We start from the raw sequence: 144,179 nt of genomic DNA on the forward strand, positions 1-144,179 counted from the left end.
CATCTCTTCTGTGGGGGACTGCTGTAGGGAGAAATCCCTCTCCTCCTGACCCTCCGTCCTGCCATGAGAGCTGCTCCTGCCCCTTGCTGGTAAAATCTGACCAGTGCCAATGGTAGGTATAGATTTTCCAGCATTATGTTTTTACAAATGGAATTCACAACCCAGTTCACAGAAGAGGTGATTTTTGGCAGCCACCCCTGGGATATGCTCCAGCTCATGTAACCTCTCCTGGGAACAGAGCAGTAAGCATGACTGCATGAGAGCGGTAACAAAGCACTCTCATCATATGGGAAGGCCATTTCTGAGCTCCCGGTCAGGACTTGCTTCTGCCAAGAAAGTAGCTGACTAATAACAGCTCTGAAGTGGTGGTAAGTAAGTGCCAATCATCTGTGTTTCTTAGCAACACCACAGAAGAAAGTTCAAGTATCACATTGTTTAAAAAAAAAAAAAAATCACTGTTAGAAATTCAACCATTTTGCCCTTGATGGGGTCATCTTCTCCCCTCTCTGGTGCTCCTTAGGACAAAAGCAGTGACATTACTAGGCCCTGTCCAGCCACTACCACAACTGGGGAAATAAAAGATAACATCTACTGCCGCACTGCTTTTTGTTGCACCTTAGAAAAGGCGCTGCAGAGATGTTCCAGGCTGGCAGATGCAGTTTGAGCTGCTGTTGCTTAGGTTGCCTTTCAGAAATGCAGCTCCCAGGCCCAGAGAAGACTATCTCTCCTAGTACTTGCCATATACCAGGAGGATGGTTTTCTTCCTAAAGCCTGACATCCATCAGAGAGGCAGCAAAAAGCGAATGCAGCAGTGGAAGTAAGATTAGGAATTTCAAAAAACAGATACAGCTCGAGGGGTGGGGTGTAAGGGCAAGGCTCAGCGCTGGGTTTTGGTTCAGCCCATTAGGAATATGAGAACCACACTGAGGTTTGTGCTTCAAGCAGCCACAGCTGGTTTTGGGTCAGTTCATCTACACAGAAGTTGGTAGCAAGGCCAGGTGCTGGCTTCCACCGTCAGCCTAACTGGAAGGTCATTCTGCTCCCTACAGGGGGAATTTCTTATGGGAATTAGGTAAAGAAGCAAATCATAACATCTTCTAGCTGGATGATCAAAGGGGTCTCTTATTCAGTAACAATTTACAATATTAATATAATAAACAACCTGAAAAAACACACACAACTGAAAGAATCAGAGGTGGTATTGCTTAAAGAAAACAAAAGCCAGTTATAACCTGAAACTCTTTTTAGAAAGATTTTAAATATTATTCTCAGCCTCCTGCTAAGCCACTGCTCACCAGCTGGTTGTGTTGACGAGGAAAATGGTGCAGGACGCAGATCGTGTTGGATAGCAGCAGTGATAACCCAGCAGCGGTGGGATGATGATGAGAGCACTGGAGAAATCCTTTACTCGGCCACCAGCGAGTCTGAAGTCTGTGGTGTTTGAAGACTTAAGACCGCATCCGAAGGGATTCCTGTGGTTTATAGTGACCTTCTAAATGGTGAAACCTTTAGTTTAGTATTTGTGAGTGTAAAAAAAGTAAATTAAAAAAGGTGCAGATGGCTATAAAATAGGCTAACATAAGTAGTTATACACTTTTTTTCACCTGGGGACAGAAAGGAAATAGTAATGCTGAATCAGATGAGAGCAAACAATTACAAGTAATTGGCTGAGTTTTCCAGCGGGTGTTAAGATAGCTTTACTTATAGCCGAGTTGTAACGTGATCCTCCTGCCCGTCTTTCCACTGGTTTATAAACAAGTCACAAGCCTCTCCCCATGAATCAAACACATCCTCTGATGAGTCTATAAGTTTGGAATTAGAGGAACAAATACTGGAAGCACAGTGAAGGGAGCTGGTACAAACCACAGGGCACTCCTTGCGCTGTCCTGTAAGTCTTGTGTTCCCACTGTAGTCCACCTCATTGAGGTTAATTTCACTTTTGGAACAATTCTCTTCTCTCTCTTTATCAATCTGAGAATATTTAATGTCTTTCCACATGTAGTGTGGCTGAATAATTCCATCTGAAATAGTGTACATGGGTTCTGAATTTGGTTCAGGTACGTGTCCATTCATCTTGGAGAAAAGCAGGCCCAGTCTCTTAAAGGACTCCTTCTTGGAGCTGGAAAGTCTCTGAACTCTATTTCCATTTCGGACAAAGGAGCGCTTACTGATCCCATTGCTTTTTGGCTTCTCTTCCACCATATCGATCCCAGACATAGTTTTAATTAGAGCAGATACATTGAAGTCCTTTTTTTTGTTGGCTACATTGAAAGACACGCTCTTGGCTTTGGACTTTTCTCCAGCACCATCCTCATTTGTTTCATCCTTTTGGGACACCTCTGTGCTGCTCGTAGAATAACTTCTCCTCTGGGGCTTCCTATTTCCTAAGAGGTCAAGAACTTCATAGCGAAAACTTGAGATGTCCTGTTTTAATTCCTAGGGCAAGAGGAGAGATGAGTTACACTCAGCAGCTTTATCTGTGACATGAAAGAACAATCGTGTTCCCGTGGGAGAGCTGTTCAGAGTTATGCAAACGGCTGATACCAAATCACACTTACAAGAAAACCACATACATCTTCATTATTCAGTGACACACACAAAAAAAGAGTATTGGTAATCCCGAGAATTGGAGACCTCACAAGATCTTTGTCTCCAAAGGCTGTGGGACCAGCCCTCTTGACCAACCCCCTCTACGCACCTCCCCCTTCCCCCCCCCCCCAAAAAAAAGTCAAGACAGTTATAGAAGAGGGGAAACACTGCTGAAATGTAGAAATATGGCAGGAATCCTGTTTAGTTGATAGGCCCAACTTCAACTTTGTTGGTAAGTGTTCTTCGTATCCATTAACCCAAACTCATTCTTTGGCTCTGTCTGGGTTAGGATTAGGAATGTGATGTTGACTCAAATCAGATACTTCATTCCTACCGTTTTCCAATGCTTTTGTCTACGTAACGTATTTTATATTAAAATCTAGGTGATCATATGAGAAGACACTCAAATAATAATATTCTCTGCTCAAAAACCCCTGCGTGCACATCATATATATTCCCAGCTCCAGCAACAGTCCTATTTCCACAGAAGGTTACAAATCATCTTAACAAGTTAGTGCAAACTCTGCAAGTGGCTACTTGAGTTAATATCATGAATTATTATTAAGGAATAATAAATTACCTTGAAATTTTCCTCAGTTAAACCTTCGTTGGTTTTGGAAGTTCTTATCATTGCTGCGACGTATCTTTTCACAAGATTTCTTATCACCTCCTGGAATAGGAAACAATACAAGTGATTCAAGTGCTGGCTCAGACTAAACTCTGTTCTGTCTGTGTTTCACTGAGTTCTTACCAACAGAGGCTGTCCTGAGTCTGCTGTCTAAAAAGAAAATCACTTACCATTAGAAACAGAACACTTTCTTTTAAACAGAACAAACCTTTGGAAAGGGTTATATATGTTCCAGCTTGAATGCTCCGTTGTTAAGTACAGTGAGCAGGTATTTTGTACTTGTTTTGTATATGTAAAAGTCATTGAGAAAAAATTCTTAATGTTCTTAAATGTCCTCAAGCCATTTAATCTCAGCTGCTGAAAGTTTTTAAGATTACCAGTCTCATGTGTACATGCTGTGTATCCTGACAGGCCAAGCTTGCCCTGTGAAGATTGTTTATCAAGTATTTGAAAGCCAAGGAGGGTATCTTGACAAGAAATAACCTGAAGAACAGTCAGGACCCCATGGGGCAACACACATTCACCTTAAACCACATCTGCCAGCTGCCGGGGTGTTCCCTATGGGCAGGTTAGAAACTCCTTTCAAGGCTGCTGCAGTGTCTGTGGACAGCGCTGGAAGGACTGAATCACACCCTCAGTGACTTCTCTAAGGGTTCTCACTCTGTGTTACCTGGGCTGTTTGTTACAGTACAGGTTTTTGGTAGGACGAGATCCGTTTTGCTCTGTGTTCGTGTACCTCCTTGCTGGCTTTACATAAGCAAACTGGTGCTTCAAGCTTGTACATTTATCCGTGCCGGCCAACATACAGAGAGGTTGATCTCTATATACAGAAGAGACTACTCCAAACCTTCCCTTCAATCCTCCATTTCATAAATAGGGATAACAAGTCTGAGCACCACCAAGCATGAAGATGGTCTCCGCACCAAGGTTTTACTGGGAGATTTTTTTAAAGAGATCCCACTGTTGGTACCCGTAAGCTATGCTGTGAAGTTAGAAAGTACCAAATGTCTGTTGTCAGTGGTGACTAATTATGTTAAACATCAACTTCAGATAAAACTACTCTTCAAAAAGCAAGAGATGTCTTAAGAAAGACAAATTACTAATGGTTTTTGACAGTACAGCCTAACGTACCACCTAACAGTCTGGAGAATTTTTTTTTCTTCCAGCATGCTGGCATAATACATCACACTGAATTCAAGTACTGAAGCTGGTGTGTTTAATACAATTTCATCCTTTTGTAGGTTGACTTTAATGAGTACTTTATGACAGGCAGGCTGAGAATAAACAAACCCAGCAAAATTCAACAAAGGAACCATTCCTCCTTCCTGAGCTGTCCAAAACAAAAGAAAATCCCAACCACTGTTGGAGTTAGGGATGCTTTACAAAAAAGAGCAGGAGAGGAACAATTCAGAAGTGTGTAGAAATGCTGTAGAAACAGTTTTAATCAGGATGGCGTGACAGCCTGGTCCCTCTGATGCAATGGGGACGTCACCTTTGACTTCAGCAGCCAGACTGATACTTGGCAAGTTTTCCACTACTTCAGAGGAGGTGAAAGGCTAGGAGTGATTGACTGAACCATCCCACCTCTAATGAGGAAACGTTTTAATCCATGATAAGCAAAATCCTCTTAGGGGACCTACACTTATCAAAATATATTCTGGAAGCAAGCAAGAATCGAGGTATTAGAAAATGAGCAGGAAGAAGAAAGAGCAAGTAAAAACTTTATGTGCTCAAGAGTTTACCTGGTAATGTTGATTCTGAATCAGGTTGTCAGCGTGCCGTTCCTGGAAAGAGAAAGGCACAGATATGTTACCCGTTAGGTCCTGTCTCTAGAGCTCCTGATGGCTCTTAGCAAGTTATGATCCAGCAACCTTCTGCTGCACCAGCAGACCAGTGGCCCTCGTGATCCTGAACATGCATGAGCACCCTCAAAAAATGAAGTATAAAACTAAGCAGCTCCTTACAGTGAACGTTTTGAGGTTTTCATGCCTCTTCTGTTCATTGTCAGAGTCGTTGCCTGGGCACAGCTGATTGTGAATCCACTTGCAAAGGTACCAGACTGACTTGGGACTTGGGACGATGTTAAAAGGAGGGGGCAGAGTGGCACCTTCATCAAAGTAACTCATCCAGAGCTTCGTCCGTGCAAACTTCCACTCAATATCCGCATGGTCCTATGAGAGAAGGAAAGAGACTATCAACAGCTTCAGGCAGGCTTTCCTGGAGCAAATGCCGTGGCTGAGGAGGTGACGTGAGCAATAAAGGATTTCTCCAGCTGCAGGCAAAGCAGTATTGCTTCTTCCATCTCCCTTGCTGGGGGTGTACTTAAAAAAATCAGTGTGAAATGTAGCTCGAGTGTAAAAATACCAACCACTGAGAACTGAGATGATAGCAATATTCAGCAAAAAGAATTTCACATGCTAAAGCCCAGCTTCATCCTTTAGAGGCTGTGCTTATTAGTTTGCCAATACAAGAAGCAAGAAAACACATTTTTATTAACACAAACCATTGTTTCTCAAGTCCAAATCCAATGAATTCTCACATTCTTCCCTGGAAAAACATCTTTCATAGCATTTTTTTATTTGTTTGGTTTTTATAGCATCCATTTATTCAGCTCTTATAAGGAAGTGACACATTTTATGCATGCCATATTTTAAATCTTGTCTCTGCATTATCCTTACACAAAATGGGAGACATTTTAGTGTTTGGTTGTTTGGGTTTTTTTTTTTCATTTATATTATCACCATGCTAGCTTGCTGTGCTCTAGTGTTTTTCATCCCAACAAAGTAAAGATGGAAAGTTAATATAGTGATTTTACAGCTGCACAGATAGGCACGCAGTCCATACAGTCACCAGGAAAGGAATACCGAGTCTATGCAAGGCACTGACCTTACAGACTGCAAAATGGTGATCCCCGAATCAAGCTATTTGCCACCTAGTCTGTGGAGTCAACAGGCTGTTCTGCCCAGTAACAAATTGCATATTCCCTTCAACATCAGGGCAGACATCTACCTACAGCCTGGATTCAGAGATACTGCAGCTATTCAAAATGGATTTCATGCTGTTTCATGCTAGTTTTAAAGTTAAAAAATGCTGGTTTGTATGTTCTGCAGAAATTCTGATATTAGACAGAAAAGGAAGGAAATAGTTTGAAGCCTTCAAGCCAAGCAGTGCTGAACGCAGCTTACAATAGTACACTGAATTTAAATGGTAAATTTGTGTATTGTTATCATTGCAGAGTATAGTGCTAAGCTGATGGTTATGATATTTTAGCTGTTCAGCATTTATGTTAACAGTATCTGACATGAGATTAAACCAAAGCCATGATGATCTAGGCTAAGTAACAGCGCAAGGTAGGAGAAAAGGACAGTGCGGAATTTTAAGTTTCTGAGGAGGTTTCAACCAGGTTGGAACAAGCAGCCTTCTTGAGCGAGGGATACTGGGCTGCAGGGCAGCAGCTCTCAGAAACAAGCAGTGAAGTGTAGGACAGGGAGTTTAATAAAATATGGCTGAACATGCCCAAAAAATTACTACACTGGCTTTCTGGCTATGCTCCGGTGCTCTGACCTGGGTAAAATATGCTCACATTCTGACAGTGAGGTGCAGCTGAACTGCATTTTAGTTGTGTATTCAAATTATGTGCAGCTCTCAATTTAAAACGACTGCCTCAGTGGCCCAGGAGCACATTAGTCTCTGCAGATGGTCTGAATCAGCCCAGAACACTACTGTCCCCTGCCAACTTACTGAAAGGGCTGTTTTCAAGCTGTAGGTAGACTCAGAGAAGCAGCCTGCCATGCCCCTTTTTGCCTCATACATTATCAGACCCCATAAGCAGGGAAACTGCAGCATCACCATGAAGTACTAGAAGCTGATGCTGGTGGAAATGAAGTTCTGGGTAGTAAAAAAATGCAGTTTGCAGCAGCAGAAATAATTGCCACCAAAAAAATAAAAAGGTCCTGCTCATTTTTTCTCCATTTGTCTCTACCTGCAGGCTGCAGCAAGCTCAGCAGAGCTAGAGGAGAGCAGGACAAGCTGGTGCCACGCAGCTGCTGTTCCTCCTTCCCAGCCTCTGGGTTAGTGCTCTGAGCTCCCCAACCAGCCCGCAGGACGACTCCTGCCTAATAACTGCTCGCAGTTAAAGGCAGAGCTGTCCCAGCCTCTTCCAGAAGCAGGGCTGGCTGCTCCCTGCTCAATCCTAAAGGTGCACTCATGCCCATCTTTCTACCTGGTCTGGGCAACTTCAGTTGAAACAGCCTTCAGAAGAAGGACAATGAACGACTGGCATCGCACACCAGGTGAGCCAAGGGGCCGCTGGGGAGGGCGTGCTGCCCGCAGGGAAGGCAGGAGATCAAATCTCTCTTGGCAGAGAAGGGGCCTGAGCTGCAGCTCCCCATGCTCCACCTGGACATGGTCACTACCAGGGAAATCCCAATGGCAGCTGCATCTCAAGGGCTGCAAACAAGAGGTGCATTGCTGGTTCAAGCAGCTAAAGCATTTTGTAGGGGAATAGCTGCATGAGACCAGCATTGAGACCAGTTATTCAGCCCTGCTGTGAGTAAGCCTTTCTCAGGGTGTGCAGGAACTACGAACGCCTGGCAACACTGGTAGCACCGGGGCAGCTGGAGAGTTTAGGGTAGGGCAGTAGCTGAAGCAGAGTGCAAAGACTGTTATTTTGGATAGAGAGATGTATATTTTAAGTTCTTTGTCAATACAGAAGTAGGTGTAAATGTCCTATCTATCGAAGAGTCAGAAGGGAGAAGGTAGTTTGGAGAAGGTTATAAATCCACCCTTGCCTTCTACAAAGGTCCGTCAAAGGTCCAGTGTCGGTGGTGGTGTGGGATCAGGTGTGGTGACTTGGCAGCAATTTCCTTGAGCACATTATAAAAAGGGCATGTCCTGGGCAGAGGTGATTTAGCAGTGGATGTTGGATACTGTCTGTAGAGGAGGAGAAGGCAAATCTATAGCTTGGGGATTGCAAATTAGTTTCTGGGAAAGGAAGGAAGAAAAGGGCTAAAAAAGATTTTCTGCACAGAGTGCTTTTTCTTTTTGTTCTTTCATTTTAAAATAGCTTAATGGGACTACATGGGCTTGACTAGGGGCTGAATGCAGGTGCAGGGCAGCGCTGTGAAACTTAGAGGAAGTTTCTCATTGGGGAAGTTCTGTGGTTGGTCTGAACAAATCCCTGTTGATCTAAATGTGTCTGTGGGTGAGGCTGGTGGATGCGGGCTTCAGCCCCCTCTATATTTCCTCCTGTGCAGTCTTAGTCAACAAGTGCAATATAACCTCTCTTAAAAGACAGACCCTCTGTACAAAGCTCAAAGTATCTTTTCTTTCTCTCTCTTTGCTGCTGCTGTGAATTCCCCAGGGTTTACAAACTCAGCCTGTCTCAGTTATTCACCTTGATGTTTTCAGAACCTGAGCAAATCAGATGAGAGCTCCTGGCAGCAGTTTTGTGTTGGAAATATATAGCAAAGAGACATTTCAGTTTTACTGAGAATGTCTTTGTGTGCCAGGAAACCACCATTTTCTTGGTGAGAGCTCTCTTTAGTGCTGTAAGCACTGAAAGCTGCACACAAAACTACAGCTTTCCTAACTCTCTTCCCTGTGTTGATGCCGTGGTTTAACCCCAGCCAGCAACTAATCCCCACCCAGCCACTCGCTTACTCTCCCCTGGTGGGATGAGGGAGAGAATCAGAAGAGTAGAAGTGAGAAAACTCGTGGGTTGAGATAAAGACAGTTTAACAGGTAAAGTAAGAGCCGTGAACGCAAGCAAAGCAAAACAAGGAATCCATTCACTCGTTCCCATGGGCAGGCAGGTGGTCAGCCATCTCCAGGAAGGCAGGGCTCCATCACATGTAATGGTGACTTGGGAAGACAAATGCCATCATTGCGAACGTCCCCCCTTCCTTCTTCCCCCAGCTTTCTATGCTGAGCATGACGCCATATGGTGTGGAATGTCCCTTTGGTCAGTTGGGGTCAGCTCTCCCAGCCGTGTCCCCTCCCAACTCCTTGTGCCCCCCCAGCCTCCTCGCTGGTGGGTGGGGTGAGAGGCAGAAAAGGCCTTGACTCAGTGTAAGCACTGCTCAGCAGTAACGAAAACATCCCTATGTTATCAACACTGTTTCCAGCACAAATCCAAACCATGGCCCCATACCAGCTACTGTGAAGAAAATTAACTCTATCCAAGCCAAAACCAAATTGCTTCAGCAATCATTCGATACTCAGTTCAAACCTGAAGCACTCGTGAGTTACAGCCAGTACATCAATCATTGTGTTGGCTGTGAATGTGGCCCAGAGGACCACCAGATGTGCTTCAGGTTTTTGGTGCATCTCCGCAGTGACTGCAGGCCACTGGGCAAGGTTTACATTTTTGAGAGCTGCCTGAGTCTGAGCCTGCTTTGCATCAAAGCTGTTGCAAAGATTGCACGTAGGTGAACACTCAAAGCGAGCTCCTAAATACCAATACAGTGAGAGTCCAACCCGAGGGCCCTTCCCTTGCTCAGCCTGGGCCTGGCCACCACACACCCTGCAAAGCTATGCAGCGATGGACACGCCTGGACCTCCTGCTGGAAGGTTCAGTGCTACCTGCAGTGGTGCCGCACTAGCCGCTGATTTTCAGAGATGGGTCGCAGGAGATGGCGTGTTGGAGCCCGCTCCCAGGGACAGCCAGCACGGACGTAACCCTGGGAGGCTTCAGTAGAAGTGGGTTTCCTAAGAGAGAGGACAGGAGGAAGCGCAGGTGCTCTGCCCCTGCACAGGGAGCGCTGGCAGAGGCCACGTACCAAGGGGAGCTCAGCAGTGCAAGACGGGCCCTGCAGCGCTCAGCTGTGGCAAGGAGCTTCGAGCAGACCCACTGTGCAGCGAGGACAGACCTGTGCTGTGTCATACAATGTTCTTAGATGACAACCTTTTGGTAACATTTATAATGAGCTAAAGAAACATATCCACTAGCTTTGCAAGTGTGACCTTGTTGCTTTAGGAATTTAAATCCAAGTTTGGATTTCACTGTCCTCTGAGCTCCTGTTGCTTTTGCCCTTGTTCTGGTCACCGTTTTCTTTCAAGCACTGCTCATCATTTCAGCTATAAAACACTCTGCTTCTAAGAGGGCCGAGCTCTCAAGCTCAAAGAACACATGAACTCAAAGAAGCCAGCACTCGGCTTCTCTGTGAGAAAAAAAACTGTATCACTTACTATCACAATGCGAATGTGTCATACTGGCCACATAATCCTCTTGCAAATCTCTGCCATTTGAAGTGAGAATTAATCTCCCATAAAGATTTCCCCGTGGGATCGCTGCAGCCATCTCACTGTAGCAGTTGCGAGGATTTTCTAATTCAAAGCGATGTATTCACAGATGTGTCAGACCTTAAATAATTACCTGCTACACTAATTATCCAGGATAATTCAAGCATTAATCTCCATCTTTATCTCTGTGTAGAAAATATGTTGTTTACATTTTGTGAAATGTTTTTTATAAAGATTTCTATCACCATCTCCTTGCTGGGCCATATGGTTTAGATCATACTTTGCCAAATAACAGCCAGCTTCTCAGCTGGTAGTGACCCAGCCAGCAGAGCCCCAGCAATGGAAGACCGTTTAGGTCTCTGTATGAGACGGCTACCACTGCCGCAGCCTCTAGGTTCCTCAGCCTCTTCATGTGTTTAGTATTTCAGCTCCCTTGTGGCTGGAAACCTGATGGAGGAAAATGCTATTACTTTTAACTTTGCACATGGGAGCTGAGGTACAGGGCTGTCCCGTGGAAAGCCTGCGGCAAATCAGGGGCCTGATCTCGTGACTCTTGAATTAGCATCCCTGAAAGCACTGGGATAGTTCTGACTTTACATTAGCTCAGGGCTGATAGGCTGAAATGGATTATGGCAGCTCCCTGCACTCTGCTGTTGCTGTTGTAGGATGGTGTAGAGCCTGGCACAAACACTCAGTTAAAACATAATGCTGAGATGACGGTAACGCTCAGCAGCCAGGCACTCTGAGATCTTCAAACTTTTCCACTGTAAAACAATCACAAGACCATGAGTTACTTAAGCTCCTCCATGCTACACAGAGGTGCACAAGGGCTTCTGCCCCTTCCTCTAACGAGAGGGAAGAAGCATGGTCCTGGGATGCAAATCTTCCCCACACCCCTTTGGAAAGAATAATGTATAAAGATACCTAGCGTCTTTCTAGCTGGCCCAAAAAGGGCTGCGTGTGCCTTTTTTGTGTTTTGTTACACAACACTCCGTCGGCTAAGCTGGAAATCAGGCTGCTGCCTGTCAGATGCAGATACAGATGGCTGTGACAAGGCCCTCAGGACCAGGCTGCCTGGCCGTGGCCGAGCGCCTCGCAAGGAGGCAGGAGAAGCTTTCCCGTTGTGCTGGGGATGCTGGCAGAAGCCGGTGTGATTTCTGCATCAGGAGTAGCAGGACTGCTCTCTGCTGCTGTCCCAGGAGGTGCCAGCAGCAGCCCCACAAGATCAGGAAGTGCCCAAGCCATAGTACTTTCCCCTAGGAAGGAAGGAGGAGATGCAGCGTTTACCTTTAAAAGGTGCTCGCTGCTGACATCTCTTATTTGCAGCCCATTGAGTGAGGGAGGCTCGGTGCCCGAGAGGCGCAGGAACTTCAAAGGTGCTTTTTTGCTGTGCAATTAGCTGCGTTGCAAAGTGTAGGAGAAGTCATTAAACTCTATTTAGCGTATTTCTATCTCACGTGCCTCTTTATTGCTCTTTGCTAAACCCAGGGCAGGAAACAGCACAGAAAATATATCAGCAGTGGCTTTCAAGCAGGCTAGCACTAGAAATACACCCCTGTGTGTCCTGAACAGAAAGCATTGCAGAAAGAGGTTTCAGGAGAAAGTTAATCTTTACAGAACCCGACACAGACAACTCTTGCGCAGTTTCAAAGCAGTTAATTTTGTAATATGTGTTGGGCAAACTGGTAATAACATCAGCAGAGCTTGGGGGTTTAATGACAAGCTCAGAGAAGCTAGCAGCAAAAATCCAAGCAGGCTATTTGAGGTAAATGATGCTTAATATTTTTCAAAGAAAAATATGGCATAGAAAGAAAAAAAAAGGCTATGAGAAAAATCAGGGACCTGCAAAGGCAATTAATGCATAGGTAATTCAGCTGCAGCTGACAACAAATGACTTTGCTTTCAAAGCTGGGGATGACATACTGGAGGATAAGAACTTAATAGGATCGATCTCAAAAATAATACAAGAAAAATTAGTAAAGGAGGACAATCTAGCATTAGAAAGAGCAATTAGAACAGTCAGGGAATGAGACAGCCAGAGAAGAGATGAAAGTACTGTCTAGCACAAAATCACATGCTGCACTGGGTAAAGCAGACAGAGTCCTGACCAGCAACCAGATGCTCACACCAGGAGAGCTGCCGTGGCCCCACGCCAACCACACACGGCTTTGAAGAGGAACGTGTGGCAACGCCATGGGGAGAACAAGCCCACAGCAGATGCAAACCAGCACACACAAAGCGAAGGAGTGCCCAGATGTGAGGGAGAATATGCTGGGAGAGCTGCAAAGCGAACGCCATGCGGGAGCATGCAATGCAGGCAAATGGGCAAGGGCAGGGCCTGCAGCATGGGGAGGGAGAGCTGCTCCCTGGGGATGCAGGGCGTTTTCTGGCTGCAGCACAGAAAAGGAAAAGGACGTTCATGAAACATAGGCAGGTCCTGAAGAAATACTCATAAATAAATACCAGCACTGGGATACAAGAAAAGTGAATTCTTGGGCCAGGATACAGGTAAAGACTTGATTTCAGAAAAGAGCTATCCTTATCTGGTAAAAGGCAGAAGGCAGCAAGGCCCTTACGTGAGGAAATCAAACAGAGCACAAGGGAGAAAAAACACAAAATCTAAATTTTTACATAGCAGACATTTCAGATAAGCCATCAATGGGATTGCGAGCCTTAAAAACTGGAAAGCTGGATGAAGATCCCACTCATGGCAGAGCCCAAAGAAGAACAGACTGTAACAAAGGAAGTTAGGAATAGCTTCCTTAATTTACAGTGTCCGAGGTCCATCACTTCGAACAGAACACGGGAATGGCCAGTTCAGTGTCAACAAGACATACAGCACGGTGACTGTGTTTTATAATAAGATGGATAAAGGACTCCATGTTTGGAGCATAGCCAAAGAGGCTTAGAAATTATGGCAACAGGGTAGGTCACTGGTTGCGATGGAAAAGAAAATCACTAATGGTTTCTGAATACACAAAGTCAAGCGAAGAGCACAGGCATTCACTCCTGAGTGGCACCACAGCAGACCTATTAGATGAGCTGTTGCACTGGCCATCGCTTCCCCAGAGTGGACCTCCAGACTGCGAGTTGGCTGATTTTCCCAGCTCCGGGGAATCAGTTTGTTTGTACTTGGAAAATGCATGCTTTAGCATCTCTGCTATTTATATCTTCCATGTGCAGAATATATTAATAATTAAAATTTTTATTATAGCTTGCAATGCGCTACATTCCACGATGTATTTAGGTTATATATATCAATTACCTTTCATCTCCCACCAGCATATTGGATGGAAACAATGATAGCTAATGAGAAGGCCAGGGAATATATTTGAGAAAACACAGAGAACTATGGCTTGTGCTAGTTTTAGTGCAGTTCAATTATTTGAACTGGCACCTTTTTTTTTTCTTCAGTCATATTCCAACAAAGTTCAGTTTTTATTTTAATAGTCAAATAAATCAGAGCAGTAGGAAGGTCATGCAGACAAATAGTTCTCTAAAAAAGCCTCAGCAGGAAGAACAATGAGAAAGGTTTAGGCTAAGGCTTTGTTCTTCCTGCCATCCATTCTCTCTCCTTTATCACTGTCTGATAAGAGCCTCTTTTCATGCTGAAAGTCAGAGAGATAAGGTGCATCTGTGCTGATAATGTTAACTACCTCCAGCCAGGTCAGAATCAAGTAATTCACACATGCCTGTAGAGAAATGGTGGGCTGAGAAGGTATGTCTAACCCAAAGTGCCTGAGTGTTGATGAATCTGTTAGTACCATGGCAAAAAAACCCAAACCAACTTTGCCTCATTTCTACTTGCACTATTTCCAGAATATTATCTTTGATTTTTTTCTGCATAGCTGGTCAGCCTGGGATTTGAGTCTTCCAAGGAAGAAGAAATGTCTTGAAGTTTATTGCTAGACTGTTGGGAGTCAGGTACAAAGGAGAATCAAGTACTTCTCTGTACCCCTCTTTATTTATTTGTTTCTTTTTTTTCCAAGGGAAATTAGTCCCAAGAAGAAAAATCCCAGTTTGGATCCACGTGTGAATTTCAGGGATCCAGTCTGTGCCATTATAAGGATGTGATTTCAGCTGCAACAAAGGTATTCAAAGGTCTAACAGTTTATTTAATGTGTTATTTAGGGCCATTTGTAACTTTTAGATCTGAACTCTGATTATGAATAATCACAAAGCACATTTGATGTTCTTTGCCACTGACTCCTATGCTACAAAAATGTTTACTAGAATATCTGGTCACGTCGAGCTGACCAGAAGGGTAGTAACACAGTAAATTCATTACTGGTCTGACCCTGGGAGCTGTTTTCATGTGTTGCTGGAATTTCCCTGAATCAAAGCTCCAAGCCTCACTGTTTCTCCTTAAGCTTTACAACTTTTTCATGCATGTATATACACAGCCCTCATATCCCTTTCTCAAGTAACCAAAAGAATAAAATGACCATTCCCAAACTTCCATAGTTAAGCAACGAAACTATGTGCATGTATTCAGGTACCAAATGCTTTAGTATTTTGCTCTTTTATGACTGGTCATAAATTGCCTTTCCTCAGAGAAGGAGTGGAGCTGGACTATGTCTTTTACTGAGTCTGTAAAGCTCATAGCACCAGTGGGAGAAGCAGGTGCCCAACACCTCTGGAAGTCAGCCTGCTTGCATAGTCACTTCAATGCAGTGCATGGGCTTAGCTGCCAAAAACTGAAAAACTTCTCAAAAATGAAAAATCCAAGGAAGGGAACCATTATAAATGTACGAGATTGCTCAAGTCTCTAAGTGATTCTTGAGCCATGCTCAAGATTCAGGAGACAAAGCGCCTGTTTCTTCCCCAGATTCTGAGAGCAGAATGGACCAGACTGGAGAACAGAAATGCAGACAAGGAGCTGCAGCACAGCATCCAGGTTATTAGACATCTTTCCGTTTAATTGGATGGAGTTGTGTGTATCCTGTTTTACCTATATAATCAGCATCAACTTATTTGCTAGATTGCAGCGTGTTAAAAAGGAAATCTGCGAAGCACTGGCATCTAAAAAGTCATGTGTCAGAGGATTCTTAGTATAGCTGTTCCCATTGCTCAATATCAGGTGAAAGCTTTTCCCAGATTAAATCCCTTTTAGTTTTTCACTGCTTTTTCCTCAGTGATGTTTTTCCTTTATCTTTCAATTTTTGTCTTTTCTTCTGCCTTTTTAACAAAGAGCCGCTCGATGCAGAAGCACAAGATAATGCTAATTGAGCTTGTCAGGCCTAAATAAAAGATGGGATAATGCAGGGGGCTACAGCCTATGTGGTTCCATCTGGATACTTCAACTTCAATCATGTAGCAAGAGCAAACCTTGCTGCGCTGCTTCGCACGTAATGGGCAGAGAATTATTGACCTGTCATGCGGGGCACTGGTGTGTTAACTACACCAAAGAAAACAGAACCCACCCATATAAATGCCAGCAAATTCCCTGTAATATCTTAAATCAGCCAGGGGTCATCTACAGATTGCAAGCTCATCTTGGTTTTTACTTAAATGTAATATTTCTGCTTCTCTGAATAAGCCCTGGAGTGGTTTGGCCATGGTGGTATCATGGAATCATAGAAGGGTTTGGGTTGGAAGGGACTGTTAAAGGCCATCTAGTCCAACCCCTGCAATGAGCAGGGACATCTCCAACCAGATCAGGTTGCTCAGAGCCCCGTCCAACCTGACCCTGAGTGTTTCCAGGGATGGGGCGTCTACCACCTCTCTGGGAAACCTGTGCCAGTGCTTCACCACCCTCATCGTAAAAAAATTCTTCCTTAGATCTAGTCTAAATCTACCCTCTTTTAGTTTAAAACCTGTTGCAACAGGCCCTGATAAAACGTTTGTACCCGTCTTTCTTACAAGCCCCCTTCAAGTACTGGCAGGCTGCTATGAGGTCTCCCTGGAGCCGCCTTTTCTCCAGGCTGAACAACCCCAACTCTCTCAGCCTTTCTTCATGGGAGAGGTGTTCCGGCCCTCGGATCATTTCTGTGGCCTCCTCTGGACCCGCTCCAACAGGTCCATGTCTTTCCTGTGCTGGGGGCTCCAGAGCTGGACGCAGAACTGCAGGTGGGGTCTCACCAGAGCAGAGTAGAGGGGCAGAATCCCCTCCCTCGACCTGCTGGCCACGCTGCTTTTGATGCAGCCCAGGATACGGTTGGCCTTCTGGGCTGCGAGCGCACATTGTTGGCTCATGTCCAGCTTTTCATCCACCAGTACCCCAAGTCCTTCTCTGCAGGGCTGCTCTCGATCCCCTCATCCCCCAGCCTGTGTTGATACCAGGCGTTGCCCTGACTTAGGTGCAGGACCCTGCACGTGGCCTTGTTGAACCTCTTGCGGTTCACACAGGTCCACTCCTCCAGCTTGTCCAGGTCCCTCTGGATGACATCCCATCCCTCAGGCATGTCAACTGCACTACTCAGCTTGGTGTTATCTGCAAATCTGCTGAGGGTGCACTCGATCCCACTGTCTATGTCATTGATGAAGATATTAAACAGCACCAGTCCCAGTACAGACCCCTGAGGGACACCACTTGTCACCAATCTCCATCCAGACATTGAGCCGTTGATCACTACCCTCTGGATGCGACCATCCAACCAATTCCTCATCCACTGAACAGTCCACCCGTCAAATCCATATCTCTCCAATTTAGAGAGAAGGATGTTGTGGGGGACTGTGTCAAAGGCTTTACAGAAGTCCAGACAGATGACATCCATTGCTTTTCCCTTGTCCACTGATGTGGTAACTTCACCGTAGAAAGCCACTCGGTTGGTCAGGCAGGACTTGCCCTTGGTGAAGCCATGCTGGCTGTCTTGAATCCCCTCCCTGTCCTCCATGTGCCTTAGCATAGCTTCTAGGAGGATCTGTTCCATGATCTTCCCAGGCCCAGAGGTGAGGCTGACAGGTCGGTACTTCCCAGGGTCCTCCTTCTACCCTTTTTAAAAATGGGTGCAATGTTTCCCTTTTTCCAGTCACCAGGGACTTCACCTGACTGCCATGACTTTTCAAATATCATGGACAGTGGCTTGGCAGCTACATCAGCCAGTTCCCTCAGGACTCGGGGGTGCGTCTCGCCAGGTCCCATAGACTTATGTATGTTCAGGTTCCTCAGGTGGTCACGAACCCGACCTTCTCTTACAGTGGGAGGGACTTTGCTCCCCCAGTCCCCGTCTTGCGGTCCATCCCCTGGAGAGGTGTGGGAAGAGAGGTTGCCAGTGAAGACTGAGGCAAAGAAGTTGTTGAGTAGCTCAGCCTTCTCCTCGTCCGTTGTTGCCAGTTTGCCAGCCTTGCTCATCGTGGGGGTACGCTTTCTTTGACCTTCCTTTTCTGGCTGACGTACCTGGAGAAGCCGCCCTTATTATTCTTTGCATCCCTTGCCAAGTTCAGCTCCATCTGCGCCTTGGCCATCCTGACGCCATCCCTATGCAACCGGGCAGCATCCCTATACTCTTCCCAGGATCCCTGTCCCTGCTTCCACTGCCTGTGCATTTCCTTCTTGCCCCTTAGTTTGACCAGCAGGTCTCAACTCAGCCATGCCTGTCTCTTGCCTTCCTTGCCTGATTCCTTACACCTGGGGATCGAGAGCTCTTGTGCTCTAAGGGAAAGCGTCCTTAAAGATCTGCCAGCTCCATTCTGCTCCCTTGTCCCTGAGGGCAGTTTCCTGGTACACAGGGTCAGATAAATATCTGGGTTTTCATAGATTAAAACCAGAAAGGATTAACCCCCTGATCCTGCTGACCATACTCATATGAGCAGGAGTTTGCAGGATTGGGCCCTAGGATGGAGAACTAGCTTTGTCTAGTCTAACAACAGAAGAAGGATGCAGCATATGAAGTCAGAGCACATCAAGTGCTTCCATTTAGAGGCTCTGCAAACACCAGATGAATATTAACAACTTGATTCAAGTCCATGGGTTATATGTAATTAGGCCAAAGCCAGCAAAAAGACAAACAGTTCTACACCTTCAAATGAATACTTTAGCTTGCTAACAAAAAGCAATTAAGCTTCCTGCCAGTCTCGAGCGAGGCTCCAGGGCTAATTTCACACACAGGCCTCTCGGTGTATGGTAGCATCATGGCACACCACTGCTGCAATGTATTTCCCTTTGCTTTCAAAAAAAAATCTGCTGGGAGTCCCCCACACCCAGTCACAAGCTCCAGAGAGAGCACCCAGCCTTGGGAATCAATCCCGCTCCTCTAACGATGTGCTACAGCTAGCTACACAGGGGGGAACTAGAGAGCAGGGGTCCAGCGTTTCTTCACACATATCGCACTCCATGGGGAAATGTAACAGAAATCTGCCTGTCCAAATGTCACAAAAGGCACTGAGTAAGTTCAGGAGAATTTGCGATTTCAATTAATTATTACTGATGACAGGGATGAGTTTTGGGAGCGCAGTAGTTGAGATTTGGGTAATTACAGTTGCATTGTAGAATGAAGAAAAGACCTGAGCATATTGCCTGCACCCAGAACACGGGGTCTGCATGTGGGCAGTGACCAGCAGGATGTGTAGGTTGGTCAGCTGGAGCCCCTGAGGGCCATAAAACTGGGGGACAAACAGTGATACTTCATTCAGCTGGCAAACCAAAGAAGAGCCATTTAATCCTCTTTCTAGAGCCTAGTTGTTTTGCTACACCATAAAAAGCTTCAAGAGACATTAATTCCAGCTCATGTTGGCAACAAGAGTATAACGAGCATAATTCCATTTCCTGCTGTATGACAGAGTTAAAAAACAAACACATCGCAATTTCTCCTAAGAAATTCAAATTAATGGTTCTGAAATGGGGCTTGTGAGATGAACACTTCCTGATGCTTTACAATAGCTTAGATTTGAGTCCAGGCTTTGGAGTTGGCCTTACCTCTGTAGGGGGACAATCTACCACCCCAAAACCTGCCACATGCAGGGACTGTCCAGCTGTGTATCTTGAACTAAAGTTATTGATTTCTAAAATTCTTCCTTAGCAAAACCACCAAGTAATAACTGTGCAGGTCACATGAGCAGAGGAGGTGCAACATTTTTTTGACAGTCCTAAGGGTCACAGATAGCAGTGGGGAAGAGAATTTCTGCTGCTGTTGTGACTTAAACTGGGTAGCAATTACTGCCATGGTGCTGAGGGAGTTCAATTGGTGCAGAAAACTAGAGGAATTCTTGTTCTTTGTAGATCAAGAAAAGTTTGATACTACTTCCTGGGGGAAATCCAAAGTCATCTTGGAAACCATGTAATAGGGAGCTGAAAAATCTTTATATTCCTCTGTGCTTTAATTTTTAACCTCTCTACTCTGCAAAAATTGAGAAAATTCCATGCACAACATCCCTACACTTAAAGTTAAAATTTCCTGAAAGTGATCACTTATTTTTAGCTGCACATACCAACTGTTTCTGTTTACTATACAGCTTTTGTTTTGCTATGCAAAATATTTATCATTTTCATTCTTGTCCTCCACAATACGTGCTAATCCACTCTATTTCATTCCATCATTTAAAACTGCACTCCTAGTTTTGTGCCCAATGCCCTAATTTCTCCAGTCTGAACACTGGCAGCTATGTTTCAATTTGGTCATACACTCTACTCGCAGAGATACACTTAAAAAAATGAAACATGCAGCTGTCTTTTGCAGTAACAGCTGTCTGAGATGAACTAGCTTGAAATAATAGACATACAAACCAACAGGAGGATACAAAATACAATATGCAAAACAGTTTTGTAACTTAATACACACTGCTAGAGTGAAGTCATTGCTCCAACATCGCATGTACGCCATGTATTACACACTTGAAGCTGTAACACCTTCACTTTAATGCACAGTAGCTAGAGGTAATTTTTCTCAGACCTACCTTAATTCCCTGAGGTATTAAGCATCGTTGTACCTTCCTAAAACATCTGAAAGCTGCAAGTGCTTACATCTCTCCTTAATATGTCAGTGGGATGCCTAGTGCCGCAGTGCTGTTGTGTGCCACTTATGGCTCTAGCTCACCTGGAACTCGGGCCACGAGTTCACAGCCCTATGGTTTTCCTCCTGCAGATGGGTTTTAGTTGCCATTCTTCCATCGATCTTGCTTCCCATTGCTCCTGCAGCTGCAGAGTCAGAACTGCTGGTACAGTTCCAGTGACTAATTCCTGCATGACTTCCCACAGTATCACAGATGTGTCCACAAGGAACATGCTTTCAGAAAATATGTGTAGAGTGTTAATTCTCTGCAAAAAGTACCTGCACCCTAGAGCACCAGAAAGGCCAAAATGCACCTGCACCCTAGGACCCCCAGTAACACCCACTATCGCATTGTTTTGAAAAAATTACAAACTGGCAGAAGGATTGTGTAACTTCAGATGCAGCCAAGTGGCAATCCTATGAGAAATAGCCTATCACACAGTGTCCTCATTACCCGCTCTGTTAAATTCTGCCGCTTACGAATGATGGAGCCATGTGGCTACTCTCAGATAAGTTCCATTGTCCTTCATCTTGTCATCGTGACATATTCCTCTTGTATTCATCAGGTGATAGTATTTCTGTCACGTCTGGGAAGGTATTGAGATGAGAGACCTGGCAGTGCATAACATCTAGTTGCATTCTATGCTGCTTGTATAGAACATTTTGATCCTCACGTATTGAAACAGTGCAAAGCGTATGGAAATTTTGGTGTGCATTTGGATTTTGTTTGCTTTGTCGGTGAAGCATAGTGTCTCCCATAACCAGCTCTTGACAATGGTTTGGCAAAAGAGAAAAATGGGCTGTATGAAAAAAATCAATATTGAAACTGCTTCAGGGTACCCCTAGAAAAATGTATTTATTGAAGTCTGAAATAGCTTAGTAAAAAACCAACAAAATTATGGCAGAAAAATTCTTCCTTCTGTGAGTCAGGAATCACTCAAAGCTGTGTGGAGGTTTTACTCTCTGCTTGCCTTGCTCTGTTGTCCACGGATACCCTGTGGTTTCATGCTGTGTGCCTACAGTGTTTAATTAACTACCAAGCCCTAACCCCCATACTGGGGAGACACAACAAAGAGCGAAGAAAGAACAGCTTAGATTCTCCTTTCTCTAACCTCACAGGAGAAATTAATGTATGTATGAGACAACGGAGAAAAGCTAACCTGAAGAATAACTGCTACAAATGCATTAACATATTTGTCCCTGGAAGAAAGGAGGGGAGAAAGACTGTTTGCATTGCAGCAGTGCCACTGGCTCATTAACAAGTGGAATTAATTAAATGTCCTGACCACTCCACTGCAGTGAAATCAACAAGCAGAGATGCACTCTCATCCCTGATGTCTAGCTGACTTTATTTCTCTGCAGAGTTCTGAACATGGCACAAGATTTCCTACGGATGTATTTGAGAAGACCTCCACCCACTGCGAGGGCTGCTTGGTCCTCCCCCTCCTCCCTCCCTGGAATGCCGTCATTCCGTGTGTATTCAGTGTACTATAAATACCAGGAGGAAGAAATGCCCAGTCTAGCAACAAGTCTACTGTGATTCAGAAAGGGGTAGACCTGATTACAGGAGGTTAAAAAATGACCCACAGTTGTAAAGCTCAACATTTATCAATGAGTTGTTTTCTTCAGGGAAGAGATTAATTGATGTTTGCCCTTAGAAGACATATGAAGAAGACTTGGTCCTGAGAGAATGCTGTGAGCATGCAGAAATCTTAGCTTCAAAAAACAAGCTGCATGCACTACATGAGAAGAGGCTGGAAGTGACTGCCTCTTGCCTTCCCAAGAAAGGTCACTGCTCTCCGTTGCAATTGCAATATGACAACTTAAGTGACAAAGAAGTACCCTGTAGCATTTTCACTGTCATTCTTCTGAGTAGGGGGCTCATGCTGCACGCTGAATTGCGTGTTATGCCTAGGTTATGTGGTGAGTTCAGTCTTTTACCCTCAGGTCTCTCACAAGCATACTTTCTGATGGAGCAATTCACTGTTCCCAACTGCTCCATATACAGAAACATTAATACAACAGTCTGCTCTGGACCATTCACTTCAGTTAATTGTTATGATGGGTCTCTCTAAGTCATGTGGGATTGTTTGTAATGTGTCATTGCATCACTCAAATTATTCAGGGAAAAGAATGATGAGCGGTTTGTATCCCAGTGAATAGCCAATACTGCTATTCTTATGCCAATCTTAGGTTTGGGCTTTGTGTCAGTGACAAGCCTATTTGATGACAATAAAGGAAGGGAGAAAATGGCCAAGGAGAGTATCTTTGTTTTCTGCCCCTCATTCCAGTCTCCCTGGAATGTGAGGAATAGCACTGAACAAAAAGAAAGCACTTAAAGCATTGGAACAGACTGATAAAGCAGCGATGCCTTTGTGATAAGCTGCTTTTCTGCTCATTTGGATAGGTCAATGGTCCAGTTTTTCTCATACTTTTTAACGTGATAAAGATCAGATGTCCAAAAGTATCACCGATTTGACTAGGTCTGTGCTCAGTTTGACTAGATAACTAAATTTAGGAGCCACTTGAATCAGCAGATGACCAACAGCAGTTGTGGAACCTGTCCAAGCAGACAACTCAATACTCTCCTCTGTGTGCTTTAGCCAGGAAAGGAGCTCACCCATACATCTCCCCAGAGATTTGTCCAGGAAGTTGGGAATGGAAATAGTTGGAGAGCTGGTGCTGGTTCTTTTTTCCTCTGTTTTATCCTCTATCTTCTAGAGTAAATCCAAGAGTCATCCAAAGCAGAGAAGGAAGTCTCTACTCTGCCTGTACTTCTGAGTGACCAGCTGAGGACACAAATGACTTTCCTAACTCCTGTTCCTGTTCACAGATGGTGTAACACTTTGTCACGTCCCTATTTCTAAACCTATCATGTTAGGCATCAGAACTGGAAAGTGCGTGCCCACTGGTTTACCTGAAGTACTGTGCACACAAGATTTAGCTTCCTTCCGTACTGTTTCTTTGTCATTTACCTGAAGAGCCTTAAAATGCAGAGACATGCTGCTTGAGTTTTCAATCTGTTGAAAAATTTAATCACCAATGTACAGATTGGCTTTTAGGTACACAGAATGAGATTACAGTAGAGAGACCAGTTTTGAACATTCAGATGAAGATAAAGTTAAGTTTGAAACTGGCTCCACAGCCAACTGGCAGCCCTGAGCTGCCTCAGCTCAGATCCATCCTGCGTTGAGGTTACTCAGGAATCTGAGATTATGGGTCTAGAGAGTCAGCTGCCAGGAGACTGGCTGGTGTTACAGATGGAAATGATCTAATTTCAGTGGGAAGACTGTGGAATAAGAAATTACAGGACTGGGCTTCTGACACACATGGTTTCAAATGAGAAAGTAGTAATAGGAGAGAGGAAAAAAAAATATACAACACCCACCCCCCAAGTTAAAACCAAACATCAGGAAGCAGTGGGAAGGCTTCCCTTTATATACCCTTTCTGCTACAAAGTAAATCAGCTGCTAACACGAGGTGAGCAGTGAGGTTACTCTACAGGAGAAGACAAGGGCAGATCACAGCTGATAAGCCTTTTCCAGCTAAGCAGCATTACAAACATGGCAAAACCTCCTCCGCAAGCATGATTCAGGCTAGTGAGTAGAAATCCCAACTATCTGCTGTCAAAAACTGGGGGCAGCAGTCTCCAGCATCCCTGAAGATACACACTTGCTATAAACCAAACAGCTGAGGCACATAGAGAAAAATAAAGGCAAGAAGAGAGAGAATGAGATAACTTACAGCAATGAGCTGGTAGGAGTTGTTCATCATGGCTATGAGCATGTTCAGCAGCACAACAAGGGAGATGACGTTGTAGGTCCCAAACATAGTGGCCCCAACAAATTCTGTGAACTCATGTCTGGCTTTCACGTTGGTGACGTAGAGATTCAGCAGACCAAACACAGACCAGAAGAGTGACTGGAGGGTCTCAAAAAGTCTGCAAATAAAACCAGATTTTTACTTGGCTACCTGACTCTCGGGAATGGAAAACAATACCTGGTTTAGGCAGTGTTCAGGTGGGGAACGCGTAGACATCGGGAGCCTGGGACACCACAGAGCGGCTGCTCAGTACAGCCATTTATGCTCCCCAGGAGGCAGTCTGCACCAGCCACAATGACCCGCTGGCCAAAGCATGTGAGAGTTGTGTCACATCAACATGTTCTACCTGTCCAAGAGCCCCGTCCGCATCCTTGTGAGATGCAATGAGCCTAACTGCCCAAAGTTCCCTTTCCCGCTCTACGCACATGCAAACAACAGCCACAATATATTTCCTCTAATTAAAATTGCCATGCTGTGATACTGCTGTTATCTATAGATATAAACTCTCCTGTTTAATCAGTGCCTGCATCATTAACATGTCTGCAGACTAAATGTTCAGGGAACCCATCCCCACGTACAGCATGACCGTAGTAGTTAAATAGCACACAACAACGAGGCACCACGAGGTAGGAGATTCGAGAAATCACATCCAGTCGCACCTTTTGCTCTAATATAGGCTGAGAGCTTGCAAGTACTTCGGCTGCAAGTGAACCAGGCCAGTGTGCTAAGACCCCGTCTGTTAGCAATGCACGTGGCCAAAAACGCTGGTCGCTACGGCTTGTTTGTGCAGCAGCTCCCACCCACCACAGCGCAGTGCCCTCAACAGCGTGCTGCAACAATTGATCAGTAATGACTCAGATGAAAGAGAGTCATCACATTAATTCAGCTGGAGAGGTTTTCTTCTTTTGAAGTCTTCCTTCCATAGATGAACTAGACCTGACCTCACTGTGCTTTACAGCTGATGAGATCATCCCAGGTCTCTACTTGCTTCAGCCAGAGACAAGTGACCTTTCACAATCACGTCAAATACATAATCAGCAATCTAAATAATTGCTCTATTTGGGCATCTTTGTTTTGGCTTTCCAAAATATGGCATTTATATCATCAAAAAATGACATTTATATGCCTGTTTAAGAGGTTCCATTTTGGCCTGAGGTCAGTAGATATTTTCAAATGCTCCTACTAGAAAAATCAATACAAATAATTCAGATACTTTACTTGACATACCAGGAATGTGTTCTCCTGGCTTCTGCAGGCATCTGTTCCACATGTACCCCCGTGCTTTATATGGGGATTTAGTTTCTTTAGATTTTGTTGACATATCTTGGGTTTTTCACTGGCCAAAATTATAAAGACTCTTTAAAGCAAAAATCCTTTCTCCCAGAAGTCAGGCTGTTTGTTAGATTTATTAAATAAGTGAGGTGGTAAAAGAAGGATTAACCAAAGAATGATAAGCATTTCTCTACTAAAAATGGTGGAGTGCTAGCTATCTTTTAACATATTTTAACTATTAGCAGTGAAAGTACTGATTAGGCTGTAGGCTCAGGGGAGACAGGTTCCTGTCATGAAACTGAAATCAGTCTTCGAAGTGATCAGTGCATTGCTCTGAATTCACAGTATTAACCAGGAGTATAATTTGGGCCCAGACTAAGGCCAATATATTTACATGTGGACATGTAGTCCCCCTTGAAAAACAGACAGCAACTGGTTTCTGCAACTTTGCGTAGAAGTAAGGCTTAGTTACTCTTTCCTCAGTGTTGAACAACAGGCCAGAACCACAATCTCTTTTCACAGTGAGTGTTTCAGGTGGGGTCACACTACTGCAGAGAAGCAGCTTTAAAAAAAGAATTTTGGAAATTGTGATTGAGAGACTATCCCCTCCTGCAGAGTATATTTTGGATCTTAAGCAAACAGGAGAAATCTCAAAGCTCCACCACTCTCCACGGCAGCCACCCTCTGCCACAGGAACCCTCCTGACCTCCTGCAGGCCCTGGAGAAATGGCCCCAGCGATCAGCGTGACCCTCCCGTGAGAATGACGCAGCAGGCAGTAAGGTGTGACTTCTTCCACCCCTGCCTCCTCTTCCTCTCTCTCTTCTCTCTCCTTCAGTTGCCAGAATCACAGTGATAAACATATTTTCAAATTGTCTGCCTAAGCAGTAGACATTCTGCTTTCTAAGGGATGGTGAGGCCAAAGCATATAACCTTAAATTATTCATGACTTCACCTCATTGCTGTCACAAAGGAATATTACTTTTCCATGATCTGTGTTTGCGATGCAGAAAATTTCCTCACCAAGAAAATATTAAACCCATCCTTTGGGAGTAATAGGAAATAATGCACCAGTAAATAGGTGTCACATTGTAAACAAGCTGTACAAACACGAGTGGCGTCCTGCTTTTCCTTCCCTTACAAAATTAGATCTTATTGTGTGACTGCCTAGAAATGCTGGTCGGAATCAAAGGGTACTGATTGAAAGCTTTTTACATTTATTCCTTCATTAGGGATGAACTATGAGCAAACTTGAGGTAACACCAGCTCTGACTTGAATTCACTCCAGCCATGCTTGCTCTCCCCAGCCCAACAATATAATTTTCCGTTTTGCAGGTTGCTCGTTCTTAGCCAGTCACCCATGCTGTGCATCTGCTCAAGGGCCAAATGTCAGCTTGTACTGGGGGTGTTAATAATGACTATTTAAACTTTTAAGAACATGTTAAATAAATTTCTTAAGCCAGTCTCAAACAAAAAGTAACTGCAGAGCATTCTGTCCCCTGCCAGGAAACCTCAGTTCTAATGGATCCCCTCCCACTGCGATTTTGTTTTAAACAAGCCTCTGCCATAAAGGCTGAGCCCCCTCAATTTCCTTTCTGGGCTGCATTCTCCTTGGCAGGGGGTTTAAACTGAATGTTAGGGTGGGAGAAATTGTGGTCTGTATTTAAGCTGATCTGCACACTTTCTGTTAAGTGGTTCTGTATCATTTCTAGTTCCCAAGATATTACACCTTCTTACAGACTTGAGGATCCTTTTTTTTTCCTGCTGACCCAACACTCTTTTTCTTTAGTCAAATCCTGCTGTTGTTTTCTCCACTAACCTGCTGACAGCGAAATCTGTGAAACAGCTGGTTTGCAATGCAGACAGGTCCAAACCAGAATGCAGAACCGAATACATCTGTTCACTGTAGCTCCAGGGAAAGGCAGGCTCTAGTCCTGAACTTTGTGGTTTTGGCCCTTCGTGAGCTAGAAGTTGCCACTTAACAAACATTGTGCTTGCCGAACGTTTCTCCCACTGGCTGCTGCATCAATATGGACGTAGATCAAGGAGTAGTATTTGTTATTTAATTCCTTTGCAAGGGCAGCACAACACATTTCTGGGGCATGTGAAGCAATTAAAACAGAAAAAAGACTGAAGTCTTTAATTCTGTTTTTCATTAGCACAGTGCAGTTCCATTCACTTCCTCCAGATATAGATGGGTTTAATGAGAAAATTAATCAAGCCTATGGTGTTCCCACTCTGCAGTGGAAAACAGCAGCACGTCTGGTCTACCAGGTCACGATGGGCTTGTAAGGCTGGACTCTAGCCCATGAAAATCCCCCACTTCTTTTAAGGAGGACAATGTTGGAGCCTTCCCTCTTCCAACCTAGTCATGTGGCCGCAGCCATCATCTGCTTTTGGTAACAGTGCAAATATGTCACAAATCCTTTGTTAACCTCAAGCCTTCAGCTGAGGAAGGGTGGAGAATTATTGGGCATTACGACAAGTTTTCTTTAATTTAGCATAAAGTGGTGGACAACAGTTTTGTTTTGCTTGTTTGCAGGGCGTAGGCCTTTTTCTAGATCGTGCTTTATTTATTTCTCTTCCCATTGTGTTTTAAGTACTGTGCAAGCAGCAAGAACAATTGGGTGGAGGCTGATTATTATAATTATTTCCACTATTAATAATTAAAACAAATACATCAGAAGGACAATTCATGTTATTTTTCAGCATGTGCTATCTCTTTCAACCCTGCCAGCTGTCATCACAGCAATTTCCATGCCAACATCTCAGTAAAGTACCAGCATTTCCAGCAAAAATGATTTTGCTGGGATTTTAGTCTCACCCCACTGCAAGGAAATCAGAGAAGCCAGCAACATCATATATGCATAGAAATGGCCTCGGTGAGATTACTGTTGTTGCTGTATCACATTATTTATTAATACCTTTTTTTCATAGGTTTATCCCTTATTTTCTACATTTTGTTTAGCTTCCCCTCCTTTTCTCCTGAATCACACAAAACAATTATTACGGCAAAAGGATCCTTGCTTTCTCAAATATACTGAAATTGTACGTAGCCATAATAAAATTTAAGTTGCAGGATCATGTAGGGAGACTCTTTGGACCAGAACTATATTAGGAAATTTTACTTCACTGAAAGGGTTGTCAAGCATTGGAACAGGCTGCCCAGGGAAGTGGTTGAGTCGCCATCCCTGGAGGTATTTAAAAGCCGTGTAGATGCGGTGCTAAGGGACATGGTGCAGTGGTGGTCTTGGCAGTGTTAGGTTAACAGTTGGACTCGGTGATCTTAAAGGTCTTTTCCAACCTATACGATTCGGTGATTCTGTGTGATCGTCTCCCACTTCCAGACCTAAGTAAGAGTCTTTCTGGCAGCAAAGCTCAGCAGAATGTCTGCCCCAGTTAACTCACACCTTTCCTGCATAGTCAACCAGCTCACCTGATACTTGCGGGTGAATAAATAAAGGCACTTTCAGTGCAGTGACAGACAACAGGCAAAGGGAGGTAAGACAGAGGACAGCGGAAGTCAACCTTAAAAACAGAAAGAAAAGGACGTCTTACGTGGAGAAGGCATTGTTCTGTTTCTCACATCGGATCCCCTTGCAGTTGTTGGGTTCCTCCGAGGCACTGGTCTCATAATAAAAATAAAGCTGGTTCAGTCCATTGGCAAAAGCCAGAAGCACCAGACAGTAGATAAAAAGGAATTTAAGGATGTCTAGCAGCATGCGTCCCAGAGAAATCTGCAAGGGTCCCAGGTGTGAATTTGCTGTAAACAGGGATATGAGACGCAAGGAACTTAGAATGTTGGATATTGCAAAGAGGGCTTCTGCAATGAGAGTCGGGTGCCACATTTCCCATTCCTCCCTTGGACGAGAACCGTTATACTGAAAGACATAACAAGGGTATAAAAGTGAATTATGTTGTGATTACTTTGAGATAACTCAAAAAGTCACACCTGCTAACACTAATGCTTCACTTGTAAATACTAACCAGGTACTGGTGACACAAGAAGCACTTTTAAACTCGTAAGTCTCAGCTACTGTCAGGCTAACATTCAGCATTCAGGATTGAAGCTGACTTGATCAGGGCAGAGACTTAGGTTTAATGATGCCTTCTTATGAATTCTCCCTACTAGATTATGACCCCCTGATATGGATAGTTGTGAGACCAGCTTTTCTTTAGAGGCTTCTGGTATGTTGGCTGTTCTTAGCCTAGATTTAGAAAACAGGCCTTTTAAATTTTGAGTTCACTGTTTGCGCGTTCTTCAGGTCCATGGGTTCATACACAATCTCCTTCTCTTTCAGCATTTAAAGGGGTTCAGACTGCCCTTTAGCAGGTTCAGGTCGGAAATTTCCAATTATTACCTTTTTTTCTTTTTCCTCCTAAATATGACTGCACATTCAAAACACTGCACATTCTAGGAAGAATGCGAGGGAGGGAGAAAGGAGGGAAGAAGGAAGGCAATGAACGGTTGAGCGTAAGAAGTGGATGCTTTCCTTCCCTAGTAATCTCAAAAAAAGTGCCAACAGCCCAGAACCAAAATGCTTTCTTCATATTAATTTTCTTATTAGTTAATTTGTCATGGCAATTTTAGGAGAGTTGCTAAAGCAGAGGTCATAATTACAGCTGAAACACTGGATACATTTGAGTGCATCAATTATAACATTAACTTGGTTCATAATGTAACTGTAAAAGCAGAAGCATTTTCTGAGCAAAGTGCAGCCAGATGCAAATAGGTAACACAAAAGAGCTGGTTGTATAAACGTAACTACCCTGGCTTAACTACACTGGCACAACAGAATGGAGTCAAAGACAGTTTAACATCAAGGAATAATAGTCCTTTTAACATTTGTCTCTGCTCATTTAACACGTATAAAAACACAAAAATGTACTTAGAATAATATAGCTAATAGAGTAGCCAGCGTGTTTAGGACTCTTAAAGTAATTTTTGTAGCTTTTAAAAGGAAATGGTATCAATATCATACTGACAGATGAGTTTGCAGGGACTTTCTATTTAAATCTGAAGGTCTAATACACGAGCTCACAATTTTTTCAAGAACACAGCTAAAAGCAAGTTGATATTTCAAACTATTCCTCTGTATGAAGGAGCTGAGACATGATGCAAAGGCATTTCAGCATGACCTCTGATTGCTTCTGACGTTTCCAAACTGTTCTTTATTACATGAACTTCATGGCCTGAGTTTTTTAACTTGATTTGAAGATGGGTCTTAAAATGTGTACAAACAGGGAGACATGTTAACTTTTTGCCGGTATCCAGCAGTGGGGGCAGACGGTTGTGATCGGGAAGCCTCCTCTGCCTAGAGAGCAGATTTGCACAGTTGTTTGCAATTCTCTTCTGCATGCTGGCTGGACGCAGCAGCCCAGGGGCTCTCTGCTAGGGTTTAGCATAGACTGCCTGTAAAGGTATGTGAAAAGGTCGTCTTCATCTCACATCTATTTTTAAAGCAACTTGTTAGGGTCATATTTTGGACCTTTACAAACTGATGGTATATCTTTGCTTGGAAAACAGTAGTCTCTTCAGAGCAGCCTAGCATCATAGGTAATAGAGAACCAGAAGATTTCAGAGTTATCTAATGAAGCTGGGTATCTGGGAAGGCTGGAGTCTTTCGGGTTAGGCATCAGAAGATGAAGATGAAACACAGCAGAGATGATTACAGAATAGTACAGATAAGTTACACCAGGCAGTCACATTTACCCTTCCTCATTACATGATAATTCAATGCAGCAAATAAAAACTGATTAAGAAAGTATTTTTACCCTATAATTAGCCTGAAGATTTCATTGGTATTGGACAATATTAGGGTCAGATCTTGGAACCAATCAAATCAAGAAAAAAAGTCTCCACGTAAAAATAAGGATGGAAAACATTAGTGTCAGTATGCAATTTATTTTTCTGATATTTGGCAGAAAGCTAAATGTCCCTGTAATCCTTTGAAGTTCTAAGAAGTGTTAGAATATGGTATATTGGCATATATACCAGCCTTTTCCAGCTCGGGGCTGTTCTATAAATAACCAAATCCTTTACAAGTCATGCTGCAAAAGGTTTTGAAGCCGTTATCAATGTTATAAATCCTCATGTTTCAGAGCATACTGCAACCTCTAAGTGCCATAGGTCAGAAAGGAACTTCTGTGGGCATGCTGTTTCAGAACTACTCCTATATAAGATTTTATGCACCTCTCAGAATTGTCTGACGTGGGTCCTCGTGAGGAACAGACCTTAGATCAGCCAGGTTTAATCCAAGTGGGTCTGATCTGTATGCAGATACATTCCTGTAAGCATTTTTTCGTGTGCTGGCATATAGGTCTTTGTAGTTAGCCTGTGTACTTCCTTTGTACGTGTGGTTTGGCTATGAGTTTAAATCTCAGTATGTGACTGTAGAAATCTGTGGACGCACAGCTCTTCTAGTAATTTGTGTGTGAGAAAGAACGAGATTGTTAACATTTTAAGATTTGTTCGTGAATCTTACAATTTCCAGTATTTTTTTGTACTGCTCACAGTTTAAAGACCAGCCTTTCAAGTCTGTAATTTCCTCGCTGGTTCTGAATGTTGGGAGAAAAAAGACGTAATCTGTTCCTGCTTTGATGCTGTAACAGAGCTGCCTCTTCAGGGAGCAGCAGCTATAAGCTTTTCCCTTTGAAAAACTAACTCACCACTATGCAGCCTTCTGGATTTTAAAAAGGCCCCATAGCAGGAGTGCTTGCTAAAGAGTTTTTATAAAAGCCTTGCCATTTTGGAGTCAATGAGCTTTGTGAAATTTTCTCCTCTTTTCCTCTCTGCCTGCATACATGCTTGGGTGGGACTAAACAAGGTCGCTTTGGGGAAGTGCTTGTCCTGGTTATTAGGAGCTGGGCTAAAAGAAGTAGTACCCTTCTACCAGGGCAAAACCAACACAGTAGCACAGCAAAACTAGAAAGCGCGTAAGTGGCCAAGGAGCAGACTCCAGTTACTTGATTTACACCTATGTAATTACATTAACTGTAGTGAAATTCCTGCTGATTCATACCGAGAAAAGAATCAGGCCAAGAACGCAGCTCCACCTGAAGTCAAAGAGAGCCATTGCATAAGGAAGTTTGCAGGAGGCCATTTGTGTCTTGTCTGTGTCTTTGAAAAAGAGAGAGAGAAGGAAAGTGCTTCAGGCCATCCTCTGGCTTCAAAACGTGCATACGCTAACTTGGAGCATCAGAAGTTTATAAATGTGGCAGGTGCTTTTGAGGATGAGCTCTGATGTGCATTCTCACCATAAATGGAACATGACAGTGAAGAATCCACACGGTGTTAAAGCTCCAGCATACTCCTTTGTCATTTTCTTGCCTATAGTTTAAAATTATATATTGAAGAGAATAAGTTGACTCCTTTATATCAGATGGAAGCCTCCTACTAGCAGGGTTGGTTTTCTTAGTAGGCTTTTCACAAATTTCTGATTGGTAATCTACAGATCTGTAGGACTACAGATTATAAATCTTGGCTGTAGATGTTTTCAGATAACCATATTCTTGTTTTTCCTTTACTGTTTTATTTAAAAATCATGTTTTCACTATGCCTAGCATTGTTGAAAGAGGTCGAGTGTCAGTATGGAAAATAAAACGTATCTTTGGCAACTGAGTAGCTACAAAACAAAGAGCAAGTGGGGAAACTTCTACCCAATGCCCAAACAATCTACTTGAGTCTTAATCAAAGAGTCAGGATGAGAAGGACGATCATTCTCCAAACAAATTAATAAGCTTTCCAGGTGAATTTTCAAAACTGGACTGCTTGAAAAGCAGCTATTCTCTTTGATCTGTAATTTTGATTTTGACAGTTTCTACCCTGTGTACTACAGTTCTCACAAGCAAGTTACAAATTCTCTCTCCCAAGTTACTGTACCTTGACGTAGGCAACAATTTTAAGGGAGATAGTAGCAAGATAGAGGGAGTTCATTGCAAAATCCATCAGATTCCACCAGTCATGTACGTACTCATTGAATCCACCATCCCACATTTCCTTGATTTCTCCCCAGATAAAACCTGTAGAAAGAAAGAGAGTTCATTGTCATGACGAGGTATTATTTGCCATTAAAGCACTGTGTATATCTGATGAAATAAAAGACAATTCTAAATTAACAGCTTGGAAAAAATGTCTCATCCCTCCTGCCTTCTACAAAGTATAATACTGCTGATTATGAGACATTTTACAACTCTGTGGGGGATGTAGTCTAGAGAGATATGAAAAAGACCTAGGTTTCCTACCCAGGGCTCCAGATATACACACAAGGAGACTGCTTGAAACATACGTTAATTATAACTAGTATGAGTGGATTGGCTCAGATGAAATTTATTCTACATGAATAAACTATTTAAGCAACTGTATTTGGTATAGTTTCTAATAGACTGTCTGCTCTTGTAGAACTATAAGTAATTCATTGCTCAGTTGGATAGTACTGATTTTTCCTGACTTTCTCTGCAGAACACGCAACACTAGTACCAGCTTCTGCGTGCCAGTACATTTCCTCCCTGACCTGGAAATATCACACCAAAGAAGGAAGAAGTGAATTCATTCTCTATGCTCAGTCACTGTATTTATGCATCTTGCTGCACAAAAAGCCCATAGGGACTATTTGTGAAAAAAGGTAGGACTCAGCATGAAAAAGGGCACTGCAGCCTGGCATCGCATCTCTCAGCAATGACTCACCTAATGTCAAATATGGCTATGGGTTTTGCGAGGTGAATATTTGTTCCCAAGGACACGGCCAGAGCCCATCATCTCAACTCTGAAATGCCTTCTGGTGATAATTTTTGGCACTTACTAACCTTCGCTATACCTCCTTGCAGCTGAAGGGGTGAGGGGCAGCTTCTGAAGTTCATTACCAGACTGCTAAACTCACCTGGCATACAATTCTAATTTTAAGTAATTTGCATGTCCTTTATTGTAGAACTGTTAAAGTGTTTTTGAGAGCCTGAGTCTCATTAAAAAGCAAATGGCAGCTAGGCTCCTTCATCACTTACATGCTTCTGAGAATGTCTTTAGAGCCCCCAGATATTTTGAATTACCCAGATTACAACATTATCCTTGAATGAAGACCTGAAACATGTGTGAAAAGAAAAAAAAAAGCCCCAACAAAATACACCTCCAGGTGCGTTACCAATATAGTTACCCAAATTGCTACCCATACCTATCCACAGGATACTGCAGTGGTCACTGAAATGCTACTTGCAATGCAAGTTTTAGGACCTGAAAGTTCAATCTGAAGAGCAGATAATGTTGAAATGAACTGCTGCAAACATCCAAATATCAATCTTAGCTCTTCAGCTGCCAGCCAGCAGGTCAATGGTCAGGCAAGCATAATGTCAAGGCCAATAAGGTAATTTTATTACAGCTGCCTCCAAATCTTTGCACGCACACAGAAACATAAAATAAAATAAATCAATGGAGAGGAGCTTGTTGAAGAACTCATACACTGTATTTATAGTGAGTTATCATTGCTGGTTACTATAGTTACAGCAATGCTGTGCGTGCCTGTTCTCTGTCTCCTTTTATAGTGGAAAATATTTCTTAAATAATAACCTTTAATCTGGTGAAACTGTTCTAATTTCTCCATTTAATAAACAGCCCCACAATATCCCTATTTATCCGAAACAAAGGGACTCAAAAAGAAGAGCAGACAGCTGTAAGAGGTGATTTTGAAAGGGTTTTTTTAATGGATTATCCTTCTTTCATCTGCAAATCAATTTTGCTGAAATGCCTACCATTTCCCTCAATTTTAACCATGAAGCTAAGGATAAAGTGAAGAGATCACCCAAGCTTAGAAAAGACATTTAACCTTCTCAGCTTATTCTGAAGTTTCTACCAACACATGCATTTCAGTGCCATAAATCAGTTTAATAAGATAATGAGGCTTGAGTTACCATTTGTAAGTTGTGGTAGAGCTATGCAAGGAGCAAAGTGCCCTGGGTCACAATGGAAAGTGATTTGTGAACATGTTTGCAATTCTGACTTTCTTCCCTCGTTTTCCATCAGCAATTTTAGGTTTGGCTTGGGGAACAGCTAGGTTTGTTCAGCACAGAGCCAGCCTGATCCAGAGCCACCACCGAAACGAGGAGTTGGGGCCCAGTGCTACCAGGAGAGGGGAGCCAGCAGGCACAGGAAAGCAGAGGGGGACCCGTCAGAAGCACTGAGGAGTCCTAAGGAGACCTCCAGAGACTGAGGTTTGTGAGAGGTGTCCTCAGAAAGCATCAGCGTGGCTTTCCAGGCCACTGACGCCTACTAGACAGTCGCAATTCACTGTTACCTGACCTCCGGGGGTTTGCACTGAACTGACCTGGGCTGTATGGACAGAGGCTGGAGGAGAGCTATAAAGGTGCGGAAGGCATTGCCCGTGAGCAGGCCTCCTAGTAACACCCCAGCTCACAGTGGTGCTCCATGTTAATGGCACAGCAAAAGAGATGGGAGCTTAATTCGAGGAGAGATCATGCTTCTAATGGAGTCCACAGGTTTTCACTTGCTGTTGTGTTGGAGCTCAGTTTGAAAGGGTAAATACTTCTCTCTCATCACAAATATATCCAACTATGCTTCTCTGCTCTTCTCCCTCAGTGGCTCTATCTGCTTTCTCCCATCCCATCTCACTACCTCACCCGTACATCCTGCCCTCAGGAACATGGACACCTCCTTTTCTTCACAGTTGTGGTTGCCCAAGCCAGACCAGAATAAGAGCCTCATGTTTAACCATCTGATAATAAATACTCCCTCCTTCTCCTGCTTATATTAGAGCGCTCGATATTGATTTGGTCAGTGTTTATCAGCACAGAGGCATACAGCAGTGAGATTTATCTTCCCTTTTCTGCCTTCCTGTAGGCTATTTGGGAGACTGGGAGCCCACGAATAAACGGGCCTGGTACTGGCGCACTGGCTCCAGGAGCAGATCAGTGAGAAGGCGAAAGCAGAGACAAGCTCTCGGTGCTGCCTTCTGCCACGTACCAGCCAGCAGAACTAAGCCAGCATGAGGAGTGACACTGTTTGTTACTAGCGTGACCCAGAAGCTAATTCCTAACCCGTTCCTCGCACAGAGCGTGGGGGAAGCGGGGAGAGAGCTGCGTCTGCTGCGGTTTAGTCAGGGTCATGTCTAAAGGCATGTCAGATGGCAATATGAACAGCAGAAGAGCCCTAGGCCAACAGGATCTGTTGTTCCAGAAGGAGCCCAGCTGTTTTATCCAGTTACTGAAGCTGGCTGCCAAATCTCTTTACACGCTGATGATGCTGAGATCAGGAATGAGTCTCCACACAGTTGCCATGGGTGCGAGTCAGGCGACTGTGGCTCAGGCATTTTTGTGTTTCTGATTTACCTAGAACCCAGGGCAGGATCATCCACTCCACGATGGTGGGAGGTGGTCCCTGCATGTGAAGGTCAGTCCTGACGATGTGCTGCGATGCCAGCAGGAGCATGAAGAGGAAGGTTAGGTAAGAGCCGGTGTGGCAGATAAACTTTATAAATGGCTTTTTAATGAACAGTCCCAGCCTGCTCTTCGGTGCAATCAGATATGCCACGGATAGCACAGGAAATAGCAGTCCAATGGTGACACAGGTCAAGAGTTTTACTGCCCAGTGTTTCCGCCTCCATCCTGGAAAACCATCATACCAAAGTGTTGCCAGTAGCTGCTGGCAGTTTGGCTGAGCAACAAACTGAGGAGGAAAAAAAAGAAAGATTATTACTGACTGGTACTTCATGTGCACTCCTCCTCACGTATGTGTTAGAGCCCACACAGACCCTCATATTAAGTTTGGGGCTGGCTATGGGGTGGAAAAGCATATTTTGGAGACAGAGGGAAGAAAGGAGGGAGATTTCGCTCTTACTTTTCTACACAGGATTTAAGATTTCTTCTATGAGGTCTTTCCTATTTGAAGCATCCTTATGTAGATCAGCCACTCACCACACATGAAGGCTCGTGCAAAAGTGATACAACGAAAATTACTATGAGCTTTTTCTCTTCCCATGTGTTTCTGTTTCAGTGCGTTTCTTTTCAGAATGTTTCAGGTTTCGAGTGTCTCAAACAAATCACTGTCAGCATCTTTAAGAAGTGACTAAAAGATGAGGCAGGAGGAAAAAGGTGTAAAGCTCTGACAGCGTGTGTGTGTGTGTGTGTGTGTGAGAGAGAGAGGGAGAGAGAATGTCTCCAGAAGTGTGTGGGGTGCTGCACGTGGTTTCATGCAAGGAGGCCAGCATATGTGTGTGTGGGATGGGCTGGGCATGAGACAGCATGCAGTAATGTAAAGTTCAGCCAGGTGACATCTGTTGGGAAGCAGGACAGCACATTTGTAAATGTGCCTCGCTATTAAGGAAGAGAGCAGTTGTAAAATGTAAGAGATTAAGCAGAGGCAAAAAGAAATCTTTGATCACAGTACCAAAAGTGACACTGGAAAGTTTACTTTCACTCTGTAAAAAATAGCATTATAATGGTGATTTATTGCATCTCAGTGACTCCATACCAGACATGCTCAGGTTGCAACTACTTCAGACTATTCTAACACCTAACAGCCTTTGGAATTTCAAACTCAAACCACGGTATTTCTGGTCTATGCCAGAAGACTTTATGTTCCTGATTATACCTGGATGGCCCCATGGTTTTCAAAACTTTTCAGACCCATAGCTAATTAGAGATGTCTGCAAGACCAAAACAACTGTGTTTTTCTTTACATATTTGATTTCTAATCCTTCTTAATGAAGTTACACTTCTGATCTACTAAATTCAGATTTCTCACTGGGCTCTGCAAGTTCAAAAGAAAATCTCCACTATTGTTCTGAGGATGCTTGCTATACTTACTTTGCTGTAATTAAACCAGAAAAACTGTCCTAGCATGGATACAGTTATCGATAAACATACTCCTGTAGCAATATAACTACATCTATGATCGGACACAGCTATATCAGAAAGAATCACACTTCCAATGGACACAATAGTACTAGCAGCATTTATCAAGAAGAGACCTCTTATAAAGGAGACTCAAAGCGGTGAGTAACCTGAAGATGACGGTACTGTTTATTACACTTGGCTCGTCTATATTTAAAAGGGATCTCTGGGAGGGATGTAGTGCCACCACACTCTTCTTCCCCCTCAGGGAAGATTTCATCAGGCAAAACACTCTTTCACCACTACAGTTTAAACCAGCTCTTAGAAGGACTATGCCATGGTAGCAAAGGGACTGGCTTCTAATACAAGAGTCTTACTGTTTTGCCACCCCGAATTGGTATGATTTTTCGACCCTGGCAGAAGCCCCTCTGTAGACACGACTGCACTCAGTGTAGACGTGGCCTGGGCTAATACTGAATCAGCCATCACATGTGTACTTATGAGGCAGTTACAAGGCTCTTCTCATCATGTCTAAAAGTACCTAGGAGTCCCCGTAGGTCTTAGTCACAAGGAGATCAGATTCGGTGTGAAAGAGAGAATTTCTTAATAAAAGCTTTAGCACACACCCGTATCTTTCAAATATTCGTTCACCACCAAAACTGCCCAATACTGGGCGGACTTTTCATGCGCAGTTCTCGGAGTGCTCTATACAAGCATAGCACTATCACTGTGTTCAAGTTCAAGTTCAAAGTGACTAAACCAAGGGCAAGTGAAAGGAAAAATTAGTTGCTCAGTCTGATAAAGTCATTCATTTCTGTAGGTATTTTTAGATTTGGTGAATATATTTTATATGCTATAACAGGCTGTTTATACCTGTTTATACCATCAGATCATTTTTGTACTGGGTAGTTCAAATATATGGACTGACCAAAATTAGTATTGAAAATAAGATTTCCAAGAGGAATATCTGGCATTTATGAAGCTGGATGTTTGTGTGTTATTACTATAATAAACATGACTGCTGCATCTAACATACAAGTGACACCATGCTCCAGAGGGCATCAGAAAAGAAAATCAGAAATGCATTTGATTTGGAATCAACCTACACATGCATGCAGCAGAAACTGGATGATAGTTGATATGGTGATGATCTCCAGAAAAAGCCAAGACCTGTTGCCTGTAATGGTCAGAAAATGTTATTGTAAAATTCCAAGTCTGGGGACAGTGATGAAAGAAATAATTCTACAGAAACTGAAAAAACATCAAGCATCGATTGTCGTTTGGTTGGTTGGTTTTCAATCCATGATTTCAGAAGGGTCAGCGCATTATGTCTAAAAGCTAGAAGAAACGGAAGGTTACACTGTTATATTTTCTTATTTAAGATCACAAGCAGGAGCTGTGACCAGACGTGTTCTGTGGTAATTTGCATGGTAATAGATGCTGCTGTTTCTCAGAGATGAGGTACAACTTTTTTTTTTTTTTTTGAGGGGGAAAATGTATAAACACATTTTCTCTTTATCACATATGATAGAAAGCTCTAAGGGGAGAATAAAACTGTTTTTCCCTTGAGTCAAAGTCAGAGTCATTTGAGAAATCAAATGACTATATGTTCCTCTGGTTGCTGTGCAACTTGCAAGCATCTTAAAAGTGCCTCTTCTCTGCCTAATAGCTCATTTCTAAAATCTGCTTTCTGTGTTGTACCTGATGTTAGTTCTTCAAATGGAGAGAAATTCACACATCATGAAAGAGCAGCTTTAAAGACCAGCTTGGCAAAAGGGAATGGAAAGGGAAAAAGCCATTAAATTTTCCAATCAAGCCCATCCCAACCTCACTGCAAATGGCCTAAGGGAAATTTACACATACCACAGAAAGAAACTCTCCCTAATGCCACAAACCATCAAATGCTAAGCACTTACCAGTGTAGGCTTTTACTAACTCGTATTAGTCCGACTTATTCATCACAGATTTAAGATCAGTAAATATGGAAGTTAGATCTCAAGTAGTGCAAGGACTACAGCTGGCTGAAAAACAAAATTTCCAGTGTGCAAACACTGGAATTCTGAATTATAACGACAAGTCAACTAAGCCCTTGATGTGCTGCCTAAAGAACCAATTGCTTTTCAGTAACTTTGTGTTAACTGGAAAGAGTACAGAAACTAGCTATTTCCCTAAATACTCCTGTGAATGCCGGCCTCCTCTTTGCTTCTAGGTGTTGTTACCTAGACTAAACCATCGAATTCATTGACTAGACTAAACCATTGAATGCTCAACTCATTAAGGATTGTCTAGGATCCATACTGCTAAATCATTGCACATAAAATATAAAACCATGAAAAAGCTCAGCTTTAGCCCTTTTAGGTGTAAAGTAGTCTGAAACTGTAATAATATCATGGAACTTTTGTTATCGTCCATAATTTCAAATTTCTTCATAAAGTTAAGAAAGCAATCTTATTTCTACTTTGCAAATAGACAGAACTGAGATCTGGAAAAACAAGCTGACTTCTCCAACAGTACTTGTGCCAAGGCCTTTCCTGAGTACAAGTTCAATTTCCACGTAAGTAGGGTCCCAAATATGTTTTTTCACCTTTTTGCAAAGCCTTTCCTTTGCCATAGATAGAAATAGCACACGTGTATCTCTTTTATCATTTCACATGAACATACTGTATGTGACAGGATTTGGTATCCCTTAAAGTTTCTGCACAATTAAAAGGAGAGATCGTGATCATTTAAAAAACTGCATATTGTCCCGGTTTGGTAGATGGTCCAGAATCAGAGGCAGATGTACTGTACCAGAAGCTCTCTATTTGTTTAAGAAGATGAGCATATGACTTGCAAACAGTGTATTTCTTCAATACATAACAAGCATGGTATCGAGCATTTTATTCAAGGACTGTTGCATTATAGGAGCCTCCAATCTCTATGACAAACGGCAGCACAAGACATCATCCCACAGACATGATGGAGCATGTTCTGACAGCTGCATTAATGAAAAGAAATGCTTCCAAAAGGTGGCATTTATACTCAATTCAGCTAATGTATGAACTAAACATTCAATGCTGTGAAGCCTGTGATAGTGCTGACATAATGTTGTCCAGGATTGTCCCTACCTGTAGACAAAGCCTGTAGATGCATTTCTGGGGGAGGTAATGCAAAGAGCAAGCTCCTTCTCCATTACCTGTTGAGCAGAACCTGTCCTTATCTGAAGATACAGTTCACTTAAAGACTACGAGATAAGATGCAACTCAGAGTACCTTGTGAGGACAATGCCACTGTGTCACCAGTGGGCAAGATGCTCAGTCTCCTGGCTTCTGAAAACGGGAATGAGTGTCTTTGCCTTTCCAAGAAGTGAGATCAGCCACTTCAATGATGGTTGGGAAGAGGCTACTGGAATACAAAGTCTTTTATGTTCTCTCTTTCTTCTTTCAGTCTTGCCAGGGTCTTTGTGTAACATTTGGCTTGCAGCTGGACTGTGCTATTAGAGAATTTCATTTTCAATGTTCATCATACTCATTGTCACCTGATCCTCTACCAAGGGGAAGGATTTTAAGGGAAAAAAGCAGCTGCTGGATGGTGTGTCTTTTTCTTAATATCTAATCTTTACTGATATTTTTATGTCACCTAAATTCTACTTCTCAGGAATTAAATGCTTTCTGCATGCTGTGCCATTAATATAACTGTCAAACACAGAAATTATGTTCCACCCCCCCTCGCCTTATCTATGGGGAAATCCCTTATCTCTCACAGTCATAAGTAATTTAGGATCAGACACAGATGGGCTGAGATGTGAATGCCTCAGGGAGCAACTGAAATAGCTCCCTGATAGACATCACAGGGGCTGAGCGCAGTACCTCTCTGCATTTATTCTGATTATCGTGAAGGCTGCCAACAGGCTCTTCTGTTTGGAGTTTGTTGGAGTTCTTTTCTGTACTCTTGCTGCGGATGGTGATAGTGAATGCTCTTCATAGATGAATAAGCACTAATTTGTAACTGCAGAGCCCTGTGTTAATAAGCGGGACCGAGTTCTTCTATCAGTCAGCTATATCAGCTCCCAGTGAGGTTACCACTGAGAGCCAAATGTGACATGGGAGCCATGAAATTACCTTTAGTTCCCCTGTCTGACACTCATTTCAATAGGTTAGACCTCACCAACAGCACTGTATCCCACAGCGTCTAAAACATGGCAGCTGAATACCTGCAAGGTTGCTGTGTTTGGGGGTATCATTGTATGCTGCTGCCCTCTACAATTAAAGCTATTTTGGCTTTGGAAAGGCAGATTTTCACATGAACCGAGCTAGATTTTGCAGTCTGTGTGACAATTGGGCAACGGCAATGTCTGATGTAGTAGTATAAGGATATATTTTAGCTAGATCTGTAAAGAATGTAGATTTCCTGTGAATACAATTCTATCATGAACAGGATAAATGTCATTGCCGTTCTCCACTCAGTAGAAGGCCCTGTCCCATCCTGCAGAGGCACTGCCTTGCACCCTCTCTCTGGCAGATGGAAGGGAGGTGTCTCTGAAGACACACGTCTTCCCCCAGTGCTGGCGAGCACAGTGCGGCCAGGCAGGGCTGTGAGCAGCAGGTCTATGCCCCTCTTCATCCCCGGGTGCCAGCAGGGGTGATCTACCCAGGCACAGAAGAACCTACTCCACCCGCATCAGTACAACTGCAGATGGACTGGGGAGAGCACAGCCTTTTGTACTTGAATTTTCAGAATCAATTGGCTAGAATTTCTTTCCTCCCATGAAGATATAGGAAACTCCTACACTGTCAGTCCTACCACAGACTTGGGTTTATCAATCAATGCCAAATCTTAATGTCTTAACCCACAAAGCTTAATACACACTGTTCAATAGCCCAAACATGCTGTAACGCTCGGCACAATGTCAACAGGCACATGGATCACACTGCGCAATGAAGTGATCCTCTTTACTCTAAGTTTGACTTCAGGAACATGAAATGGCATGCAAAGAAATGAACTTTAAAAATCCATCTTCTTCCTGCACTCCCAAATCCTGGAGATGCTCCTGCTCAAACCGAGTAGCACAACACACTTCCAGTGCAACAGACAAACCACTGCGCCTCCCTTTCGTACCAAGGACAGGATCTTCTGAGGAAGAAAGGAAATGCGGTTGTTGTGTCAGTTTGATTGCTCTTAAAGGAAATTCCAGTGGGCAATACTGAAAGAGCTACATTTCTAAATTAGCCCAAGACAGAAGAGAGAAGCTATCTGTGGCCTAATTTGATGTCTGCTGCAGAGAGCCAGTAAGCCCTATGAGATCAGATATTCTACATAAGAAATACCAGCCTCCTCAAGTTTGCAGTGTTGCAAGCAGTGAGATGAATAAGAAAATCCTCTTTTGTAGCACATTTCTTTTTAAAGTTCAACCTTGTTAATGACTGCAAAGTTATTTACATTCTGCTGCTGAATTGTGAGCTGCAGAGGGTAAACACCTAATGGTTGTTCATCCTGTTAATTAAGTACTTTCTGCAACAGGAAAAAAAGGAAGAAATGAGACAAAGAAGTTGGAGGGGAGGCTGGATAACTCGGGGAAAAAGGACTACAACTCAACATTCCTCATCAGGCACTTCCAAGAGATAGTATTTTTTTCTCAGGAAAATATAGGATGAATATCCTATCAAAAACACAGCTGCTACTCACATGCCTGTTACTACTAACAGTGAAGCACTGATGCACATCCAAATGGCAGTCGTTCCTGCCATTAAGAAGATCCCTAGCTGAGCAGGAAGAGTCCTTCAAGAAAACCAGGTGCTACCCAAATTGCTCAGTCCCTCTGCTGGTGAATAAAACAAACTCCAGATCCTCCACAGATGAACATATGGCCTCAAATTATACAGAATTTTGTCTAATCTGTTCTTAAAATATTTTAAGTGATGATGACACATGAGTTTTAACTAAAGGTCTCCTATCCATAACACATCTCTTGATGGTAGCAGACATGAACTCAGCTTAAGCAGTAGCAATTGGAAATTCACCAGTGATGTGAATGCTGGCAAATGGCAAGACTGAATAACCTCTAAAAGGCTGCTACAGTTCCATCAAAATTCATAGTTTTCACAAATTTATGTTGGATTGGTTTAAATACTTAAATAAAAGAGGTCCCGCATATTCTAGGACAAAGGTAGAAGCTTGCAAATCCTGGGTACCTACCCATGGAAGAAGCATTTAACAAAGTATTTAAGCTTGAAATTAAATCCATCTCTACTCAGAGCGCTTAAACGTGTGTTTAGCTATAGGTTTGTATTTATGGCCTGTGTCAGCAGGATTTAAGTGCAGGCATAAATTCTGCACTGAATAAAGGCAAGCTGCTGAACGGTGCTTCTGGAGGCCAACCTCTGTTAGCAAACACCCCACCAGACATGGTTTGTCTGGGTCAGACCCTGAGCAAGAGTCCAGACGTAAGCAAAACTTTTCAGCATTTATTTTAGCAGACAGAAGACTACAGTTGATAAATAAATTCCTGTAGGAAGTATTTCAGCAAACATTCCAGGATACAGCTCTGTTACAAAGATTAAGTAGGCATAGGCTGGGTTTCAGAGGCAGAGTGCTGCAGTACAAGCAAGTGCTGAATATGTGCGATATACCTAAGACAGTCAGTTAATTCACAACACGCTAACTGGTTTCCAAGAGCTGAACAGGAGATATCGAACACATCCTACAGAAGCACTGAAAAAACATTCAGGCTAAAAACTGTGTTGAGACAAATCTTGCAGAGTTTCCTGAGTCCTCTTGCAGGCAGCACTTCAAAGAGTTACAGATCTTGCAAATGAATACCAGGAGCTCTCACAGGCTTTAGCTGAAGTGGAGAAGGTATTGACTTTTAAGTAAAAGGCTGAGTTTATTCTCCCTAGTGAATTTCTAACATTTACATTAAATAAGTGATAAGCAAAGCAAACATGAGAATTTTAAAAGTCATTCACAAGTATTTTTAAATACATACCTACTTTACCCTATTAGGGTTAATAAAAAGTTCTAAAAATATTTTTCATTTGCTTCCTTTCTGACCTGAGAAATATCTATGCTGAAAATATTTAATTTTGGTTTCTTTTTTCTTTCTACCTTACCTTCTCCTGAAGGAGTAAATTCACTCCAATATCCAGGAAAGAACAGACCAGTGTACTATAAACACTTCTCACATTGTTGGGAACCTCTAAAGGCTACCTCTGCTTCTGAGTAATATCACCATTGTAGGGTGAGGAGGACGTATTCTTTGCTGAAGGATGTTTACTCGGCCAGCTAGGGTTTGTAGAGAAAGAAGAAGAACACAAAAACTGCAGTCACAGCTTTTAAATGCCATTCTGCACAAGATCTCAGTTTGGGGGGGTTATGATTAACTCATCTATCCATCTCATGTATTTTGGAGTGAAGAGCTATGGGGTAACTATGTTCTCAATCATGAGACACCTCAATGGCTCGTCTGGATGATGATGGTTCTGACGTATACATAAGAGGTGTAAGGGGAGTGGAATCGCAGTTCTTTTCTCTATATATCTCATAACACTCTTCTCGTAACACAGTAAGTGACAGAAGTAAAGCTGAAATTCACAGAAATCAGATAAATAACAATGACCACTTCTATATCCAAAAGGGAGAATCCATACCAATATTTTTTCCACAGAGTTTATTATTTCAGGGTATCATTCAAAGTGAAGTATGAAATAACATGATACACTCTTCACTACTGATGTAAAGCTGATTCTGAAAGGCACTCTAGACCTTCAGACGTGGTAAGACTGAACGCTTGGCTTATACAATATACAAGGCGTCACTTCTCCTTTCCAGTTTCTGTTGTCTATAGAAAGCAAATCAATCATGTCCTGTACTTTAACTTTGGCTTCCCAAGCCTCTTCTCCTGCTGGCAAGAAGACTGATGGGATACATGAAGTTAAGGGAACTGATGAACTCACTAAATCATTCTTGAATGTTCTTAAAACAGTGGCAATCCCTTTAGCTTTCAACGTATTTCCTGTCTTTGTCCAAGAGATCATTTAAGACAGAGGCACGAGGCACCAAAAAGGACTTAAAGAATGATCCAGGCATTTACTGCCTGCTACACGTTCCACTAACACAAGCAGAGTCCTTGTCCTTGACTGACATACCGGTCTTACGTTGTTTTTTCAAATTTGTGCATGGCAAGATTAGTCAGAGATGATTTTGCTGTCAAAAGATAGTCTCCTGCAGTTCTGTTCTGTGACAGCTGCAATATGTGGCTAACCTTCATCAAGTTGGAACATTTTGGTGTTACGTGAATAATATACCGAGTAATACTGTTTCCTCAAATAAACATTCAAGTCCACTTTGTCAAACTGATGAACCATCAGTTTGACAATTCAGTTCTCTGAATATTTCTTCTTCTTCTTCTTCTTCTTCTTCTTCTTCTTCTTCTTCTTCTTCTTCTTCTTCTTCTTCTTCTTCTTCTTCTTCTTCTTCCAAGTTTGGAGGGAAGTTACACTTCAGTGCCACTTGTCCTAATTTTTGTAACACAATGCAGCTGTACGGGTTAAATTTCCATGCTAATTTCCAAAACTGAACAAATAGATCCAGCAACTGCAGAAACCTATAGAGTAGGGGCTCCAAGACATGCACCACGCACCCCACTGCCCCATCAGCGATCAGCAGGAAAGACTGTTTTAAGGGTGCAAATGCAGATAAGTCTCCCCACCTGTCACCCCAAAGTCCAGCTGCTGAGACTGTTAATAGCAGCTCAGTAGGTACCACATGCATGGAAGATTTTGTAATGTGGTCATCTGCCTGCTGGGATTGAGTCTGAAAAAAAACCAGCTTCATTTAGTGTAGGCCACTGTTCACACATCAGATGGTAACTTTGCTGCATACAAGAATGAATGAATGAATGCTGTTGGAAAATAAAAGGTGACATTTGGACATTCAGTGCTTTAGAAATCCCTAAACTTACATTCAGGTTTGTGGTGTAGGGCAGATCTGGAAGTAGCATAACCACACCATCCTCACCATCTAACACCATAAGGGATACAGATGTTCCAGGTCACTAGAAAGGGAAAAAGCTTCCACAAGGAGCAGCTCCGCTTCCCCCATCTAGTCCTAATAAAGATCTTTTCATGACATGGTATGATTTCATTCTAGAAACCTGAAAGTAAAAGCCTGTTTATTAATCTTCTGAGCTGTGCAGGCTCACCAAAAAGCTAGCTTTTTATTGTGCCTTTAAAGAGCACAATACAAATATTCAGCCCTGTATCATTATATCTCCAGGCAGTGTGGCAAGAGAACAGGAAAAACCATGTGAGAATAACTTAGCACTGCCTGCAAGCAACGAAAGATCTGTGGCTATCCATCAAGATACCTGAATGGCTTTCAAAACAGGTAAACAAGGTGCAGTAGATGAGCTTTGATTTTCACAGACTTCGCAATTCATTTTTCGTGCATCTCTGATATTTTTAAAAGCTGCTCTTATACACTAACTAAAGTGCCCTTAGAAATTCGCCAGGTTTATGCATACTCCCTGGAGAATGATGCTGTGCTTCGAACAGCAGCCACACAGTTGACAAGAGTCAAGACACAGCTGAAAAATATGTGGCATGGCAGGAACGATTATTCATTCACTCCAGTACTGAATCTCAGGAGGTACTTCTCTATGTAAATGTCTTGGAAAAAAAGAACTAAAACTTTTGAAGCTTCATCCTGAAGACAAAAGAGCAAAGAGCACTGTTTTTAAATTAGAAAAGCAAACAATTCTACTTCTCTCCTTTCCTGTCACTGATTTAGAGTACAGTGAGTAAGAGAGACTAAGGTTAAGGATTCTGAGAGGGAATTTCATGCACTCCTTTGATCTAGTTCAGTGGAAGTGCTAAGCAATATAGTCATAGGTAAAACACATTTTTTTTCTGAGTGTCTTGTGTTGTGTGTGTTTCTTACGGACATATAAACTAAACCTGCATATCTGCAACTATCAGTACCAGAAAAATGCAACACACTAAAAACCCACTGCTGTGATGTTTCACTTCATTTTGAAGATGTGAATGACCTGTGGTGGAGAGCAGGAAAGCAGGAATATGCTGAACATATATTGCTATTCTTGTGGCTTAGCAGAATGTTATATACAAAGAGAAATCTGCCCTTTTACACCTGATTCACTGCTACACCTATGGTTGCTTTACACTATTTTGGTAATGCAAAAAAAACCTTAAAGACATAAAAATTATATTTGCATTCAGCCTATGCTCTGATTCTCTAATACAGCGATGGTGCACTGTACATACAACTGTGCTTTACGTGACTGGCAAGATCCTAAGAGACTACTTTTCCGCATCTTTTCTTAGAAATGCAAACAAATTAACAAATGCAGAGCTAATTTGGTGCCAGAACAGCACAGTGAAGATTGATCCCCAACAGCTGAGCTGTGCCTTTTCTTATAAAGTCTTCAGCACCTTTCTCCTTCCAAAATTAGTCATGAATAAAACAATTTGAAAAGTAATAATATGAAGACAAATGCCATATACTACAGAGCATTTATGAAAAGCCTACTTTGTCTCTTAGACCATGAATTCCCGTGATCCTATGAAAATAATTTCTTTTGAAAGTGGACTGAGAAAACTGACATGTCTGTGCTGGATCTAACTCGTCATGTTTCGCAGTGTACTAGAGCTGTCCTCATTTTTTTCTAATATTTGGTGACTGCCATGCAAACACTGATCACACCATTAAATCCTTCCTATCTTCTAAAGAAATGATCAGGGCCCTTTTGTAATTTGAAACTGAGGACATGACCATTCTACACTTAAGATGAGATGGAGAGGGAGCTTGTGAACATTGCACAGCATGTTTTTAACGTTTACTACCATAAAATATACTACAAAGCTACCTTAGGGCACATTTTAATCTTTCCTGTATAACTGAAATTTTTCCTTCTGTATAAACAGTAATTTACCTTCTAGGATATATGGGCTTATTAAAAACAAACACGAAAAGCAAGAAATTTCTCCTCCATTGTTTTGGTCCTCCTCCAAAGGAAAAAGGTCTTCTTCCTCATGAGCAACACATCTGTCAGTTTATAAAATACTTAACACATGTAATGTTTGGGAGAAGTCAAAACTTGTACCTCCCAGGCTTTTTTTGTTGAAAAAAAAAAAGAATGAGAGATTTTTCTGCCCTCGTAAAGATGAAACCCGTATCTGTGTCATGAGGCAGAAATGCACTGGCAGTGGGATTTACCTGGGGATACAGACTGAGGTGGAGCCTTTGTGATGAGACCAGTATTTCTCTGGAGGTAGGACTGAGCTGAAGTGGCTCCCCTCGCTAATCCAGCCCTCGTCCAGGTTGCTCGCTGTGAAGACTGAGGCACTCAGGCCAGATCAAAAGATGAAGTTGTGTATACCGTGAGTATGTTTACTGGATTCAGTGCAGGGAACAGGGATTTGTGTCCGTGGCAGGGCTGATGATTGCTAATTGTTTGCTAGAACTTAACGTACAAGATCAGATTTTTCTCCAGTAGCTAGGTGCCAAAAGATGCAGCTAATACCACAGTGGAATTTCAAAATGCCTCAGCAAGATAAATGTCTAATCTCCAACAGGATTTAGGCACTTAACCAGATTATACTCTGTTTAAAATCTTATTGCCTACTTAGCTGCATATTTAGCAGCCTAACTAGCTTTAAAAAGCTTTCCTCCAAGGGCCTGGTTTGGAGCAAGAACTGCCCATAGATGTCTAGCTTTTCCCATTGGGATTTTTTCAGTCCTGTAAGTTCACTGCCGGAGATCATCAACCTGCACTAGAAATTTGAATGCTGTTACTTTTCTGCACGTGGAACAAACCAGCACCTACTCTTCAGTATGGGAGTGCAATGCGGGGGGAAAAAAAGGCACAGTGGGTTCATCTGAAATGCCTTGGATTTCAGGCATTTTCAATGCCTTGAAAATGTCTGGTACAGAGTACTCTTGAATTTGCAGATCACTTATGCTGGGACAAAGAAAAAGTAACTTTAAGATCTACTCCCTACCCAAAACACACAGTACTGCCCCTCCATCCAAAGGCAATGACCTCTTTACCAATTCCCTCTTAACAACTTCTCTAGAAAGAACCTTGAATATATCTGCCCGATTAAACTGAAATGGAATAATTTCATATTTGGGGGGAAATTTTGAGGTTTACTTCACTCAAAAAGAAAAAAGCTGCAGGAAATTTGTCTAGCAATTAGTCCAAAATCAATGTGAGATTACACATTCTTTATGCTGAATATGAAGAACTAACAACTGCAGTAACAATTTACAGCCCCAGAAAATAACTAAGGTCCACTTTGGATTTTCATCTTAGGCTACTAGAGATTTAACTTGTAACTTTGTCAACACTAAGATATAAAAAGCTTCTCCATGCAATCCAATCCCATATAATATTAAGACATAAAAAACTTCAGCAGAACAAGATCTACTTTTAAAAAGTCTGCTGTTTCTCTCTGCAGAACTGTCTTTCACAAAACCAAACTTGTTTCTATTTTCCCTCCTGTCCCCCATAAAATTTCTCTCAGTCTGATACTCTTCAATCATGATTAAAAGGCATTTCTCAGTGTCTCCCTGACAAATGTTCCTACTCATTTTTTTCAGAAGCTGGCAATGACGTTTGTATCTTGCTTGGTGTTTTGTATTGGACTAATTATCATGATAAGAAAACCAGTGCAATATTTTGTTGCATACAAACACCGTCCTGCAGGATGCGTCAGGTATTTGTGAATAACCAGGTAGGATGAGGGGGTTCAGTAGTGCTGGTTTCCCAAACTCATTCCTTCTGTCCCTGCCCACCAGTATTCTACCTGGAAACAGCACTGACTTCAGCTGGCAACACAGAGCATATTTGCTATCATTTATATGCTGGAACTGTCATGAATATGTCACAAAACATGGAATTTGTCCATATGCTTGGAATTCAGTCAAATATGCCTAAAAAAAAGAGATAAAAACTGTCAAGCAAGCAAGCAAAGATTAAAAATTTGTTACTTTCAAATAAAAGAACTTCAGGACTGTTCAGCACTACATTTCAAACACAGTGAACTCCTTCAGACTTGCAGTTTCTTAATGTGAACACAAGATAAGGGTACCCACAGGTTTATGCCTGGATGTCAATAGTGAGCCTGAACTGTGACAAGACTTTGAAATCAGCAGTGATCTACACACGGCAGTGCCAGTGGTATCCTGGCTGCTGAAGGGTGTCTGTGGGTGCAGCGTCTGTGGCTATCAGGCCAGTAAAAAAAAACGGAATTAGAGTTTCTGGCCCTTCTTCAATTCAAGGAACATTTGACCTTATATGCTGTATTACCCTTCTCCAGACTAATTCTTCACTGCTTGTTGGGGACCCTAAAGCACTTAGGGTGTTACCTAACCCTGTCAGCTAGAGTAAAAAACACAACCTGACATGAAGCCAGTGAGCCTTGCTGAAACCTCACTGGAGTAGCCCAGTAAGAGCAGTAAGTGACCATGTGCTAGATCCCAGAAACCTTGAGGCTTCAGCTCCAGCTTGCTGCATCAAGGGGCTGGTAGTCAGGAGGCCTAACAGACCAAAGGGAAGAAAGGAGAATCTGCATCTTTCACTTCTTGACTGTTGTACCTCAGATGACGCAAGCAGCTATTAAGGGACGTGGAATGTATCGTATCAGGCTATCCTCATGTGGGTCAATGCATAAAACAAAGCGTCAAATGTGGGGAAGACAGTGAAAAGAGTAATGTGGCAGGCTTTTCCGCCACTCCTGTCACCCTCTGGACACAGAAGAATGTGATAGACATTGCAATTCAGTTCCTCAACCGAGCAAGCTAAATTCCTCCTTCAGATAACCTGGAACATCACTGGCCAACAGTAATATGTCATCTACTAAATTCTGTCCAGGCTTGGAAAGAGAAAGAAAATCCAGAGCCAACTAATGAAACTGTTGTCAGCATTCTCCTTGAGTTCATGGCCTTTACTGAATCAACTTATAAATCTCTGGATTTGCAGGGCTTCTGAAAGGCTCTGTGGCCTTTAGCTGAAGTATGTCTTTCCTTTCTGGGACTATGGGCAGGAGTTTGAATTTCTGGGAATTGCTTCTCAGTTCCTAAAACACAGATGAATCAAGGAGCAAGAATCAACCTGAGGTGTCTCAGGTGTGAAGAAGTATTTGCATGACGTGATCCACTTCCTAGCATCACATGAGCATTTTCACCTAACAAAATTGCTGGTAACATGGAGACTTGGGACAGTGAGAGTGCTCTTGATCTCTCCTGCTCTCTTTTGCTGCTGTTGTTTCTCTGGCCCTTATGAGTTAGTGTTGAATGGGTGCTAGGAAGTGTTTGGTGGCTGGAGGAAGTGAATTGTATATGATATAATTTCCTGCAGTCAAGACCTTCATGAGCCAGGCTACCCCTTCCAGCTTTTGGTTCCTATATAAAAGCAGCTACTGGGAAAAACTTTTGGAGCTAACAAACATGGAAATCTCGGAAGGCTGTTCTTTGCAGGGGGATGGGTTACAATGAAATGGCATTCAAGTATCTTTGCAACAGAAAGTGGCGGTGCCGTAGAAGTCATAACCCACTGCAGCAAGTCCTAGTTCTGTTGCCCTCAACTGTCATCAGAGTCACACTGTCACCAAGGTGCACTGAACCTCCTGCAGCCTCCACTTGCACGTGGTTCTCCACTCGACCCAAACTCACCCCTGCTGGCTCTCAGCTAGCAACCCTGAACAAACCCATGGAGACTAGAGAAATGAATCATTTTACCCAATACATGAAGCCTCCACGCACCTTCGCATTTAGATGACTCTTACCTCTTTCTGGTGATACTTTATTGCTACCTTTAGCTTTGCCAAATCATGACATTTTTGGGGATCCAGCTCTTCGCTTTGATCATCTCTGTGATTGAGAATGATCTCCAATTCTCGGGAACTCCGTGCTTGATCCAAAAGGTCCTTAGCAAAACGCTTGCACTGCTGTGAAAGCTCTTCATATTCAGCCTTGAACTCATTTTCCACTTTGCTGAGCTCCTTCAGCTCCCAGCCCAGTCGGAAGGCCGTCAAGATGGGGTCTTCACTTGATAAGGCAATCAACGAAGGGCTGGCTAAGGCTTTGTAGATGTTCAGCCTTGACCTGGAATGCCTCAGGCTGTCCACCTCCGAACTGGAGACACATTCCACACAGTTGCATCTGATCTGGTGTGGGCGTGGAATTGTTACCCGTCTTTGGACAAGCAGTTTGATGATTTCATAGTTGTTGGTGTGAGCCGCCAGCATTATTGGGGTGATATCTGGAGTGAATTCTGAAAACTGGGTGTCCATCATCAAGGTTGGAACCTATATAAAAGGGATAAACCATAGTCATATTTCATGTGGAACAGCAGAAATCAGATGTCCTTCCTTCATACTTTTGAAGTGATGTCATAACAAAACAGAGTTTTTATAACACCTTCTGGTCTTTAAATCCTATTGTATCCATGCACACGCACATGCTGCTGTTCTGGCAAAACTATCTTCCCCCAAATCATGCCTGTCTTCGCCCCGAGCAGGAACCTGTGACCATTCAGTTCCCAGTCTGCTGTAAAAGTCAGTCACATCCCCATCTGAATGCTTTATATGTGAACCTGTTCTGAAATGGGTATTGGTTCATATACCAAAAGGCAGACTTTTGTAGGAAAAAAGGAAGACAAAAGGCCCAGGTAACTACACAAAAAGAAAGGAAATTCTAGAAAAGAGTGAACACTGAATAGATTCCCATATCTATCATGATCTGCATTATGTATCTGCATTAGCAGGCCAAGAACCTGCTGACAGCAGGCCCTACACAAACCAAACCAAACCAAACACTGGTCTGCAGTTGAGCAAAGCTCTTCCTCACCTTTTCCCTACTGTTTTTATTTGAAAATACTTTTCAGTGGAAGGATACATTACATAACTGCCCTCAGAATAGATTTGGGGGTTTTTTAAATGGGTTTGAAAAAATTTAAATGTAAAATTAATGAGCCATAGTCCACTACAAATAAGACACTCCAGGGTGTGCATTATTCAGCTACTTTTGCACTTCTCAAAAGATGAGCTTAATGCACACCCTGTTGTGTCTTATTACTATATGCAGAGTGCAAAATTAGACCAAAATGCTCTTACATCCCAAGCACGCAGTGTGTTTCCATTTGCAGCACAGGCAGCTCTCTTTGTTGTGTGTTAATCATTACTCAAGCATACTGTACTTCGTGTGCCCACCACTCTTGCCCTGGCAGTTGGCATCCTGCTGCTCAAGGGGTGATTGCTGGTTTTGGTGAACAGTAGGCCTGCTTCCCCTTGCAAATGCCAAAGGTGTTTCAGAGAAACTGTTGTCAAAGAGTCCTAATGACAGGAAACATTACTCAGTCTGTAAAAATCCAAAAGTAAAGCAGCGATAAAGTAGCATGAAGTAACCAGTTAGAAATCCTTCTGTAGGATATACCTAAGACTTGTTGTGAGACAGTGTACCTCTAACCACTGAATCTGAGTTCCCTAGGAGTTAAGTGCTTCTATAGCACTAAAGAGCTAAAGACTCCTGGGCTGTAGTTGATTGATAAACCTTTACATAACCCAGCCGACAGCGGGACAGAGCCTGTTCACAATACCCAACACTCTCACAAAGGTCAGCAGCACACTGAGATGCAGGGTCATTTACTGGGTGGCACCCAGGGCTCACTGGGTGGCTAGAAGTATTTTGGGGAATAATACAAGTCTGCTACACTGGATGTGGCACATGAGGAGTTAAACCTCTGGCAGCCTACAGACACACAGGTGTAAAGAGGCTTTGCTAACAAGGCTGGTCCCTACAGAGGCAGCCAGGAGGGAGCCTATAAATATGGCTCATGGGGGAGAAGAGAGAATGGTAGTGAGGATTTGCTGTGGGTCATGAAGGGCTTGGTGTCTCTTAGCAAGGTTGGATAAATGTGTTTTAAGATATCTAGTAACAAACAGCTGAAAGCAGCTCTCTTGGTAAGGTCTTTGACTTTCTTTTCCTTTGCTTAGCTTGTTTAGGTAGTTTGTTAAATGTCAAGAGAAAGGTGCAGGGTTTTCTTTTTTCTCTCTTAGAAGCAATTTTTTTAAAGCCCTGATGCTTGAATAACTGCATTTATCTTTCTTCACCTCCTTTTTCGGTCAGTCACTGGCTGCTTTATTCACAGCCTTTGCCTCAAAGGAAGAATGCTTTCCCCCTCTATCACGCCTATTACTGTCAAGTTTAATCTTGTTTTTCTATGTGGAAGTTATTGTACCCAGGGCTGTGAAAAGGACTTTCAGCTTTACACAGATGAGGTATTCATGTTGCTCAGAATATGAAATGGGCACTTGCAGACAAGGTAGTAATGTTACAGGTGGGGATAGTGCTAATCTTGTCTGCTTCTGTTTGCTCCTGAGGTTTTCTAAATCTGGATGTAGGGCTCTCAAAATGGCTGTCCCAAGGTTTGGGATCATATCAGGGGTATCTATCAAGTGATCTCTCATCCCTTATTCTGGCTTATATCACAAGCCCTCACCCCCAAAATGAAGCACTACTTTGTTAGGTCTCAGGCAGCTGCAGTGTGGAAGGCATGTTTTCCTGGCCAGCATGCAGCACTTAATTAAGGGATAAGAAGCGAAATGGTGGTGCACAGACATAGAGGCTCCCTGGGGTCTGGGAGCAGATCAGTGTAAGGCCTCAAATCACAGGAGCTGAGGCTTATTTCTGATTATAGCTGAGTAGCAAACAAACACCAAAGCACAGAACAGGAATACTGTGAATGATGGCTGCTGTGACTTCTCTCTTTTCTATGCCTGGCCAATCCAAAGACCGTGCATTGGCTAAAAATTATACGTCTTGTGGTGAATATTTTTGTTGTCTTCTTGCACGGTGTTTTGATAACGTGCATCTTAATGAACAAACTGTCTTGTTTTAAAGGTGGGGCTATGCAAAGCAAGGCTTTGCTCTGAAGGCTGTATTCTACGTATTATCACTGGAGGGGCAGCAGAGATCACAACAATGCATTGTAATTGCTGATGTTCCTCCTGCGCTACTCGGACAGGTTGAGTTCATGTTTAGATCAGCTTCTTCTACGTCTTAGGCTAACTTACAGTGATGGAAGCAGAAGAGGAATAAATTATTCTACCCCAAGGGTTCTGCTAAGCTCTTCCAAGGTTATTTTCATTAAGTGACCTGAATAACAAATTCTTTTCCATTAACCTCATCACCTGACACAAGCTGTTAAGCCAAGTCCTTCAGAACCTTATTGTCACTACTTCCATAGGAGCATGTGCCTTGTCTGTATTTCATCTTGGTAATGTTCGCTTAAGAAATTAATGCTACCATTAACAACAAGTGGTTGAATGTTTGCTACCATCTTTCTAGACTTAATCCTCCTAAAGGTAGGCTGCTTACCACTGTACCACCACTTCTCTGAACAATACTGCAGTGAGTGAAAGATCCCCTTTATTTAAAAAGGCAGGGGGGAGAAACAAGCTTAATTTATTAGAGGAGAAGAAAATGGAGGATTAGCTCACATAAAAGCACTGTTCGGTATAGCTAAGCTCTCCTCTGAATGGAAAAACAAGTTTTCCAGTAGATAGTGTACTGCTGGAAAGAAGCTCTGGATAGGAAAAGCAGGAATCGCTGCTTATGTTAGTAGCTAGTACAGCATAAGAGGAGCAGAACTACAGAGCAAAAAAAGCCCCTGGCACTGAAGACCTGATGGCGTTGTTGTAGTCTTTTAGGAGTTTTACTTTAGACTTAATCGAGTCTGGTATCTGAGTGCCCTTGGAGCATGTCCTCTGGTTTAGCGTTGTGTAAAAGCAGTCCAGCTCAAGTGCTCTGAGACTGCTCAGCAATGTGAACCCAAGAGCAGTAAATGGGGAGGTTAAGGAGATACACCTCAAAAGCATGCTCCTCAACCAAACTAAAAGACTAATATGAATGCATCTTTTGCCTTTTATGGACCATGGAAGCTAATATCCAGGTTTAAACACCGGAAGATTTCAAAGCAAGCTATAGTGTTTCTACAGCATCTGTCTATGCATATAAAAAAGGACAACTAGGTGAAAAAAAAGCTGTTCTGCAGCAAAGGAATTTGCCAGTCAAGTGCAAAATCTTGAACTCTGAGGAAAGAGCCTGGCTCTATCTAATGACTATTTGGGTGTGGTTTTCTGTTTCTCTCTGTGTCTTATACTTTTCTGCCCCTCTGTATTGACAGTCTTCCTGATTACGGTCTGGTAACCCTACCAGACACTAGTCTCCCTTCACGTTCAGGTCTCTCCTCGGTGTTCACCTTTACTGGTGCTCACAGCTGCAGTCTCCCCAGATAACCCTTCAGTGCTTCAGACCTGAACTGAAAAGAGAATATTGAGAGAGTAAAGCAAAGCCTAACCACAAAAATCCTATACTTTCTTAGTTTTGTTAATCTCTAATTGTAAGCTTCTTGGGTCAGGGACAGTCTAACTATGCATCCTGTCTGGCATTGAGAATGCTGCCACTTTTGGTTGAAAATAACTAATATTACTTTTACCTGTTACAGGTGGAATTGCCACATTTTCAAGCCATCTCCATTTCATAAACTAGCATCTCACCTGGGCTGGTGTAATAAATTGTAAGTATAACCATGACAAACTGTAAATATATTAATCTGCATTATTTTCAGCTTGCATAACTTTTTGATATAAAATAACTATATGTTATAAAAGATTTTCTAATTGCCAAAAACATTGTTTTACTAAACAAAAAAACCCTCATGCAACCTCAGTGGAAAACTTAAAATGTAACACATGGAAATGGAAGCTTGGGTAACTTATTGAGCAAGGATTTACTGTTTCTAGTTTGTTTTTCTGCATGCAGCCCGATGGGGGAAGTGCATATGCCATCCGCAAGCATGGTAACAGGCACAGCCAATTTCTGTAATTCTAAAAAGGAGATTTTGTACTACATCAATTTAGCACAAGGCTCAGTGGTCAAAGGAGCTTTAGCAGTGACTGTGATTTTGTTCAGAATCGCAGTCCTGTGGTACTTCTAGCTGCAGCTCTATAAATAGAGAATGAGAGACAGAGTCAGTGTTGCTAGACTGCAGATCGGCCATGTCACCCGCAAAAGGGTCTTGAAAAAAATACATATTGTGACTGGCATGACCAATTGAATCCCGCTCCTTGCCTAAACCCATAAACAAATTTTTTCACCAACAGAACCCCATGGGCATTTATTTCCTTATGTGGGACTCTGGAAAAATGTTACATTTAAGCATTCATTTTAAGTGATGCCGCTTTCAATAACTGAATATCTTAATCAGAGATGCCTTGAGAGACATCTTGTATCAGAGTGATGACAGTATCTATATTAATACGGAGGTTGGCTTTTCTCTAAAGAGCAATTCGTTGAATGAAATGATGTAATTTGGTTAATGAAATATAATGAACAACACAAACTGATAACACAAAAGTAATGTACTTTAAGGGCTTTTGTACTGGTTATGAACAAGTTCATAACTTTGGCATAAAGCACATGTGGTTGTAGACATACTTTTGGGCAAGCTCTGCTGTTGTTATTGAAGTATTCCAGTTATTTCAATACAACTGTCCCAGAGTATCCAGCTGAAAAAAAGGCTCCTTCTGGTCTAAAATCTGCACAGTGACTTACATGCCTGTAAAGCCAAATAAAGTCTCTGCCCCTCAGACTGATACTGCAAAACAGAGAAAATTGGTACCTTTTAGTGCCTTGTAGTAAGCCAAATGCTGATACAAGGTTACTAGATGGTACATATTAACACTGAAATCAGTATCTTTGAATAAAAAATAGTATGCTATAATGCATTACTACTGAAATAATGTGAAAAATTAGATTTGTGATACTCGTATAACCAAACTTCTTTGCAACCAATAAACAAAAGCAAAATACGTTAATCCAGATACATCTGCTCTAGATTCTTCAAGTTTTAATTTGGCTTCTTATCCATGTGTTTAAAAATGGAGGTAGACCCAAGGGATTAGTTTTCAGAGCTAAACTGAAACCTAATGCATTTGACAGTGGCAGAACTGCATCAGAGCTTGTTCTGTTCAGCCGTGTGTTTAGGAAATGCAGCACAGCCAGAAAGATTGTCAGAAGATGTCACCATTTGTGGTTGATGCTACATAATAACTTCTCTTTTGCTGGAAATTAAAAAAAGAAGAATCCAGAGAGAAGCCTTCAGAAGGAAAGGATTTTGCAAATATGCATTTAAATGGCCTGTGGCAACTTATTCCAGACAGAGCACTCGCCTCTAAGCCACTCTCCCTTTCTGATGCAGGTGGAGGAAATAAGATGAGGCACTTGAAATGAAGAAAGAGTGCAGTCAGTGTGGAGTTTATTCTCCAAGTCACAGAGGGATGCTGTTAAAGAGTTAGCTTGTGTTTGAACCTCTTGTATTTAAATGAAGTGCAGTCTTGAGGTCTGCTTTGCCCTGAATTCCTGTGTCTTGCTCCAGCTAAGAACTACTGAATCCAGCAGGAAGAAGGGCTAGCGAGTGCTTACCGTTGTTTAGAGAAATAAGACCAGTGTTGTGCCATGAGCAATTGCACCCTCTCCTGGTTATGACTTTTCATCTGTGTAAGAATGGTTGAGAAGTTCATTGTAGTCACAACTTACATGTTATGTCACATTATGTCTATGGTATGACCAACTATTAAATGAATCTTGGTTTTATCATACGCTTACGTAGCCTGGGGCTAGCTGAATAATGACACTTGTCCAGTTAAAACATGGGACAAAAGTTTGGTACTATTACAAATCCAGACATTAATGAAGCTGCTAGAGAAATAGTGGCATAAGTGACACCAGAACCTGGCTCACAGCATGTTATGGGTCTACCAAAGCCTTGCCAAAATGCAGAGATTCCCCAGCTGCTTGCTAGATCTGTTTCCTGAGACCCTCTGATACCAACTCAGGCATAAGTCTAGTATTGCTGACATGAGAGTAAATTGAATTGTCTCCTGAAGTTTGGATAGGCAAACTATTCATATATGCCTGAAGCTGTGTTTTTTCCCCATTTGGAAACATAAAATGCTGTTTGTTCATTTTTTCACCTTTCTTCATTACCATTTTAAGAGTTACTCTGTGATAGGAGCAGCTGTTTTGGGTAAAAATAAAGACTAAACCCTAACAATTTTTAATGTTATTTTTAAGTTTGGAAATTAATTTTGTTAAAGAGCTTAGTTAATCTAGTCCTGTAAATTTCTTAACTACACTAAAGGCCTTGGCACATCGCTGTACCTTAGATATTTTTTCATTTTACGGATAAGCTTTCCCCTGACCCCAAGCATGCTGAAACAAAGACAGTCCATGGGTAGCTGGAAATTTGCAGGCTCTGCCTTCACGGTAATCTTTGTTTTATTATGGCTACTCTTTTTCTAATATTTTCCAGGATTTATTCTGGGAGGGAAGAGTTGTCCAGCTTTTTAATTTATTTTATCTGGTCTCTGTATTTTCTATTCTTAGTGGTAACAAGGACAAGATGTGCTAATATAGGCTAATAATCATGCTATCTATAGCCTTTTATGTAATCTTTGTACATAAAATGTCCCTATTTTCTGTAATTTATTACTGTGTGCAGACGAGAGATGTTTCATTAAGTTTAGGTGAGGTAATATTGCTAACAGGCCTTGAAAAGGGAGGGCTTTTTGCTTGGGAGAGGTGGGGTTGTGTTCCTATTCAATCACACTCCTTTAAAAAAAAAAGAAAAGAATCAGATTTGATCGTAAGACAACATCACAGAGAGGAGTGAGTGACTGCATCTGGTGCCAGCCCAGCGCTGTATGATGTTGCACAAAACACATCTTGATGCTCACAAAGCAGGAGGCTGCATTTCTCCCCATTTTGACTATTAAGCTGTGCTTTTGGCATTGTTGTTATACTAAGCAAGAAGACTGTGGCTTCTGAAAAGACCCCAGAGTTTGCAATAGCAAAGAAATGACAATCTAGACAGGCGGCAGGGTCTCACATGAGAATAAAATCTGTGTGGTTGTGATCTCCCTTTATTACCACTTAGGCAGTGACTTCCTTTGTTATTTCTAATGCTAGGTAGTTCAAAACATCTAGCTAATGATATGCTCCTCATGCTTCAGAGACTGCCTCTAACTCATCATCTGTCTGCCTGAAGAGTATTTAAGTGGAGCACACAAGCCCTCTCTCGCTGCCATGAATTAAGTACCAACGATGCACGTGACAGCCTCTTGCAGGCTTGAGCAGTTTTCCAACATGTTCTCCCAAGGCAATGACAGAGCAGAGACCTTGGATTACAGTGTTCCCTTGCTGTAACAATGCGGAGACGAGCACGGAGAATATTGTTCTCAGTCAATGCCTTTTTGATTCCCCCCCCTGCCCCTTGTTGCCACCAAAAGACTGCCCATCACAGGGATAAACAGGCCATCCAGGTGCCATTCGACTTCGGAAACCCAAGCACAGCTCTATTCAACAGCCAGATAAGGACTAGGGGACTCCTACAAAACAGTCCTGCAGTTCTTTCTAGATCCCAGAGCTTTGTTTTGGAGGAGCCTGTAATTTGTTACATGCAATTTCCCCATACAAAGAAGCTTCCCTTGGAAAATGCATTGCAACTATTGCACCAGGCAGACTCTCCCGCATATTTGTATCAGTGAATCTAGACAGTCATGTCAAAAGCCCCTTCTGGGTTTCAGAAGTCATACAGACCAGAGGCAAAACCATGTGTTGTGTGACATCAGGGGGCTGATGTAAGGGAGCAGCTAATGCTGTAATTGGGGCTTATGAGCAAAGGGTGGTGAGTAAACTAGGCACATTCATGGATGCTGGGTAGATAATGAAATATGGTTTTTTGAAACTTAACACCTTAATAGATCTATAGAGACCAAAAGTTTCCTTGTGTAGGAACATAAACAGGATTTTTTTTTTCCCTACAAATAGTTTGTTACAGGCAGTCCACCCAGCTGAATCCCATGTACCCATCGTTCCTGACTGAAAATACACTGTACAGTGTGCCAAACACAGGCAAGTGCTAAGATCACTCCCACAAATTAATAAAGATAATTCCCTGGGAAGCATCTCATATAACAGCACATTCCTGACTTCTCCACCTGTCTATATGTTAAATTACAAGCACGACATGTTTGTGCATGCTGTGATGCAGTTCTTGGCCTGATCCCACCAGCTCTCCTAGGAACTAATAACAGACTTTATGTTGGCCCAGGAGAAGGAGCCAGTGACTTCTGTACCCCTGTCAGATGTCTGGTAGCTGGCACTGCAGCCTGTGAGCCCTAGCCCAGATGCTACTCATTAGGTCTGTGTGATATATCACCCGAGTTCTTCGTTTTGCCTCACACCTCCTCATAGATTTAAGATTATTTGGGGAGGAAGGCAGTGGGGAGGGAGGAAAGAAATTCCCAGTTAAATGTAATCATTAACTGAAGTGGTCTTTGATTTCTCTGTTGTTTAGTTTAATTAGATGGAATTCATTTCAAAGGCAGCCACCAATGTCAAAGGCATGTTAACTATAGCTGTGAATTATTACTGCATCAATAAAAATAATGAAAAGCTTGGATGCTAGCAGAGCCATTAGGCTTTGGAGCAGTAACAGCTAGTTTTCTGTTTTCAGACACAATCTTTCTTCCTTATTGTGCCTTTCAAATATTTTCACACTGAGAACTTGTGGCCAGTTTTTCTCAACTGCTTCTATTCTTCAGAACCTGCTCTTGCTCTGAGTGTATCTAACCAGGTTCAGCCTTCCCTTTTTGCTTTGGACCTCTCATATTAACATGGAAATGGCTGGTTTGAGTCATACCAAAGAGCACAGCATCCGTACTGAGTCATACCAATCAGCCTGTTACAGTGCTCAATAGCAAGAACTCAATGAGAACAGGTCATGCCTATAGACTTCCTTGATACAGATGCCCAGGTTTCAGCAACACCTTCCTGAACTAGCTGAACTTTTTATACTCAAGGAAGAACACAAATACTGCTGGTATGCAGTGGTTAACACTGCAGAAGGGCTACACAGATCCGCTTGCATTTTGGGCTTGCTTTGATCACTCTGTTGTACTTCACACCTTTGTAACACTCCATGCTTGCTGGCTCTGGCCTTGTCCGTGATATTCCAGAAAAAGACAGTGCATAAACCCAGAATATCTATTACCACCATGTAAGCAAGACTTCTTTGTTCAGCCTGTATGTGAGTGATCTCCCTACATCCATCCTCAGCTTATAGGCTAGGAGCTAGTGCTGCAAGCCTTAGCAATTTTAGCTGGGAAGTCCACAAGTCTCTCCTTCACCTCTAAAAGAAACATAAACCTTTTACTGAAGGAGACGGGATAATGTTTCTCACAGCTACAAACCCCGGATCCTCTGGTCCTGCCACAGGGTACCTCTGTGCACTTTGCCTGCAGGTAAGACAGATCCACAGTAACCACTTCAGCCAAGGGTGTGAGGAACACCAGCTGCTTCTAAAACTCTTCTCTTTCTAATTGCCTGCAGAATCTAGCTTTTATGTCATGAGATATCTGACAACAGATCTGCTTCCTTTGACTTAAAAAGTCCTGTCAGTGATGGCACAGGGCTGACAATGCTAGCAATGAGCTTGAACATCTAATAAGTATCAGCAAGTCTGCAGAAATCAAGGGCCATTGGTGGTAAGAGCTAAAGTTTGCACTGGGCTCTGCATACAGGACAAAGAACCCTATGTGAGTAGGAAAATGAAGCTAAACCACATTGTATCAAGAAAGTTATTGGACGTGGGCAAGAATAAAATGGTTTAACGCAACATATAATTTCAGGTTCACAAAAGATTGTCTCTAGGCTGTTGATCTATGATATTTACACAAAGATTAAGGCAGATTTTCACTCATCAGCTCATCTGAAACAGGATTTTTGAGGTCAAATTTTAAGTTCACTAATACTATCAAGTGCAGCAACCTTCTACCAGCAGGTATCTGAGGATTAGCAACTAAGACTGAAAACTTGCCTTTTATTCTCTATAGTTTCCTTTTCACAACCATATTCTTCCAGGGTTTATTTCTGTAAAGCTCCTTCTTTTGGAAGATGTATGGATAGGTATCTGTTGAGATCTCATTGATTCAGAAGGCCTTTGGACCATCGAAACAAACTGAATCACAGTCATAAATACTGAGATCCCTTTTCTTTTTATTCTCAGTATTGAGGAATTGCATTTGTAGTCCCATCTGTGAACCAGATTAATTTGGAGCCATCTGCCATGAGCAAATTGCTAATTTTGGTAGATACCAGAGAGATGCTAGTATCATCCTTATGTAAACATTTGATGTCAGCTCTGATTGTTGTGAAGAAAACAGCTACCCGTAAAGGTGCTTATGGCTACACCGTGAATGTGTAGTAATTCAGATGACTGATTACAGCTTCTTAAAGAATGGAAGGAGGGCTCAGCAGTCAGCACAGACTGTGTCTGGTGCACTGCAAACATCCACCGTAGCAAGGCAAAAAATGATGCGAGATCTGTGCAAACTGCGAGCGCTACCCTGTGAGCTGTGATGCGTGTTTAGTGGAGAACCAGGACCACTTCACACAATTCACATAGGAGGCTATTAAGAAAATCCCCCTGAAGACCTCACCTGGAGTCAAGAGGAAAATTTGTACTGATTTCAGTGGGCTTCAAAATGTCTGGAAATACAACTATTACTAATGATAAATTGAAAGTGAACCAAATATGTAGAAAAATGTGATTTTTCAGACATATATTTCCTCCTCTTTGCTGGTGCAGTTTCGGTGCAGACCCCAGCCTGGCTGAAAACATAACCCACTGTATTGATGTTTGTATAGTAAAAAAAATTTCTGATACAACTTTTAGGAAAAAAACTGCCAAAACTCAAAGATCGAATAGGTTGGGAGACAGAAGATTTAACCGGAAAAGAGAATTTGTTCAACAGGCTTCATATATACATGCCCTTGCTCCTACAGTAGTACTGAATAAAAAAAATGAAAGCAGTAATTTCAAATTTGCTGTTAATTCCAACCCCATAGGACCCCACCAGATCTCTGGTTTTGACATGTACCTATAGAATAGTACAAAAAGTCTTGTTTTGCATTGTATGTATTGGACCTGTCCTGTGCACAGACAACTTTGCAGTTTAACATTCCTACCCCAATAGAGATGAGCCACCTGATTCAATAAGCCTGGGCCAAAGTCAATATTGCATCTGTATGTGCTGATTTTTACCATTTCTAACCTAGCCCCACTCTTTCTGATGGTTAGTCAGGGGTTTGTCATCTTATTTAAATAATACGACACTCATCATGTGGAAGAGCTGAGTATGGATTGCCATGCCAGGCACTCTGCAGTACACGTATACTACTCTTCCGCCACTATGCAGTACACTATCAGCCTCTTCACTGTCCTGAAAAGCAAACAATAACTATCAAAGCACCAGATTAGGCTCACTTTTATTTCCTGGAGAATACATATGCACTGACTACAAATCTCCGCAGGAAAAGCAACACTTGCATACCCTCCAGGTTCCATGAATATTAGTTTGTTTTGTTGTTCCTCTTAATATTCATGAATAGGCTGCTTGCTTTCCAAATGTCTGTCATCTATTTGGGGAAAAACAAACTATCCTGTGCTTTAAGTGACCAATCAGCAATACAAAGTGACTGGCCAAAGTGAATTATGGTTTAAAAAAAAAAAGCTCGGAGGATTAATTGGAGTAAATTACGTAACATTTGGAAATAACAAGTGAACTTGTAAAAATCACAGAACTAGAAAAGCTCTTTTGTTACTTAATCTATTTTGAGTGGATAATTGAATTTTCCTTTATTTCCCTGAGAATTCAGCTCTCAGTGCTGTGCCAGGTCCAGACGTCCCATTGAGGTCAGCAAAGCTCCCACCTAGGCTGCGGTGGGTTGGCAGGGCTGTTGCAGCCTGCAGCTCCACATGCTCTGTACACAGGCATCTTCCATCGCACTCTGGACCACACTTGCACACTGACAGTGAAAAAAAGTGAGAGTGCACCTCAGAGTGTGGTGTGGCATATTTGAGGAGAGGTTAGCTCTGATCTGAAGAAGAGATTGGGTCCTTTAAAGCCTGGACTTTACGCTTTGCTGGGAGTGAAGCACACCAGCACATCTCTATGGTCTTCCCATGGTAGCAAAAGTAAGATGCTTGCACCATGATGACTCTCTCAGTGAACCCAAATTCTGCCATAGGTGACAGTATCTTTCAAAACAGCTGTAACTTTATTAGCCATAGAGTTATTCTGGCTGTAATTGGTGAAGTCTTCTCCCCAGGTTTATCAAGACATTCACGGAGCAGTACACAAAACCATGGCTGTAAGTTGTCAGGACCGGGCAGAACAGATTTCAGGAGAAATGTTACGTTCTTAAAATAGCCCATGAACCTTGCTTGGAGGTAAACCTAAAAGGAAATAAATCTGCTTGGACATATCACTGTTCAGCATACTCATCTATCATGTGCTTTGTAGCAGCCTTTAGAGAGGCTACATGCTCCTGGCTCTCATACGCTCCACATGTAAACAGAGTAATTTTTTCCTCTCCCGAGACACCCCTTACACACACGGCTGCAGTGCAGGAGAAGTGTGTTGTTATAGTTACTGGCTATGACTTACCTCTGCCATTGTCATGGTATTTTCAGTAAATGGTGCTTAAACAGCAGTCTAGCAAAGGTTTGCAGAATAATGACTGCCTGCGTTCACTTAATAACAGGACACAAGCATCTCTGCCACCCAATCTCTTCATCCATTTCTCCCTGTCCCTTACATCATGAATGAGATCCTGATTCTCTTACATAAGGAACACAACAAAGGTCACTTGTATTCAAAAGTTTTTTTACTTCTGCTCCCTGGAAAGGCCATCATACAGGAGAAAAGCAGAGCTCTTCCCCTCGGGCAGCTCTCAAGAGGCAGGTAGGGAGAGCTCAGGACACATCACCCTTTAGAGGCTCTGTAGCTGGTGAGCGAAACTGCTTTGCAGGTCAAGCCCGTAAGGGGCCATGGTTTTCTACCTTGTTTTGGGTGTATCTTTTGCTAACTAGATACAGTCACTGTAACCCCACAAGAGGCTGGCATAATGCAACCTGTAACGTTTTTGGTCAGGACTGTGCTATGATGATAAGGTGGTGGGAACGAGCAAAGATACATGCCCATAAAATGGATTATGCTGAATGATGCTACTCAGCTGCTTTTGAGATGCAAAGACAACAATTAACTGAGCTGACGTGAACAGACACAAATAGGAACAGCTCGTCATGCCTGGCAGTTAGAGAAACAAGACTTTGGTATAGAGTCAAATAATAACCTCTCAGAGGCAGACAGCAGGAAAATGGGAACCAACAGATGAATGAAGGCGATGTATTGAACATTTAAGAGAGAGCAATTAGAAGATGCCTCTTCTGCACCTTTGCCTGGAGTGCAGCAAGACAAACAGACAGCCCCTAATGGGAAACAGGCTGCTCCATGTGAGTCAGGGAGCTGCCTTCATACAGGTTTGTTCAGGCAAACTGAACCTTGTACATTTAATGAATAGATTATACTAAACCTTATATATAAGAAGTGCTGTGACACTATCTTACAAATTTCTCAGCCAGACAGAAACAGTTCCATGAAGTGTGAATTTTTGTTACTACTCAACCAAAAAAGCAGGTTTTCTGTATGTTTTAGAACAAATAAGTAGCTGATTAGGACACAGCTGTGCTAATCTGATTTATCAGGTGCTTTTTTGAAAGCAATTAGGTATGGGATTCCCACAGGACTTTCTCAGAAAGGGTCCAGCAAAGATAATTACTGAACGTATATCGATACTGCTGTGGAATTAGTATCAGGAACTTATTAAGCTTTGTGATTTGACAAGCTAACCAACTTTGTCCCAACTTTGCTTAACTAAGCACTTCTTTCCATTTAATGTTACATCACTATACATGAACTAAATGTTAATTACCATCACTGCCTGAACAATCAGTGAAACTGCTGAAATGGAAGTCTAATCCTGCAGCCCTCTACCAGCAAACACTTCCTGCAGTCTACAGAAGAGCCTGAACCACAGCCAGGGAAGTTAATCCTAGTTTGTACACAGGATCTTGCATCAAGCCAGTATTAGTTTAAATCATACTGATGAAATCTGGTCTTGTAACAAACCTTGTAAATAAAGCTGAAACTGGCACTGCATCTCTTCTCCCACACACATGTTCTCCTTCAAGTTGTAAACTTCGCAGCAGATACAAACCTAGCTACAGAAGGATAGCTGCACACTGGCAGAGATAAAGAAAAATGAAACAGACCTACTATGAAATGTATCACAGAACTAGAGACGTTGGAGCTGAATTTCAGCTGCAATAAATCAACCTTATTTCATGGACCTCTGTCTCTGTCCAGTTAAGCCAGCGAGGCTGTGAATTTGAGTGGACACAAGTTTTGGTATTGAAGAGATCTTACAGAAATCCACATGAATCTCATCACTTGCTTTGCATGACATTTCAGGAGAAACTTGTCATTAACCTGCAATAATTACTGGCAGTTCCTCATGCTACTGGAAAAACTTTTCTTCTATTCTACTTTCTGTCCTGTAGGCCTATAGGATGGTCAAACTTTCTAGAAGATAAAGAAAAACATGGCTCATTCTCCATGTATGGTCTGTATTTTGCTACTTACATTTTGTCAGACTAAAACCTAGTACTAACATTTCAATTTTTAGGTCTGATAGAAGAGATTCTTCATCTCTCTAGTGCTTAAACCACACATTAGAATCACATTGCTACAGAATGCTGCCATTTCTAAATATTAAGCTGAGCACTCTTGAATGTTGTCAGTGTTGATCCTTATTTTTGCTTTGGCTACATAAAATTACTATTGAAAAACTATCTACTAAGGGGCCTAGCCATTGAAAATATTTTCTTCCATGATTGACTGGTATTAATCATTCTCTTCTTTCACACACAGAGGGATATGTTCAAGTAGACTTAAAACGAGGCTTGATATATAAGGATTATCCAAGTTTTGAATGTTACTTTCTAAGCAGTGAACACGCAAAAATTGTCAGTGGTCAGTAATGTATATAAACTATTCTAGTTATTGGCAGTAGTACTTGCAAATGAAAAGAAGCAAAAAAGGAAAAAAAAAGGAAAGTTAGGGACAGTGTGATATGTGACACTTGAAGTGACAGGATTCAGACTTTGTGGTTTTTCACAAAGATCCTTATGTAATTTACTGATGGCTTTATAGCTAAGGATCCTTCCTACAAGTCATAGTTGTTCATTGCTCAGATATATAGCAGCTTAGCTCATGCTGTAACGTTATGTACTACCTCAGCATTTCTGAACTAGAGCTCTCTGGAGATGGAGACCAAGATGATATGTCTGTACTGTGGCTAAGTACTGAAACCTAGCAGACTGTTTGCTTGCTTACAGTTATTTATAAGCTTGTGCGTTTTCAGGATTTACTTATGAAAAGCAATTCCACTTAATATCGATACAACAGCATGGCAATAGTTCATATTTATAGATTGTAATATAACTTCAGACAACCCCAAATTCCTTTACAAAGTGCACGTCTATAAATCAACCTATAAATCAGCATGTTCACAAATACTGTAAGACTGAAAAGAACACTGAGTGAAATTGAAAATGCTGAGTATTTAAGTCAGGCAGAACATGTTTGCTCAGACTGGAAAGTTATCATCCAAACAAGACTGCCCACGTCTACTCTGGGCATTTAAAGCAATGGACCTATATTAAGGACTTTGTTTTATGACTCCTGCACAGCACCTCTCTGTGCAGTACCACTTTCCTAACACAGGATAATGGCTTAAAACTGAACTGGAACACTCGACTAACCTGTTTTTCACCACTTGGCTTCCTGTAATTCAGCAGCAGCTCCACAGCTCCCACCACCTCTTTCCGTATTGCATACAGCAGGGCATCTCCCACGTATACACTGTGACTCAAAAGCAACTCCATGATCTCCAGATTTTCATTCTCTATGGCTATTAAAAGGGCACTGCGACCAAGAGGATCCATACAGTTAATGTTGATGTTGTAGTAGATCTCTGCCTCTTGCAAGGCATGTTTCACACTGGCATAGTCCCCCTTCTCAACAGCGCTGAGGTAGGCCTTCTCTTCCACTGAGAGCTCTGCCTCTGCTCGCACGATCTGTAATGGGATCCGATCTCTGTATGGTGAATAGTTTACCTTCTTGTAGTATAGCTGGGCCATTGTTCATAGTGACCGGGCAACCTATAGGGGAAGAAGCAGCACGCATAAGTGACAAAACAGATGAGCAACCCCTATCTGTTCTTCACGGGGGACAAATTTCCAAAGGTCCATTGTGGTAAAAGCTTCCGATCCCTTTTTAAGCAGTTTTATTCTCAACACAGTGACTGTAACACACCCTAAGCAACCCCACATTAAAAAGCTACCTGAAAAAATAAAGGTTACACTACTGCTCAGAAGATGTATGCAGAATGACAGACACTCAGTACATTTTTAAATCTGGTTTAAACACTATGCCATTGATTTCTTTTATCTGGTCGGAAACATGATCTTGTTGTTTATGGATAATCTATCGCATGTGCAAATAGGTGGATTTCTCATCTTTGCTTTATTTCCCGCTCAATGTTTTTTTCCCTTCCCTCCTTTTTCACTGCTAAGCCAGGTCCTCAGCATCTCTGAACTGTCAGTGATGGGAGCTGCTGATTTACACCCTCCTATTTACAGTAATAAGATTTGTTTTTATTATTTTGCTGATGCTTCTCTGCTTCCATCTCTTAAAATAGGTTTTTACTTTTCCCTAATGTTTACTCTTTGACTAGGTCACAGTTTTATTTTTAAAGCTTGCATGTTTTTAAACATATTTTCTCACTCTCCTCATTTATAAATAGGACCTAAAGACAGGCTGATGTAGAAAGCCACCACCCTTGCTCTCCAGAGGCAGGGACATTGTTTATGGTCTAGGAAAATGAGAAGTAAATCCTGCCCTGGAACAAGTGTAGCAAACTGAATGAATTACTGTTCCTTCCCACAGCTCAAAGAGCCTAGCAGGTGACTGAAGTCGTAGGAAACATGGGCTGGGCAGGTATTCACATGTAAGGAAAAAAGGACCTATGCTTATCTACCTCTGTTTGGCATCGATAAACCACACCAAATCAGGACCGGGGACACCAGCAGCTGTAACTAATTGGATGACTTATTCCATCTCCTTGCTCAAAGCTCAGTGGTTTCCTGCAGCAAATTAGCCAGAGTTTTGTTCCATTTTAGTGCCCTATCCAGGGGAAAGAGGAGATTTTGATAAAGAGATAATGAGAAGGAGAATCTTGTGGTTCAGGTGCCGAACCGGGAGAGACGCCATGGGTTCTGTTTTTACCATCCCACTGCATGCCATAAGGCAACCATGTTCAGCAGAGCCAATTTGCATTTTGCCTTCAGCTCCAGTGTAATGGGCCCGGTGCGGTGGGAGTGGGTGGATCTGAGCTCCAGCCTAGCTGACACTGCAAAATAGTGGGTGGTTGTAGCACACAGCAAAGTTACATCTGTGAATTTCCTGGGGAGCCAGAGATCTGTAACGCGTTTGGCATCTCAAAAAATGTGCTCTCTTACTATCCTGGTTTCCTACAAGTGCGAGAAAAGTTTTTGTTTGTTACATTTCCAGGGTTACAGCTCCCTGCACATATGCTTCAACTTGAAGACATACACAAAGGCGTTAGAGGCAAAAGGACCTATAATCTGAATAGAAACCATCATAAATATATTGGCTTCTTTTGTACGGAAACGTTATGCCACTAAAGCTTTTAGAACTGAGGAACAATCTCAAGTGACTTATGAGCTTGAAGTCTCAATAAACTACATGTATAACCAACTACTGTGATTTTCAAAAGGACTAAAGATCACGGGTCGTTTTTCAAATTTTGTTTTTGAAAATGTTATCCCTGCAGGGTCCAGCCAATTCCCACTGAAATTCTGACATGACACAAAAGGATGCAGAACAGGCCTGATAATAAGTAAGGACCAAAGAGATCTTTGGGACAGTAAGGATAAGCCCAAATGGGAAGGGAAATTTTGTCCTCGTGTGGCAATCCAGCTCACAGGAGCAGGGAACACCAGCCAGTGGGACTGGTGGCAGAGGACAGCAGCCACTGTGTGGAGGTCTCCAGGGGGAATCTGTTGGCTCCAAAAAACCTGAGGGATTCTGGTGACAAGTGCAGCTGCTAAAGTGGAACTGGATATTTTTCACTGCTCTTCAGTTTAATTGAATGTTTTATAGATGGTGAGTAACATTTGTGATGAGTTATAACAAATGTCACCTTCTGAAACATCATGCCAGCATTGGATCCCTTTCCTTTCCAACAATTTTGTAGAAAGAAAAGAAAGCTTCAGATATCTTAACTTCTCAGTGAGATCTCTTCTCTCAGTACAGCCCCAGTCCAAGAAAGGAAAGCATTTTGTTAATACTTCAAGCACATAAGAAGCTGCAATAAAACCAAACAGGAAAGACTGACAAAATGAATTATTTACCCTGAATTCTTTTCATGCCATCATCTGCATAGCCTAACAAACACACACTGCTGACTGGGTTTGGAAATGATAGCATGCAGTATCAAAACAAATATATGTCTGCCTGGATTACATGGAAGACCAGCAAAACCTTTAGCTGTTGAGCTGCCCCTCAGCCTGAGATCCAGCACAATTACAGATGGACCTTCCAAACCTGATGTCTTTCTCTTCCAAAACTGGCTAACAGAGCATCAAACATGTGGATGGAACGAAGGATCACTGCTCTGTAGCTGTTGCTTCCCAATACCACCAATCTCCTGGAGGCAGCATCTCTTGGTGAAAGCAGCAGACAATGCTGGTAGACGCTAGACCATTTGTCCCTGAGTGGTACTGTCTCCTGCTTAACAGCTAAAAAATGACAAAAATATTGATGAAATCCAGGTAGGAAAAGGGGTAGGCAATTCATAGGTGCCTAGAGAGAAGAAACAATGAAGTACTTAAAAGATAGCGAAAATAGAAACATAGTCACATTAAAATTTTGGAATCTGTGCAGAGAGCCTGAAAACACACATTTTCCATATGAATTCTCTTCCCAGAGAGGCATTTTCTGCTACTTGAGTTAATAATTGGGGCAAGGAAAATTTTTTCCAGTCTATGCTTGATTGCAGATGCATCAGACAATACCCAATGACTGGCTAATGCAGTGGTGATACCTGCAGCACAAACAGGTGTAGAAAAACTAAGAGAACCACATAACAAACTACACAAGGGGAAGAGGACTTACCACTCAATTTGGACTCTATCACCTCTCTCCAGTTGGGTCGCCCTTCTCCCTGAACTATTAGTCCAAATCTTCAAGCCATTTCAGCCTGACACCACTTCTATGTTGCCTGGCACAGAAATGAGAGTTTTAGCCCCTGAAAAGCAACCATACCTGGCAGAAACAGCTTGTCTGGTTTGGGGATGAGGGTTTCCAGACACATTGCTTTGTCTAATAACACAAAATGGTTTTTCTATCCCTGCGAAAATTTCTCTGCATCTTCCAACACTCGGTTCAGACGTATCTATCCCCTGCATCAACAGGGCCACTTTTTTCACTCTGAAGAGTGAAATGGCATCACAGCTGCCACAGGTGGCTTTGCCAGGATCTCCTGCTGCCTGCTTTTGGACTGGACTCTTGGGATGGACATGTTACAATCACAAGGAATGGTATTACTTCAGTCAAGGGCTGAAAACAATGCCTTTTGCTGAAAACTAAGAAGTGGCTTTATACATGTCACTGTCTGTATGAAATCTACAGTCAGCACTCTCTACAGACACTGCACTGTCCTGAACACCCTTGCGTGTCTCCCACCCTGGATCATGACTTGATACCAAATGATCAGTTCGTCACACTGATGCATCATGCCCAGGTGAACCCAGAGATCGCTTCAGCAACAAGGGGGAAGAGACAACAGAAAGAACAAAAATTAGCTTTCCTTTCTAACGTTTCCTGTCGGACAGAGAACATCATGAAAATCGCACAAAGTTTAGAGTGATGTGCGGTAGCACAGGAAAAGGCAAGGGGGGCTGCCCGAGCGATGTGTAAGAAGCAGTGAGGAGAGGGCAAGGAGAAAGAAGAGCAGGGGAGCAGCGCTGAATACTGGCCTTTAGTTAGAGGCGTGGTTGATGAAGATAGACAGGCAAAGGTCACTCAGCAGCACTGCCTTTTGCCACTAAAAATGTCATGAGTTTTCACTACAAATTTTTTTAGGCTCTGTTAGCAGTTGAACCATCCCTCATTTCCCACTTTACATGCACAACGCAGTCCCACATGCCACTGTCTCACGGGAATCAGAATGACCTTTGTGAAATGGGAGGAGTATAACTGCAAGGGAGGGAGCCAGTGCCAGTTTACATCCATGTAGTCACTAGGCCCATTATAAAACAGGACCTTCCTGGCTTTTATTTGCTGTTATCATCATTTGACTTTTCATGATGCTGATTAAGAGGTGGAAGAGCACCATTGCTCCTGATGGTTGAGCTCCCTGTGTAATGGAAGCAGCAGAGACTTGTAGGGGTATTGAATTTAGATATCGGAGCTCATCGCTCCCAGCTGATGTGAGCATCTGACTACCTGAGGAACAAATCAAATACTGGATCTTGAACACAAGATCAATAGACAAGAGCCACCTTTCCCACTTGATGGGACTCGGTACGAGCAGCCAACTCACATCACACATTAGAGCAGACAACAAAACACCCCATCTGCCAAGTTGCAAACAGAGCGGTTGGTTGTTCCCTCCTACTGGAGACTCACTCTGACACATGTTGGCAAAACTGTGTGTGTGGCTTTAAATGTCACTACATCTTCTCTCTCGGATCTGCAGAAGGGTTTATGTGCTGGAAAGCCTGCCTGTATTTTCTAGTTGTATCAGCCCAATAAAAGAACTCATCTCTTGCAATACATCTTACTTCACTGCTTCCCTCCATCCTTCTCTCCAAGGCTATTTTTTCTTTTAATATTTCAGGGAGAGTATTTTCCTCATTTTGCATTTCTTATCTGGACTTCAGGTCTGAAAATCATGGACCATAACTGCTAAAACGGCCTGACTCTTTTGTCATGCTCAGAGGCCGTGCGCTCAGTAATATTGATCTTTTTTAAAAAGGTTATAAACCTATGAAATAGTCCAGAAGGGCCACTTAAGTAAATAATATTACATGTAGTTAATGGACCAATTGAATTTGTGGTTGGATCCTTCTTTTAAGTGCTCTAGATCTTATTTACTAACAATGCCTGACTAGGCTTATACCTCCCACAGTTTGAGGAAATAAAACTGACTTTGTAACATTCTGCAATTCCTTTTCTTCTGCAAAGATACCCTCTTATTCCAGAAAATTGCTTTTTCCATGGAGTTCAGTGGGAACCAGATTGCAACCCTAAGTCTCACTGCTTCTCGTGATGTCTCTGCATCACGCTCACCACCTTTTTGGTCAGAAGCAGAAATTTTTCCTGATGCTTTTAAATGCAAAAAGAGGCACTACTGAATAAATGTACAACCTCAGAAGTATTTTAAAATTAAAAAAATTGCAGTGACCTTCTGGTGTATATGGCTGTGTAAATTCCCTTTAGCAAAGGCCCCACAATCTCAGGAAATTTATATTCAGCTCATAAGTTATATAAGATATATCAGTCCCCTGGAATAAGTGCTTTCCAAAACTTGCAGGGTTGCAGTACCACACAAAAATGAGAAACCGACAGCTAATAAAATTGGAGATGAGTAATCTAGTTTCACTGCCCAAGATGAGTGAAAGGGAGAGCACTAATAGAGTATGTGATAAAAATGCAAGGCTGCAGTCGTTCATGATTCACATTGGAGGATATGTCCTTAGAAGATGCAGAGAAAAATTCTTCTTCGAACGTTTTTCACTCATCATCACTTCAGGCGTAGTTAAGAACACATACAGTCACTGGGGTACTGCGTGTAACCTTCTAATCTGAGAAGTGTTTGTAAAAGAAGACAACCTCAAACTTCAGGTTATAAATTTACAGAAGCCAAAAGAAAATTCTTTGCCAGTAACTCAAAATGTCGTAATTTGACTCAAGTCCCAGCTGCAATTCTTAACTTCCTAGGGAGGGTGACAATTATCAGAGATATATATGTTTGATTTGGAAAGGCCAACTCTTTGGTATAATTCTCTTCCGCTGCATAATCAATTGATGAGTCATGACCAACCACATATGGGTATGTGTGTATATATATGTATATATAAAAATATCATTACAAAAGATATCGCATATATAGTACGCTTGGAGATACTGTTGGGCTTAAGAAAGTACCTGTTCCTCTCTGAGCAATCAGTGGTCCTAACTAAAACTTAGGAATCAAACTCAATTCTCAGTCTTGTGGCTTTAGGGTGCTCAGTCATGTCTGTCCACGACATCTACAAGGCCACCTAATGCTGGAGGATGGAAATCTTGGCACAGCTGATTTCTCTACTAGATGAATAAGCTCTCTGTGCTGGATACAGTCTTACTGAGAGCCAATGTGACTCTGTAGCACAAACTTGCCCAGGAAATAAGAAGCATTGCAAAATTTACCACTTTCCATTCCATGTGCAAAGCACTTGGTTTGACCTTGCCTTCTCAAGCAGAGGAGCACAGCTACATGTGTATTTCAAAGGAAAATAACAAATCATGACACTCTACCACATATGCTTAAACCCATGGGGAGAGCCTAAAAGCCAGCATGTACAGACGTGAATCATGTTGTCCTGGTGAAGAGCTGAAGGGCTCTTCCATGCTCTAGTGATGACTAGAGCAGAAGAACCCAGAGAGAAGAACAAAATGAAACTGGCCTCGGTGTCAGGCTGAGCTCTACAGGCCTGAAACATCCCATGGGTTTTGCAAGGGGTTTTGTAGATGCAAGGCTCCACCTCGCCATATCTCTGCAGAATCAAAGTCAGCTAGCTGGTAGCCAAGGCTGGTATTCAGGATGGAAAAGGAAGATTTAATTTTGGAGGGATGGAGAGTTCCATTACAACTATACTCGTCTGCAGATGTAAGTAAGGAAAATTTGCAGGAAAAGACTTCTGCATTTGTTATATCTAACTGCTGTAGTTGGAAACAAAGCTGACAAGTTTGCCAGCACACAAGCCCTTCTTCACATCTGGATTGACCTGACCATAGAGAAGAACTCACATCATAAGCCCAACCATTTAAAAAGATGAGGCGTTTGATACTCCTTGCTCTCCTCTTCAAGCCAGCTATGAATTTTGTTCTGTTCTTGCTAGGTTTCTCTATTGAACCTACTGCTTCAGCACTTGAATCATTCATAACGTTGGGGACAGGAGCAGACCGTTGCTTCACAGGACCAGGATGTTCTCAAAAGGCTTTTTTCCATGGAGCGGCAGAGGTGGGCTACCACTGATTCACTGCTAGCAATGATCACCCGTAGCAATCCAGAAAAGTTATTCTTCTCTCTTTTGCCCCCAGTGGTTCTCTGTCCTCCATCTCCACCTGCTGAGTTTGATGTTCTCTTCAGCAGAACTGTATTTCAAAAAGGTGTTGTCCAGACATTGAAATTTTGTACATCTGTGACTTAAATAAGCTAGTTTTTCCTCAGCGGGAAACTTAAATGTGTATTTTAGTGTATTTTAGCTGTATTTTAAAATACACAGTGTAACAACATTTCAGTAGATACACAGTCACTACATTTTGTGGGCAGGCTGCTTAATTCATCCAAATGAGTAATGCCCTGAGTTTTAACAGTGCATGTGAAAACACTTCTCTGGGAGACTCTGCTTTGCCATGGAGGAAAACGATTTGTACTCGCCTGGCTCAGCTCAGCATATTTCTGTTACCTACTCCTCCATCGCCCAGGACTCTTAAGGCCTCTTGCCTCAACAGGATGTACTGGCGTCATTTAAGGGTGAAAGTCACCAAGGAAACAGTATTAGGAAAGCCCTAGTTTGTGTTATAATCTTCATTAGCTTCATTAGTTTCAGTCTAGTTGCACAAAAGAAGTTGCAGCATTTCATATTAATCTGGACAAGCCCTAGATATATGAGCTTAAACCAGAATCCATCACAGCCTGTGAGCAAGCTGGTATGAGGCTGTTCAACCTTATACTGTGCAAGTGAATTCACACAACAAACAGTACTCTTTTCTGGGAAATGACAGCAAAAGCTAATACCAAGCTTGCCTGAATTTATCAAACAGTAAATTTGTTCTATGCACACATGTATAGAGTTTGCATTCCAGGAAAGTTGCTAATATGTTTGACCTTAGAGTGCTTTCTCCAGTCTCTGGACAATAATAAACAGGACATCTACTCATTGCCGTTGTGATTTGCTGCCTAAGCAGCCATGCAGAGCATGGGCCAATAGTCATCCCTGGGTTCAGGACAAGCAACGTCCTTGTCTATCTCCAGCTCTGTCAGTGTGGTCTTTGCAGGGTCTAGGTAGCCCAGATTTGGTTTAATCTGGCCTGAAAGCAACACACAGCTTCCAGCACGTCTTAATGGAAAGAATGACAGAAAAAACCGCTGGTGTAGAGCCAATTGCAAAGCTCCTATGTGGGAGGCAGAGGGAAGGGGGAGTATTGACCCGTCCCTGGAATATTTCAGTATTACCTCAACAAAAATCAGTCTGGGCTACTGAAATGACTAAAATGACTTCCTGGTGATGGAATGCTTTTAGCTACTGTTACAATGAAGTGTTTACAGTTTGCAATTCTCCTACTTCTTTCCACACAGCCATCACACAGGTGTGAATAAATAAAAATGTACCATTGTGAGGAGCTTAAAAAAAAAAAAAGCCCTGGAATATATTCATAGTATGTATCTTTGCAAATGCAGACAGAACAGAAAGCTTATTTTTTCTGTCTGACGTTATTGCTCTGTCCCCTACTCTTTTGAGATTGGCTATCTATTCATTTTCCACCATCTAATAACAAAAAAGAGATGTCAACTGAACTGCGAAATACTGTCAAGCAAGCCGCCCTGTTGTCTTATCTGCTAATGCAGCACTAATGTGGCATGGCATCATTATCATCTCTGTGCTCTATGTCCACTGTTTCTGCGCCTGCTGCTTGTAATCTCTAGCTGCTGTAGCTATTGAAGAAGAGATTTTTTTTGCCTGTTCCCACTCTTGCTCAACGAGCGTTGTAATCATTTCTTCAATCAACAAGATAATCTGTGAACATCGCCTCTAGGAGAGCTGATGGCAGTATGGACTGTTAGACCTGCCTCAGCCTGGCTGAAAGTGCAAGTAAACCACCCAGTCACAAAAGGAAAATACAAGATTATGGCACAGTTGCCGGGATGAGGAAAGGGCAGTTGCAGCAAGCTATAAACAACTAACAGTGACAGTTGTTTAGGTTCTGTTTCTTGTCTCAGTAATGGGTGGATTTATTAGTGGTTATCAGTTACTATTTCTGAACAAGCTCTGCTGGAACTGTTGTCATTGGCACCTGTGTAAAAATACAGTCAAGACCCAGCGTATGCAGCAGTCATCACCTGCAGCCCCCTACGCTGACGGTCTCCGGGGTTCCTGTGCAGTAGTAACTCTAGCTCTGGCTCCATTTTAGTTTCGTTCCTAATTTTGTCATTCAAACCAGACTGGAGGTTCTTGGAAGGAAGAGGAAAATCATGTGCTCAGTTCTCACATAAATGTTTTCCAATTGCAAAGAAAGGCTGTTTTAGACAATACTATGTTCACCTGCAGCACCTTTTGGAGATGAAAAAGTGCAAGACCCATGAATACTGCTTCCCTGAGTTAATTTCCAAACTATGGTAAATATGGAGAGATTAAAAGCCAAATTCCCTGCAGCTACAGAACACTGGGAACAGGAACACAAGGAATCTGTGCCCCAAGGGCAGCGAGCACACCACTTGCATTTTGCAGTCATTTGCACGAATGGGACCAAAAAGAGAGCTCCCGATGGGCAAGGAGCGGCTGTCCTGCTCCCATGAGGGTGCTAGTGCCTGGCAGTGACGCCTGTGTGCCTGCGCTCTGTGGAAAGGGAACAAGCTTTCAGACATCTCTCCTTTCTAAAACCTTCACGGGAGAAAGAAAGATTTCTTAGGGGCTTGCAGACAGAGGAAGAAAATTCTGAAAAATCCAAATGTTTGAAGTACTTAGAGCAGATGAGTGATTTGAATGCAGCACAACTTGATGTGGGGGGACTACCTCTCCTTCACTAGGACCAGCCGATGCAGGGCACAGTACCCTCTCCTGTGGCTGCAGCCATGTGGCTAGACAGTTTCCCCGCTCTGTTGGACCCTGGCTGGTTCAGGCACACCTCACCAGCAAATCCGGTAGTCTGAGCCACCTGGATGGTTGTAGGGCTGAGAAGGAGAAACATTTCTACAAGCAAAAGGTCTTGCTGAATGTACCATTTTAAAATGATGGAGACTAAGCGTTACAGATTGCAATGGTAGTGCAATCGCAGTTTATCTCGGTCATGTTTTTGCACAAGGCAGGCCTGGTCCTAGCATCCTTCACTGCCACTTCTGTTGAGACAGTCTCTTGACAAAATGACTGCCTCGGCTGTGCAGTAAAGCAGGGTATTTTATGGGGAGGTGGAAATGCCATACAGAGAAAAGAAAAGAGAAATCTTCATAGAAAGACAGTGGGAGGGAGCTTCCCCTGACAATGATAATAAACAGAATAGTCTGCAGATAAAATAAATCAGCAAAGCCAAATCCTAGTTCATTAAGATAGCTCGGGAAAGAGCCTAGAACTGCAAACTGGACAGTTTTTGAAGACCCACAGAAAGGCTGGAGGAGATAAAAACACATTCATTTAAAATGGAAAAATGTTATTCTCAAGAGAATTAAGCATGCAAATCTAAAAGACACAAAAAAATGCTGCACAGACATAAAGCAGCATGGAAGACAAGTAACACTGTTATACTGTTTGTAAGTGAAGAAACGCATAGGACATAGATACTTGCTTCTATTAATGCCCGAAGAAGGTTCCTGAATAATATCTCCAGCATAAAACTTGCCTATTCAACTACCAGATCATTCTTATAAAGTCAGAGATTTGGGTCAGAGATTTGTAGGAGTAACCATGTTATTTCTTAATCTTTGCATGCTTATATTGTGCCCTTTGGCTGCCAACAATAATAACACCCATCTCTTACATGGCTTTTCAGCCACAGATCTAAAAGTACTTTTTAAAGGACAGACAGCATTCATCCTCTCTTTGTATGGACAGAAAATCTGCAGCAAACAGAAGTGAAGTGACTTGCTTCACCCTTTCATGACAGCAAGCGATAATTGGCCAGAACTGCCCAGAAATGCACATACATATGTATGTATAGCTTAATATGTGTAACCGATCCTTTGATGTCTACTGAGACAAGCACAATGCCAGAGCAATCTGGAGTCAGAATGCCTCCAGGGAGCTGAGTCACTGATCCCCTTTAGAAGGATGTGAAATGCTCTTCCCCTGCCCTATTGTTGCCTTCTGTATAGAGAGAACCAAGCTTTGCCTCTGCCCACACCTGCTCCTCACCTTACAGGCAGCCACTGTGGTTAACAGGAATACTGCAGTCTCTCTTCCATGGGCTCACATCCGAAGTTTGCAGATGAGTCCTGCCCCATGATCTTGCAGTGGAAGCCTTCTGGCACCCTTTTCCAGTCCCACGGCAGTGACTTCCCTCTCCTGGGGCCCATGCCCTGATGGGGGAAAGTAGTTCTGTCCCATGAAAGGCTGCACAAGAAGTGGTGATAAAAAATTGAAATGTCCCACCTTACTAGGGAAACACCTTATTTTAAATATTCCACAGGACTATTCCACAGGACGCTGTCAAGTGCTAAAAAATCTGCAGCACACTATCTTGGAAATCAGTCCCTGGTCTTCCTAAGGGGAACTTCTCACATGCGCATAGGATGCTTTTTTCTTCCTCCCCAAGTTCTTGTCTGCAGTATAACTTAATGTCGCTGCTTTTTTTTTGTATTTTCTTTCTTCAAGATACTATTCTAAAATTTTCTCCCATTTTCTTTTGGATTTAATTTTGCAGTTTGTTTCCCAGTTCAGTTAAGTGTTCATTCAAGATATCTCGGCTTTCAAGAGACATCTGAGGTGACGCTCGTCAGTTTTTCTTCAGAAGAGATTTATTTTGTATGCTCTCGGTTTTAGGCTCAGCTACAGTATAACTGCAGGGGGTTCATGTTTAAATTGAGCTGTATTCCTCTGGCTGCAGGAGTGGGCCTATGCAAAGGAAATGCACAAATCCATAAATAAGGCTTGGCACGATTTCACTGCTCTACTTAATGCCGACATTTGCAAGCTCTGTTTTCCCAAACCTCTTGCTTCCAAATCCCTGCACCTGCTAATTTGTTAATTCTGTTTTCAGTGAGCTTAGACTTGTGTATTCTTAATTATGCTAATGAAGAATAAACCATTTAAAATATTAATGTTTTGCAAACTTTAAAAAGAAAACAGTTAACAAATACCTCGCCCCTGGGTCTGTCTTCACTGTTGGATTCACAGACCAGTCCGGGGCATTACTTTTTCTCTCCCAGGTTCTCTTGAGTGGATGTCCTGTCCTCCCTTTCTCCCTCCTTCTCCTCCCTCTCAGGTCTCTTCTGACACAGCTTCACTTTCCTCTTTTCTTTCTGATCTCTGCTGAGAGAAAGATCTTGCAGGTTAATGAAAATCACCCCTGAAGTGGTAATTACCACGGCTGTCTCTACTAGTTTTCCTCTCTTGATATTGACCTCCTCTCCCCTCCAAGGCTCTGTAAAGACTCTTTGCTTCTGCTGTCTTCCAGCTAGCCCTTGTGACTGGTGTATGGAACCTGCTGGGAGTTATTAGGGTGCCAGCAACCTCTGTCCCCTTCGCGTCCTTTGGGCATCTCTCAGATGTCTCTGCCAGGCAGGAGAGTTATACTTCTGGCAAAGGAATAAGGCATGAGACAATGTGTGGTCCCTACAAGGTAGTAGCTGTGGCCACTCCCTCCCCATGCACCTACATTTTTAATGCACCGCTCTTCCGCTTTCCCTGAACATCACTTTGCAGAATTGGTTTATGTTTTCCTGGCTTCTACATAAAATGTAGGTCAGATCATGGTAGACATACATCAAAATTGTGATTTACCGCACATGAAAGGAATAGCGAGCACGGAACCTGCAGAGAAGAAAGGTGACTAATTGCTTAATTTCCCAAATGACGTCTACCGGCAGAATGTCTTTGTTCTTGGCTTCTTGGGGTTTCTTCCTATATGTGCATTCCTGATGCACCTTTAGCTGTGCTTTTTATGCACCTGTCTTTCCTGGATGTCTATGCAGAGCTGCTAAATCGCAGATATACAACATGTAGGATATCGTTCTCACCATCTCCCTGACAAGATAGCATTGTTTCTTACAGTACAGATGGCTTACAAGATACTGCTCTCTGCCAATGAAGCAGCAATGCACTATCTGTAAAGTGACTGCACTATCTGTTCAGTGACTCTGAAAGGAACTGTTTTGGCATTAAGATTGAGACTGAGGATAAACCACACCACGCAGTCAGGGCTGAGCAGGCCTCAAGAAGGCCATGTAAGCAGTATCACTCTTAGCAGCATATCAAGGAGTTGTTTCACCCCAGGAGAGCAGTTTTCCCCAGGTTTGTGTGCTCTCTGTAACTGTTCACAGTCTGCACGACTAGACTACACTTAGATTACAGTCATGCCATGCTTGTCACTTCCTTGGGAGTCTAGCCACATTTGCTGGGGTTTATTTTCAGCCCTGAGCTTTGGGAGTTCAATAATTACATGAGAATGTGTTCTTCTGGAGGGAAAAAAAAAAAAAAAAAAAAAAAAGTTTCTAGCCTCTAGGGTGTGAAGTAAAGAGTGTGAGTCACTGAGTGAACTTCATTGATGCAGAAATCAGACAGAAAGTGTCCCAAATTCTCTAAGTTTAAAAATCTCATTAACATTAAGCCAAAGTTTGCAGATCTGAGGTATGGGGCAGAGAGGGGAGAAATGGGGCTTTGGAGCCCATGGACTTGGCAGTACCATGGCTGCTTGATGTGGGCATGCCAGACCACCTCTGCAGGCCATGGCACCACCTTCTCTGTAAACCCTTTCCTGGCTGGAAAAACCCCAGCATGGTCTGTGCAGCAAGGGATGTCTTTGTGCTCTGCTCTGGTACCAGGTAGGTCAGGGCAACGGTGGCATTTTGTACACTGATTCACGCCTGCACACTTTAAGGATTGCCTGCTCTGCTATTTATAAAACTAAAAGGGTTTAATCACTCAGTCAACACAGTGCAGAAGCATCACTGGGTATTCTCCATGAAGGCAGTTTTGTAAGTCCATTAAATCATGCCAGCTAGATATCATACACCCTTTTTCACATGTAGCATGAGAGGTTCCCTTTGACTCAATCAGATAAAACAGACACCAATTTAACACCATTTTTGGCAAAGGAGAAACGTATTTCTATACTTGCCTACTTACAGCCAAGGCCTGCTGAAGCTTCTTTACTCCAAGAAACCTCTATTACTGCCATGCAGAGCTTAAAATCAGCTGAGAAAATATGTTACACACTAGACAACTTTATTTAAGCACAGTCATAACTGTGGCTATAGACAGAAATGCAAACAGCATATATATTACCAGACAGTCACTATTTTCAAATTTCTTTTTTCTTTAAAGCTCTGGGCCTAAGAGCCCTCCTCCCGCAAATCCTTGCTTACTAGCATGTGTGGTTAAGGCTCCCTGCAAAATAAAAAGTATCATCTCCCCCATTTTCTAAGTAAAGCAAAGCAGGAGACACTACCAACTTTCAACAGGAAGCCTAGGGCCAGCAAAGAACCTCATTCCACTCCAGGCTCACACCTTAACCACTGACTGACAGCTGAACGATGTGTGCAAGACTGTAGAGGAGAGTAAGGCTTCAGGGTAGGACAGCTGTTTTCCCTACTGATGTTTTCACTAGAACAAAGCACTGGAGCAGCAGACGTAGAGTGATGATGCACTGCTAGTCTCTTCTGACAGGCACTGTTCTCTCAAATCCTCATTTTCTTTTGCCTTCATCTTGCTTTTTTTCCTCTTGATTTCTTATCTGAAAGCTTCCATCTATGATGGCTGTGAAGAAAATCTGAAAATGTGGGTATCTGATGCTTAGACAGCTACAGGAGTTAGCAGAGAGCCTGGGAAAGGCACAAAAGGCTCAGAGAGGTTTGAACAGTCCCATCCATCTCTGTGAGGGGCTAATTCTGGGGCACGATCAACAAGGTATCAATGCTGATTGCAATTCCAGTCCTTATACAGGAGAGGAGATGCAAAGTTACCGGTTTGCATTATTTATCCTTCCTGCCTCTGTGCTTGGGTGATGTTTGATGTTCCCTCACCTATTTTGCCACACCTAAAAGGGATTGCATGAACAAAATTTGTACAAGAAGTGAACAGAGAGGGAGCTGTGCTCAAGGTCTTCATTGAAACACAGGAAACACACAGACAGAGAATTTAAATAACTATGCAAACTGCTGGAGGGACCACTGCATCACTCAGATACTGTTTCACCTGGCATATGTTACTTTAATGAGTAGAGACTGGAGAGGCACTTCCACCTTTTGCTTCCTTGGTCTGACCCCAGTCCTGGACTCCGAACTACCTCCTGCTGTGAACACGGTGTTCACAATTTAATCCTCCCTTCTGAGCGTTATTTCCAGAGGAGCAGGTCTTTTGACATTGACTGGAGAAATGAGTATCAAGCTAAGATCCCCACTGTCTAGCTACCTGAGGCTTAGCCTTCCGCAAACCAAAGCTGTCAGGAGGGCTGGGGACAATCTCTGGGATGACTGCAGAAACAGCATAACCACGTCAGCCGAGTTTCTCACAGATCATCAGGTCTACAGCAAAACAAGTAGAATTAATGTATGGGAAATGAGATTAGTCCCCAGCTCTGCTCTGACTTTGGCTTCTCATGTCAGTTATGTGAAGGGTCTGGTGGTTCCCACCAGAATCAGGTCTGTCTGTTATAAAGTATACTCCATCAAACATGGCAACATAAAGGGTGGGTAAAATCCTTGACATGCCTGAGAGCTTCTCTGGGGTTGAAAAGAAATCAGATTTCTAGCTGGGAGTTTTAGCAGCAGCATTTGATCTACCTGACAGCCATATCCCAGTGACATGGCAAACTGGGGTTTTTTCCACTGCCTTTCTGGTGCACCTTTGGGCAAGTAGTTTTTCAGATCTGCACTTCTCTTTGCTTCCCTCATTTGGTTTTAGAGTATATGGCACCGCCAGTGGCTACAAGGAAGGACACCAAGAGGCGCTGGTCTTGGTTGCTGTAACAGGAATGTATTCTGTTTCTAGAATTCATTTTTTGCCTTCCTCCCAGCTTCGATAACTTTCTCTCACTGCACAGCTCTCATTTTCAAGATACTGTCAGCACTGTTCTTTCCAGACACATAAAGCAGATAAAGTGTCTGATTAAAAAACAGATCTAAAAGTCTAAACCCAGCTTGTATAACAAACAACTCACAAAGATATTAAATGAAGACCTGGGGATTTTTTTCACTTACACTTTCAATGGGCATGGGCATAATGACCATGTACAGTTCCATATTTTCAAGCTCTATGGTTAGTAACAATCCTATTTTACACATTTTTTTGTTCATCTAATTAGCTGTTAGTATTCTTGAACACTGTCCATTAAATTTTATTACCCACAATCAAGTTTTCATAACAGAATAGCAAAAATGACTGCAAAAAGAGTATCCATGGAAGACATGATATGTTACAGGCATCATTGCAAGAGAAAATTGGGACTTTCCTCAAATTCTGAGCTGTTCCTAGATGGACTGCATCACTGATTAAAATCCTGAGCCTGATTTTGCCTGGGGGTACGTTGTCACAAATCTAAAATTAATTCTTTGACCCTTTAGAATAACCCTGCATCCCTACTGGCTTAATTACATACAAGACTTAATTTGGCTTCACCGAAAGTATTCAGGTCCCCAATTTTCTCAAGACCTTCTCATTTTTCAGGTCCCCTTCTGTAACTATAACAAAGGAATGGTTTTGTATTTAGTAGCTAGTTTCAGCTAGCACATGCATGAAAAAATAAATAAAACAATGAATTTTTTACGCTGATTAATTAAGGCCAAATTCTTCTCAGCATACTGAGGTTACATTTCCTAGGCCCTGTGTTCTGAAGTGCCATAACGGACCAGAAGTATCTTTTTGTTTAATGTTACAGTACTTGTAGCCTAGCTATCTTTCCTCAGCTTCTTCAGTCCCTGTTTCTCTGAGATTTTAATCCCCTGTCCATCAAATACCTTTGCACAGCACAGCTCTCAAGTGGGAAGCTAGATTCAGCACTGACTTTCCTGTGCCCTCCAGCACTCTGAGGAGCCTTTGCATTCTCTTTTTTAGCTGGATTTTGCTGTCAGTGAAGACCTCTTTTCAATCTTGTCTAAAATGCATTAGGCCAGTTGCTTGCTATTTGCTTTCTTTTTTGCATACCTTTGGCCAGGCAGGTCTGGCTCCTTCCTTCCAGAGCTATTTTCAGAGCTACAGTTCAGGTCCATCTTTACTGATTTCTGATCAAAACACAGTAGTGTAGACCTTACTACCAGCAAGCACCTCTGACAACCACAAATATTGTTCTCCTGTGCAGCGCCTCCAGCCAGAACAGCAGCCTGCAGAAACTGAGCTGAACAGCCACATACATGTTGTCCAGCTTTCATGCGGGCATATACAAGCATGGAAAACTATCAGCCACACCCACAAAGGGTTCCCTGATTTTAGGCAGTGGCAAAGTTAGCTGTTCACCTATTTGGCTCTATCTACGTGAGCACAAGTCCTACCTTTCTCCCCACAACGAGCAAGGGATGCTGCTGCTGCTGCTCATCCTACAGTTCCCAGAGCAAGGAACTCATCCGCTCCTTTGTCAGCCTTTCTCCTTGCAAGAGGGGTGTTTCAGCTGCAGTGAGAATTGGTGCATCTCTTAAATGTCTCAGTTCAATCCTATGTACTCAGGAATTTCTCCTGTCTCCTAAAAGACACACTCGAACTCTTCCGCAATTAATTCATTCCGTGTCAGCTTAGTAAGTGTCCCCTCTGGATGAATCCAAGCACCTTTGTGTTTGTTAGAAATTAGTTACTTGAACACACAGATTGTTTTTTTTCCCACTGGTTCCCTCTATATTTCCATGGGGAGGATGAATGATGGAGGGGAGGAGGGCTATAAGCCTTGGGCTCTAATCCATATTATCATGGTGACTGCAGCTTTTCTCCCTGCCCTGCTTTTGCTCCAAGCTCTACCTTGAAATAATGAAAGGTACTGCTTGCTGCTGACCCGACTGACCCTGGCACACTGTTGTGCATCACGCCCTGCACTAGCTGTGTCACTGTTGTTCTCTTTGCCCCCATGATGCCTGCTTGCCTCCTGCCCACACGCTTTCGCAATGGGAAGGAAGGCACTACAGTCCTTGCACCTTTCCCCAAGGCCAGGCCTTGAGGCTCCAAGTGGCATTTATTCAGAGTATGCAATTTGGAGGGATTCCAAGTTGCAGATGCTTTTCTACCTCAACTCTTTCTTTTTCCTCCTAGTACTCTGGATTTTCTTTCATCCCCGAGGTGTCACAGAACAGTCCATCCTCGCTCAGTCATGGATGACTTATTTTCCTTGGCAAAATCAAAATGTTTTGCTAAGGGTATATTCTGGGCCTTGAAATAGGTTTGGTTTTTGTTTTTTTTTCCTGTGAGGATTATTGCCCAGTTTCCTTTTATTTGTGCTTTGAGTTTTCCATGGTGCTTTTAATGACAGCAGCACTCAAGCTCGCTCTGAATGTGGTAGGCCAGATAAAGCAAACACTGTCCCACTCGGTTAGTGAGACGCCCTCTGAAGCCAACAAACCTGCTCAACAGAATCATGTTAATACAAACACCAGTCCCAAACCTCTGCTGACTTAGCCAAGATACCATGCATCACCTTCAAGGGGAGCTACGGGAGTGAGGGGTCTGGGTGAAAGACGCTGAACTCCTCCAAGGATTCGTCTATATTTCAGGCGAGCTACTGAGTCTCCTTGTAAGTCCTTAGCTGGACAGTCCAGGCTGTTACACAGTGACTACTGCCTGCTGTCTGGCTATACTCGTTCCACAAATGTTACTTGGCTGACATTTCAGGTTGAAAAAGTCAAATGCTATCCATATGTTTCCCAAATTTCATTCTGGACTTCAAGTTTCTATAAAAGATAATGAGGGGCAGTGATAGCTCTAGGGATACTGCATTCCTGCCAAGGATCCTACAGTTTGAGCTGCCCCAAAACAAGTGCAAACACTGCACCAGACAATGCCACAGATACTGAGTGGAAAGCTGGCCAGAAATGTTCAGCATACCTCAAGTATGCCCTCCTTAAAGCCTGAAAAAGGTGAAACCACTCAAACAAACAAACAAACGAATACCATCCCTCCCTGGGGAAAAAAACAAGATTGCCCGTTCTGGTTTGTGTAGTGTTTGACAAGAACTAGGCTCCCAAAGCCACTGAGCAAGCCAACCCCCTAAATCCGTTATTGACAATGAAGCTGTTTGTTTGTCATCTCAAGGCTGAACAGGAATGACATTTCTGTTGCAGTGCAGTAGAAGGTTAGCACTTGCATAAGCTGATAAATGTGAAGTCAAGGTGACTCTATGTATTACATTAGCATAGGACTGCAAATCCTTAGGGCACACAGAGAAGTCTAAGTAAGCAATATAAGCAACTACGGCATTGCAACTGAAAACATCTCATGCAAAATCCTCCCTTTAAAACATAAAATGTGGGACAAAATCTCATAGTGTGTTTGCAGTCTGCTAGGCTCAGGGCAAAGACACAGAACAAACCAATGCTCAGGTACAAGGGATGAATATTGCCTATTAACATGGGAGATACCTTCTCCATGATATTATTACTTTCCATTAAGTGGAACAAAAAGACCCAAGTTCTGGAAACAGTGTCTCATTGTAACGCCTGCATGATTGGATGAATAAATCTGTTTTAATTAAATGCCTTTTTTACAGTAGGCTGTAACAAAATATTGTGAGAAAGTGAGAAGCTGATAGCTGACTTTGAGATTTCAAGTAACCTTCTCCTAATTAAGTCTGTATATATTTATATGTCATCTTAGTACAAGAAAATACTTAGAGTTCTCCTTTCTTTTAACTTCCTTTTCTATTTTCCTTTCTAGTGTTAGTTATTAATTTACTATGCTCTTCCTTCACATTACTTCAGCCAAAGCAGAGCCAAATTGTTTCAAATGCATCTTACGCACTCTGAATTTCATTCTGCTTATGCAGATTCACTTGTCTTGCTGACTTCAGTGACATAATTCCTAATTGCACAGGTAGAACCAAAAAGAGAAACCTCTGTTCTGGACTCCTTCCTGCTTCGTTACACTGGGCTGATGCCATTGAGTAGACTCACCAAATTAAAACTCTCCTCTAACTCAGCAGGGAAGGTATTGCAAAGCTTTGGTAGCACATCAAAGTATCTCCATGCTTTGCTTCTCGTTTCATGTACCAGCGATGTAGTCTATCACATGCTGTTATTGCACTTCTTCAGTTCTCGGCCCCAAAGCCTGCTACGTCTTGAGTTAGTCTATTGTCACTCTCACTTTGGGGCTCTATCTTCCCTACTCAGCACCACCAAAAAAAGCAAGAGAAGAGAACAAGTGCCAGTTTAGGAGTATGTCTCTATCCATATGTCACCAGTGCTTTGCTGGGCTTGGATGTGTGCAGCAGGGGAGCTTTAGGTCCAGATAAAGCACAAATTTGCAGGACCATCTCCTGGCACCTTATATATCTGTATGCAGAAATAGGGTGTCTTAGTAACAGGAAACATTGGAGGGTGCTCTGCAAAGACTGTATTGACATTACCCAGGAGGGTAAAGAAGTTGTTCAGGTGACGGTATGTTCCCGGGCTTTAACAAATACAAATAGGATTCTTTATTGAAACAATCAACGTGGTTGGGTTCTAATATTTCCTATGGGCTAAATCTATGTTGTTCTGCCCCATAAGGTCTCCCCAGCTGCCCAGACATGAGAGGCACTGTCAGCAGTGCTACAAACACATAGTAGGCTGGTCTAATGCGAACAGATGACTGGGTTTCCACCAGGAACAGTCCATTACTTTGTAGTATTCATCAGTTCCCATGGACTCAGGCACTCGTGGAAAGTGCAATCATTCTCCAAACATCTATGAAAATGGAGATGGTCAAACCAAAAAACTTTTTGGTATTCAAACACCTCTCTGTGTCTCCAGCATCCCCATTGCACAGAGGTGGTCCATCTAGGCTAGAAAAATTCTGCAGTTTGAGGAGGCTGTTTCCAGTGTTCATTTTTCAGGTGCGAGAGGTTCTCTTCAGGACCAACCTGATGCTCTTGATAATGATAATTGATCCATATGGATTCAACAGGAGTGTTGGATAAAAAACAGTAGATCAAGCCTCTGGATCCAAACCAAGACAAAAAAAGAATGAATTTAAATGAGAAAAGAGTAGGTCTACTTATGTGTTGGTTAATTTGGAAACAAACCAGTACTTTTGAATAGCATCAGTTATCCATGATATTTATAAATGATATTTCCTATAAAAGACTTTACTTCCACTGAAGAGAAGACCTGCCTGTATTCTTCACTTTTCATATTTGCAGATTAGAATTCAGTCATTTACCCTAAGGGCTGACCTTAGCAGCAATAAGATTGACACCTATGTAATGGAGAGAAAAGACTGCCCCACAGCTTGATCCATTCCCCATCATCCAGCAAGAGAGAGGCAAACAATCAACCTGCACGCTCCTTCTACAAACTTCTACAGGAGCTTCTTCTACAAACTCTCTTGCTTGGATCCTCCGTCTAAGAGTGCTTCATAATTATTTCATAAATATCCTACTTTATGTTCCTTTCTTCCTAACTGCAAGTCCCATTTTAGCACTGGACATGTTCAATATTGAGTTTAAGCTGGTCGTAACAGCACGATGTGTGCGTGTGCAACTGCACCACTGCTAATGGTCTCTTTGTGGAAAGTGGGCTGGGCTTTGTGCCCCGCTGTCTGAAGTCTCAATTCTTTATGACTAGATTCCCCACTGACGACTCACAAAGGCGTGTTGTATACGTTGGGGCTATAAAAGATGATTAAAACGGGAATCCATCCATCACAAAATCTACACAGCGTGTTGGTATCCCTTGTGTAACCACATTATTAGTAGCACACTGTTCTTTTGCTTCTGAATTAATAAACTGAACTCAGTGACAGCTTTGTGTGGCACGGCATCAAGGAAGCAAAAGACCTGGCTTTGATTTCTTGATCTTGCGTGATCATGGGTATGCTGCTGTGTTTCTCTTCCCTTGTCTGTAAAATGGGTGACGATGCTGCTAATCTATCCTAACTCCATGTTAAGAGGCTCAATCCATAAAGCCGATTCAAACAGCAACTGCAATATGGGCACAGTAGCAATACCATTTAAGATACTTCAGATTTTCCAGAAATTAACAAGAACTAAAAGCCTAATTCGATTTCTTTTGAACTCTGCATTCTCTTCATAATGCTTCAACATTTAAGCAAAGGAACACGCTACAGACCAGGCCTCACTGCTCTGTGACTGCACACTGCCATATGCCCCAGCGTGTACCCACTCGTGCATGGTTATCACTTGAAAAGGGAGGAAACCCCATGCTGTAATGTGTGCAACAGCACTCAGCTTGCCAGTACGACCAGAGGGCATTTGAACAGAGCAGGCTCTCAGGCTCAAGCATCAGTGTCTGGATCAAGAACAGCCACATCCTGTGGCTGCCCAGATTTTTCTACAGACATCACAGAAAGTGAGAGACCAGTCCACAAGCCATTGCTGGCAAAAATGTGTTTGGCCAAACATCCAGGAATACCAGAGCCATTTGTAGAACCTGGATCAGGTTCTGAAATGTCCATAAACAACAACAAAATCCCTCTAACAATGTAGTTGTTGTGAATAATCTGACAGCAGCGGAGATTTGACAGGTGTTTGTGGTCTTACCCCAGTTCAAATGTAGGAACAATCAGGCACAGGATCCTCTCACAGCACCGCAGCCTCAGCACTGCAAGTTTGCCAGCTAAAGGACTTCAGCCAAGCAGAATAACCAGATTAAAGGACTCTAAAAGAGCACTGCCATGAAAGGGGCTATGTAGCAGGACTGCAGGAATCACATCTCTGTGACACTGTCTGGAGCAACTCCTTAGTTCCCTTCACCTCAGCCTGTCACAGTGCAAAACAACGCACTCAGCTTTTATCCAGCCATTTGTAACTCCGTGCTTACCAAGGGCTGAGCCTGAACTCAAGCCCAAACTCCTGGGCTGAGTCAGCCCCCATTCTGGGAGGGACAGAAAGATGCTTCTGAAGCAGTCACCTTCACAAGTCACCTGCCACGCTGGTGAAGGCTGGTGTCTCTGCTCCACGTACACACCTCCGGTCACTGAGGGGAAGCTCTGCATGCAGAAGCAGGAAGAAAAAGAAAGGCTCTGATCCTAAAAAAGCGAACACACAACCTGAACTGGCCTGTTCTGCGTAGGTCAGTGCCACATGGGAGGGAGCTTAGTTTCCCGTTGATTTTTGTAAGAAAGATTAATCCAAATGTCCATGGGAAGGTCATGGCAGCAACCCTGCTCCTTCATTACACCCCAAATACTTCACCCTGAAGTTTGGTGCCATCAGCTATTGGGCCTTAAAAAGGGATTAAAATAAGCCATTCAGAGGACAGTGAGAACACCTGAAAAAAAAAGTTGTTCTTCAAGCCCAGATTCAAAGCTCAGTAAAGTTGGTGGGAATTTTTCCATTTCCCACTGTTGCTTCTGTGCTCACCTCATAGGTCCAGAGGGTCCCTTCAGATTTCACCAGCAATTGAACCCGTGGCCAGTCCCAGGACTGGTGAAAGAGGACAGGCCGATTAGAGCCACATTTCCCTTCAGCCAGAGAAAAATTGGGAATTCTGAGAATTGAGCTTAGCCTTGGACTGGAAATATCTCTGAGCAGGGACCAAATAGCACTAATACCTCTGACAAACCTGATTTTTCTTCCATACAAGAAAGACCAAACAGACTTTGGGCCAGGCCCACCCTTGTGCTGGTGGCCTGAATCCCACCCTCTCCTTTTCTTTCCCCAGCCCTCGGCTGAGTGATTTAAGTACCAGGCTCTTGGCTTCTGTAGATGCTCCATATTGCATAAATAATTACAAACTTTCGGGGCTTGGTGACTGTTATGTTTGTAGGCTGGAGTGACATTTTGGGAATCTATAAGATTTTTGTAGGAAGAAACCCCCCATTTTCTGTCTTGTTCCATTCATGAGTACATTCAAATCTTTGCCAAAATCAGAAGACAGCCCAGAAAGATCTGCTAGTATTTATGCTAGTATTTATCAGCTACCTGTCCCACTCCATAGATGTATGGCCAGTCCAGATGAACTATTTTTGACTGGAGAAATCCTCGCATGAAGAGCTAGAAGACTTCTAAAACACCTTTTCCTTTCATCCATTACAGCATCCTGCATATATTACTTTCAGCCAAGCCACTCTTCAACTTCTTTCTTTTCCCAAACTATTTCAGTCAACCAGGGGTTCATGTGGCTTCTGTGGACAGCAATGGGTTTATTTTTGGGAGGGGTGTCTACCCTCACTGATTACATTTTGTGCCAATAGCTAATGTGATGGCTTGTTGACTGCTGATATTCATACCCATGTCTTTGACAGGCAAGGCGCCCACTCACCAGCTGCTCTGCCTGTTTGATTAGGTTACAGACAGGGTGCAGGGAAAACTGCAGGAGATAATGTGGAAGTGAAGCCATTTTGTGTGTGTGCGCAGGCGCGCGTGCTTGCAGGACCATAACATATCGCTCCTTGTCACCAACACTTCACGTAATCTTAGTGTGCACATGTGCACACCAGCATCAGTCCCTGTATATGGTGAAGAAGTAAGGACAGCTGGAAAGATATAATTTCAAACTTGGCGTGATTTCAAGATCAATAGAAACCCACAGACAAATGTCAGAACATTTGCCCTAACACTTCATAAACACAGAGCTCCAGGCTTAAACAAAGATGTGCATTTTAAGGCATACACTTATTTTAGACGTTGAGTCTGAGAAGCCTGAAGCCCTTTCCCCAGCTATAGAGCATACCCCTGGTCTGGGTTCAGCTTGTACCCCTTATATCTATGGCACAGAGCGGGGACTCAGTGTCTGTCAGGAACAGTGACGTGGCCATGTTGTATCTATGGCCTGTTGTGCATCCCCCTGACAGTGGGAGCTGGCAATGGGGTGTCAGCCAGGACCTCATGGGAGCTGCTCTCCCTGCCGAGGAACCAGGAGGCTGGTGGAGAACAGGGCTTCTGGCTGGGCAGCCCTGTTCTCTCCAGCAACCCCTGTGGAGCCACTGGGCACAGTCAGCTCCAGATATGGCCCTCATGGACTTTCCCAAGAGGGAGGTTAGTCTTTATTTTCTTGCTGAAGAAACAAGATATTGCAGGAGAAACAAACTTAGGAAGACTTTTTAGGATTCTTCAGAGACTCAGTCTGCTCTTGCCAAATGAGGATCCCCTGATGGTGTTATACAGGAAAGAAAGATCTGGGTAAAGGATTTTCACTATAGCCTTAAATATACTGCAGGGACTTCACATCTTTTGTTTGAACACTCTCTGTGCTCTCCTGCCCTCTTCCTCTTCCCTATATCAGGCTTTACTTCCTTTGCCAATGTAAGCTCTCCTCTACTGTTAAAATATACCTTTCTTGCAGCAGATGCTTCTCTTTGAAATAGGCTTCCTAGCTGTACCTTGGGGACCCATCTCACAGCCTGTTGTCCATTTATTCAGTGACCATGTCCCCGCTATCTAACTCAACCTCCCAAGAGAAATGGGTGAAGAGTCAGTGACGAGGTACTGACATCCTAGGAATCTTTATTCCTCTTGTTCCCATTAGGAACAATTTTAGGGCATTAGGGCAATTTTATAAACCTGGAGGCCTTTCCACCTGGAAACTTTCAAATGCCCCAATACACATAATACAGATATTTCTATTAACTGCAGCTCCGGGCTAAGTAAGAGATCAGCACCTCCATTTCATAATGCAGCACAAACCAGAATGAACAGGACACAAAGACTGAATGAGAGAGTGGAATTATTTCATCTTCTTGTCCCAGCCAGAGCCCTGAGCCCCAAATGGCTTCATCGTCTCACACCGCTTTACCAGTAAGGCTTCACACAATGAAATTCTTGCAGCTTCCTATGTTAATCCATTAATACCTGTGAGAGCAGGCTGAAATCTCTACTCTGGTTATCATTCTGGAACCAAAATGCCCAATAAACACTATTCCATTAGCTCTGTTCTTCCCTCTTTATTTTACTGAGAAGAAAGTCAATTGCTGTTTTAGCAAGCTATGTGTGTCGGTGCTGGGAGAACACAGGAATAGATTAGACCCATGGTCCTTCTATCCCAGGATGTTATCTCTGATGATGGGCAGCAGTCTGTGTCCACTGCATTTACAGTGACTGTTCCCTTCTGCACTCTCCCTGCATCTGGCAATTCATAGTGTAGAGAGCCAGAGGTTACATCCAGACCATCGTGTTTCCTATTCACTCTCTGTTTGTTGTGAACTCATCTCATCTTTTTCAACCTGCTTATGCTTTTGCCCTCCACAGCATCCTGTGGTAATGAGCATTACAATTGAATTAGCAGACATGATAGGAAACGTATCTGACTCTATTCAGGTGCTTAAGTCAGTCTTTCCCAAACAGTGAATCAGATTCCTCTTTAAGGATGCAAAAGGGATGCAGGACGTGAGAGGGGCCAGGAAATTGCTTCAGTTCTCATTGCAACATGTTCACTGCACATGAAGAGGGAGAGAGACTGAGAGAAGGGAGAAGGGAACAAGGACAAAGTAGCTTCCTGGCTTGAATCCAGAGGTTGAGCCGAGAATAAATAATAATACGTGTCTAACGATCTAACAGAAACACCCATAATTCCTATTAGAAAAAATTATCTTACTGCCTAAGTCAAGCCTCCTATCATGGCCACTGTGACCAACACTACATAAAACCTGATGTGCTCTAAAGAAAATAAAAAATGGAGAAATGAGGACTGAGGTCTACCTGCTACTCATACACACAGAGAAATATACCTTGTCTCTCCAGTTCCTCCCCTTCATAGCCATCATCTCATAGAAAACACCGCAAGGATGCCATACCTATGGCCACACTTCACTCTAAGGACTCCTCATTGCTTTCCAAGACAGGAAATCTCAGGAAGAGCACGTGTTTTACGTTGAAAAACTCCACACAACAACACAGCATCCTCTCTTTACCATAATGGTAAAAGCGGCCAAAACAGGAGGCAGGTTAGCCAGCAGGAAGGCAGAGCTCTGGGGAACTGATCCTTGTGCAGCAGAAGGGGACCAGTCCCAGCTCTCCTCATTTCAACCCTGGATGCCAGTACATTTCTTGCTTCCCCAAGAGGGAACTTAACCTAACTTACCCTGAAAACACACTGAAGCGTAATAGCTCAGACAGCTGAAAGGGATAAAAACCCTGCCCCAGCTTTCCAGTGACTGCAGTCTCCTGCACACAAAGACAGCTCCATCTTCCTATGCCTTTTAACTGCACTGGGCCTGGGCATTCAAAAGATGACCTGACTGGCAAGATGCTCTGTTGCAGTGATTTGTGCTTACTGGTCGTCTCCCTTGGCAGGAGAAACAAATGAGAACAGCCTTTGCCTTGCTCTGATTTTGTGCTAGAGACTCACCTAACTAAGAAGAAACCTACAGTTGTTTCAAAGCCACTGACTTGCCCTAGTACTTCTTAATCTGGACAACAAGCTGGGTCTGGATCCTTCTGCAGTCACTCATACCCACACCACATTGCTATCCAGGATTTTGGGTTCAGAAACTTCCAGGAATCACTTGCTAGCTTGTATTTTACCTGAACTGGACATTGTAGAGACTACCAATCAGTCACCGGCAGCATCCTGCCTCTCTGAGACAGGCAATACACCTGGTTCCCAGCTGTCATAGTGGGCCATTTAAATGTGCCCAAATGCAGCTTTTGACATGAGCTTGCTCACCTTTGTACCAGACTATCAGCCCGAGCAACTGGAAAACTCTGCTTGCTTGTAATACTTGCATTTAGGCACTCACTTCATACAGGTTCCTCTCATTACCAAAGGTAAAAGACTGTGGCAAATCCAGTCCCGAGTTTTTGATGGTTGAATCCTGCTGAACTTGGTGATCCTTGCTGATCATGTCATTATAAATGTCTCATCCTTGAGGTTGGCTTTTCTCTGCTCTCTCATGTTTTCCTTTCTCTCCCTCTAGCCAGAAATGATTTCCATGTTTGTTTACTCTGAGCTACATTCATCTGAGTCATTCAGCAACCCTCTACCCACAATCATATTACAGCAAATTTTGAATTGGAGTCTCAGTGAGTGAATATTGTGCTGTGGTGAATGTGAGAACAGGGGGCTAAATTCTGGGCCATATTCTGCCACTGGGTTTCAAGAAGAACTGACCTTTGCTACGAACATGTCAAAATTCAACAGCATCATAATCCCCTGTGTTCTGCAGTACTTCATAAAGAAGCAGAAACTCCAGGCAAAGGAATTACTCTATATTTACACCAGTGGAACAATTAGTAGGATTTGGCTCATTTCGTACAAATTATACTACCGTACTTGTAGGAATAATCTTTTCTGTTTCAAACTAATTTTAGCCACCCTTGAGTGGTGATTATCGAGCTCTTCCATCTGTTGTAGAAAAAAAAATTATTTGCACATAGCTTTTGTGAATTTTCTCCTCTGAGGTATGTTTTCAAGAACTGTATCTCTCAAAAAATAACGTAATCATATTATTAGCAAGACTCATAACTCAGCTGACAGTACCTTGTCTGTTAAATCCACAACATGAAAAGACCTCAGAATTGACATTCTAAGAATTTTTTAAGGCTGTCTGAAAATAAATCTTTGCAAAAAGCAAGCTAATCAAAGAATTTTGTGTCTTGCATTACCTCAAATGCAATTCTGAGTAGAAGCTATTCAGAGCTTCTACCAAAGCAGAAGGTGGTTAAGAAAAATAACAATACCTTTTAAAAAATATATTACAAAACCAATGAGATTTCAATATGCTAGAATGAAAGCAATGCATGTCAAAATATAAAGAATTCTCTCAGAACCCCAGTAATAAAAATAAGGAATTCTGTTAATGTTCTAGGTACTTGCAAGATAAATTAAAGCCGATCAGAGGTTAGTCTCAAACTCAAGTTCTTTTCCATCTAGTTTCTTTCCACAGCTTAAAAAAAAAAAAAAAAAAGCCAGCACCTGGACCTTTTTCTTTACTTTTAATGCTAGAAATGTGCCCTGTAGCAGTATCTGAGATATAGTTCTGACCTGGGAAGACTTGCTCCTAGCTGATAGAGTATTGATTATTGCCCTATCTCAGAATAAAAATACAACCAGATGGAACAGCAAAGCCACACCACAGAGACCAGGGGGCTCACAGTGGGCCAGTTTGATGTCATGGTCAGAGTAAGCTCTTTCAGGTCTTCATCCACTACTTACAGCTTAAACAGTCTAGGACTGAAGTGTTTCTTCAGCTGATGATTACTGCCAAGTTATATGCAGAGAAACTGCAGGTAAATATTCATGGACAGAACAAAGAGTGACGTGTCTGATAACACCCAAATGTGATTTTTTTTTTCTTTTCTCAAGAAATGACACTAGATTTCTTTACAAGGGAGTATTACTCAAGAAAATAGTTCCTTTAGTCTGCTTTGGAGCTGTCTGAAAAGACATTTGGCTACAGTTTCAATAAACTGCCTGAAGATACCGCTTTAACTTCTGAAAAGCATTTTTAAAACAGCGATATAGTAATTTGCATTTACACAGTACCTCCCTGGCTGAAAAGTGTTTTCAAGGGCTTCTGAGTAGCTTCACACAGCCCTGAGAAGCAGTAACACAGGATAAGCCATATTTTACGGAGAAGGCAAGCAACACCAAAGAAGACTGAGAGGCTTGCCCAGGATCAGGATGTCCACAGAAGAGAAGTAAATAACCCTCCTCAGTTCTTCTCCCACGGGGACACGCACACATACACAGAGGCACTGTAACCACATGACCATCCTCTTTCCAAAAATCTTTCCTTCCATCTCCTCTTGCATTCTGCACAGGGCGCCGCATTACATAAGCTTGCTTGCAAGGAGGTGCACCTGACACAAAACTTAGGGTTTACATTTGGCCAGCAGGAAGATGAAATATTTTTTATGATGCAGTGGAAAAGTTAAGAGGAAGTGATCAATCGGACTGGAAGTTCAAAGCGACGTTGCTCCCTTGCAGCAGCAGTGAGAATGCAAGACTTCGTACATGACTGTTCAACCATGTTACCTAGAGCATGTAGAATTTAATGGAAGACTTGCACATTACCATATTCATAACCATGACTAACAAATCTGTTGTCAATGCCACCAAAAATATCACACAAGCAGAATGTTTTTATACCAAAGAGACCACTGAAGTCACGGCTCCATAGTAAACAAATGAACTTACAAAGAGTCTTGAAAATCAGCCCTGAGGTTTTTTTTAGGCTGCGGAATTTGATAAACTATAAACTGCAAGATGCCCGATAGCCTGTGGACCGAGGGGACGATAAACGAGGCATTTCTTCTGCGAGCATCACAGCAGAGAACACCCCCCCCTCCCCCCCGATATCACTGTTACCTTTCCCATTTTGAGGGCTCGCGGGTCAGCGAGACGACTCACAACCAGGTCAAAGGATGCCCTAATTAATAACAAATTACATTTGTATTTAACCCGTACATGTGAGGGTGCAGGTGGCTGATCCGGTAGGCGCCGTCCGTGCTGTCATTTAGGGCAAGGACAGCTAAAATTCAGCCCCGTCCCTTAGGCTGGCAGTCCCGCCGGTGCCGGCAACTCCCGCGGGGAAGCGCGGCCCCGCCGCCCGCCCGCCCGGGCCCTGCTGCACCGCGGCCGCTCCGGCGCTGTCAACTCCAGCGGGAGAAGCCCTCCGAGCCGGGGCAAGTGGATGCTTGTGCTGCGGGGCGTGATGTAAAGGAGCGGCCCCTGTCACACGCGGCTGGTGTGCGGCGCCCGAGGACACGGGGCGAGGGGAGAAATTCACAGCCGCGGCTCCAAGTTCGGGCAGCGCCAAGCGGGGAGCGAGGGGGCTCTCAGCCCCGTCCTCCCGCCTGGCCCCGCCGCCGAGGGGCCGCTCCCTGCGCAAGGTGCGCGCCCGCCTGCCGCCCCGTCCCCCCTCCCGCCCCGGGGGCCGCTCACCTCCGCGCCGCTCCGTCAGGCTCTACATGCCGGGGTGCCCGCGGGCCCGGGGCGCCGGGCCGCGCCGCTCATTTGTAATCCGCTCCGCGCCCAGCGCCGCGGGGGGCGGGAGCCCCCATGCCGCCCCGCCCGCGCTGCCCAGCCGGTGCGCCCGAGGCGGGCGCGCTACGCCGCTGCCGGCGGCGCGGAGCCGCGGGGCCGCCGGCAGGCAGGGCAGGGCGGGCGCGGCATCGCGCTCCTCGCCCCGGCAGCGGGCAGGGCGCCGGGCAGGGCTGCGACTCGCGTCCGAAAAAGCCGGGTCTCCGCGGTGCTCCCTGCCGCCCCCGCCGCCTCCGCCCGCCCCTCGGCGGCAGCCGGGCCCGAGCCGAAGCGAAGCGTCGCGCCCAGGCACACGCAGCGCCCCTCGCACTCCCTCACGGGCACACGCCGCCCCTCACACGCACGGATACGCCCTCCCCTCACACACTCCCGGGGATACAGTCGCCCCTCACACACACGCACTCGTACACATACATCCTCCCTTCACACACTCACACGGATACAGCCGCCCCTCACACACTCACACGCACACATACACGTACCGCCTCCGCTGTGTCTCACAGACGCACATACACCTCCCCTCACACACACACACACACGGGTACAGACTCCCCTCACACACCCTCACAAGCACCCCCACACACACCCACAAGCACACACGGATGCAGACTCCCCTCAGACGCTGACACACCCACACACTCACGCCCCCCCACACACACACCCTCACACACCCACCCACCCACACCCACCCGCACGCATCCACCCACCCACACCCCCCCCCCCACATCCACACGCACAATTTCACACACACTCACACCCCTCCCCACACACCCGCACCCACACACCTCCACCCTCCCACACCCACACATCCACGCGCACATCCACCCACACACATACACACCTGCACCCACCTCCTGCACCCACCTCCCACACCCACCCACACCCACACAAAGCCACCTACACACACATACATACACTCCCCCCACACACGCACATACCCACGCCCACGCTCACATACCCACACATCCGACACACATCCCCACACCCACTCCCCCAGGCACACCCACACACATCCACACACACACACATCCACACCCCCGCCCCCACCTCCACACACATCCACACACCCCCCACCCACACACACACATCCACCCCCACACACCCCCACACCCACCCACCCACGCTCCCTCACACCCCTCAGGGCCTGGCCTGGGCGCGAGGCCGGGCCACCGCCGGGCCGGGCCTGTGGCGGGAGGCCGAGGGGTGGCTCTCCCACCCGGCCGCACCTGGTGTGGTGAGCGCCATTGGAGGGGCAAGCAGGTGTGGCCTGGCGCCTCGGGCACCCCGGCCTCAGCCCTGCTGACAGGGGACAAGCCTAATGACCTGCCTCGGCCGCATCCAGCCATATTCCCTGCCAGTGCCTGTCAGCACACCACCAAGTGACAGCCAGTTCAGTGGCCAGCTCTCGACTTGAACTTTCCGGCCATCCCAGGGCTCCGAGTTCGTATCTCCTCTTCATGTCCCAGACACTTCGACACGTGGGTGTCTAGATCTATTTGATAACTGAGAAAATCTCATAACTCATTTGCTGACAGACTGAATCCAGTGAAATGCAGTTTTTACCTTTTCCCTGGCCAGGAAAGCTTCCCTCTGGTCAGCAGGAGGGCCTTTTTCTGTCTTTCCCTCCTTCCCTTTCCCACTGACTCCCCCAGGCATCACTGGTTATATTGGGGTTCACTTTCCCCCTTTCCGCACTTTTAAGCCAAGCGCAGCATTTTCTTTACGCCGGAAGAGAGGAGCTCCAACAGAGGCATTCACACCAATCCTGCCTTCACCGTCACGCTGTGACGTTGCCCATGGCCAGACCTGTTACGGGGAGGATCGCGCCATCCTGACAGCACCCGTGCGGGAGCACGTCGAGTTTCTTACTCTGCTCCCCAACGCTAATCCCCTGCAGTTCTGTCACGGGCACAAAATCCCGGCACTAAATTGTTTTTCCTTTGTAAGCACCATAATTGCTACAATGAGCCTTTCTTACTTGACACTTGAAACCAAGACTTGACGCTCAAAAGGAGTTTGTAATTGGCCTTATAGACACGTCAAACCCGTGGCCTGCCCTCTTTAATGATCAAAATTGTTGCCACACTCCCCTAAATTTTGCTGCAACATTATTAGAAGATGAATAGTATGTACTAACACTCTGAACTCACTGCACTTCGCTAGCACTTTTCAAAAGAAAGCACTTTACTAGCTACATTCTGTGCACAGGGACCACTTTATCTGTCACAGAGATGTACCCACCTATAAGGTGAAATGCAACAATGGCTTTAATAGGGCACAACAACTTTACGTAGACAACAACGGGCTCCACAGCTCAAAGTGCCGGAGCCTGCTGGCAGCCACACTAGGAATGCACAAGCTAAATCGGTCAGAGCATCAGGACGAACACTTCTGCCCCTGCAAAACAGTACTAGAGTCGACTCAATATTTTATCACTGCAAATGTTCAGAAGCCTTCCTTGTCCTCCGAGGTACTGAGTAGGGCTGAGTAAATGATTCAGAGCAAATCATTTATTCAAAACTTCTGCCTGCATTTTGTGTCAGTCCAAGAACACAAAATGATTTTCTTCCTCCTCAGATTCAGTCAACCCATGCTTAAGAGTTTGTCTGGGTTTTCAATCCAAGGACTGGGACACGTGACGCATTGCCGCAGGGGTTTCGCTGTACCGTATATATGTATATGTGCTGAGTGGGTGCAGTTGGCTTTGTAAATGACATCCATTTGTCCCTGTTCCAGTGGGATGAACTGAATTTACTGCCAGGGAATGGCCTTGAGCCCAAGGAGAGAGTCCCTTTAGCAGCCAAGATTAGGTACAGATTATGGACAGAAAATAGTTTTAGTGAGAAAGGAAAAAAAAAATTGCGACCAGGAAGCAAAAGCCTCAGGTCGTTGTATAGCGACAACATAGCTCAGGGCTTCTCTAGCAATCCCTTCTGGTTAGTCTAATTAATTTCCTTTTGTATATTCTCTATAGGATTTTTATTCTCCTGCATTTTACTGCAGATCCTGGCCCTGCGTTCTGCCCAGCCAGGGCTTCTTACAAGGTGACCACAGTCTGGAAGAGCAAAGGATTGATTTTTACACAAATAAAAAGGGTGCAGTGCTGCCCCAGGGGACGATAGGAAAAGCTGTCGAAGCCCTGCGTGTTGGAGATGCGGTGGCCGGTGGCGCGGCTGCCCTGCGAGCAGGGAAAGGTGGCAAGGCTGCAGCTAGAGCTGCCCCTGTCCCCCTGGCTGTGACGGGGTGCTGGGCAGAGGGGAGCTTCACTCAAAAAGCAATGCAAAACACCCCCCAAAAATCCCATACATGCAGGTGATTAAAAAGCAGTGTCATTTTTGAAAAGCCATACTAACCCAAAGTCCGTTTAAAAAGTATATATATGTATATCCCGTTTGGGAAGTCATTCCTCTGGAGCCACCTGAACTAAATTAAAGCATAAAGGACCAGATTTCCATTTACACCAAGCTCCGTCAGTCTGCGGTGGTACCAGAATCAATCAGAATCAGGCCCAGCAGCACATCGACAACCAAATTTGCCTCACAAAAGCTGTCTGGTGCCAGTATTCTCCAGAACAAAAACAAGTAAAATGGGCAAGGTTGTTTATTTTCCATTTCTCTACCATAAAGTGAAGCAGGACAGTAGCTAAGCCCTAAAAACAGAGAAGGGAGCACTTATTCTTAGAAATAAAGCCTCTGGAAAATGTCTTTTATCTCGCTGGCAAAAATGTGTATTCCTTCATCATGCAGAAAGGGACATTTTGCGTATTTTAATTAGATCAGTTGAAAAGTTGGGAAAAAGAGAACCTGCTCTGCTGTCAAGCTTCTTAGCAAAGAAAAGTTCTGAAAGTTCAGGAACTTGGAGAGAGCTTTAAATCTCCACGGCTAAAAATAATTCGTCTCTTAAGAAAATGCCATAGATTTTTTTTCTTTTTTTTTATTGCTGCCTTAGATGACTTCAGGTCATCAGAACATGGGTATTAAACTAGAAACTGGAAATCTTTTTCTTTTTAACTTCCCGCACTTCAAAATCTTTTTGCCGTTAACTGGGCAGCGGGTAATCCCTGCGGGGCTGCCATTTTACTTGTATTTGCGAGAAGTGGTACAGCTTGATGAAATACAGCTTGACAAGACATTCAGGGCTACAGCTGGTATTGCAGACATGAGCAGGAGATTTCTATGCCTCCTCTTCAGTAGTTTTAATTTTTCTCTGGATTACCTTTATTATCATTATTTTGGATTCCATCTTTTTTGCTCCAGTGAATGCATACTGAGCGAACACTCCAGGCCAGCTGCTTTGCTGGTGCGCGGTCAGGACGGCTTGGTTCACGTTAGTGGCAGAGCACCGATTCACGTCAGTGGAAGATCAGGCTCCAGGACTTAAACCTGCTGCTCCCACTAAACTGTATGGAAAAATTAGTTCAATTCCTGTTGTCACAATATCCCTTCCATCCTGCAATGGATTTGTCAGCCCAAGGACAGTTTGTCTCAATTTACTTGTTAAGTTCATGGTCCTTTCTTCCCTTTTGCTAATATAGAATTTACATTTTTGTTTCCCGCTTGCAGACAGACACACCACCAGTCTGTTTGGCTGCTCACGTCAGGACAATTATTTTCTGGCAAGGCTGACACTGAGCTCTACGGCAAGCGAAATGACCAAAATTATCCCTTAGAAAGACAGCCTTAAAAGAGGTAATTCCTTTCTTCAACTTTACTCCAGTCCTTCAGCATGAGGCAAGCCAGCTTTGACTCTGTTACACGAGCACATCGTTCCACGAGTGCTGCTACCTGCAGGAGCCGGGAGGAGATAGATGACCGTGAGCAGCGGTCATACTGCTGTTTAATAGATCGCTGCTCATTAACTTAATGCCATTTGCTCCTTCTGTGCATATGCCCCTTGCTCACTGCAAACACAGGTTGTAATTTATTTGCTGAGCCCTCCTCACGCTCCCCATGCATGTGGCCCGTGCGTGCAGTTCTGCAGGGCACGCTGGCCCCAGCACGGCTTCCCTGCGCCCGCTGGCAGAGCTCGTGCTCGGGCACCTGATAGTCTGTTCTCAGAAATGCCCTGGCAATTCCCCCTGCAGACACAGATGCGGGTTTTAGTACATACTTGAATTGTCAGAAAGGAAGCAAAGGCCTTGACCTGGCAATAAATATCCTGGGAAGAGTGTGGCGTAACCGCACACAGCCCTGGGGAGCTGCAGAGGGCTCGGCAGCCAGGGGCACTCAAGCATGTGCTACTATTTGCAGGCACTTGTAAGAGACCAAAGGAGTTTAATTTCCATCTTCCCACAATTCACCTCTAATTTTAGCCTTTAGGATGAATACCTTTGAAACTTTGCCTTTATGCTCTCTTGCTCTGGTTTGGATATCTGTCTTCAAGCCTGGTCTTTTCCTCAGTATGTAATTCTTAATTCTTTAAAAAAGAGAGTTTTAAAAATTAGTAATTACTCCTGAGCTACTCACGGTTTACTTTGTATTAAGTAACTGAAACTATTTTACATTCCATCACTGCCTCACATTATTAGTGTTACATTTTGCCCTTGGTTCACAAGCCTCGTTTCCCCAGCGCCCCTGAGCCACCTTGCATTTCAAGAAAACCACTGAATCTTTAGATAGAACTGGAAACTTATTGGCAAAGTCATTTCTTTCATCCCATGCCAGCTGGGCAAAAGCAAGTGCTGTCAAATGCTTGCTTGAGAGGGCAGTGGGAAGGGTTTGCCATCAGCTCCACCTGCAGCAGCTGCAGCGTGTTTCCCCTGGCATCGTATTCCCCATCCACAGCCTCAGGGTGAGTCCCAGGAGGGACCCCAGAGGCAAGAAAGGAGTGAGGATTTGGGGCGCAAACTGCTTGAAATGCCAAGTTGGAAGGTGATCGCTTCTGTACTGGATGGTTTGTGCCCAGTGCTTTAAGAAATAGAGGGGCCATTTGCAAAATCCACAGTTGGCTCCAGTTCAGCACTGTCAAAGCGAAGGTATTTTGAAGGGGATCGGCTAGGGGTGGTGGCTGCCAGCTGATGCAGATTTGCGAGCTGAGCCAGCTCTCTTTTTCCCAGACAATATCTCAAAATGCTGTTGAACCACTTAGCTATATACTGTGCCTGTCCCTATATAAATCAATCTCTAGGGAGCTTACCAGCAAACTGATGCAGCAGATCCTTGTCTGTTTTTAATTAGGATTTGCATATTGGGGACATCAAATCCAGTGCCCTGTGCTTGTCAGGGCTCTGTTCTAGCTGCCTTAGAGAAAAAAGGCAGGAAACCACATTGTGGATGCAAGTGGAATAAACAGCCTGGAGAAAAGGCATCTTCCAATCTCTGCTGGCAATCAGCTTCTGTGCTGAAGCAGGAGGGATTATATCCCTTAGAAAAATATAAACTTCCTCTATCTGATACCGTGGAGAAAACTCTCACTTTACAGATAAATCGCACTATGTGCCATCTTCAGTGCTATTTGTCCGCTATGCATCTCTCAGACTAATTACAGACAGTGGCTTTCTTTGCATGCAGTGTCTTGCAGTTTTGATCATTGCACTCTTTGGTTTTACGTTGTATGAAAATCATGGACTCAGGAAAATCTGCAAATGCAGAATATGTCTAGCCTTCTTTCTGTGCGTCTGTGTATCACACCCCCCCCCCCCAGCTGAATAATTCCTATCTTTCTCTCTCCCCCTCAGTAAGGACATGTATTTTACTTCAGGACTTTTTCGTTTCATCTCTTCATACTTCAAGTCTTTCGAACTGAAGCAGGATAATCATTGTTCAGGTCCCACCAGCAAGACTGATGGTGTACCCCTGGAGTTGGTCGCCTACAGCCAGACTCTGATTTCATTTATATGCAGGTTGAGCCTAAGCAAAATAGTGATTTCAGTGGTGTTTCTCATGATTTACATTTGTGTAACAAAATTGTTTCTGCTACAAATATCTAATTTCTCTTCTGTTTAATGGAAATAGGGGTCTTCATGTGGGAATAATTTTGTTCGGCTTTTAAAACTGGCTGCACTGGGGACAATACAAGAGAGCAGAAAGTATACAGTGGGATTGAGTTTACCAAATAAGAAAAGCGCTGACTTTGCATAGTTCAGACTACAAATTATTCTTTGGGAATAGGAACCTCTCACTTTCCTGTTGCAAACTTTTACAAAAGGGGTCTGTTAAGTCATCTTTCCATACCTTACAGAGTTATTAATGAGCTCAGGGATGGAGCCACAGTGGAGGGGTAATATGTTGATGATCACTTATTGGTTTTATTGCAAACCTGCCAGTGTCATGGGATTTACCATTGCATTTGAGGACAAAAAGGACTAATTTTTTATGTATCAGCACCTATCTGCAATTTCAAGCCATGGCATCAAAATAGATCCTTTAGTAGGAGCCTTTCAAATAAATTCCTTTGCTTGGGCAAAGCCTCTGCTGCCTTGCCCTTAATATTTCTATCCATTATCTTTTACTTCCTTCTTTCCTTTTATGACCCCATTTTTATTTACAGTACAGCCCTTAATTTAGCAGTGCTGACACAGTTACTTTTGCAATAATAGCTTAATTACCATATATTCATGAATAGGGTGGTTAGGGATAGTAGCTACAAACATGACAGATTCATTTGCATTATTGTCATTAGCATGCTGCACAAATGAGTTTTGTTTGTGAAGTAACCATTTAATGGGCTATATTGCTTCTATAAGAACCCAAGTTTGGAGGAAAACAGCGAGCTGCTACTAATGCTGTACCGGTCTGAAACTTCTGCAAATTGCACTATGATCACGCTGACAGATGGTATGCAATGTCTTTTTCCAACTCAGCAGAAAATGAAAAAATATAATAAAGAGACTACAGAGATTAGAGTCTTTATCAATGGGACTTGAAATCTAGTGCACCATATGCTTGGTATAAAAAGAAACATTCATCTGAAAAAATTAAAGCAGAGCATAGACTGAATTTATCCGTTATTCTTTGTAGACCTCGTGGATAGGTTTTAATCCATAATTTTAAGCATAAAGGTAATTACAATGAGTAATAACTTGGTGCTCTGACATCTTCCTCGCTCCCTAGTAGCGAGGCCTTCCTCACTGCTCTCAAAACGAAACTCTGTCTGCGCTAAGGTGATTTTGCCAGCAGGAAATAGGCTGGCACCAGCTGGCACTCCCAGTCCTTCTCCCCATACTGTTTGTTGATGGCAGACCTGACCCGATGCCTACAGGGGCTGAGGGATCTCAGCCAGCAGCCAACTGACCTTGCAGGCCGTTGGTTGAGAGGACCTTTGGCAAAGGTCCAGAGATGTAGCTTCAAACACCCACGATCAACGCTGGTGTTTCTACAAGGATTATTATAGCTGCTTTTTATTAAGTGTTCCTTGGTCGCAATAGATGAGGTGTTCAACAGCCTTGGAGTACCTTGAATAATCACACAGTGCTTGAAATCTAGGCTTACGAATTCTGCTGCTAAATGTATTCCTTTCAGGTAGTATGCAGAGATAGCCATCATTCCTGATAAAATGCTGATTGCTAATTCAAGTGTATGCGAAATGCTGTACCATTGTTAACTGCACGTGTTTCGTCTCTGTGCACACGTTCACTTCAGAAAGAGAAAATTGCAGATCTTGATTCACTGAGATACTTAGGTGTGCGCCTGATTCTCAGCACATGAAAAGTCCCACTGTCTTTATTGCACTTGTTGAAAATCAGGTATTGACTGAAGTGCATCCCCTAATCTGGATCAAAATTAAGGTCTGAGGGAACTGGGAAGCCAAAATGTTGCTGCGATTCCCCCTTGAAGACATGAGCTCTATTTATTTAGCCGTGAGATAAGAGTGGTTGGCATGACTGATGACACAGAAAGCAACGTAACCCAGTGATGAGTCTGCTCCCGCTGGGGTAAGAGGGAAAATTCCCAGCTTTATTTATGAATCTGCAATACACAAAACTAGTAATTTGAAAACGATAGCTTGTAATCATTTTTTCCCCTCTTGCCCTACCTGTTAGCTAGTCCTTCAGGGTAGACACCAGCCCGAACAAGAGCTCCTTTCAACTACATTTACATGAGAAAACAGAAATTTGTTTGGAATAGGTAGAGAGGCCATTCAACTCGTTTTCATTCTCTTCTGACACTCCAGAATAAGGTAAGAGAAAAGGAGAGGTGTGTTCAGTTTTCTTATTCGTCCAGATGAGATTGCTGAGACAGTAAAGCTATTAAAAACAAAAATTGTACTTGGCTGAGCCCTAGGAAAACTTCATCAGAGAGAATATATATAAAACCCCTTACAGTACGGCTTGTGTGAAAAACTGCTCTGGGGGAAGATGAGCTTGTTAAAAACTGGGCTCATCCTGTGTTAAGAAACACCGAAATTCTGGGTCCATGCTTTCTCTAAGGTCACTTTTAAGTCACTTCTTGAGAGAGCGTGCCTCCAAGACAGTGCTTTAGGCACCATGTAGTCTAATCCTGCTCACATCTGGTGTCTGTGGCATGATACTAAAGACATTAGTGCCTTATCTACATTAGGGCTCTTATCAATTTAGCCCAAGCTCCTTCTTGTTCTCTTTGTCCTGAATTAGAAAGGCCTAAACACTTAGGGTCCAGAAATCCCATAATTTCTTGTCATTTTATGCACATATCAGTTATGTGCAGCACAAGCGACAGAGCCTGTTGATAAACCCTTCAGTCAGAAGACAGCAGTGACCATGCTGGATCACGCTGAAGCTCTGTCTAGCAGACAGGAGAGATTACAAAAGGGGCAAGCGGATAGCCACGTTTTCCTAGGGAATGCTCCCAAACTCCCACAGCTTGCAGCCCTGGGGCCTCCCAGTCCAGAGATGCTGTCTTTGTATTTAAGATACCTCAATGATGTTTTCTTTCTTTAATTATTCCCTCTTCCTTTGGACTTTGTAATCTTCTAGCACGCACAGCATCCCGTGGCAAGGAGTTCCACTGCTAATTCACATATTCTCTAAAAAAACAATTTTTTTTAAAACTGATTATCTACTCGCTATCTTCCATTTCTGGAGTCTTGAGTGACTCCCACATAGGCAATCGTATGGCCCTGGTTGTTCATGGATTTAGGATGTGTCAGCAGGACCCACTTGGCAGGGTTACAAAAGTGTCTCATTGGGATAAGACTTGGTCTCTGTGTTCCCAAGCGGCAAAACCCACTATATTACTCAGCAGTGTATTCATGCTATAAATACACTTTTTTTCACATTAATTCATCCTTATTTACCACGGCAGATAACAGAACTCCAGGCTCAGATTCATGCAGCAATAAAAAAAGAAAGAAATTTCTACCAGATTATAAAGATTTGTCATGTTGTCACTATGTTTATTTTCTCCATCTATTTCTCTCCTTTCCGCGCATTGCTTTATGCTCTGCAGGGCCCTCAGGGAAGGAAAAGAGGGTATTGTTTTGAAAAATATAAGGGGTTTTTGATTAAAGGATACAAAATTAATTTGCTTCACAGAGCCTGGAAGCATATTATTTGACAACTGTACTCCACTGAACAAACAGAGCACACGTGGCCAAATTTATCATGTTGATCACCAGACCCTGGTCTTTTGTTCTTCAGACTGTGGAGTCTCTTTTGCAATTAGAGAATGGGAATTTGGTAAAACGCTTGTAACCACAAGTTGCTGGTTTTTCACTAACTTGCACAAGGTTAGAGTAATGATGTAGCTACAGCTCTCATTGAACTGGGAAGAGCAGAAGGGCACAGCATTGACCACACGGTAGATACAAGACACCACGCAGATCAGTGCTGGAGACTGAACCACCTCTACTGGTAAACCCAGACTTAAATTTACTAGCAAGGACCTAACCCTAAGAGCGGTCAGAAGAGTCACAGTGGTTTTCTCTGAGAAGAAGATTTTTCCCATTTGAAGAACTGGGAATCACCGAGGTTGAGAGTCACATCTGTATGGACTCCAGAGCACCACCACTGCTCTCATGCTGGTCCACATCCAAGCTACCAGGCACCGTACTCTGAGGTTATTTTGGATATTTGATGCTCTCAAACTAGGACACTGCCTGTCCTTCGGGCAGATACCATTAGCAAGCTGGGAAACAAAGCTGAAGACAATTTGCTCCTTGGGGTATTTGTACACCAGAAAATGGGGGACAGAAATCTGTGGGGTTGCACTGCCCTGGGAAGGTATGCCTGTATGGTGCTGTCCCCTATGGATGCAGCTCCATTGGTCCCAGCTAGGACATCCGCTTGATGCACAGTAGTTACATTGCTTGTTATATCTCCTTTTTGCTTTGTGTTTTTGAGTGTGGCAAGGAAGAGCCCAAAATTACTCATATAGGCAGAAATGTCACTATGGAAACAAGGAGACAGTTTAGTATAATTTGGCCAGTATTGACACAGCCGCTCTAATAACCCAGAAGATGGTGCAACCCTGCGTGTCTGCAGGAGAGCTCCCCGAGGAGCACACCCGGCTGAGCAGACCATGCGGCAGTGAGGTTGGCAAAAACAAACAGCACAGTGCTTCTTGCAAAAGCCTTGAGTATCTGTGCCATGAAATCAAAATCCTTACAGCCTCTAAAATATTTATATATTGGGCCTAGCAGACATTATCAACTTTTTTCTGCTCTCACAGTGCCTTCCCCTATCTAAAGGACTTTGGGATAGCAGAGACAGGATGAGACTTGAGCAAGCCAGAGCTTTGCAGAGTGAAGGCACCATGTTTTGCCTGCTCCAGCCTTTCTAAGAGATTGGATGTGTGTTTCTCCAATGGTGTGTATTTGAAAATGACATTATGTTTATATGCACATAGTAGCTAAGGTCTGTTTTCGGCAGCCCAAGGCGGGCTGTGGTCCTGGGCTCAGGACGCAGAGTGTCCCACAGTACTGGTAAGCACAAAACACACTCTGCTCTAGGACCAGCAGTGACACTCGCCACAGCAAACACATCTCGTGTGTACAGCACAACCAGTTCCGTCAACCCAAGTGAAAATAATGTTATAAAAACAAGTTGCGCAGAGAGTGGTCGAAATCCTGCTGCTCGTGAGCCTTGGGGAGAGTGGACCTCCCCATCTCCCTTCTCCCCGTGACTTATTTCCCTCCATTTGCCTCAATCCATACAGAGAGCTTTCATGAAGATGCTGCTGTAACCATTTTCTCCGCAGATATGTTCTTACTGTGGGGTCTTACTCTGTAGTCACTTGACTGCAAGATGAGCATGAGGAATATATAGAGATGAGACTCTTCCTGCAGATTAGCACAAGCTTTCTCTACCAGCACAGCCCCTCATACCTCATGTGGTATGAAACCAATTTAAGTTGAAAATACAATTAGAAGCAGTAAGTATGTCATGCCAGTGCTTTAAATACCTTCCAGACACCTCCATACCCAGGGAGATACTCAATGTGGCATCCAAAAGGATGGTCCCCAAAGGGTGGGTGGAAATAGGCCCTCCAGGACCCCTTTGGGAAGTTTTGGATAGTTATTCCTTCCCAAGGCAGGGAATATGCACAGGGCTCCCACCATCCCAGACACCCACAGCTTCAACCAGTTTGCCTGCGGCAAACAAAGTAATGAGTCTGATTGGGATGTTTTTGCAGTTTTTATTGTTTTCTGGAGCCAGTTATTGGTGAAGAAGGAAAAGACAGTTTTTAACCATCTGTATCTTGAGCAGATCAAACCTTCTCTCTCCCAGAATACCAAAAGGGCTTGATGGCCTCTAGATCTCCCACAGCTAACCAGGGCCATAACTGCTGCTTGAGAAGCATTTTTAGTAATGGCGAGAGTTGTAGGGGAGAGCTTCAAGGGAGGTGCTCTCACTTTAATTCTTGAGCAACACTGAAGTTGTAGCTGAGACTTTTAACACAAAACTCACTCCAGTGCTGTCAATCAGCCATGCCTTGAACAGCAAGCGAAAGCAAAAACCTATCTTTTCTAGACTTCCCCCAGCTCAGATCAAGGTTAACATACAGGGACAATTTTTCTCACTCATCCTCTCTACACAAAAGCAGCTAAGCTGGTGCACGGATGGGAGGGGAGCAGAGACACACACACACACACACACTCCCACCCCTGCGCTATCTCTTTTTTTTTTTTGCCACTTCTACTCCACTCAATTTCCTTAGCGTGCAGTAGATGATACTTTCTGGTACAACCAGGGATCTGTGACCAAAGGTTAACATCATTTCGGAAAGCCATTATTTCCTCAAAAAAACTAGTTTTTAAAGATAATTAGCTGATCCATTTGAGCTATCAACTTTGCTTTTTCTTCAGCCCTTCGTTCCTCATATGTAACTATGTTGTCCTTTACACAACCACATTTCTTACAATAGGCAGCTTAAAAGAAAATTAATCCTAAAAAGTCCAATGCATCCTGATTCGTTCTGGTCTAGTGTCTCTGATCTGATCCATTTTTTCCATGCCTATGCTGCTCAAAAGCAGTGGAAACAAATCTTCCCGCAAATCACTGCCTTCTTCAGCCTGTGATTTCTATTATCTGACTCATTTAGTTCTGTACACAAAACAAAATGAGGGAAGATGATAACTTTATTCCCACTGAGGCAAGTTTATATTGGGACTTCTTAGAGTCCAGCACTTCTCACTCTTTTGAAGGCTCTGCTGTCATTGTGGTACTACTAGAAACACAGAGTAAAGCAGAAAAGTGAGCTGATACGACCAAGAGCTGTGAACAATGTGAGGGAATCTGCCAGGTTCCTCCATGTTAGGAAATGCAAGGGTTTTGTCTCAGGCTGCTCTAGTAAACAGAATTTATAATATGTTCCCCCAGAGTGAAAGACAAAATAAGCTCCCATATATAATATAATTTATGTGGGAGGAAGTTGTCTGCATTGTTAGTTACATTGAACATGTTCTCGTTTTCTTGCCTTGTGCTCTGCTTTCAAGTCTTAAGTCTCAGAAAGATTCCTCTTGGAGAACATTGAAATTAAAGACTGAATCAAGAATGAATTAATTCTGTTCACTAATTGTAATGCTCATGTTACCTGGTCCTTGGGAACAGTGTGAAGAGCAGCTGCTGCTCTGCCGTGGTGAGGTTCTGCTCCCTGCAGCCAGGGAAGAGATGAACGTTTGATTTTAAGGCTTCTTTCAGTCCCCAGCATCTCAGTGAACACGTGAAATATTTGCTGATGCCAAAGTGGTCCCTGTCCTGGAATAAGCCTGGGCAAAAATGCTCCAAGCTCTGCCAGGAGCATTTGCTCTCTCAATGTCTCCCTGCTGTAGAGACACTTCAAATTTAGCCAGGACCATGCTGGTGAAGGAGCGCCACATAAAATCGAGTTTTTCAGCACCTTTATATCTGCTTTCAGTTGTGTAAGTAATACTAATCCGGCAGCTCTCCAAGTCCCTTTGCAGGCTGGTGGTAACCCTGGTAGGATGCTGGGGAGGGAGGTGAGCTTCAGCGTTTGGTGTGACCCCCTCCCTCCCCAGCATACCACGGCAGTGAAAGTTGGTGGCCTTAATTTAAGACCCAAATAGCGCTGTGACAGCTCCACTCCCCCAGTAAATATCATCCTTCACAAGGGCAAGTTGTTTGCCGCCTAACTGGGGAAATTACTCTGAATAACACATGGCTATGATGCTCAGTCACTTCTTTGCTTCTGAGCTATGCAAACGATTAATTTATTTGCCTTGTCACCCCTCACTGGTCAAGAGTCCTTATTAGACACCTTGATTTGAAGCATCAAGCTGATGCACTGGGCAGCTGCGGCAGACTTTCGCCCTGCTTCTCCTTTTGCAGTATCATTAGGCTTCACATGCAGTATTCTCTGGAGCTGATTTGTAGCCGAGAAGCCAGCGGGAAAGTCTCTGGCGCATGGTGAGCCTGCAGTGTGCCTTGTCATCGGGTGTGCTGGGGACCACTTTGTAAAATCGGATATGAAAATAAGAATAGTCCTAAAACGTGTGTATCAGTATTATTCCTCACTAAACCTGCCTGCTCTTAATTTTGCACTTCTGATGTGCGTGCTCGCAGCTTATCAACTCCTTCATTCAGCATAGGCTGTCTCGGATCAGTCCGGAGGTTTCTGTGCCGCTCAGGAGGTGCAGTGGGGCAGAAGGAGAAAAGACATCTGTAACTTGAATGCTCCCTGCAAAGAAGCGTTGTCTCTTACCCACAAATCAAGTTCTTTGAATTTCCGAGGTGTACCTCTTCTTTCAAAGTGGCACATAAGAGTCCCCGAGCCCTCAAGAGAGTATTATGCCCATTGACTTGACAACACATTGGGAAATAATCCATAACGAACATACATTATTAAAAAAGCCTCAGAGATCAGTCTGAGCAAACATTCCAGTGCTGGATGCAGCAGTATCAAGTCAGAAGACAAGCAGATACATAGAGCTCATTTTTTTCATGATAGCGCACTTTAAATGAATGCCATCCATATATTTTTTAGCTTTTAATGAGAAGTTTCACCCCTTCGAAATTAACTTCACTTTTGACATATGATTATTTGAGATTGTTTGAGATATGATTGTTCCTCACATCTTTGATTCTGCATTAGCTGTTGGAATTCAAGACATTCCCTGCTTCTCTTTTTTGAGTGTGTCTTAACAGCAAAGTTCAGTTAAAAAAAAGAGAAGTTTGTCTTCATACGCATTTCCCATGCGTGTGTAAAACCAACAGCCAGCTTTAGAGCTGCCTCCTGGTACGAAAGCCCTCAATGATTTTTTACAAACTCTACAATATATTGCTGCCATTTTGTATTTAACAGCAGGTGCTATTAAAGGACATAAAATATGTCAACATAACCCCCGGAGGTAATGGGAGAGAAGCGTCTTGGTTGCAGAGCTTTGTGCGCAGCGGGAGAGTGACAAGTGGTGGGTGTTCAGCGCTGGCACGTTCCCCGCTGGCAGGCTCCTTGCCTGGCGGGGTGGAGAGTAACGGTGCGACTCATGTGGCACCAGCTCTTTATATATAACTTCCAAATTTAGATCCTCCTTTTTGGGGGGGACTTTCTAATCAAGGAAAAGGCAGGGCACTGCTTCTTGTTTAGCAAATATTTCTTCTGATGTTCCCAAATGGGGAGAGGAGAGAGGAGGGAAAGGAAATCCCTAATGATACAGGAGTCATCAGTCATTGTTCACACCTAATCAGCCGGGAACGTAAAGGAATCATTATCATATTAGTGCCGTTCCTAGACTCCAGTGATAAGATGGTGATAGACACTTTGACAAAGTCAGACCAGTGATTTTTGCTGCCGTCTGGAAAACTATTTCCCATGTAGTAGACTTGTAACAGAAAGAAGCAGGAAAAACTCCAAATTTAGATCCCGTCTCTGAATGGCACGCTCTGAATTTTACCGGATCTGATATATCCCCAAGGCTTTGGGCTTGGCAGGGAGAGGGTGTTGGTATTACATGCATTTCGTAAGTGTAGAATCTCTTATCTGCAATTGCATTTCAGACATACTGCATGATCAAAAAATTCTCAGTGGTTCTGTACACATGTATGTGTATATATACTTATATATATATATGTATATTCGTTCATCCTGTAATTGTTGCTCACCACTACTATGGGACTAGAGCACAATGTGCCTCTAGCCCAAGTTTAGATAAAGAGCAAAACACCTTGGTTTACATCCCAGCAGTCTTTGTCATCCCTGGCATATCCACCGAAGCAGAGTTTCTGCCTTTAGAAATCTTCTGCTACAGCTGCGCTCTCGATTGCACGGCACATGTAATGCACGCTACAGCTGAGAATACTCTATGGAATTAAAAGCATCAAGGCTGTGGAGGTGTAAAGTGAAGGAAGGAAAAAGTTGGTTTACTGGTAAAAAGAAAGGAGGATTTATTTCCAATTTCATTCATATTAAATTGTGGATAACGTAAGGCAAAATGTAAATGGTACCAGAAACTTCCCCTAAATCAAAGTTTCTCACCCTTTCAGGTGAGACCAGCTCCCTAACTGCAGCCAGAAATTGTCACGATTTTGTTATAAGAACAAGAAAGTGCAAATGATACCAGGGATGTCAGTGTAACTGAGGCATGCGGTATTTTGAGAGATCAGGAGAGGATGTGTGCTCTTGATCTGTGATTCTGAGAATCTGTGATTCTGTGAGCCAAAAGGTTGTCCGAAGAAGCGGAGTGAGGCTTATAATGGCCAGAAACCTGGCTCGGGACTGGGACTTGTAGACTTTTCTGCCTAGTGTGAATCCTATCTCCTGTGCACAGTCTGAAGTAATAAAAACGTAGGCTCTGGAGGAGATAAATGATATTATTAGTTGTTTCTGACTTACTACCTCCCTCTGCCTGGAGACTACTATCTTATCATAGAATCATAGAATGCTTTGGGTTGGGAGGGACCTTTCAAGGCCATCGAGTCCAACCCCCCTGCAAGAGCAGGGACATCTCCAACCAGATCAGGTTGCTCAGAGCCCCGTCCAACCTGACCTTGAATGTCTCCAGGGAGGGGGCATTGACCACCTCTCTGGGCAACCTGGGCCAGTGCTTCACCACCCTCATTGTAAAAAATTTCTTTCTTAAATCCAGTCTAAATCTGCCCCCCCTTGGTTTAAAACCCTTGCTCCTTGTCCAGTCACAACAGGCCTTGCTAAAAAGTCTGGCCCCGTCTTTCCTACAGGCCCCCTTTAAGTACTGGCAGGCTGCTATAAGGTCTCCCTGGAGCCTTCTCTTCTCCAGGCTGAACAACCCCAACTCTCTCAGCCTGTCCTTGTAGGAGAGGTGCTCCAGCCCTTGGATCATTTTCATGGCCCTCCTCTGGACCCGCTCCAACAGGTCCATGTCTTTCCTCTGCTGGGGGCCCCAGGGCTGGATGCAGAACTGCAGGTGGGGTCTCACCAGAGCAGAGTAGAGGGGCAGAATCCCCTCCCTCGACCTGCTGGCCACGCTGCTTTTGATGCAGCCCAGGATACAGTTGGCCTTCTGGGCTGCGAGTGCACATTGTTGGCTCATGTCCAGCTTTTCATCCACCAGTACCCCAAGTCCTTCTCTGCAGGGCTGCTCTCGATCCCCTCATCCCCCAGCCTGTATTGAAATGGAGGATTGCCCCAACCCCGGTGTAGGACCCTGCACTTGGCCTTGTTGAACCTCTTGCGGTTCACACAGGTCCACTCCTCCAGCTTGTCCAGGTCCCTCTGGATGGTATCTCATCCTTCTGGCGTGTCAACTGCACCACTCAGCTTGGTGTCATCTGCAAACTTGCTGAGGGTGCACTCGATCCCACTGTCTATGTCATTGATGAAGATATTAAACAGCACTGGTCCCAGTACAGACCCCTGAGGGACACCACTTGTCACCAATCTCCATCCAGACATTGAGCCGTTGATCACTACCCTCTGGATGCAACCATCCAACCAATTCCTCATCCACTGAACAGTCCACCCATCAAATCCATATCTCTCCAATTTAGAGAGAAGGATGTTGTGGGGGACTGTGTCAAAGGCTTTACAGAAGTCCAGACAGATGACATCCATTGCTTTTCCCTTGTCCACTGATGTGGTAACTTCACCGTAGAAAGCCACTAGGTTGGTCAGGCAGGACTTGCCCTTGGTGAAGCCATGTTGGCTGTCTTGAATCCCCTCCCTGTCCTCCATGTGCCTTAGCATAGCTTCTAGGAGGATCTGTTCCATGATCTTCCCAGGCCCAGAGGTGAGGCTGACAGGTCGGTACTTCCCAGGGTGCTCCTTCTACCCTTTTTAAAAATGGGTGCAATGTTTCCCTTTTTCCAGTCACCAGGGACTTCACCTGACTGCCATGACTTTTCAAATATCATGGACAGTGGCTTGGCAGCTACATCAGCCAGTTCCCTCAGGACTCTGGGGTGCGTCTCGCCAGGTCCCATAGACTTATATATGTTCAGGTTCCTCAGGTGGTCACGAACCCGACCTTCTCTTACAGTGGGAGGGACTTTGCTCCCCTGATCCATGTATCTTCCCTGTACAGGAATTGGGAAGCACCCCTCTGAAGAGCTTGGGACCCCAGAGGGTCTCTGGGGTGTCTGTGGCAAAACCCACCCAACTCCGATGTCATAGCAGTGTACGTATATATATATATATACATACACACACACACACACATACACTAGTATGTGTAGTATATGCACATTTATATATACTTGGGCCTGTCATCATGTAGAAAGTAAATGCTGTCCCAGAACTGTATCGTTGTGGGGTCTTACATTCTCAATATTTTATAGAGAACAACAACAGAAACAGGGAAGGAAACAGGGTTTTTTGCTCCAAGCAAAATAGCTGCAGCTCTTGACATATATTTAACTGGGAAAAGGCAGAATGATATTAAAAGAATAATAACACAGAAAAGCAAAAGCCCATTTTTCAAGTTAATTAAACACATATAACAGCCCAACTTCTTGGTAGACATCCTTTGAAATGCACAGTTATCTCTCTTGCTTAAAAGCTGAGTATAAAACACATTCTTTATCTTTACTCTCCCAGCCCACCTGCTCTCTGTAGATGAGTCCAGCTGCAGTCCAAGGAATTGCAATGAAGCACTGCAAGTGGAATAACGTGGAGAAAAGAGGATGACTCCACTGTCCCATGTCCAAGGATCTCCCAGCACACTATAAGGAGTCAATCATGGGATACCCTCAGTGTTCGGTGCAGCTGTGTCCTCTGAAAGCCCCAAATATCTCTAACGAAAGTGGCACTCAAATAAAAGTGGCCCCACTTTTGCCCGTGCCAAGGTGGGTCCAGAGCCAGCTGGGGTGTTCACGATGGACAAAATGGCATTTTCACTACCACTTACAAAAGCGATCCATTTACCGCAGTCTGTTTCATCTGAGGCTTTCCAGATGCTCCTGCTGTGCATTAATCATCAACAGAAATCCTGAGGATGACTGGAAGAGCTGTCTGCTTTTGAGACAGGCAAAGCCAAAGAGCTGGTGCGGACAACTGGAAGGTTTCTGCAACATGGCTTGCTGCAGCCGTGCCGCAATTTTTAATTTGCTTCTGGTTTAAGATGCACCAGTTTGTCTCAGGGAGCAGTGGGCGGTGCTGGGATGAGGGTGTTAGTAGGTGCCCAGCACTTCTGGGCGCTGCAGACCAGCATTTGAAGCAGCAGATAATGTCTTGGGCATTCCTACAACTTTGCACATAGGTCATGTGTTAAAGAGGCAAGGTCGCATCTAAACACCATGCCTGGCATCACGGGAAGGATTTAGTTTGAGGGCATCTGCACCAAAAGTGGGTGACGCTCTGCTAATGGTCTCTGTCGGTTTGTCTATCCCTGCCAAGCTGCTGGTGGGTGCCGTGAGCGGGTGTCTGGGTGAAGCAGGGGTGACGGGGAGTGACCTCCCCATGGGAAACTTCCCCCAGGCCTGGCTGCCCTGCCATCCCTGCCCTCCTCCCTTCATCTAGTACAGCCACTTCAGCCCCTACTTTGTATTTCAGAGCCCATTTTTGGACCAGCAGATGATGGGCTCCAGAGGACACTGGCGTACCGCAAGTCAGGAGCACACCTCCTCACTAAAAAGCCGAGAGATCTTGCTAAATACAGAGATTTCTTTCTCTCACTCACGATAGTCAAACTTGCCTCCTCTTTGCCCTCAATCCTGATATTTTTTGAAATTTGCAGGACACCCCGTGAGCCCTCGCAGGCCCCGTGGATAACCTTGGAGAGAAAGAAACCGGCTCTGCATGCAGAGCAGCCTGGGACACGGGGATGGCTCCCTGTGCATGGGCACGATCCCCCGCCATGATACCAACAGTCGGGGACAGGCGACTGGAAACGCAGAGAAATTATTTGGGAGGTGGAGGAGGGACAGGGAAAGCCTGGCAAGGTCAGGGGGTGGATGCTTTGGCAGGGATGGAGCTGTGGGCAGAGCCCAGGCCACTGCTCGCAGGCCTGCAAAACATGCCGTTTATCCAGGTGGCTGATACTGCAGTTTGTCAAGCCAAAATCTTCAGCATCCAACTCCACTGAATTCCGTGGAAGAAGGCCAGAGGCTTTCTGGCTCAGGAATGCAGACCACTGGCCCATAAAATGTTTGGGGGGAATATGGGCTTGATAATGCTTTCTATGCACGCTGGCAACAGATATTTTTAATAGGGTCACTATCCGAAATCCCTGTAATGATATGTCGTATCTTAAGAAGGTACCATTTGTTGGAGTTGTCACATTCATGGGAAAATCAATAGCATTTTGAAAATGCTTTTAATGTTTTATGCCACATGTACAGCTAAAAGAAAATAATGGACTTTATCTTCATTTACCAAAAATGACATCTTTTTATTGAAAACCAAAGTTTTAAAAGAATAACTTCTACATCAGATTTGAAACTGGATATTTGATATCTAGATATTAAGGTATTTGATGAATATCTTAATTCCACTGCTCATAGAGCAGTGTTATTAATAATGACATAGAAAATGGAGACATTCTTTCATGCAGGTTTTGTAATGGAAAATTTTCTTTGAAAGTTTATCTTCAAAACAACAAGCTTTTCATTAAAAAAATCTAGTTAATTTGCAGCCAGTTATCCTACCAAAAATCTCTTACTCAGAAATGTTTTCCTGAGTTAAGGGCTATTTCTTTCATAATTTCTCCTAGAAGGCAAGGGCAAGGCAGCAAATTCTGCTGAATAAAGCATTGACAAGAGATGCAGATTGACATTAAAAACCAGAAAACTTCTCCAAGCAGCTGCCATGGAATGTCATTATTATCAAATCTCATATTTCATTGTCATCCAAAACACGATGAAATCTTTATGGACCTCAATGACAACATTTCTGTTTCAAATGGCGGAGGTTCCTACTCCCAGATCTAATGAGCTACAAAATGAGACCTGAAACATGCCCACGGCTACAGGCAGAATATCGCCCAAGCTGGATTTCAACACAAAATTTTACTTTCAGGTGGGAAGAAGGGCACATTTCTGTGAAAAGCGTCTTTCAAAATCACCGGAGGTGAGGAAGCTGGAGAGGGAGCTGGGAGCATTGGGCTAGGGAGCTACGTGCCTGTCTGGCTGTCAGAGGTGCATCAGATGTACAATTTAGCACATGGATCTATAATTGACTACATAAATAACAATATAGGATCTCAGAATAAAAGCAGTTTAGCTGTGATTTATATCTCCCACAAGACCCCATCACCGGCAATTCACTGTTCCCCGTTCCTCAAGACGCCTGTTTTATAGGTGGCAGAGTACAAAACCCTCGCTTGCCAAAAAAGTTTGTAAACTCCCACAAACACTTCTCAAATCCTTTCTCCACAACAGATTTCCCGTATCCTCCTGGCAAGCACCTCACGTGCCGCAAACATTTTATTGGCACGCACTGGAGCAACCTGCACGTGACTCCTGCACGTCCCCGCTGGCTTCTGTGCCCCAGAGAAATGCGCCTGGAAAGCGAGGCAAGAAAAACCATATAAGCTCTCAATCAAGGCACAACAGCTTGTGTTCAGCTGGGTTAAGCAGGGAGAGGTGAACTGCCATGTGAGCGAAATGGGAAAGTAGTAGAAAATTGCAAAGAAATCCTATTTCCTTGCTTAAAATACATCCCCAGGCTAAATACCACCAGGCAATACTGGTCTGTTGAAGTGTCTCTCTCTCAGATTTTCTCTTGCTGGACCATCCTGGCTTGCTGGGTGCTGAGGCTGCTGCTCGAGCAGCTTCTCTGCAGGGCTGATATGGGTCCAGGCGAGCCCAAGCACTGAATACCCATCCATCCCTCCCTTCCCTGCCTGAGGCAGGCGTTAGCGGCTTGGCAGCAGAATTCAGTAAAATGAGTGTTTTCAGCCACGGGGAGGTGGTTGAGGCCAGAAGGACCAGAGCGGGGATTTAATCAGGGGAATGTGCTTTTAATTTTGCCTTTTTTCTTTTTGTAACAGGCCTGCTGAAGAGCCTGGAAAGAGGAATAATTAATACATGAGGCCTGAGAGCAACATGGGTAGCAATTGCAAAAATTCCATTGAAAGCCAGGTTTAATTGTGCCTGCTAGCTGTCTTCCAGGAAATCACCACTGCACCGAGTGCTTTGGAGGAAAAAGGGGATGGTTTGCTGAACAGCTTTGATGTTCTGGGCTTTTTCAGGCTGCCCTGGAGAGCATTTGGTGGGTTTCTGTCTCCTGGGGAGCCCCAGCTTCTCTGCCTCGGTGGCTCAGCCAAAAAATTGGGGTGAGATGGGGGAAGCATCTGTGTGGCGTGAACCCAGAATGGCACAAATCTTTAAAGAGAGAAGAAAATAATGACCCTAGGTATTTCCACAGGCTTAAAGAAAAAAGCCGATGTTGCTTTCTTCAGTCTTTTTGAAAACTAAACAGGGTCAGTTTTCTGTAGAACAATGGGATTTTGTTAATGAAAATCTTGAAGGTTTTGAAATCCTTAAAAAAAAATAAATTCCCCATCTCCATTCCTCCAAGCCAAAGGTATTAGATGCACTCAAATGAGATTCACCAACATTAGTCCTCTGATCTATCGTTAATGATTAATTAATTCACCTTCAAAACTCTCCTGGCTCTAGGTGAGACCATAGGAAGAAATCAAATGAGCAGAAATCAATGCCTTCTGACGGTTACACCATCACTGACATGATATTATATTAAAATAACTACTTGTGAAAACTAAAGACTCAAAGATGTGGAGTCACGACTGCCCTTCACCCGATGGGGCGGTCCCTCCCAGGCCATGTTGTTGGAGTCGCTGGGAAGGGATCCTCCCTTGCCCTGTCTGTGCTGTTTGCCCTGTGAATGCTGTAAGTCTGTGGAGCATTTAAATCACGAAAGGGAAGAAGGAGACTGTGAGCGTGTTGTCCTGGACAGAGGATATTGTGTTGCTATGCGTGTGTTTCTTCAGATGCAGGGGAAGGCTCTTTGCTCGGCCTTCAATCCTTGCATTTCACAAACTCTCTGCAGCCACACTGGAACAGAAATCAGCTCCCAAAAGACATTTTAAGAGTACATAGTTCCAAACACGTTCCTGGCAGGTAGCAGAGTGTACCGCTAACAGAATAGCTTTTAAGTCCGTAGTGCTGGGTTTTAGCTTTTACCTGGGGCTGAAGCAGTGGTTGGGGGCGAGCAGAGCATAAGAAGGATGGCAGCAGCTCCACGGCTGTGCGAGCTGCTGCCGGGAAGCACTGCAGAAGCAGTCTTTTCATCTGCTCCCATGGGTTTCTTGGTTGGTGCAATGCCATAGCATCACGCCAGGGCTGGCATCAGCAGGGAGCTCCCCCACGTCTTTAATTAATGCCTGGGTAATGAGTAGTTTCATTGTGGAAACCCTCCAGTAGCACAGGGCAGTTAACATTCAGCTCCCAGCGTCGGGTCCTCTCAACTGCATGAGTCCCACCGCTGCTTGCTGCCTATTTCTGAAACGTTAGAAGAATTTGCACGGTGGACTTTCCGGTCAAGGCATTCCCATCGTCCATGTTGGCATCGCGCTGATGCTTGGCTGCGGGTTCCAAGCCGAGCAGGGCCAGAGAAAAACTCAACATGGGAAGGAAAGACCAGGACATGGGGGCATGAGGTGTGGTGGCAACCTGAAGGCAGATGCTTCCAGAGAGGAAATAATATTCAGTGGTGAAGTGATTAGTCTGGGGACACCATCCCACGTGTCCCAGGAGCCTCTGTGCTGCCTGAACTCAATAAATGACTGTTCTACGTATTCCTAGATAGCACCAGTTTTCCCCAACATCCTCTAGCCACTGTGCATCTCCTGCTTCAGATGGTCATCAAAACCCAGAGCAAGGCTGACTATTTGAGGCTCCTTTTCTGAAGAACTGGGCAATTATGATAGCGAAGGAAATGACGGGGGAGAGAAAAAAAATGCAGGTTTTGAGCAAGATGTCATTACCTGCAAGACCTAGGTAGGACCTTCACTCCCCCACTGCTACGGCAATGTACGGTCTCCTGCTGTAACAATAATACGATTTTGTGTTCAAATGGAGCTTTTTTAAGGAGGACATAGCTGCTATCCACCTTCAGGAGAAAATGGAGGTCAGTTGTCCAGGGCTGCGTGGTGAGACTTGGCAGAGACAGCAACAGATGAGGGACCTGGGCTGCCAGGTCCACAGCCTGACTCTTGGCTGTCTCAGCCAAATTGCTGGCAATTCCAAAATTTTTTCCATTTTCTTCTGAATTTTCAGCGATTGTGAGCTGTGGGGCTAAGGGCAGTGTGACCCCCGGACTGAGAGTCTAATCGGGTTTTTCAGTTTCTAAATTCTCGAGTAGATTAGAAAGTCATTTTTGTTGTCATATTTAGGTTCATTAGTAGCCTGTCAAATAAATTATCTCCGATCCCGCTGATGACACTTGGTTGGGCTCCAGCTCCAAGCACACCACGACACTGCTGACAGCCGCCTGTGTTCTTCCCAGCCAGTTGTCAGCAGGAGAAAAAAAATCATTACAAATTTTGTCACTGTCATTTGGTCCAGATTGGACAAATTATGATGGAAACTTTAATGTTTCATGAAAACAGAACCATTGACTCCAAGTGGCGTTTGCTGGTGCTTGCTCTCTGTGCTCTGTAGAGCCGTCTCTGACGTTTTCCAAGCAGCAAGGATTGGAGTTGAAAGGGCTGTCTGATGGCAGATATGATCACAAGAGCTTCACCGCTGTGTTTAAGCCATCAGCGTGCGGTTGCTCTCCACAGCCACGGCCTTGGGAGTGGGGGGACAAAATGAAAGTCAGAAATGATGAAGGCAAATGTCTCCTGCCTTTTAATTTATTTGTGACCAATGACTGACTCGTTGTTATAACCCACTCACATTTTAAATAGCATTTTGGCATGTTTCCACCACCTAATACAATACAGATAATTCTCTCACAATGTACCAAAGATAATGCAATTAGCATGGAGTTTCCATAGGCATGTTTTATATTATCTACTTAAAATAATCCTATTTCCTTGCTGTAATCTAATCTAGCTGTGACTTGGTTTGCCCTAAATGAGATGTATGGTTAAAAACAACTCAGAAATAATAAACAAGGGGAGGATAAATGCTGTATCATTGCATTTCGATTGAGACACTATGGATTCAGAGGAGTAGACTTAGCACTATATCTGGCTTGGGGTAGCATGCTTGTTAATCAACTGACAGTGTGTTATTTAGAGGCATCGCTGGTCTCCAAACGCAGGAAGATCAAGACATGCTGCTGGAAGAATATGGCTGAGCTCTTTGGCACTGGGGCATAGCGGCAGCTCGCGGCTTGGGGAAGAGGGCAACGGCATCTGTGAATCTCCTTCTCCATAGGACTACATAAATAACAATATAGGATCTGAGAATTAGCAATATTACCAACCTTGTTCCTTAACTGCTTTCTTCTGCTCCTCAGTGTCAGTCTTGCTGAGAGCGGAGCTGTGCACACGTGACTCCAGCCCCATTGCCTGGACCTACAGCCCCTCACGGCCAGGGGCGGGAGGTGGGAAGGGTTATTCCTGCTTCAGAGGTGTGTGTGACCTGCCAATGGCCACAAAGACTGCAAGAAAATAAGGAGCTGAACCAATGTTCATGGCCTCGACTGTCACCTCTGCCTTCCTCTGGCATCTGGCTGATCCTGGCGGTGGTCAGGGCATACGAAGTGGTGAGCCCCCAAACAAGGAGCATCCTTCAGCAGCTCCTCGGCACTGCCAGAACACGGCTTTCCCTTTAGCTCAGCTGCCACGGTGATAAATGTGGCTCCACCAACCCCAGGGTGCAGGAAGAGCCCGGTGTAAAGTAAAACATTAACAGTTATTAGTATTGGAATAAGATTTGACAATATGGTTAGCAGGTTAAATAAGGATTAATGGGGCTTAGCTGCCATGCTGTATGCGTTTGCTATGGGACACACATATTCCGCACATCACATATGTTGGAAATCTCAGTGACTATGTGAAACATCCCATACCATACCCAGGAGTTTCCAAGTGATGTGAAAAATTCCCTCATCTGTGCCAAAAAAGAGGTTGGGGCTTTTTTGTTCCTTTCTCATCCTCTAATGATCTGTCTGCCACAAAATGAATTTATAGTTGGCTGAAAACCTAGATGGGCTTTCAGTATCTATCAAAACTTCCCAGTCTGACATTTGTCCTCTGCAACCACATGCATCCATCACTTTTTCTTCTCCTGTCTTCAAAGCATCGTATCATGGATGGGCAGAAAGCACGGAAATCCAGATGATTTATATGGCAAGAAAGAAAATCCCTTGTTCACACAGCAGGCCAGATTCTGCCTTGCATTTTCATGCACCCAGTGTGGCACCCATTGGGGTACATCTCTGGTGGGGTCTGAGCTTGCATCCCCGCAGGGGGGGTCAGTGCCACAGCCCGTGTCCCCAAGGCAGGGGCTCCCAGTTGTGCCCTGGGCACAGCGCTGGGCTCCATCACTCGAAATCCTGGGAACCTGCGCTCCTTCCTCCTGTCCTGAGCCACACAACCAACGAACGTGCTTTTCTTGTAGACATGTATTTTTAATACGCAAACATTCAGCCTACAAACTCTAGACATCCTTTTGGATTTGTTGCCACCGTTGAAAAATCTGATGGAAATAGGAGGGCTTTTAGGTATAATACAAGTAGTGGTTTTGCCACAATTTAAAGTCAGATTAGTCAATACAAACAGAGGGCCTGATCCTGCACTTATCATCAGAGATTCAAGCTTCTGAGTATCTTGTTCAACAAAGCACTTAAGCACTCGCTTAGCTGTACGAACATGAATCCCATCTCCTAACTCCGTGGGATTTGCGGCTGTGCTTATAGATAAATACATCTCCAAAGTGGCTTAAATACTCAATGAACAGGGTTGAAGCATCTCATAAACTTACAGGCTTTGCCAAACCGGGTCTTTAAACAGATTTGGTGGCTTTTAAGATGTTTGTGTTTGTGTTCCCCCCAGCACAGACAAAGCCCTACAAGGTGTACGGGAGGCTGAGTACCCGACCCCACTGTCCTCTCACTGTCTCCAAGAGTCACATTTGTCCCCATCTGACCAAGCTGGCCAATACCTGCCTTGTACCACACTTGCCACTCCAGCCCCACTGCTGTGATCATTAGGCAGACACGTAAAACACGTCCGTCTTTCCGAGGCTTCAGTTATGTAGTACAAATGAGTAGTACTTCAGCCCAAGTACATGATTTATTTGACTACTCCCAATTAGAAGGCCATGGTTTTCTGTGCTTATCTATCTATTTCTTGGAGATAATATACACCATAAAAATAACTTCCGTTTTAAGCTCCTGCATTCATAATATTTCCCATATCATTTTTTTTTCTTTAAAATTATTCTATCACCACTGAACTGCAGCATCTCTAATCCGTACGGATGAAGATGCAGGAAATCCAGAACACGTTATTACTGTACAGTAATTTCCAAAGCATTAAAAGCAGACACATGTTATGGCAGATGCTGTAAAACAGCAGAAAAACCTAATAGCATGTAAAGCAAGAGCAAACCGAATTCCGGAAAACTTTTACAAGCTGAAGGATGATGTAAAATACAACAGGCAGAAGCATCTGGCAGTGAGGGGAGCACGAGTAAACAGGCACGTTGAAATGCCATACAGAAATGCTGAGTGCATCCCTTGCACAGCTCAATTGCAAATTAATTGCTTGGGACGGGGACTCCAGGGAGCTTTGCTCTGCCCGTCCCTCTCTCCGGCAGCAGGGCTGCGAGGGGGACGCAGCCCTTCTCTGCCGCCCGGCCAACGCTCATGTCCCAAAGGCAGGAGCTAATGGCAGGATTTATCACTGCCATCACACTTCATTACGGCAGTTTAGTGTTTAATGGAGCGAGCAGGGCTCTTCGGTTGCACTTGTCCCCTGGTTGTGGCTAGCTGGCTGGGAGGGGGAAGAGGTTGCCCGTGCCCCGCTGATCAATATGGGCTGAAGTGTTTTTAAGGGTTAATTTACTGAGCCCATCAGCATGAAAACACCATTTTTCTTCATACATCACAAGGCCATTTTGCTCTGCCCCCCGAGTGGGACGCGCAGAGCCTGGGAGCGATGACAGGCTGCTGCGAGGCCTCGCGGCACAGAGGAGCCAAAATATGGCAAAAAAAGGGAACAGGAGCCAGCCACCGCATCCATGGCCGATGGGAACAAACCTCTCTCTCACAGCACTGCTGTGAGCTGCACTGACGACAGCTTTGCTGCAGCGCATGTTGCAGCGTGCTCTCTGCAGAGAAACTGTGTGCTTTGGGCGTGCAAAAACGAACGTAAGTGTGCAAGGAGGCTCTGTGCTTGCTGCCCTGGGCCCGGTGGCTTGCAGCAGAGGAAGCCGAGGCGTGTGTGTGAGTGCCTGTGTGCATGCGTATGTTGGAGTAAGTCTTCGTGCTGGGTGCATCCCAGAGATTCAGGGATGCGCCTGGTTCCCCAGGGAGGCAAGGGGAGCAGGGACAAGTTCCAGACAGGAGAGGGGTCTGAATGGTGCCGAGGGTGAGGCTGGCGAGTCGATGCCCAAACCAGGCTCCCAAAACCATCCTTCCCTCCTCACTGCTCTGTCTCGCTCGTCTTCGGCCCCACTTTGCTACCCCGCAGACGCTGGCAAGTACAGAGCTCATGTGCTGCAGGTCTCCATCTCTGCCCCAACAGGATGGATCAGGGGGTTTATGGCTCTTGCAAGTCCCGTCTCTGCCCTCCCTGATCAGGGCAGGTTTATAAGGGTACGTATGAACACGAGCACATCATGAAAAACTCTCCCTAAAAGAGGAGAAGAATGTACAAATGGTTGAACAAATAACGAGTGGTTTGGAAAAGTAGAGGCAGTAGCCACAAATCCCACTGTATGATAGTGTTATGGATGCTGGCTGTCACACGCAGCGACCCAGCCAGGTAATTTGCTGCCTTTAGAACTGAAACAACTTCATTTTTATTGCTTGAAATGTTAGCTTGGTGCCGATGATTGCTTTTGTACCACCTCTGTTGTGCCCTGGGAAGAGAAAGCAGCCGTCCCTACGCCCTGTCTGCCCCCCTGCTGCGCTGCTCTGCCGTGGGGCGACGCTGGCCTTGGCCCGTTTGAGAGATCCCAAGATCTCTGATCTATTGCTCCCGCAATTCATCCAAATTCTTCTGGCTACTTTGGTTGTGGGACCGAAGAGGACATAGAGAGCCTCAAATTTGGCATCCGAGTCACGTAACGCACGCTAAAGAGCTCGGAGAGTTAAGCCAGCCTCAGCTATACCGCTTTAATTTTTTAAATGCCAGAGATCCCCAGAAAGCATAATTCAGAAGAGTTTACCTACTTAAATCCTAAACACTCTAATAAAAATGCTATTTAAAACATTGGGATATATGAAAAAGAGGCACTTGAAAGCGGATAAAACAGATTCAGCAGAGTAATTGTGCATGCACATAAAACACTCATCCAGTACACACTTCACCGGTTTTACATTATAAGCTTCAAATAATGCCCCATGAATTAATGCTGAATATAGTATGAGAGGTTACATAATGAAATAAAGTGCAGTAGCAAAAAAAAAACCCCAAACCCAATAAATAAAACCTGCCTTCTGTCCTGAGCTGTCCCCCAAATACACGTTCTTGTTTCACCCATGAATTATAGTGCCTGGTACATCAGACGCTGGGGATTTCATTTCATTATTTCATTGAAGGAAGATCATAAAAACTGGTTTTACAGCTTCTGTACATAGTCTGAAAAATGCCCAGAGAGGAGACGGAGTATACCGTTATTCCTATCTGAGTCAAGCCAATTAAATTGATTTCATGGGGAGGAGAATATTTATTAATGTCTTCTCAGCCTCTAAATAACAGGAGTTATTTAGGGCCCCTGCCTGCAGTACAGGGGGTCGCAGCAGCAGACACTCGTCCTCACGAGCATCCTGCCCTCCCCGGGAAAGGCTTGGTGATGCCGAGGAGTCTCTGTATTCCTCTGCAAGGGTGAGATTTTCATTTGTGGCACATTTTGCATAAAATGTCAAAATATTCCCTGCCCCATCTTTACACTCAGCCTCTTTTAGAGGGCACCTTGTTTATAAAATGAACTTTCATCCCATCTGCATCTTCAAACTTAGTGGAAAAGGCTGGGTGAGTAACCTGGATGGTCCCAGCTCTCATCTCAAAGGCATCTTTATAAAGTAGAAATGGGAAAAATAAAAATCGAAAGCCAGCCCAAATGAGCTCCAAATCCAGCTGCTATTGAACTCCCTGGAAAATATAAGGGAGGAACCTCAGTCTTTTTTAAATAAAATCAGACATTTGATTTTTTTTTTTTAATTTAAATAAATTGTTCTGAATGTTTTGGGCAGTTCTGCAACTAAAAACCACATACTAATTGTTGGCGTTTGGGTGCTGTGTTCTCCAGGCAATCACTTTGCTTGGGAAGCCACACACGTGCCCTCCTTCTAGGACAGCGCGGACCGCGTCCCTGCACGGGCAAAGCCTCAGGGACTGCCGGAGGCCGTGTCCTTGGAAAGCAGTGACGGGATGCTGCTCATGGCCGTCATTTGCACCTTCCTCCAGGCGTCCAGCTTGGATCCGGGAGGAGATGGATAGTCCGTCCCTGCTGCAAAGGGCGGCTCTGCTGCTCCCGATGGCTCTGCCTGGGAGAGACAACGTGCTAAACTAGAACTGATCCCACCCATAGCCCCAGCTTTAAGCTGAACCTTCTTTTCCCCTCCACATTTGAAAATATTAAGCCTAACATTAATACTAGGTCTAATTTTTAGACTTCTTGTTCCCTCCTTTCCAGATGCAAACGGGGCTGGACCGCAGCAGCAGGGCAGAGCTCAGCTCTTGTGCTTCATTCGTTCTTCATAACCTCTCCATTTTTCTAGACTGGATATTATTTCATGCCAATTGGTGTACGATAAAGTGGCTCCTGGAGGGAATTAGTCAGGGACTATCTTCCTCGTCCGCATGAGAGATTTTGCCCTGTCCATAATCTGTCACAGGCTACAGTGCTTCAACGTTATCCTCTGCTCCCTGGAAAAGGCAGGTTTACCTGCCTAGATATACTATGCTATATAGTAAGCTCCTATCGCTGAGCTGAAGGGTGAGTTTCCTTGCTCAAGTGGCGGGGGGAGAGAAGAAGAAAGGCCACTGGATTGCTTTCATTCCTCAAGGACCTCTTTAGGGTCACACTGAGAAGGTGGCCAGGGCCACAGTCGAGTTGTGCGGCTCCAAGCAAAGCCCTGGTTCTGGTCTCACGCTGCAGAAGGAGCCCAGGTGCTGCCAGTCCTGGCGAGATTTCTATAAGGGTTTGCTTGACTCGCAAACAGACACTCTGCTAGAAATCCTAGTGAAAAACCCTACTATGAGTGGAGGCTTGGGGCAGTGTTACCAACCCAGCTCTATTTTAGAACCTCCTGATAAGCTGGTTCCACTTAAATTACTGAGCTGGACCTCCACTTCGTCGAGCTTCCATTCCGGTCTGACCCTGCTGTTAATGTTTCCAAATATTTCTATATTTCCGTCAATCATTGTGAGACCTCTTGTTTCTCTGTGCTGGAAGCATCCCCTTAAAAGGCTAACAGGGTGAATTCAGAACCAGATCTTGTAATGAAAAGGCTTTGTAATGGCCCCGGGTTTGAACATATTAAAAATAAATGTAAAATTCTTGTTGGTGTTCGTAGGTGCTGAGCGGAGCCCTGAGCCATGCTGTGCCCAAAACTTGCTCTTTAAATGGGTTTTTTCTCTCCTTTGCTTGCGGTCCTTCATCAAAGCTCCCAGGCTTTGCGTCCCAGGGCCCTTCGCCAACGCTTCCAGAGCTTTGTCCGTGCCCAGCACTGTCTGCGAAGGGAATGCTTCCCTGTCGGGAAAGGAAAGTAAGCACAGCTCCAGCTGAGAGCTGGGACATGCCGGCGGGGAGGAGGATGGTCTCACGTCAGAGCCCCACGAGCCGGTGGGCAGTACTGCCCTCCAGGCTACAGCCTGTGATTTTCCAGGGAAAAAGGGAAAAGGAGAAGGATTTTTACCACTGTACGTGCTCTAAGCTCTAAGTCACTCGCGCTTGGCTGCTACCAAAGGAGCTGCTCTTCCAAAAACAGGCCCTGGGAGTCGGGGAGGGGGAATCCCAGTGCAGCATTGCGGCACAGCATCTCACGGAGGGCAGAGGGGTTTCGCCCCACGCCGCAGCGAGGCAGAGCCGAAACACCGCACCGGCAATGGCCAAGGCGTGCTCACAGCCCTCCTCTTTCCTACAGCTGCCTTCCCCTGCCTTCAGCTCCCGAGGGCGGGGGATTAATGTAGGGCTTCGTGCATACTGCGTGCGAGACAAACTGCCTCTGAATAATTTAAAGTGCATTTTCTCAAGGCATTGAGCAGACTTGAGCATGTCTTATTTTTCATTGATTTTGCATGTATTATGGATGTAAGAGACTCTAAATTACAACTATAGGTACCCTAATTTCTTTAAAAGTAGCTGTCTATAGGGCACAGTGAATAGAATTTAATTTTTCTTCAAAGTTAAATATTCTTTATTTCAGCACCAATCTCCAGCGGAGAATCTGACACCCATAAACCAGGAGATATTTTTCACTCTTCTACGAGTGTGACTCAAATATGTATCAACTGCAGAAATTATTTTCAACCTGCAAATAAAGAGTTGGAAAGAGACGGCATTTACACTGACAGATGTCCTGGACTTTAATATTAATGGCATTCCCAAGTTTGCTCCCAGGAGGCAGCACTAACAGTTGTTGACTTAATGATTTTTTAAAGAACAATAAGTCATGAAGTGTTATGTCATTTATTTTGAGGTATCATTTATTCTGGGTCAGGGGAAAAAAAAATACTCAAGACTCTTATTTCATTTGATTTTCTTTCGTTTGTTTTAACGGTTTAGTCCTGCAGTGAGTCCAAAAATGTTGGTCAAATGACTTATTCTCTCACTACGAGACTGTTATATTTTTTCTTAGTGAAATATCTGTTTCTTTATGTACTGTTTAGGCGTTACAGGGCTAGGGGGGGTTTGTACTCTATGATTTTAAGCATCTAAGTTGGGGTCTGGGGGTCTCTGCAGAGTCACCGGGAGCCTCCGTAGGTCCATTCCTTGCAAATAACTTCAGGATTCCCTTCCATGTGGGTGTGCAAGTTGGACACAGTAAACGCCCCGGCGCGGCACGGCACGGCACGGCATGGCACGGGGGACCTGGGGAGGCTGCGAGGCAGGACCTGGCTCAGAGACAGAGTTACAGGAGAGTTTGCCTGCCGGCAGCGAGGGATGTGGGACAGAGCAAGGAGTTACGGAAGGCAAAGCTTTGGTAAAGTGACAAGAAAAATATTTTTAGGAGCAAAACCTATTATTTCATGGTAAAATCTTAGCTGCAAATGAGATAGATACACCTCAAACCCTTCCAGCCCCCCTGCAAAAGCAATGCTCTAACCACAGGGCAGCTTCACCCCCGCTGTCTTTCCTTCCCTTTCAGCATCCCGAGAGGTGACTCTGTGCCGTGACTTGGTGGCACTGCTGGGAATGAAGCCCAGCGTGTTTCTGATCCAGATCAGGAGGATAATTCACCTCAGGGTTTTAGTGCGGGAGAAGAGCCATGCTACGCCCCGGGCAGCAGCAGGGCTAAGGGCACAGTCCAGTCAGTAAGATGTCCTGGTTTCACTGGTTCAACTTAAAAACATACCAAAAAATCTGTCTTGTAAACAAGGAGAGATATGATGAATCCCCGAAGTTTACAGCAGAGCTTATTCTTAACTGTATCAAACCCTAACTTTGTCATAGGCAAGCAAATATAAAATTCCTCCAGGAGTTCCTGGTACCATGGCAAACCCCAAAGGCAGAAGGACACAGGAATTGCCGTGCCGCACCCGGCATCATCACCCGCTGCCTGGCCCGGACGGCTGCTGGCGCTGCCCAGCATCCCAGACCCTCCAACCGCACTGGACCACGTGTGTCTGCAACATGCGGGCTGCTGTCCAGCCCTCCTAAAAACAATTATATTTTCTGAAGTGTAGGAGCTGGCCGTTCTGGGGACTGAAGCCAATGGGTGAGGAATCAGGTCTGTGTGCTGGGGTCTGGCGAGGCAGGAGTGACCCCGCTGGGAAACCTCTTCGGCTGCCCAAACCCTCTCACCAGGTAGGAAATTTCTCCCCATGTCCTTTTATTTGCTTTTGTATATACAAAATCACCATGAAGGTACCCATTGCTGATCAGCCCGTCACAGTGCCCTCCCGCACGCTGGTTTTAGGACAGAGGTACCTTCTACGACAAGGTGACCCGCCTAATGGATGAGGGGAAGGCTATGGATGTTGTCTACCTGGACTTCAGTAAAACCTTTGACACCACTTCCCACAGCATTCTCCTGGACAAACTGGGTGCTTATGGCTTGGATGGGTGTACGCTTCGCTGGGTAAAGAACTGGCTGGATGGCCGGGCCCAAAGAGTTGTGGTGAGCGGAGTTAAATCCAGTTGGTGGCCGGTCACAAGTGGGGTTCCCCAGGGCTCAGTTTTGGGGCCAGTTCTGTTTAATACCTTTATCAATGATCTGGACAAGGGGATTGAGTGCACCCTCAGTAAGTTTGCAGACAACACCAAGTTGTGTGGGAGTGTTGCTCTGCTTGAGGGTAGGAAGGCTCTGCAGAGGGACCTGGACAGGCTGGATCGATGGGCCAAGGCCAATGGTATGAGGTTCAACAAGGCTCAGTGCCGGGTCCTGCACTCGGGTCACAGCAACCCCATGCAGCGCTACAGGCTTGGGGAAGAGTGGCTGGGAAGCTGCCCAGCAGAGAAGGACCTGGGGGTGTTGGTTGACAGCTGCCCGAATATGAGCCAGCAGTGTGCCCAGGTGGCCAAGAAAGCCAATGGCATCCTGGCTTGTATCAGAAATAGTGTGGCCAGCAGGACCAGGGCAGTGATTTTGCCCTTGTACTCGGCAGTGGTGAGGCCGCACCTCGAATCCTGTGTTCAGTGTTGGGCCCCTCACTACCAGAGAGACATTGAGGGGCTGGAGCGTGTCCAGAGAAGGGCAACGGAGCTGGGGAAGGGTCTGGAGCACAAGGCTGATGGGGAGCGGCTGAGGGACCTGGGGTTGTTCAGCCTGGAGAAAAGGAGGCTGAGGGGAGACCTCATCGCTCTCTACAGCTGCCTGACAGGAGGGTGTAGAGAGGTGGGGTCGGTCTCTTCTCCCAGGTAACAAGTGATAGGATGAGAGGAAATGGCCTCAAGTTGCGCCAGGGGAGGTTTAGACTGGATATGAGGAAATTTTACTTCACTGAAAGGGTGGTCAAGCATTGGAACAGGCTGCCCAGGGAAGTGGTTGAGTCGCCATCCCTGGAGGTATTTAAAAGACGTTTGGATGAGGTGCTAAGGGACATGGTATAGCGGTGGTCTTGGCAGTGTTAGGTTTACGGTTGGACTTGATGATCTTAAAGGTCTTTTCCAACCTAAACAATTCTGTGATTCTGTGAGGTAGGAGCAGCCGGGCTGCCCAAGTGCACCATCCCTCCAGCTAAGCAGAGATGGACAGGCCATGCTCTCTCTCCCAAGGCCAGGGCTCTGTGGCCAGTTAATAACGGGGATTACTTGGGAGACAGAAGACGATGGGATAAAATGAAAATATTGTTGAATTAAAATAGTTTATGAGGTGTAACTCTCAAATGAACCCTGAGCTCTAACCAGGGACCGGGATCCCCAAAGCCTTTGATGGCATTACTGCCTTCCACGGCAAAGTTGCTTATCTGGCTTTGGTGTTTGGCAGCCCAACCTGTCCTCTGCTTTGAAGGGGCCAAAGCTGAAACTAATCTGTCAAATCGTTAAACCAGATCAGGCTTTGATTCAGGTTTCCAACCCTCCCAGCCCCGCACATCCCAGCCACCCAATTCTGCAATAGCCCGTGGATTCATCGTTGTGATGGAGATGTATTTTTCCTGGAATGAACAGTAATTTGGTATTAATAGCTGGCACATCGCTTCCCTCTAAAGCAGCGCTACACAAACAAGAGGGATCTCTAAGGAGACGCTATCAAAAACGAGAGGTCAGAAGGGAAGCAGAAGAGCACAGGTACCCAAAAGCAGCCTGGGGCATAGTTCGCTTTGTGTGGCAGCTGGTAAGATTAAATTGTTCGCAGAAGAACAGCAAAAGCTTTTTCTTGTCTTTTTTTCTCCCCCCTGTACTATTTTAATCAGTTTGGCAGGAGGAATGAGGTCCGCAAGGTATCTATCACCAATTTATTTTTTTACGGGTAAACATTTATAAAATGACAGATGTTTCTATGGAGACTTGAATCCCACAATTACTTGACAACTTGTAGAAAATTAGACCAGGGGCTTGTAACAGGTAATATCTCCCATGCCCATGCTACGGTAATGGCAAATACCCACCTTGCTATGTGAGAGAATTGCTAAGGACAGATGTGTTAGCGCTCGTAAAGCACTTGGAGATCTGGCAGGGCGCAGCTTTGCAGGATGGATTATTGAGAGCTGCGTCCTGTTCCCGATGAGGACAGCAGCAAAGCTGGGGCCTGAAGATGGTTTTCAAGGTTTCTAAGTGCTTCACCTTCCTACCTCAGCAACATTTAACATTACACATACATCCACACACATATATATGAAAATCAATAAATAAGATTTAATTATTACTTTCCCTGTAATCACATGGCCGCACTATTCTGGGGATCGTTTTATTGCAGCATTTAGGAACAAATTAGTCTTGTCAGTAACTGAGTGACAAGTGAGTTAAGTGTCATCCTGGGTGTTTCCTTCTCCCCCTCCCCTGTATTTAAGTACAGACTAGCACTTTTCACTTGCTGTTTCTCTGCATTGAGGGCAGAGCTGTGACTTCTCTAGCCCTGTCAAAGGAGATGGACACCCGACCCCCTCTTCCCAGATGGGTTTCTGCCAGGTTAAAGGAAGCCGTGGCTTAGCGCTGGGATTTGGTTGCTCTGTGATGAGCCCCGGTGCCACCCCACCAGCCCTGTAGATGCTCAGCCCAGAAACGGGGCATTTACGTCCTACGGGGTGTCCCAGCCCCCAGAGTCCGACCACCTTTTTTTCCCCTGTGGAAATTTGGTGTCACCAGTGACAGTCGCTGTGTGCTCCCTCCTGCAGGCTTCACCTTTGTCTTGCCACCAAAACCATTTTAAAGTGAAACCCGATGGAAACAGCCGTGGGAGGGCTTAGCTGCCCGGGACGTCCCTCTCCCACCCTGCACCCCGAGCCTGCGAGCCGCTCTTAGTCTTCCCAGCCTGTTTTTATCAGTAGGGCTGTTAGGAGGAAGCCAAACATTTGGCTAACAGCCCCTTTGCTCGTTGTTAGCAAGGACCCGGGGCTGACGTCGCTGCAGCCGAAGCCTGGGTAGCAGCAGGGTGCGATGCTCCTGCTCCTCCTCTGCCTGCTGCCTCCCAGCCGCCGGCCCCGCTCGCCACAGCAGACCCCATGGGAGCCTCTCCCAGCAGCTCCCAGAGGCCTCTGCCAAGCTCATCCTTCCCCTGCCTTGCCCAGCGTCCCCTTTCACAAGAGCGTGCACAAAAGCGTGCACAAAAGCATGCACAAAAAATGTATGCTAAAGCGTGCATTAAAGCTTGCAGAAAAGCATGCACAGCATTTCCCACTCAGATTTTAAGGCACTTCGAAACCATCTGACTTTAGGGTTTTTCTCTGCCCGCAGCGGCAGACCATTGCAGAAAACAGAGTTACTCTGGGGCTAAAGCCCCAGCCAGCATGAGGATAACTGCTTAACAGCCTCACGGGGCTTAGGGAATCATGAGCCAAAGCAGCCACGCTGCCGCCTGCGTGTGGGACGTGGTGCGGGGGTTTTCCTACATGATGCTAGGGTGGAAAAGGGGGTGATCTCTGGGGGACTATCCCTTGCTCCGCCGGTGCCTGCCGGCAGCGGCTCTGCTCCCCTGGGGTGATGGGCATCCCTTCTCCAGGACAAATGAGCTGAGTGAGGGAAGAGGCCACTCCTGCTGCCTGCAGCCCTTGCATATGGCCACCTTCAAAGTGTTGCTATATATAAGCTATGCACATGGTTGTCGTGGTTTCAGCTGAGACAGAGTTAATTTTCTTTATAGTGGCTGGTGTGGGGCTATGGTTTGGATTTGTGCTGAAAACAGTGTTGATAACACAGAGATGTTTTAGTTGTTGCTGCACTGGTCAAGGACTTTTCAGCTTCCCGTGCTCTGCCGGGTGCACAAGAAGCTGGGAGGGGACACAGCCAGGATAGTTGATCCAAACTGGCCAAAGGGCTATTCCATACCACATGGCGTCATGCTCAGCATAGAAAGCTGGGGAAGAAGAAGGAAGGGGGGGACATTCAGTGATGGCGTTTGTCTGCCCAAGTCACCGTTACGCGTGATGGAGCCCTGCTTTCCTGGAGATGGCTGAACACCTGCCTGCCCATGGGAAGGAGTGAAGGAATTCCTTGCTTTGCTTTGCTTGCGTGCGCGGCTCTTGCTTTACCTGTTAAACTGTCTTTATCTCAACCCACGAGTTTTCTCACTTCTACTCTTCTGATTCTCTCCCCCATCCCACCGGGGGGGAGTGAGTGAGCGGCTGGGGGGGGCTGAGTTGCCGGCTGGGGTTAAACCACGACAATGGCCCAGCTCCCAGACGAAGCCAAGAGGTGCAAACACAGGGCTGGAGAAAACCTGCCCAAGGGGAGAGAGTTGCTCTGTGGGGTGCCAGGAGGAGACTGTAATAGGGGAAAAACCCAGAAACCCAAGCAAGGCATTTGGATAGGCTCTGTGCAACATCACAGGGGCTGCGAATAGTGCTCTGGTAAACTGCTAACTGCGATCGCTTTAAATGCTGAGCTGATCGAAGCAGCCTGCCAGGAATAAATATCTGTTCTCGCACACTTCTTATCACATTAAAGATCCAGTGTTGTTCACTTTGAGCTCATTAGGGAGGAGACAGGGGAGGTGGCTCAGAGAAATCCATCATTCGCTGCTAAGTGCCAAAATGCCATTTAGTACATGCGATTCAACTTGTTTCTGCTCATGAGAATGGCAGAAAATCGTCCCAGCTCGGGCAGAATTTATTAGCACAAATCCGCGATCGCTGCGGCGGTCAGTGTAGCCTTTGGCTTTGCACACTCGAGTGGTTTGCCAGCCCAGGAGGTTTCTTTTTCGCCTCGAGGTAGTTGATCCCCCGTGAAATGCCGGTAGCCCTGGCTCTGCGGTGGCAGGTTAGTCCCCAGTCGTCCCCGGAGCCGGTGGGCTGTGGTGGGGTGCCCGCCTTCCCGGGCTCTCCGCTCCTCCCGCACCGCACGGAAATCAGTGTTGGACTGCGGAGTTTGCACCCTCCAGTGCCTTCGACACGCTCGGGGCGGTGTGACGCCGCGCGGTCGGGCCTTTTGCAGTGCCTGGGGTGAGACAGGCGCAAAGTTCGGTGCTTCTACCAAAATTTGAATCATGAAAATGGGGTGTTAAGGGAAAAAAACCCCTTTGGCCTGTCAATACTGTCGCCTGCACCCTGGGAGAGTGTTTAATATCTGTGGATATCAGCAAAATGTTTGTTTTCTGCTCCTTGAGGCGAAACCCCAGCGCCTCCACCCAGTGCCCCCGGCCCGGGCAGCTGGGTCCAGGTGTGGAGCCTTGCTCCCCTCTCCTTTTTCCCTCCCTAATGAAATCAGAGCAAGCTTTTACCTTCATTTCCTCCTCTCTTCCTCAGCAGGCACGGCTGCATAGATTCAGGCTTTACTTCTAGGCATAGGCAAGTGTTTTGTATCAGAAAACCCAGCATCCCCTGGAGCCTCATCCTTCAAAATCAAATTTTGTCCCTCACCTGAGGTCTCATTACACTCGCTGCCTCCTCTTTCTTTGGTGTCCTGTGCTGCAGGCAATCACATCAATGGTCTTACTCATACCTGCAGCTAAAATAAAATGCTTCTTTGTAAAGAAAATGCTTTGTATAAAGCTGGCAATTGCACCTACAATAGAAACTCTCGATTTTACGTACTCCCTGATAGACCGCGGCAGCTCTCACGATGCTCTCGGCCCTCACTGGACGTTGGATGTTTTTGGCTGGGGACCATGCCCTCCGCTACCGCTGCTGGAAAACGCCTTTCTCGGTGTCAGGGCTCGATCCACTGGGGAGAAAAGCTCTTTGATTTGTTTTTCTGGCAGTTGCAAGAGAAATGCAACACAAACACTTATTCCTGCGGGAATTTTCTAGTTGAGATATCAGGCTGTTTAAGATGAGCTGGGGCTAAGCTGCCTGGAAATCAACATGACAGAGGATGCTCAGCTCTCCTTCGGGTTGTGAAAATATTCCCAGGCACAATTTTGGGTCAGGAAAAGGTGTGATGGAGCACGCGAGCGCTGCAGCCGGAGCCTCCAGCCTCTCCCTCCCGCTTGGCGGGCTGTGGGCTGCACTGTGACAGAGATATTACAAACCACCCCATAGAAAACAATTGCAATTTGCAATATTTTAGTTTCAGCTCTGCAGGAGTGGCTGGCACGCCTCACCCCTCATCCATCCTTTCAAGCAGCCCCCGCCGGCCACCGGTCTCTGCTCTCTCACAGCCTGCCGGGAAAACGGCACCAATTTGATCCCGCTGTTCTTTAGTCTCTTGACGAACATTATTTCCAAATTACAGCCCTGGGAAAGATTTTGCTGTTCCCAGCAGGAGCGGGGGAAAATGGGGAGGAGATTGTGAGCCCAGCCCCACGCAACTGTAAATATGCAATGGGGAAAGCATTAACGATGAGATTAAACCTGACACTTGCCGCTGGGCGAGTTATTGTGGCACTGAATTCAGGGGATTGGGAAAGCTCTCAGGGAGGGAGCACATTTTGGGGCTTCATGGACTTTTTTCTCTGAAAACAAGTTTTATAGTGTCTAAAAGCCTAAATATTCTCAACAGATGTACGAAACGACCATGTCTGCTTATTGAGCAGAGAAAGCCGCAATCCCTTAGGAGAAAGCATTCCCCGCCAGTGCAAACCTCCCTGCCATGTCAGCAACCCCATGTCCCCTTGGGTTTATTTAGGTGAATGGTTCTTTGCAGCCCTCTCTAAAACAAAAAGCCAACGACAGTCCCAAGCGCCGACCGGCGCGGACAGATCCAGCCCAGGTAAGGCTCTGGGGGTCGCGTGGGGTCTCCCCCGGGGGGGATCCACCCTACGGGGGAAGGTGCCCCCACAGAGGAAGCAGTGATTGATGTGGCAAAACAAACCCATCCCCCAGCATTTATTTTAGAGATCGGTTTCACCTCCCCTAAGAGATGGGAGAGGCTGACTTCGCTGTGCTTGCCGCTGGCTGGGCCGGGTGCCCGTCTCCCCCGGGGGACGCAGCTCAGGGACCCTGGGGCGCAACGCAGCCCCTTTCCGCCCTCCTCTTAAACCAGCAATCCGTCCTCGCGCCGAACCAGGTTAATACTTCCCAGCTTCTCTCGGTTCTTGAATAATTAATACAGCTGGAAAATAAAAGTTGTAGGTGTTTGTTTTCCTTCCCGGGAGAGCGTTGTTGTTCGGTGTTGCAGTGTTTCCCCCCAAGCTCTGCCTGCTGCAGGCGTGGGCTTTGTAACCAGCCCCCCTGCACATCCTGGGCCAGACTGCAGAGGTGCTCAGGTGCTTAATTAGGGGCTTAATTACCTCAAAACCTGGCCTCATTAACAGTATCCCAAAATTAAGGCATTGCTTAAGGAAAACCCAAGGCAAAAAACATTCTGGTTGCCTGCTAGGAACTGGAGGGGAATTGCCTGAAATAATCTGCTAAACTGGACTCAAAATTAGGGATAATCCATCTCTACTGTCACTTGCTGACACATGAAGCACAGCAGGCATCCAGCAGCCCC

At 44.3% G+C, this 144,179-nt stretch overlaps 1 protein-coding gene and 1 long non-coding RNA gene across 2 annotated transcripts; one reads left to right on the forward strand and one right to left on the reverse strand.

The window, feature by feature from the left end:
• Nucleotides 1-1,701: 1,701 nt before the first annotated feature.
• On the reverse strand, nt 1,702-70,484 carry TRPC5 (transient receptor potential cation channel subfamily C member 5). Its single transcript, XM_072876858.1, has 10 exons — nt 70,107-70,484; nt 53,101-53,622; nt 36,815-37,151; nt 33,363-33,502; nt 29,039-29,361; nt 24,133-24,328; nt 5,182-5,388; nt 4,960-5,001; nt 3,170-3,259; nt 1,702-2,436 (listed from the first exon to the last, which is right to left on the reverse strand). The coding sequence occupies exons 1-10, from the start codon at nt 70,482-70,484 to the stop codon at nt 1,702-1,704; spliced, it is 2,970 nt and encodes a 989-aa protein (XP_072732959.1).
• LOC140658432 (uncharacterized) lies at nt 15,286-35,674 on the forward strand. Its single transcript, XR_012044735.1, has 3 exons — nt 15,286-15,356; nt 33,942-34,104; nt 35,493-35,674. It is a non-coding gene; the product is annotated as an uncharacterized lncRNA (long non-coding RNA).
• Nucleotides 70,485-144,179: the final 73,695 nt, after the last annotated feature.

The sequence above is a fragment of the Ciconia boyciana genome, chromosome 12, assembly GCF_034638445.1.
Source record: "Ciconia boyciana chromosome 12, ASM3463844v1, whole genome shotgun sequence".
Classification (NCBI taxonomy): Eukaryota; Metazoa; Chordata; class Aves; order Ciconiiformes; family Ciconiidae; genus Ciconia; species Ciconia boyciana.

Coding starts and splice junctions, on each gene's coding strand:
- TRPC5 (XM_072876858.1), bottom strand. CDS start 70,484: ATGGCCCAGCTATACTACAAGAAGGTAAACTATTCACCATACAGAGAT. Junction 33,503..36,814: donor GATCCTGCCCTGGGTTCTAG/GTAAATCAGAAA, acceptor TTCTTTCTACAG/GTTTTATCTGGGGAGAAATC. Junction 5,002..5,181: donor AAAACCTCAAAACGTTCACT/GTAAGGAGCTGC, acceptor TTCTCTTTCCAG/GAACGGCACGCTGACAACCT.